The following is a 140861-nucleotide window of genomic DNA, read 5'->3' as shown; positions in this document are numbered from 1 at the left end:
GCTTAAATCCAACTGTGAAAGAATAGGTAAGGCAATAACTGCACCTGTGACCAGGCTGCTGCCCACGTGCCAGCTCCTTATCAGGATTGCTTAAATCAGAGAGTTCAAGGAAGGACGGATGTGGGAAGGGTCCAGGAAATCTGGCTTCCTTCATTTTTCTGGCCTCTTAGGTGTCCCAATTTTATCTCCCGGCTGATTTCCCACCTCCCTGTGCTTTATGCTAATTTTAGAAGGGGCAGAGAGTCTGGGTTTGGCAATTCTGAGAGAAGCATGCCAGCAGAGGGGTCTCTGCACTGCCCCGTTTTTGCTTTCAACCCTCTCAGCTCAAAATAAAGCTCTCTGTTTTGAAAGATCTTAATAAACAGAGACATACAAAACAGCCAATATTTCCTGGCATCCTGGTATTTTTCTACCAAGTTTCCTAAAGTTCCAGCTCCAATAGTCATTTGGTCTAAGACAGCTAAACTGCAGTTAGTTTAACCAGTTAACAGTATCACCTTACAAAGAAAGAGCCTCTCACTTAGCCAATTTCACATTTTGGAGTCTCTCTATGCTTTTAAATCTTGATTTGACTCAAGGTTCTTCATTCTGTCATATTTTTAGAAACATGCAATAAGTTGTAGTGCAATGAAATGTAGACTTTAATTGGGCTTTAAAATTTAAAATCTTTTTCAAGGCTACTAGACAATGATGAAATTTGTAGATAGACTGACTTGGAATCAAAGTCCTATGTAGTATGTTAGATGGTGATGAGGGCTAGGGAGAAAAATGAAGCCAGGGAAAAATGAGTATGGGTAGAGGGGTGCACTTTTAAAAGGATGTCACTAAGAATCTGGGTTTGAATAAAGACCTCAATGAGATAGGGTGCAAACCATGCAGACATCTGGGAAAAGGGTATTCCAAGGAGAGAGAACAGCAAGTTCAATCATCCTCATGTTGGAACTGGTATGGCTGCCCAGGAAAGAGCAGCAACGACAATATCATTGAAGTGAAGAGAGCAAGGGGGAGATTGGAAGGATACAAAAATGAACAATTTCCTTGTTTGGGGGCATTCAGGTTATTTCCAATAGTTTTATTTTATAAATAGTTTTGCACTCAAAATTTCATAAACCATTTCTTTAATAGACTCCTATAAATGGAAATCCTGGATTAAATGGGGTCAGGTTCTTAATTCATAATGCCAAGTTGCTTTCCAAGAAAGGTGTGAGATTTCCCCTTTCACCAAAAATGTATGAATGTACTCATTTTACCCTTCATTACAGTTAAGTGCTATCCTTTTAAAATCTTTGTCAACTTGATGGGTAAAAATGGTAAAGCATTATTGTTTTTATTTACCATTCTTTGATTACTAATTAAATTGAAATTTTTTAATGTTTATTGGTTAGTTAAACTTCCTTCTGCAATTTTTTTTAATGTTGCTCATTTATTTACTTAGGCATTAGTATTTTCCTTGTTAATTGCTCAGTCTCTTTGTTAAGCTTACTGTCTTAGTTCACAGAGAGTACCATAGACTGGGTAGCCTGTAAACATCAGACATTTATTTCTCACAGTACTGGAGGCTGCAAGTCTGACGTCAGGGTGCCAGCATGGCTGGGTTCTGGTGAGAACACGCAAGGGCCGTAGTCTACTTACTTCTTATTGTGTCTTCACAGGGTGCGAAGAGAGCAAGCTAGTTCACTGGCCTCTTCTCATAGGGCACAAATCCCTTCATGGAGGCCCCACCCTCAAGACCTAATCTTCTCCTAAATGTCCATATCGAAATACCATCACACTGGAGATTATATCTCAGCATATGAATTTTAGGGGAACGCAAACTTTCAGTCCATAACACTTTAAAAATCTCACTGTTATTTTTGCTGGATCTCTCAAAATAACATGAAGAAATAACTCAGGGTCATGAATATTGTGCAGAACAATATCACTGTTCCATCACTGCCATGGAAGCCTCCAACAAGCTACTGTGGTAAGAACTCAGGCTCAAAAAAAAAAAAAAAAAGAACTCAGGCTCATGGAAGAACTCTCCATTCTGAGGCCAGTAAAGCATCCTCTCTGGGACTTCCCTGGTGGTCCAGTGGTTAAGAATCTGCCCTGCAATGCAGAGGACACAGGTTCCATTCCTGTGGAGATCCCACATGTCACAGAGCAACTAAGCCAGCATGCTGTAACTACTGCACTAGAGTCTGCGCACCACAACGAAGATCCCACACAGCCAAATAAATATTTTTTTAAAAACACAAACCTGTCTCCTTCCTCCAACTGCCCTCGCTGTCACTCATCTCCCCCTACTACAAGTCTTGCTCTGTTTGCTGTTTAACTCATTAATCCATATTTTACATCAGTCTTCCTCATTACAATGTGACTTTTTTTTCCCCACAGTAAGGGTCTTGTATCTATGGTGATTCAAGAGGAAATCTGTACAAAGATGTTCCAATTGCAACCTTTCACTCACTTTAAGAGCCGGTTAAAGCTGATTGAGGTAAAGGGTCGTGGAGATCCTACAAAGGCCAGCAGAGGCCAAAACTTTGCAGCAAAGAGTCAGCAGGAAAGCAGGACTTCTCTGGTAGTCCAGTGGCTAAGACTCTGAGCTCCCAATGTAGGGAGCCTGAAGTTCTAGCCCTAGTCAGGGAACTAAATCCCACATGCCCCAACTAAGAGTTTTCATGCTGTAACTAAAATGCCACATGCCCCAACTAAGACCCAGGGCAGCCAAATAAATAAATAAATAATTTTCTAAAGGAGTCAGTAGGAAACTGTTAAGAACTCATTTCTTGTTATTGCAATTACTTCTCCCAGGCATAAACTTTTCACTTCCATCAAACATGAACTTTCCATATTCAGTGATGTTCTTCATGTTTTGCCTTAGACATCTGGTCTGAGACAACTTTTTCAACAGCTTGGACAACTTTTTAAAACCACTGGGTTAAAGAAAAGGTAAGTATTACATGGCAGCTAGAGAAGGATAAAGGATAACTGGGAAAGCTTTCTTTTTATAAATGAGAGAGAATTTAAACATTTTTCATGTGAAAGGTAAACAAATTGTAGGAAAGGAGAAATTCAGCAGCATAATTAATAACAACAATCCTATTGCAAAGTCTAATAACCTCTCCATTTTGTTTACCCCCCACGTGCAATAAATCAGTCTTGAAGTATAATTTTCAAAAAAATAATATCATGACTCTCATACAAATATAAAATGAATAAATGTCAAAATCTTATTCAACTCATTAATTAATGAGAGAACAAATAAGACATTACAATGAACTCAAAGGACAACTGAGAAATAAGGTATTTATAGGAAATGTTAGAATAAGATTTGGGGATTAGATAAAAAACTGATTCATGTCCAATAAGATAATAAACCATAATCTTCATGATTATTGGTTCTAATAGACAGAAATTATTTGCATCTCCAACAGATGAAAATGTACATATTAACCTATGCTTACAGACGATAGAAACTCAAGCCCAATGTGGCACTGAAAATATTCTGCCAACTCTGCTGCCTATTGCCAGGTTTTAAATGATTTTTCTGACATAAAATGAAAGCAGCACTGTAAAGGAGGGGAAGTACAAGTGGTTCTGGAAATGACGGAGCCAACAAGTCAGAAAAGGGTTCTGGGAACCCAGAAACTCTCACTCCTGACTCAGGTAGAGGAATGACTCTGCCAACAGCCTCCCAAGCCAGGAGTGAGCGAGTCCTTGCTGAGCCTCCCTGCTTGGCCTCCCACCAGTCTCTCTCCCCAAAGTGGGCAGAGGAATAGAGGCACTAAGAGGGAGAAACCATCGGTAAGACTTCATCCTCTCCCAGACGCTGAAGGGAAATAATTCCATGGAACACCTGCTCCTGCCAAGAGCCCACAGCAGGGTCTCAAACACAAAAGAGCAGAAAGAGGACCTGTCACGGCTGCATAGATGCTGAATCTGCGGGACAGATGTGGTGGATCAATTGCTCTAGCTTTGTTTTGTCGTTGGAGATACTGAAGAAACCAGTAAGAAAATAGCCAACAGCTCAAGGACACCAAGGAGGTGGGAAGGGAAACCAAGCCAGAGCAGGGGCGGGAGACACCTTGGATTGTGTGTGGGGGCGGGGAGTGGAGGAGGACACCTTTCACTGATGGGAAGGAGGAGGGAAGGAGAGAACCCTTCACAGACAGATTCACAAGGCAGTGCCAGGGACAAGAAGTTAGAGTTCTCAGACCTTTTTTTCTGCCTCACCTATGAAGATGGAGGGTGAGGTGGTGGGCAAATGGGCTTGAGAAAGGGTCAATGTTATTGGCTGAACTGTGTTCCCTGCCCCAATTCCTAACACCTAGGACCTCAGAATGGGACTGTATTTGGAGACAGGGTCTTAAAAAGGTAATTAGGTAATGAGGTCATCGGAGTGGGCCTTAATCCTATGCGATCAGTGTCCTTATAAGAAGAGATAATTAGGATTTCTTTGGTGGTACAGTGGATAAGAATCAGCCTGCCAATGCAGGGGACATGGGTTTGATCCCTGATCTGAGAAGATTCCACATGGCGCAGGGCAACTAAAGCCCATACACCACAACTAGAGTCTGAATTAGTACTAGTACATCCAACTACTAAGGATGCAAATGGCTTAACGTCCCTGAGTTTCAGAGACATTAAGGCAAAGTGACATTATAATAGCAGGTCTGTAGCAGTCAGGGTATCACACTGGCGTTACACATCTTAACTCCGTATCTGTGATCAACAACCAGTTCTCCCACACTGCAGGGACTCACAAGAAACCAGACCCAGCTGCCCCTCCTGCAGCCCCTCCCAGAAGGTTCTACACCCACAAGTACTGGCACATACACCACAATTGACGAGACCAGAACCACAGGGCCTCCCCTGTAAGGAGAAAGGCAGATGTGATGAGATAAAAGATGAGTTCAACCAAGAGACCAGATGAACCAGGAGACTGTGTTTTCATGCTGAGAGGAGGGCAGCTCAAAATTAGTGATGAGAAGGTTGGGGAATACCTGTTATACCTGGAACGCAGGGAAGAAACAGGACCTCTAAATTAATGGCCACTAAAGTCACTGGCAGGGTCAACGACACCATAAGCACAGCCAAGAGAGGTGTCCCTTGGACAGGGACCCAAGACTGAGAGGCAGCGCTGTGGGAAAGCAGAGCCCAAGTGATGCTCACACGTCAGAGACCCCGTGAGGGAAGCGCACCACCAAGCCATCCCAGCCTGGCCCGCCCCCCGGGAGCCCCGGACACAGAAGAGCCAGGCTCTGCCTTAGCAGGTGAGGAGGAGCAAATGCCACAGTGCCTCTGACCAGGAGGAAAAGAGGTGAGACCAAGGTTGGGGAGCCAGAACTGGGACCCTAGGACATTCCACTCTGGAGCCTGTTTCCCTGCAGCTGCCACGGAAGGAGCAGAGCCCCTGCATTCTCTGAGGTCGAGAAACCAGGGCCAGTGGAAGGGCCTTTGAGGGTCCGGAGAGCAGGTCTTTCCCTCCCACGGCCGACCTTGCATCACAATTGTCACAACTGCTGGGGAACTCTTCCCAAAGGACACATCTCCCATCTCTCCCACCATCCTCTGCTCCTGGGCCCCTGCCAAGTGCTTCCTGAGGAGTAGAAAAGACCAGTGCACAGAGACCCCAGCGCCCCCAGCCCCTCTCCTGCCCTCGCTCCCTGGTCCCCATGTGGCCAGCAGCTGGTTCAGCAGCAGGGGACTTCACACTGAGGTTCAAGATTCTTTGTTTCACTGGAAAAGCCTGGGTGTAGCCGAGGGTAAGCCCAGAGAGGACTTGCAGGACAGCCAGTCTGAAAGGATCAGTGGGAGCGCCAGAGAGCCCAGGTTGTGACGCCTCAGAAACCTTCACCAGTCTGACCAGAAATCTCTTCTGGCCTCTCAGGACTTTGTGGTAGTGACCAGCACAAGCAGAGATGCTGCTGGCACCTTGCAGAGGCTGGGCATGGTCAGAGCCTGCGGAACTCACTGACCCTGGTGAGTGCCACCCCCCACCTGTCAGTCAGTAGTGACAGGGGTAGGTGGGAGTTCAGGCACTGTGTGAGTGTGTGTGTGCAAACACGGTGAACACAGAGCCGTGCAGGGTATGAAGATTCCACCTGGAGCCTCACCTTGCCCCACAGCTGCTCACTGGACCCCGGCGTGCTCCTCACCGAGATGGCCCTGGGAAGCAATGGTAAGGGGATGGAGGGAGTGAGACAGAAGGAAAGATACCCCATCAAAGGTCCGTAATCAAGTGGGTGGGTAGTTCCTCTAAGGGGAACTGAAGGCCAACCCTGTTGAAGAATTCTGAGAAGTAGTTTTGAGCTTCAGAGTCAACCACCCACAGGACAAGGGTACTTGGGACTTAGGGTGACCAACTCCCCAGTTTCCCAGGATGGCAGGTTTATCACTAAAAGACCCACATTCCTTGCAACTGCTCATCCTGGGCAAACCAGGACAGGTGGTTATCCTCCAGAGGTGTGTATCAAACTCCTGTCAGTCACTGAGGCCTGCTCCTGAGTGGCAGTAATTCCAGCCCACTCCACCTGTATGCAGAGCAAGCTCCAAGAGCATTATGGAAGAGTTTCCATCTTCCTTACAAGAAATATGAAATATCAGATGAAGGATAGACAGGGCCTCACTGAAACACTTTTGCAACTTCATCTGAACCTAAAATTATTTCAAACTAAAAGTTTTTTTAAAGGGGGTAATTACCTGGTGGTCCTGTGGTTAGGACTCTGTACTTTCACTGCAAGGGGCACAGGTTTGATTCCTAGTTGGGGAACTAAGATCCCACAAGCTGCCTGGTATGGCCAAAAAAATAAAATAAATCTTAACAGTTTTTTAAGAAATCACTTAGCTTTGAATATAACAGAATATACTTGGTTAAAATATATAAAAGAATAAAACAAATTCATAATCAGTGTTATTTTCCTATTTCTAGAGTCACTTTAAAGTAAATGTTTATTAAAACAGACATCTACTCAGTAATTTTTACTCCTGACTCTTAGTAATATAGACACATCCTTAATCATTAGTCTTTGCATTTGACAGAGCTGGGAAATAAAGTACCATCTAGGCTGTTGAGACATATTACAATAAAAACAAGTGTCCCATCCCCAGGAAACGATGTGAGACCTCTGGTATCAAAGGATCATTGTAAGGATTGAAAGTGATGGCCCAGGGGTAGAAGAGGTGATACAACATCTGTTTGTGAAAGAAATAGGATGAAACTTGAACCTAGAGGAGTCTGTTTTGGTGCTAGCTAAATCTGAGGAACACCCCAGAGTCTAGCAAGACTGGGTCTGAGGTGGAACACAGAGGAAGAGCTTGGTAAGGTGGGATGGTGTGAGAAGGCCATGAGATTTTAGACTTTCTCTTAAGGACAACAAAAGCATGGAGGTTTTTAGAAATTGATCATTTTTGTGTAGATGAATGATGACCACTCAGCGAAGCACGAACTTCATTCTAGGTCCTAATGACTAAACTAGCTAATCATTGCTTTTCCAACACTCATTTTTTGTCTTAATTCTTATTTCACTTTCTGAGTGGTCTATCCCAGTCTTTCTACCACTATTAAGCCCCTGTACAAGTAGGGAATTAATATAGAAAGCTAACCTAACCCTTCCTTGGGAACAAAATCATAGGGCTCTGAAAATAAAAAGGTCACATCTGTACTTCAACATAAAAGCTTTAAACAACCATGCACTTTCTACCTTAATCTCTGGGTTTCAAAGCAAGTTCAATCTTGCTGACCTCAGGGAATGTTATAGATTGAATAGTGTCCTCCCCCAAACCTATCCCAAAACTCAAATGTTGAAGCTGGGACCCCCCCACTGTGTTTGGAAATGGGACCTTTAAAAAGCTGACTAAGTGAAAAAAAAAAAAGAAAGCCACTGGGATGAGCTTTAATCCAGTCAGACTTCTGTTCTTATAAGAAGAGGAAATTTGGACACACAAAAGAGAAAACTGGGAGGACTTCCCTGGTGGTCCGGTGGTTAAGATTCTGCACTTCCACTGCAGGGAATGCAGGTTCAATCCTTGGTCATGGAACTAAGATCCTGCATGCTGTGTGACAAGGCCAAAAACAAAAAACACAGCTGGAATGCATGCACACAAAGAAAAGGCCACATGAGGACACAATGAGAAGATGACCATCCACAAGCCAAGGAGATAGGTCTCAGGAGAAACCAAATCTGCCAATACCTTGATCTTGGATTTACCAGCATCCAGGACCGTGAGAAACAAACTTTTGCTGTTTAAGCCACCTAGTCAGTGGTATCTCGTTATGGCAGCCTAGCAAACCAATAAAAGAAGAGAGACCTCAATAAGCAAATCTTGACCTCCACCTAAAACATTTTACATGTACAAAGAGATTTGTGGGGAATTCCCTGGCGTTCCAGGGATTAGTACTCTGAGTTTTCACTGCCAAAGGCCCAGGTTCAATCCCTAGTCAAGGAACTGAGATCCCAAAATTTGTACAGGAAAGAAAAAAAACCCAAACTTGAGGAGATGTGAATAAAGTAGATAGCTCAGCTATAATATTGTACCAGTGTTAATTTCTTAGTTTTGATAAATGTGCCATTGTTTAATGTAAGATGTTAACATTAGGGGAGCCTGGGTAAAGAGTATACAGGAGGGGAGGGGGATAAAAAAAAAAAAAAAGAGAGAGAGAGTATACAGGAACTCTGTGTACTATCTTTGCAAATTTTTAGTAAATCTAAAATTAATCCGAAATAAAAGGCTAATTTTTCTACATAGCTCAGCAGATTTTGAGAGACTGTTTCTTACATTTTGAAAGTCAATTTGGCAATAATTATTAAAGTTGTGAATAGTTAAATCTGTTACTAAAATTTCAGAACTTTGTGCATTTAGAGATTTTAGGTAATGTGAGAATTGAGCTGTTCTTAAATTTTCTGAAAGAATACGTTCCAGTCTCACTGTGGAAACATCCAGACACACCTCCAGGGCAGCAGAATTGACAGAAGGCTCAGATGGAGCCTCCTCACCCCCCCCACCCCCACCCCGTGCTTAGTCAAGCAGGAGTCCTCCTGGCCTGAGTCTCTAAGGGTGGGGACAGTGAGGCTGGTGGTCCTCTGGCAGTGGCTGATACTTTTAACCACAGCAAGGACTGAGGATTTCACCTGATCTGTCTGGGTACAACGGAATTAAGGAGGTAAACTCTCCTCTGATGAGAACTTGGCTCCCCACCTTAAGACTTTGCCTCTCCCTCTTCTGGTCCTCCTGGTGGTGGCCAGTGTGGGTCACTGACCACTGCCCCCATGCCCCAAAGCCAACCTTAAGCCTTGCAGAGCAGGAATTTTGCTGAGAAGAGGCATGGGTCACTGGAGGACTCTGACATTTCTAATGTCTACAGCCCTCTGTCCCCAGGGGGTCTCCTGAAGGACATTAATATGCCTACTTGGGACTGATGGACTGCTTCTGTCTGCTCCTGGAACAGAAGCCTGGGCTGCAGCAGACATGGAGCTCTGCTGATCAGAGTATTCTGCTGTATAAGAGAGTCTTCCTGTTTCCTCTTATCTCTCGGGACACTGCCCTGAAGTTCACCTGGTCCCTGCCCACCACACTCCCAAGCCCTTTGTTGAGTCATGAAAACATCTAAGCAAAATGTGATTTCCTTAGAGTCACCTGTAATACCACTGAGTAACCAGTATGTAATATGTAATACGACTCAGTTCCTGTCCAATGCAATGGACATGAGTTTGAGCAAACTCCAGGAGACAGTGAAGACCAGGGAGGCCTGGCATGCTGCAGTCCATGGGGTTGCAAAGAGTTAGACATGACTGGGCGACTTAACAATAACAACCCCTTGTAAGGCAACATCCTGCCTCCAAAATTGTCCCAGTGAGGCTTCTGGTAACAAAACATCCTGGAGGAAGACAGGGGTTCAATCACCAGGAGAGTGCAGGCAGAGGGGCATGGGGTGGCTGCTACAGTAAGAGGGAGAGGACCTAGGAAAGGGAGTGGACCACACATGAGTCGTGCATGTGTGTGTGTCTGTGTATATACACATTACACAGCAAGAGGAGAGACATGTATCCAAATGTCCCTTAATGGCCCAAAGAGAGCCTGGGGGAATGCAGTCACATACTGAATTGGAGAGCAATGGCCATGGAGAAATATTTCAGTAGGTTTTGGTCAAATTCAACCCATTCTAGGCCAAGTTACCAGCACCATCTCCTCTTGATGTGCATTTGTTGTGATGAATTATATATTTCTACAAGTGGCCAGTTCAGATATCTGACATCTGTTTGTAAATTGTGCTCATTCTCTGCAGGTGTTTGAACACAGAGAGCACTGTTATGTGATTTTTAGGTGCTCCAGAAATGCTTGCAAATTGACAGACTGACACTGAATGCTGGGCTTCCATAAGTTTTAAAAATGTGTTTATCTGATCTGGGAAAGTGCTGTCATCCTACATATGCCATGAAGTTTTTATGTAGTGAAATATTTCAAATGAATGGAAAAGAACAGCGTAATATAGCCAACACCCACGTTTCACAAATATCAACATTTTGCCCTATTTGCTTCATCTATTTTTCAAAAATAAAACATTCCAAATTGAACAGACACCACCTTTTGTGCTTCTCCAAGATCGCACTCCCTCTCTCCACCCCCCTCTCCAGAGGAGGCCACTGTCCTAAAGTTGTGTCCACCTTTCTGGCCCATGTTTTTACGTTTTTAATATATATATGTTCGTTATGTAATATACACATTGTTTTGCTTATTTTTATGCTTTACCAAAAGTGATATTGCCACACTGTACTCATCATTTTTCGATTTTCATCAGCTTTGTATTTTGGGAATCCAACCACAGGACATACATCTCTAGTCCATTCATGTTCACTGCATAGAATGAGAATTCTCATTGCTTGAATAGACACTGTTTACTTATCCGTTTTCCTGTTGATAGACATGGGGTTGTTTTGACTTTTATGTGTTTTATATAATGCTGCCATCTCCTTGCACCATATGCATGTTAGCGTTCTGTAAAGTTTATATTGGAAGAGGGAAGCTGAGTCAAAGGGCATGCACATCTTGATCTTTAGTATATATTACTAAATTTGTTTTCTGGAGCCATATGAGAGCTCCTGTTCCCCCCACATTGTTCTTCATTCAGATAGATGTGAAATAGAATCTCGTTTTCCTAATTACCAATGCAGTTGGGTCTCTACTTGTTTGATGGCCATTCAGGGTTGCTCTTCTGTAAATTGCCTGCTCATTCTCTGTCCACCTTTTATTGAATTGTATGTCTCTATTTTATTGATTTTAAGGGTTATTTGCATATTCTGAATGTTCATCCTTTTTGATAGACTATCCTCTTCCCCTTATTTTCTGCAGTCATCTGACATCAGGTTATCGCTCCTCATTCCTTGAAAATGTTATCATCTGGTTCTTGTCTCTCCTTCCAGCACTGGCCTTGTCTTAATTATTAGGGATTTTGAAATTCACAAGGATGATCTTCTTTGTTTCTGATCCCCTCCCCCAAGCTGCCTGCTCCACAGTCATGTCCCAGACCTTGCCATTAGCATTCCCTCCATTATCTTGATGACAAGCATCCCCCTCTGTCGCTATTTGTCTTTCAGCGCACTCTTTCCAACAGCCTAACTTCAATAATTCTGCAACCTTAATGGAACCTGCTATCCATCGATCCACCAATTTTCACATCCCCCACTCCTTCACGTCCTCACCTCCTACCTTATCTGGCTTAGAATACATGTTCCGTCATTATAGTCACTTCTCTGTATGTGTAGTTTCTCCTCTCCTTCCCTTGAACTTTTCTGGGGGAAAAAAAAGACAATATTGAATATGTATTACATAATATTTAATAATAAATGTTACATTATTTAAAAAGGGTCAAGTTATCAAGAAGATATAACTATCCTAGATGTGTACACATCTAAAAAGAGCTTCAAAATAAAATAGAAACTGATAGAATTAGGAGAAATAGGAAAATTTGCATTTATAGTTCAAGATTTCAACAGTCCTCTTTCAGTGACTGCTAAAGCAAGTAAATGGAAAATCAAAGAGGAATGGAAGACCTGAACAATGCTATTAACCAATGTGTCCTCACTAACATGTATAGAACCTTCTCCTTACCCAAAAGCAGAATACATGGCTTTTCCCTCCAGGCACACATGGAGCACTCATCCTGATAGATTCTATTCTGGACCATGAAACAAATGCCAATAAATTTAACAGAATTGAAGTCATACAAGTATGTTTTCTGGCCTCAAGAGGGTTGAACTGGAAGTAACCAGCAAAGATATCTAGAAAGATATCTAGAAACTACCTAGCTATCTAGAAGATATCTAAATATCTAGAAAATATACCTAGAAAATCATTAAACTTCTGGACATTAAACAATGCACTGCTAAGCATTCTTACATAAAAAAAGAAATCATCATCAGGACTTCCCTGGAGGCCCAAGGAAGGTTAGGATTCTATGCACAGGGGGCCAGGGTTCAACTCTTGGTCAGGGAACTAAGATCTCACAAGCCACATGGCCAAGAACAACGACAAAAAATCACCAGAGAGATTAGGAAATGTTTTAGTAGAATGAAAATGAAAACACAATATAACAACTTTGGGAGATGCAAACACGTGTCATTGTTCTCTCATGCATGTTCTCTCACCCCTGCCAAATAACTTGTATATATAAAAAAAAGAATGATCCACTTCTAGTTGGCTAACTATTGATCATGTATAAAACCATCCTGTCACAGTGTTTTTATTGAGAGGAAGTAGGGAGACGGAATTTGACTTTTGATTCTTTTTCTCTAATATTTTCATTCTTTTCAAGTTTTCTTGATGCCAAACAATCTATTTGTTCTGCCACTGATAAGGTTGCTTCTTTGCTTGCACTTTGAGAGGGTATCATGGGGAAGAGAACCTTCACTGCAATGCAGACCACTCTGTGGGTGCAGCAACCCATGACTAGCCTTTGCAGGATGGTAGAGGAGCTGGGGACTTCTGCCTTTTCTGGACAACTTGGCTCTGTAAGTGATCCCTTTTCCAATGAAGTCTATTCTGTAACCTGGTCTACATCAGGAGTCCCCTAACCCCAGTCCTTAGCCTGTTAGTAACCTGGCCACACAGCCGGAAGTGAGCGGCAGGTGATGATGGAAGCTTCATCCACCACTCTTTGCCCCCAACATCACCACCCTCCCACCCCCCGGGCAGTCTGTGGAAAAATTGTCTTTCACAAGACCAGTCCCTGGTGCCAAAAAGGTTTAGGAAACTGCTGCTGTAGATGATATGGAATTCATCTGCAACCTTGACACATGACAAGCGGGCACCAAGGACGGACACACTTCACCAAATATTATTTGTCCCTTCTCTTCTATCCTTCCTCAGGTTTCCCCTGAGGTTTGTCTATTTTTTAGTCATTGTTAAAGAATCACCTCCTAGTTTTGCCGGTCATTCCTACAATTTTTTCTTTCTACGAAGACTGGAGGATGCTGATGGAGGTTTGGTTTGGTGTTATAATTGTTTGGCTTGTTGGATGGTTGGTTTTCAGTTTCCCTCCCATTCCATTCCACCAGCCTCTCAATTTCCCTCACCAGTGGCAACCAACATCACCAGTTTTTAATGTGCCCTTCCTGAAAGATGTTGTGCTTATACATTTATGAATCACACTTAGGTAGTTTGAACTCCTTTTTATAAAAGAGCAGCATATTGTGCACACTGTTCCATTATGTTTTTCATTTAATATATTTTGGAGATGATGAATCACTACAAAATGAGATTATTCATTCTTTCTAATACTTACAAATAATACTTGTATTTTATGGATGTTTGCTATAATGTAATAAATCTTTTGCTTTTATAAATAGGGCAATTAATAGCATTTTTCATATATCATTTTGTTGTATCTATAGACAAAATTAGGAGAAATAAAATTGGCAGATCAAAAGGTTTATGTTTTTTGTAATTTTCTTAGATATTGCCAAATTCTCCATAGATGTTGTACCAGTTTGCACTGTTGCTTGCAATGTGTGAGACAACCTCACTCACCCTAAGCACTGGCTAACCCGGTGTTTAATCAGTTTATTGAATCATTACCAACCTGATCATTTTAAAATGGTATTTCAGTTTAAAACTGCATTTCTGGGACTTCCCTGGCAATCCAGGGGTTAGGACTCCATGCTTTCACTGCTAAGAGCATGCGTTCAATCCCTGCTTGGGGAAATAAGATCCCACAAGCCACGTAGTACAGCCAAAATAATAATAATAATAATAAAATTTTTAAGAAATAAAACTGCATTTGTTTCTATACTAGTGAAATTGAACATTTACTAGTGAAGTTGAACATTTTCTGTGAACATTCATTTGTTTTCCTTGACCATTTTTTCTAAGAGTTCTTGTCTTTTTCTTACTGATTTTTAATGATTCTTTATGCATTAGGAAATCCAGGCCTTAGTCTACAATATGAGCTGCAAATACTTTCCTCCAGCTTGTTATTTGTATTTTAACTTTTCTTGCAAATAAATAAAGTTCTCTTGATGGACTCTTCCTTATATAATTACATACTATCCCTTTTTATTCTCATTAATTCTTTATTGTCTTGAATTTTATATGGTCTGATTTAATATTGCTGCTCCAGCTATCTCTTGGTTAGTAATGGCCCAGTATATCTTTTCCATCCTTATATTTACAACCTCTACACTCACTTTTTCCACTCAGCCTCTTGTAATCAGCATATAACTGGATTTTACATTCCTTTTTAAGTCCAATCTGCTAGTCGCTTAAGAGATGAGTTTATCTACTTCTCACTTAGGTGATTAGCAATAAATTTGGACTTTTACCATATTTTATTGTGCTTTCGGTTTATCAACTGTATGTTTACTTAGGGTTGCTCTAACAAATTACCACAAACTTAAAAAAACAAAAATTTATTTTCTTACAGTTCTGGAGGCCAGAGTTTGAAATCAGAAGTTGGCATGGCTGAGTTCCCTCCAGGAACTCTCTGGGAGATTCCATCCCTTGCCTTCTCCAGCTTCTGGTGGCTAGGGGCATCCATAGGGTTCTCACTGCATCGCTTCCATCCTGCCTCTGTCTTCAGTTGATATGACCATCAACTCCTTATTCCATGTGTTTCTGTGTCAGGAGCCGTTATGGGAGGTCCCACCCGTGACGAGGTCATGAAGAAAATACCGGGCAGGCAAGGCCGTCCGAGACCCCATCCATGACGAGGTCATGAGGAAAATACCTGACAGGCAAGGCCGTCTAGGATAAGGGACCCTCCAGGTTGGCCTCGGCCTCTACCCTACCCTATATCCTCCCCCCTTTTCTGCTGTTGTTCTTGTTTGCCCTGCTGCGGATTCTTGTGTTGCCTGCCAAGAGCTCTCCTGCTCCTCTTTCACTGAATGAGAACCAACTTAAAACCCTAATTAATAAATCTCCTGGACGCTGGTACCCTATGAAGGGGCCAGGGATGAAGGAAATGCTTCAGTTCAAACCCTTTAGCTGGCATTCTGGCTTGTTTGATAAATGTGTGCTCTCACAAAATGCTCATGATTGTTCTAAACATCCTAAACATAGTACGTTAACAAAAGAAACTATTAAGCATAGGCCCCTTCGCGGGGTGAGAAAAGCTCCACAAATATTATAGCCACAAATGTGCCTAATAGAAAATAGTTTAGATAGAGATCAGATGGCGACTTCTTGCAGGTAATTAACTTTTAGACTAAGAGCCTGTTTTGTGCCATATCTGCTGTTTTTGAAATCCTTTGCATTTCTGTTCTGTAAAAAATGTAATCCTATCTAGTTCCCTTGGAGATGACACCTAATAGAAAGAAAATAGAAATAGAACCACAAATAAGACAGGGTCGGCTACTGAAGTTGCTTAAAGTTGCACCAGGTGCAAGCCATAAATTGTCAACAGGCCTGAAAGCCAAAAGATATTATACATAGAGATTAACCATAAAAAAGGCCCTAATAGGCACAGAGCCCTTTGGGGGGTGAGGAAGCCCTATTAGAGAATACAAAAAAATATTGTTTTAAAAGTTGTTATTAAAAAAAAATAAAAATAAAAAAAAAAAATAAAAGTTGTTATTAGATCAATGTTTGATTGATGTTAATGTGCTGAGGTTGTGCAGTGGAAACTATTGTTAATATAGTTAAAGATCTAGTAAAATAAGAGTTTAGCCCTAGTGTAAAAACAATAAGATAATTGTTAGTTTTAACCAGGAGTGCTAAACAGGGGCTGCCTTTCCAGAGCCACAGAGTCTTTGTGTGTTAAACTTTTTAGATAAATTTAGCTGAGAATTTCTGCAAAAAGACTGACTTATGTTAACAGGGTTGTATGTCTATTATGTTACAACTTGCTGTACCATGAGACTGCCACTTTTCTGTTTTCTGCTAACCTCAAGGCCAGAAGATAATGTACAAAAAATCTATGGGAAAAGACTCTCATAAACAAAAAATATACAGAACACACCTGGTTTCCTGAAGGACAAGCTGATATAATGTTAAACTGTATGCTTATCTGCCCCTTAGAAATGTACCAACTTAGGGTATAAAGGCTATGGTGAAAAATAAAGCAACTGCCAGACTCTGCTGCATATTCCTGGTCTGGTCTCTTTCTTTCTCTCTCTCTCTCTCCCTAGCAGACTTGGCCCTATCAAGGCCAGTCCTTCGTGTCTCTCTCTCGCTGACGCCGTTCATCCTGAGGGTTCCCCTGGATCCTGCTGGGGCTGGACCCCAGCGTTTCTGGACAGTTATCAATGAACTTAGGTCACACCCAGACAGTTGAGGATGATCTCATCTAGGAATCCTTAATTTTAAAAAAAATAATTGTTAATTTATTTGGCTGCATTGGGTCTTAGATGCAGTGAGCAGGTTGTGACGTGCAGGCTCTAGAGAGCACAGGCTCAGTACTTGCATGTGCATGGGCTTAGTTGCTCCACAGCAGGTGGGATCTTACTTCCCTGACCAGGGATTGAACCTGTGTCCCCTGCATTGGAAGGCAGATTCTTAACCACTGGACCACAGGGGAAGTCCTGGGATCCTTAATTTCATCACATGTGTGAGGACATTTTTCCCAAATAAGTCACATTCACAAATTCCAGGGATTAGGATGTGGGTACATCTCCGGGGGCTATCATTCAGGCCCATTCTTATTCTTTACTCTTTGCTTTTTAAATTTTTGGCTTCTTTCTTGACTAATGTCATATTGATAAAGGTTTATCTTTTTACCTCTGTTCAGAAGCTATGGCTTTTCACATTAATTTTGGTAAGTGTCCTTAAACTTTAACATATAAATAGCCAAAAATTTTCTAATGAAATCTAATTTTTCAGTATTTACATTCCACAGAGTAGACCCCCAGATAAGCATACTTTCATTTATCACTGAATAACCCTCTACCCAATCCTCATTGTTATTTTGTCTAGAAGAATGGTCTTCAAAAATTCCAAATACCCAATCAGAAAACTTTGAGAATACAGCTGTAGTGTTTGTGTTTTCATTTATTTTTAGTTTATATACATGTATCACATCAACATATTATACAAACTATAAAATATTAAAAAATATAAAAAAGAAATATAAGTGTAAAACTTCTAATACTTTTTTCTGAACACCAAGAGATCACTTTGCTAACCCTCTGGTGTGCAAGCACTCCATTTTGGATACCATTTGCTTAGAGATTTTATTTCACCTTCAAAATAACACATCAAGTACATTAACAAGAAATTTACTGTCCATTCAAAATACATTTACCAAAACATTTTACAGAATTCAATAATTACCACTGCTTCTTGCTTCCTATACCTTCCCTCTCCATTTGCCTTCATTTAGTAATCAGTCTTCTGGTTTTCCAGTAAACATAGTTTGAGCCTTCCAGGCTTTTCTTTTTCCTTTGTGTGTGTGTGTGTGTGAGCACCACAGGATCATCTTTACTGTCTCTCTTTGACTTTTAATTTGCAAGTGTTCATCCTTTCTTTCTAATTCTACTTTTAATATAGCAGTGTAATGAAATGATTAAATGCTATGGAACCAGATTGCTATTGTTTTTGAATCCTTGTTCTACCTATGACACCCTGTGAGAAGTGGGGCAAGTTATTTTGAAACCATTAGGTGCCATTTCAAGGGGCTTTGAGAAACTCCAGTCCCTGAAGTTTCAGCACAGAAAGAATTCAGAAGAGGCAAAACGATAGTGATTTATTGTGAGGCTTACAAGTGCATGGGCCAGGGATGCAGAGTCCCAAGAACACAGTGGGCTACAGTTTTATAATCAAAGGAAAAGTGGAGAGGGGAAAAGACCACCTTCTTCTTCATTCTTGATTAGATGTCACACTTTCATCATCATTGCCTCCTGCAGGTTGGGCAAGGGAGTTTTCTTATCCCAGCATGGTCAAGTTGGGACTGTCATGCACTGTGGAAAAATCATCTCGGGTCTCAGTATGTTGAGGGTCTTTCACTTTGAAATATCACCGTTTCCATAAATGATTGTTTTTTATGGGGGTAGAGAGCATGTCCTAGGGGTCATTAACTTGTTAAGGTTACTGGGCAGGATGTGGGTCTCAGGTCACATCCTGCTTTACTATTGCTTTATTATTTGGGGGCATATCTCATGCTTCTGTTGCATGGTTTCATTGCTAAGCAGGCCTGCTTTATTGAGTTATTATTAACTTACAGAGGTCTCTCCCATCCTTCTTTATTTACTTACAATCCCCTAGTTGTATTAACTGTTTAATCAGCTACTTTCTCCCTTTACTCTGCTCCTATCATTTTCATATCAGTTTCCTCACTTGTGTTTGATAATACAGTATTCCTACTTCAAGGGATTATTGTGCTGATTAAATGAAATTTAATGGCTTACTATGTTTAAAGCAGTCCAAGAGAATCTCTGCAAGGAGATCAAATCAGTCAGTCCTAAAGGAAAACAACCCCGAACATTCATTGGAAGGACTGATGCTGAAGCTGAAGCTCCAATACTTTGGCCACCTGATGTGAAGAGCCGACTTGCTGGAAAAGACCCTAGTGCTGGGAAAGATTGAAGGCAGGAGGAGAAGGGGATGACAGAGGATGAGATGGTTGGATGGCATCACGGATTCAATGGACAAGAGTTTGAGCAAACTCTAGGAGATGGTGAAGCCTGGGGTGCTGCAGTCCATGGGGTCACAAAGAGTTGGGCACAACCTAGTGACTGAACAACAACAATGTTTAAAGCATCAAGGTTTGTGCCTAGCACTTATTAAATGCTTAATAAAGTTAGCTATTTTCATTTCTAATTTTGCTGAATTGAAGCAAAAAAATGTAGCTGGATCTCTCTCACTCTTTCTCTCTCTTTCAAATCTCTCTCTCTGTGGCATTTATTTATTTATTTTTCTGTGACATTTTTTGCAAAGAATTCCAGGAGCATATTGTTGTGTATTTGGTTTGCAGAACAAAAAGCTGCAAACAAAGCCAATATCAGCTCTCTCTCTCAGGACTAAGAAAACTAGACAAAATATTTTTAATGTATTTTAAGGTAGTAGAAAGCTATCAAAGTCACTGGGCCCAAATCCTGGGGATCAATAGGAGAATAGGTAATATAACTTGAAATATACCTGTAATATGGAAAAATTATGCAGTATTAAAATAGAGCAACTAAATTTGTATAGGTCAACATGAGTAAATTTAAAAAAAATTAAGTGAAAAATACAAGATGCAAAATATTATATGCAGTCTAATATTAATTATATAAACTGTCATACAATTATAATACTATGCATTTTCTGTGAATACAAATATTTGGGTAAAAAAAGGTTTATATCTGGAAGAAAAAATACTAAGTTCTTGAGTTTGGATAATTCAGGTGTGAAAAAGGGTTAAAGGTGGGAATGTTGCCAAAGGGAATTTAGTGTGAACAGATGGGTGAAATGTGGTCTACACATACAGTGGAATAATATTCAGCTTAAAAAAGACAGGAAGTTCTGACATATGTGACAATATGGATAGACCTTGTAGATATTATGCTAAGTGAAATAAGCCAGTCACAAAATGACAAATACGGTAGATTCCACTTACGTGAGGTTCTTAGAGGAGTCAAATTCATAGAGACGGAAAGTAGAAGGGTGGGGGCCTGGGGCTGAGGGCAGGGAGAAATGGGGATAAATTGTTTAGCAGGTACAGGGTTTCAGTTTTACAAGATGAAAAGAGCTATGAAGATGGATGGTGGTAATGGTTCCACAACATTATGAATGCATTTAATACCAATCAATTGTATACTCAAAATGGTTAAGATGGTAAGTTTTATGTGTATTGAACCACATTCAAAAAAAATTTTTTAAGGACTTGAGCAGTATCCATAATATTTTAATTTTTAAAAAAACCAGTTTTTAAAAGACTAAAGTGAAAATAGAAGAAAACAGGTAATAATGTTACACTTAGCTAATCTATAAAGTGCTGTTAGGAGCAAAAAAGAGGGCATGACAAAAGGTGCCCTGGTGGAGTTTGGATACGCTGTCAGGATATGAGGGCCAGAGGGAGAGCCCACCAGAACGTGATGTCTGCTTATTAATGACAGCTACACTTGTGAAAACTGGTTGTGGGCCTTATTTTGTGTATATCCAAGGTTTTGGGTTCATTATCTCATTTAATTCTCATGGCAGCCTTTTGAGTTAGGTATTATTTTTATTCCCATTTGACAGATGAAAAACCTAAAGCTCAGTGAGTGTAAATAATTTGTCAAAGTGACAAAGCAAGTGAGCAGTGGAGCTATAATTTGTATCCAGGCATGTCCAACCCCAGACTCCTAACCATTTTGCTGCAATGTGATTCTCTAATAAGTTGAAGTAAATGTCCACACAGTTATCTTGGCATTAAGATATAATCCAAAGCAATAGCTATGGAAGAGCATGTGAGATATTTGTTCATTAACATGACTGTGTCCTTAGACCCAGAAAGATAAAACTTGTAGATGACTGCCCTCTGAGACTTATACCAGTAAAAAGAAATCTTTAATGGATGAGAGTAGCTAGCTAAAGAATTCACTTTAGGGAACAGATCAAAGTTAGAAAAGACAAGTGGATGCAAACTTCAATCAAGATGTCTCGAGTGAAGTTACATGAAGGCATAATTGATGAGAATGATTTGGATTTTTAAATGTTTATATTCTTTGATGCGGTGATTCTCCTTTTTGGAATCTATACTAGGGGCATAATACTAAATACTTAAAAGAGCTTTGCCCATAAATATATTCATCATAAAATGATTCATAATAGTAAAAATAAAAGTCAATCTAAATCTCTAACACTAGTGTAATGGTCAGGAAAATTAAATCCCCATATGAAAGAAAGTATGAGGCTCATATACATATACACATATATACATGAGGAACTTGTTTTCATTAAATAACATATGTTGTTTATATTGTCATACATGTGTAAAAGACAACCTGCAAATTACACAAGGAATTCTAATTGATGTGCTGGACAGAGCCAGGGTGACCCTCCTATGGACAAACACAGAGAGATACCAAATAACATACAGTCATATTAGAAATATGTAGTTGAGGAAGGAAATTAATAAAAAGGAATTTTATGGTAAAACAATAAGAATATAATAAATATAGGAGGGACTTCCTTGGTGGTCCAGTGATTAAGAATCTGCACTCCCAATGCATGGAGCCCGGGTTTGATCTCTGGTCAGGAAACTAGATCCCATATGCTACAACTAAGAGTTCACAAGCCACAACTAAAGATCCCACATGCCACAACTAAGACCTGGCTCAACCAAATAAATATTTTTTAAATAAAAAAATTAAATGATAATAAAAATAAATAGTAGGAAATTTTCAACTCTCAGAAAGAAAGAGGGAAACCAAAGCTAGCGGGTAAGGAAGGAGAAGCTAGGGCCATCTGTGGAGGGTTGGACCTGCAGTCAGGCCCGTAGGGTCTAGGGTCTGAGGCTTTGTATCCATGTGGGGATGGAAGTAAGGCCTCAGATCCATGAAAAGCAGGGACTCTATTTTGGTCTGATTCCCTCTAAAACAGAGGCTAAAGCAGGGAGGGGAGAGCTCAAGCCTTACTTAATGTATTAGCCGAGGTTCTCCAAAGAATCAGAACCAATAGGGTGAAGATTTATATAAAAAGTGATTTATTCTAAGGAACTGATGATTGCAGTTATGGGCTGACAAGTCCAAAATCTGCAGGGTGGGCCAGCAGGGTGGAGGCCCAGGGCAGGCTTGATGCTGCCTTTCCCTCTGAAGGCCATCTGCTGCAGAAACCTCATTCTCCTGCTCAAAAGAAGTTGGCACTTTATTCTGTTCAGACCTTCAGCTGGTTGAATGAAGCCCACCCACATTATGGGAAAGAGTCTGCTTTCCTCAAAGTCCACTGATTTAAATGTTAATCTCACCCCCAATATCTCTTCACAGAAAAATGTTTGATACCATGCCTGGGCACCATGGCCCAAACAGGTTGAAACATAAAATTAACTATTATATTTAGGAAGTGCAAACAAAGGCAGCAAGGCTGAGAAAAGAAAAAGCAAAGCAAAGAAATATGAGGATGTGTGAAATGGTGCATTGTCCTTCTGGCTGACACTTTATGCCAAGCCTCAGAGATCACAGCAGGGTACTCAGCAAGCATGTCTGGCTGGCATATGGTTCGTCTCCGAAAGGGCTGCAGAGAGACATGATAGCCATGGCAGGGAGGAGGAAGGGGGATTCCTCTGCCAATCTCCCTCTCATCTCCTGTTTTCCATTAGTGAAGATTCAGTCCACAGGAAGCTAACTCCCCAACACCGCTAGGTGTTGTCAGGTGGCCCTTTTGGCAGTAAGAATCAGTGTGATGTTTCATCCAAGTCTGGATGTGGTGGGAGGAGCCAGAAATTCTGGGTTCTTGGATGTTCAGCCTGGCTATCTGGTGGCAGTCAAGGTGAAGGACTTAACCATTTCCAGAGAAAGCGGGGGTCAGCCCCTGGTACGGTCAATAGAGGCCGGGAGGCTATCGGTGCTGGGGAAATCTGAGGATGAACATAGATTTGAGTTAAATATAACCCACCCCTCGCACCACTCAGATTCACTAGTTTCCATTGTTGACTCCCACACTACATTGTAGGGACTCCATTTCTTATGAGTACAAGATGCTCTAACCCCTTCCCCAGTAGGGAAGTATGGAGTCCAATCAGTCAGAGTCCCTTAAAATTGGCAGCCAGCTGCAATCCAGACACAAGAGTCAGAAACAAGAGCTGTTGCTGTTGCAGCTGGTCCCAGGTCCTAACTGATAATCATCATCTCTCCTCCACCATCCATTCTAAATGTCCTTGTCTCCTGACTACATTTAACCTGGTCAAGGTTGATTGCCGGGTGGTGTAACCCAGACCTTCAGGCTCCTTTTTTTTCTTGCCCTTGGTGGATTGTTGTTGTGATTTCCAAGGTTATTACATGACACAGGAATACTAAGAGACACCCAAATTCTCTTTGCTGCATAGAAGCAACCCTAGTTCCTCATTGATCACCCAACTAACACAATAAGGCCTTCCTTGTCTTCCTGGTCCACTGTGGTCATGGAAAAAAGTGGCCGGAAGATATCTACCACTTCTGATTTGGGGGACCTATTCTCACCAAAGGTCACATTCCTGTAAGGTGACCCTTTCTTTCCATACAGCTCCCTCATCTAGGTTCCAATAACTACCCCTTGCCCTTGCCTCTTTATAATGGCAGAATATTGGTGCCCAAGTATAGTCATGTCCCTAATTCCCTGAACCTGTGAGTCTGTTAGTTTATAGGGCAAGGGGAAGAGTAAGGTTGCAGGTTGAATTAAGATTGCTAATCATTTGACTTTAAAATAAGGAGGTTATCCTGGGTTATCTAAGTTGGCCCAGTGTGATCACAAGGATCCTTTCAATGTCTGAGAGAGAAGCAGAATAGCCAGAAGTGGGGAAATGGTATCATTGGAAAGACTCGACCAGCCATTGCTGGCATTGAAGATGGAAGGGGGTTGTGAGCCAAAGAATGTGCAAAAGTCACGGAGCTTCCAGAAAGGACCCCAGCCCCATTTAACACCTTGACTTTAGCCCAGTGAGGTCCATTTCACACTTTTGACCTCCTAGAAATGTAAGATAATACATTTGTGCTGTTTTAAGTCACACACTTTGCAGTAACTTTTTACCACACCAATAAATATACCCCTTAGAGGTGACAATGTTTCCAGGGCACTGCTCCATCCTAGTTGATTTTCTAAACTCCTTAAACCTTTGAGGGTTGTTTAATAAAACGACTGTTTCCAATTTTTGAGTTATTACCCATTTCCTATTGAGACTATAAACTGACCCAGAGTCCAAAGCATCATTGTGAGGATTTGAGTACCCTCAGCCACAGGAAGGCTGAGCGAACTTGTCCAGAGAGTGAAAGGGGCAGCTGAGGTGTTTTTGCTGAGGTGTCCTAAAGGCACCAGTGAAAAGCATAGCCCTCAGGTGGCCAGTGAATCTAAGAGATTCTCTCACCACCCTCCCAAGTCTCCCCACCTTCCTTCCTGCAATCCCAAAGGAAACAACTCTGGACTAGGAATTCTGGTTTATAATCTGGCCTTTACCATTGAGTGTCTTTGGGAAGAGCAGCTAATTTCCCTGGGCCATGATTGCTTCATCTGTTAAACGGTGGGCTTGGAGTCACAGTCCCTCAACAAGTCATTCCATCTCTGACATTATTAATCTGTATAATTTCAGATTACCCTAAAGATCCTATTCTCTCCCCTGTGACCCACGGAACTTCAGGTTTCATTGCCAAGGTCCTCCTGGCAGTATTAGTTGGGCTGTGCTGCAATAACCAGCTTTCCATGGTTAGGAGAACAGGGTGTTGATTTTTTTTTCACATGTTGCACTCCAAGGTAGTTCCAGGTCAGAAAGGCCGGGGTAAGGCTGGGGGTGGGGGTTCTGCCCCATGGAGTCATTCACGAACCCAAACTAGTGGCCACTCTGCCATCTTCAATACAAGGCTTACACCACTCTTGTGATTGTTTCCATCTCAGTCAACCAGATGCAGAAAAAGGAGCAAGAGGAGAACTTGTGGGCGTGTTTCGCAGGCCAGGACAGGCAGTAGGGACATCACTTCTGCTCCCATTCTGGCTTTATAACTCAGTCACACGGCCACACCCAACTACACAGCAGATAATTTGCTGACACCCTGGGGAAAAAAAAAGAATCAGGGGATTTTGGTGAACAACTGTGTGTCTCTGCCACAAAAGCTCACACAGAAAGCCTTCATCTCTCAACACCATCTTCTCTGAAGCGCCCAGGAACACTTACCCCGCTGGCTCCTGCCTCCCTCTCCGATCCAGTTGAATCTCCTGCCACCAGCCCCCTCACTCACCCTGCCGCCATCACATGGGCCTTCCTTCATTTCCTGAATCCCACCAGGCCCATGCATCGCTCCTTCTTTCTGCCTGGAACACTTCTCTCACCAGGGCTGACCCTCCCTTGTCATTTACATCTTGGCTCCACATCTCCTCCACAGAGACCTTTCCATGACTGTCCTCTGTAACGTTGTCCCCATCTCTAGACACTTCTAAGACATTGTCCTGTGGAGAAATATGGCTGAGTGTTTCCAGAACTTAAGGAATCCACAAAATATCAAGCAACATGATTAAAGACAAATCTTCACCTCTGCTGGAGACATCAGAGTGCAATTACAGACTATCAGACAGAATGACTTGAAAGAACTTCAAAAGTAAAAAAAAAAAAAAAAGAACTTCAAAAGTATTACTTCAGCAAAAAAGAAAATGAATCAGAGAGGAAGAATAGAATGCAAGAGGCAGCAGTGGGCCAAAATAGCAACAAAACACGTTAGCAAATCTAATCTTTGATCGATGGCAAACTATAAACCTATATCGAGAGGTTAAAAGCATACAAGAATTTAAATACTAGACAACTATGATGTGGAAGTTAGGAAGAAAGATTGCAGAGGGAAATTAAAGCATGCTATGTCTTTAGTGGAGGAGAAGAATCACTAGTTTCATTAACTTTTGACCTGTATAGAAAAATACAGCTAGGTATGCATGGTTTTAACCTAGCCACAAAAAATGGGTATAGAAATAGAAGTTATTACTTCTGATCAATGGAAGAACCAAGACAACTTTATTAATCCAACAAAAGGCAAGAATGGAGAAAAGAAAAAAAAAAAGAAACTTGGGGGAAAAAAAACCTTGGTAAAGGTAAAAAAAAAATCCAAAAACATCAGGGATTGCAAAAAACTGCAAACTAAACTCAACTATTTAAAAATGAGGCGTATCAGGACTTCCCTGGTGGTACAATGGATAGAAATCCGAGCCATGGGTTCAATCCCTGGTCCGGGAATATTCCACATGTCGCAGAGCAACTAAGCCCACGTACCACAACTACTGAGGCTGCAGTCTAGAGCCTGTGCTCCTCAACAAGAGAAGCCACTGCAGTGAGAAGCCTGAGCACCTCAACGAAGAGTAGCCTCACTTACCGCAACTAGGGAAAGCCTTCAAGCAGCAGCAAAGACCCAGCACAACCAAAAATAAATGAATAATAAAGTGAATAAAAGAAAGAAAAATGAGATGTATCAGATCAGTTTTTTGTTTTTTTTTAATCCAGCTCAATGCTGTTTGAAGAGAAAAGACTTTGAAAGGTGCCTCAAAAAGGTTGAAAGAGAAAGCTCATCTATTCTTTTGACGTCAACCATGACCTCCAGGGGAGTAACATGCATGGAAACCGCACCATCGCAGCATTGTGAACCTGCAGCAACAGGTTAACAGGGACAAGCGCACCGTTGGTGAAAGACAAGGCAGGAAAGACCAATGATCCGAAAAGTGGTGAGTCAGTTCAGGTTGTGCTTTCTTTTCTGACCGGAGAGTGTGACCACATGAAAGGTGTTGCTGAGCACTGACAATGGATAATGGCCTGTAAGAAAATGACAAGCACTGGTAAAATCCATCTCTGGCAGCCTGGGAGAAAATTTAGCACAGCGGTGAGGATACGCTTCCTCTCATCTGGGTATCAACCTTCCATCTGGTTTTAGGAATAACTTAGCAAGATGTTCCCTCTCCAAGTCTGTTTCTTCACCCGTAGAATAAAGTGACGCCACCTCTCTGAGTTTGGGGAAAGGCTAGCTTAGATGACAGTGCCTGGACATGGTTCAGTCAGTTCAGTAGCTCAATCATGTCCAACTCTTTGCAACCCTATGGACTGCAGCATTCCAGGCCTCCCTGACCATCACCAACTCCCGGAGCTTGCTCTAACTCATGTCCATTAAGATGGTAATGCCATCCAACCGTCTCATCCTCTGTCATCCCCTTCTCCTCCTGCCTTCCGTCTTTCCCAGCATCAGGGTCTTTTCCAATGAGTCAGTTCTTCGTATCAGGTGGCCAAAGTATTGGAGTTTCAGCTTCAGCTTCAGTCCTTCCAATGAATATTCAGGACTGATCTCCTTTAGGATGGACTGGTTGGATCTCCCTGAAGTCCAAGGGACTCTCAAGAGTCTTCTCCAACACCACAGTTCAAAAGCATCAATTCTTTGGTGCTCAGCTTTTTTTATAGTCCAACTCTATATGGTTATAGTTAGCCTTCAGTATGTCCAGCTCTATAATACGTGGTTAGCCTTTGGTAAACAGCTGTTATTATTGATTACTAAGATAAAGGCCTGCTAGCAGACTTTCCTGGTGGTCCAGTAGTTAAGAATCCACCTGCCAATGCAGACCACAGGGGTTCGATCCCTGGTCCAAGAAGACCCCACGTGTCACAGGGGAACTAAGCCTGTGCGCAACTACTGAGCCTGCTCTTTAGAACCTACAAACTGCAACTACTGAGCCTGCACGCCCTTGAGCCCTTGTTCTGCAACTAGAGAAGCCATGGCAATGAGAAGCCCTCACTCTCTGCAACTAGAGAAAGTCTGTGCACAGCATTAAAGACCCAATGCAGCCAAAAAAAAAAAAAAAAAAAACCTGCTACAGAGTTCCCTGGTAGCCTAGTGCTTAGGACTCCAGGCTTTCACTGTGGTGGCCTGGGTTCAGTCCTTGGCTTGGGAACTGAGATTCCCCCAAGCCATGAGGTGTGGCCATAAAACCTGCTCCAGCATAATATTACCGCTCCCTGGGGTAAACGCCTCAGGGGCCATCTCAGTTCTGAACCTAATTCTCAACGTTATGGTCTAGAAGCTCACTTTTTTTTTTTTTTTTTTTAATCTCCAGCAAAACTAATCTACAAGAAACTATGTGCAAATAAAGTTTATTTGTTTTTGTAAAAGTGTCAAATGGAGAGTTTCTCCCCAGATTCAAGAAGAAATTCCCCTTTCTCCCTCCCGTTCCTTCTCTTACAGAGTTGGGTCCCTGGTGCTACAGGTCAAGTGAATTCACAGACTCCCTACCTGTCTTCTGCGAGGGGAAGGGTGTACCCTCTATACTTTCACTTTTGGTCTCTCCTCTTCCCCTCCATGGAAGCAGCCTTGTGTTAGGATTCACTTCTCCTGTGACAGGGAGATGGATGTCCTAACTCCCAACCTGAGCACAAATCCACTCCTGCCTTGTCCCCATTTATCACCTTGATCCCTGCAGACAGAGCTCCTTATTTGTGTGCTGGGGTCTGCCGGGGAGCAGTCAGAAGTATCTACTTGAGCCTAATCTTTACTAGGATTCAGTCATGTCTGGACATGCCAGGCCACCCCGGGTCTTCTTTTTATAAGAGATTCAATGTTAAGGACACAAAAGAGCACTGGGCACTATGGAGGGAAGTTGGGAACACAGAACAGAGTATGTCTGGAAGATTTATTCTCTGGCCCAGACTCACTGCAGAGAGTGCCCGTGCTATTATCAAGATGACCTCCGGAAGACACAGGCAGGTTCCAGTGAATGCTGGTACCCAGTGACCAAGGGCCACACTGAAAACCTTGGCGGGATTCTCCCCCATAGAAGATAAAGGCCTCTGTGGGTCATGAGTCCACAAGACAAAGTGGACACTGGCAGCTAAGACACATGCAAGATGATGCCAATAAACATGTTGGGAGCCTTCCAGATGACCCCAGTGGCCCCTGCCTCTTGTTATCACATCCTTGTGCTTTTCCACATGTGTCATTGTTGAACCACAGGACCAACAGCATACAGATGGGGATAGAATAAAGGGAGAAGAAGCAGGTGATTAAATCGTTAGTCCCACTAAGGGATCGTTAGCAGAGAAAAAAGCATGGTAGACCCCTGTAAGTTAAAGAGCACTCAAGAAAGCAGGTTTGTTTAAACACAAAACCAAGCAGACTTTCTTATCAGCAAAACCGTGCAACAGAAGCATGAAGACATGTTCCAGAATAATAAAAGAATGGTGGAGTGAGACCCACATCCCACGCAGTGAGGTCAGTAAGTTTATGATTCCTAGGACGTGCTCCTCTGTGCTCACTAAAAACAGAACTTAAGGAAAAGGTAACCTTACACTGAAATCTGAGGTGATTTACCATATTTTAATACATGTTACTGCCTTTTTGCTCATTTCCATTGCACCATGACAGGCCCAGTTTGACCATGTAGGTACAAGAAAACTCTCCCACCCAACATGGAAGAAAAGCTGATGATGGAAGGAGGATATCTACTCAAAAAATCAGGAAGAAGGTGATCTTCTCTTCTCTACCTCTCCACTCTTCCTTTGATTATAAAACTGTAGTCTGCTAAGCTCTGGGTGTGGCCCTCCCTTGCCCACCTGCCTGTAAAGCTCACAAGTGTCCTATTCTAAGAAGCCACTTCTTATCTATCACTCTGCCTCTTGCTGAATTCTTTCTGCACTGAGACATAAAGAACTGGGGTTCTTTGGAGCCCCCCAGGATGCATTTCTGCAGCTTCAATACGGCTGGAGCCATGGCATGCCACTTTCAAGGCTTGGCCATGAAAGACCAAGATCATGGCTTCTCCCTTGCACCCTCAGATCACCCGCTCAAGAGAAAAGCAGTTGCTTGTCTTGAATAGCCCTGCGGAGAAGCCTGCTTGGTAAGAAACTGAGGCTCAGCCATATAAGTGAAACTTTTGGAGGTGGATCCACCAGCCTCAGTCAGGCCCAGTCCTGGCCAGCTTCTCTACTGCAACCTCATGGGAGATCCTGAGCCATCAGCTAAGCCAGTCCTAGATTCCTGATCCTCAGAAACTGTATGAGATAATAAATGTTAGCTGTTTTAAGCTACTGTAGCAATAAGTAATAGCACAATTATAAACAAATGGCGTTAAATGTAGTAAATCTGACTATGTAAATATGGACAAAACTCTAAATGTAGTGAAAAGTAAATGTTTAATAATACTAAGATATATTTAATATCACAGTGGGAGGAAAGGGTATTACCTGAGGATTTATGAGATTTCTTTGGAGAACGCTGATATTTTCTCCCTCCCTCATCTCCAGGGAGAGGATAGAAAGCTCCTTTCCAACGTAAACATATTGAGAGCAGGTTTCCAGGGGACACTGGGGAGCCTGCTGTGCATCTCTGCAGTTGGAGGGGATCCGAGACTCCCGTCTAACCTGGGCCTGAGAAAGAAGAAGCTGCCTGTGGCCACAGGACAGGGGACCTGCATTGCCAGGGTTTTTTGGAGAGTTGAGGATTTTCCATGGAGTGTTTGCCACTCAGCAGAGGGGAAATCAGGCTGGAGCCATTGCAAGAGTTTCCCAAGAGGACCAGGTGGAGAGTGAAGAGACCTCAATGATTGGTGTACTGGTGACCACCAGATCCAGGGGTTGGGGGGGTGGAGGTGGAGGCAGAAGTCAGAGGAGGTGGGAGAGGAGGAGGAGGAGGAGAAGTCTCACAGTGTGAAGTACTGATTATTATCTTGGTTGGATACTTATTTTTTTTTTTATTATGAGGATGTTTGAGCATAGAAAAAGATCCATCACCTAGATTTAATGACTATTAAGATTTGTATATTTGCCTCATTGCTTTTCCTAAGGTGTTTTGGGGTAGATTGCAGACTTCTGTGATTCCATCCACTTTTGTGGATACTTGAGGCCGCTTCTGCAGAGAACTGGGGCACTTTCTTGCAATCACAGCAATGCTGTCATATCTAGTGGGGTTAATGGTGATCCTCTGGAGTCCCCTGGTGCCTCCAGACATATATATAGTTTCCTTACCTGTCTCCTAGATGCCTTTTGTTTTATGTGTGTGTGTGTGTGTGTGTGTGTCTATATATATATTGAACCCAGGGTTCAATCCCTGGGTTGGGAAGATCTCCTGGAGAAGGAAATGGCAACCCACTCCAGTATTCTTCCCTGGAAAATCCCATGGATGGAGAAACCTGGTAGGCTACAGTCCATGGGGTAGCAAAGAGTCGGACACAACTGAGCCACTTCACTTTCACATGCACATGTATGTAATTGGTTTGTTCATGCACAGAAAGATAAACTAGAAACTTTTCTAAGCTGAGGCTGCTGTTTGTGACTCAAAGTGACACAATGTTGTACCCAAAGAAGGAGCAGAATTCCATTCATGGGTGGAGGAATTTTATCGCTGCCGAGTAAACTGGAAAGAAATGACAGAAAACAAGAGGGAAATGTGTATTCTCATAATTTCCCCAAAAAAGAGAAGCTCGCATTTTGTGGAGGTACAAACACTGACCGAAAGATGCTCTAATAGGTTTATTCACATCTTGGTAACCCAGATGTTCAGGCACTGCACAGCGTCGCATGCATTGCTGATATGAGTTTACTTTGGTACAAACGCTCTGCAGGCTGATGTGCCAGCATCCATCAACATTTCAAAAGCATACGCTCTTTGATCCAGCAATCTCTCTCCTAGAATTTATTCTCTACATATTCTTGCCATGTGAAATGACTGAGTAAAAGGATATGCCTTGCAGCGTTGTTTGCAGAAGATTGGAAACAGTCTTCAAAGTCCATCAGTGAGGGATTATATATATGTATATATATATATATATAAAGGTGTACAAATAGATATAATTATTTATATAATTTATATCTACCTGTATATTTATATAACCATACATTATAGTATTACAATATCCAGTATTGAACTTCTATATACCATAGGTATTTATATCTACAGAGATGCATTATATGTGGTATATATTATTATATATATTATATATATGGTATAGTGTTCCAGAACAGGAATACGTAGAACGCTCTAGGCCAGCAGAAAGAATGAGGCTAGATGTACGGGTGGACCGTCAAGTCCAGGTGGAGGGGCTGGGTGCATGTGCCAGTGTCATAGCACCGCTTGCCCTCTCACCCATCCTCCCCCTTCCGGTCCCCCTCTCTGTCCCCTTTCCACAGAGTGACCTCTGTAAACTACATGGACAGACTCCCGGGGTCTCTGGCGCAGGTTGGGTTCAGCCCTCGGGGCACAGGGAGGGAGGAGAGCATGAGCCAGTCTTCAGGCCCTGCCTCCTCCCTGGGTTGCTCCAGCTGGCTTTGTCACTCACCCTGAGTCACCGAGCTCAACTGTCGCTGGCCCTGGTTACTGCACCTCCCTAGGCTTCTCCTAGGTCCTGCCCACACTTTTATAAGCAGGCCATTCGTTAAACTCAACTCGAATGACTCATGTCTATGTGCACCACCTGTTTTCTGTCAGGACTCTGATACAGTATTTAGCACTTATGCAAAAAAAAAATTTGCAAGTTGGGAATTGAGGGGCATGCCCTTATGTACGCTAACAGCTCTGGAGAGCTGCACAGAACCTGCTAACGGTAGTGCCTCTAGGAAGTGGTGGCGTGGGTCAGGGAGCAGGATAGAGGGAAATTATCTTATTGTATACTTTTTTTTTCCCTTCTGAATTTTGTACTATAAGCATGTATTACTCAAAAAATAATTTTTGTGAATTTTTTTAAATGAATCTGACATGTAAAATCAAAGGTGTAAGGTGTGCACTGTACTACTCTGATATGTTTATATATTGTAACATGACTGCGATGTAGCACTAATGATCACATTACATATTTATAGTATTATAATATCATATTGTCTATTCATTATACTGTGTATTAGATCTCTATGGCTTGTTTACTACCTGTTTCAAGATCGTACCCCTAAGCACCCTCACTCTGGGGCTTTCCTGTTGGCTCAGTGACAAAGAATCCATCTGCCGATGCAGGAGACATGGGTTCGATCCCTAGTCCAGGAAGATCCCACGTGCCTCTGAGCAACTAAGCCTGTGCTCCACAAGAGAGGCCACCAAAACGAGAAGCCGGAGTGCCACAGCTAGAGAGTAGCCGCTGTTCGCCGCGACTGGAAATAAACCCAGGCACCGACAAAGACCTAGTGCGGCCAAAATTAAAATAAAAACCCACCCTCACCCTTAGCATCCCCCATCCCCCAGTCACCACCATTTACTCTGTTTTTTTTTTTTTTTTCTGATTTAACTTTCTTAGGTGTCACATATAAGTGATGTTATGTAGTACCTGTCTCTGCCTGACTTATCTCACTTAGCATAAAATACTCGGAGTCCGTCCACGTTGTCACAAATAAATGGGAGGATATCTTCCTTTCTCGTGGCTGAATATCTAAATAAATTTTAATTTTTTAGAAGATCATTTTAAAAAGAAAGACCGCAGAGGGGCAAGGTGCCAGAAGGCATCACATGCAGCTGTCCCTGCTCACCTAGAGCCTTCCTTCTGCAGGAGTGGCTGCCTCTGCTGGCAGTTACTCCAAGCTGCCAACTGAAGGAAGAAGAAAGGAAGGGAAAGAAGAAGGGAAGGAGGGAGGGAAGGAGGCATAGTTAGCAGGCTTCTTCCACTCCATACTACAGACAAGAGGTGCAATGTTTTAAGAAAAATTGACACATTAACTCTTAATGCATTTTCTGATGCTTATTGACGGGCGAGAGGTTCAAGACAAGGGCAGGAATTTCCCATCCCCCATCAGCGTGTGTGTTGGCCACACCTTGTCCACCCCCTGTGGAGGTCAGAGTCACAGTGATCAGGGCAGCGTCTGCTTGGGACATTCAAGTAAGCCCACCCTTCAGCCCCTCTCTGACTTCCCTGCCACCCCCTCTACCAGCCCTGGTCTGTCTGAGTCACAGGCCGGGAGGCCCCGTCCACCTGCTCCGGGCAGGGTTCCTCCTCCTCCCACTCCTCCACTGTGGCCTGCCCTTTACTCAGCAAGTCTCTATTTTTATCACCCTCATTATACTGCAGGGCTCTTCATTTTCATCTCATTGTTGGTGGGGTCATCCAGAGACTTTGTCACCCAGGAGACAGGGAGGGAGGCTGCACTCTGCTCCTCTCCAGGTGTGGCTAAGTCGTCATCTGACAGTGCTCAGTGGGCTGTCTTTTCTGGTTGTAGGATGACTGCCAGAGCCATCGGCTGTTCCAGCTCTTCCTCTTCCCAGAGTGTCTGGTTCAATCGCGGTTCCCTGCATTGGTCCTTCCCTGCTTATCCAGAAAGGGAGAAATGTATCTATATTTTATAGGCAGATATATAATTGATAGAGAAAACAGAACATCCATACAAGCCCTTGGTGTGAATCTTTCAGGGGAGAAAAATGTCTGGAGGTAACTGACCGCAGGATTAGGAGCCTGTGGAATAGACACACGCCTGCCCTGAAGAACAGGTGTCTCTGCTACTTCCGAGGGCTGGGGCTAGAAGAGGAGACCCCAAAGCACATTTGCATATATACTGCTGGTACTTTTGCCCCAGACTGCACCTCAGCAACTGGAAAAAGATTAGGATCTCAAGGAGGTGACCACAGGGGAAAGGAGGGAGTGAGGCACTGCTGTTGAGAGGAACTGGTGCTCTGCCTCTGTCCCCAGCACGGTTTCTATCTGGGGGTCCTGCCTCCACTCTCTCCCTCACACTATGCTCTCCTGTGGCAGGGACAGAGGGCCCCAAGCCCCCACACCTGTACCTTTTTTTCACGAGGCATCTCTGCTGGAGCTGCTCCTTCTCATCCTTTGAAATCCCCACCACAAATGTCACTTTAGGGAACCCTTCTGGGACCCCTGCCCTCTGCCCCTCAGGCAGAGGTAAACATGCTTTCCTCTGAAATTTCTTGTTCCAGGATTGTTATGGTTGGTTGTCCAAGGCCTGATTCTCCCACTGCTTTTGTATCGCCAGACTTTGCTGGGTGCCTGATGCACAGGACACAGATTTGTTGACTAGTACTGGACCCAGAATGATAATTAGAGAGGATTATGTAAAGGGCCTGATGACCGATGGCTTGCTTTGTGCCAGGCACTGTGCGGAGAACTTCACAGGCATGCTCCCCCTTAATCCTCACCACCACCCAAGGGGTGGGTGCTATTACTCCCCATTCCGCAGAGGGCGAGAGTAGATGAGGGTAAGTAACACAGTCAAGGCCACACAGGTAGAAACTGGTGGAAATTCAACTTCAATCCAAGTGTGTCTGATTCCATAGCATCTGCTCATTTCTTAAATTTTTGAAACTCAGAAGTAATACCTGAATATGGTAAGGAATAAAAAGAATCCAAACTCCATTAAAGGATAAAAAGTAAGCCATTCTCCTACCTGGATCAACAGTCCCATTCCCTGAACCAGCCGCTCTTGTCAACTTTCTTTTCCTTCCAAAAATAGTCTCTGCATACACCCCTCTATGGATTTGCCCTCACTGCACACACAGTAGCACACTGTATACACTGTGCTACACACTTGCTTTTTTCCCTTTTAATTGTTATCTTGGGGATTGTTCCATTATCAGTATTTACAAATCTATGCCCATTTAAAAAAAAACAAACAAACCAGATACAGAGTAGTCCGTAAATGGATATACCATAACTTATTTAATCATCCCCTGTTAACGATGCTGTGTTGATGGGCATTTAAGTGGTTTCCTGCCTTTTGCTATTGTACATGGAGCTATAAAGTATATTCTTGTCCATAAGTCTCAACACAAGTTATATTACTTTACATATAAATTGTTGGTCCTTCTGGAATTTTTGGCAAAACGAATGGGGTAGAGACCCAGTACAGATGTTGACCATTTCACTCTACTGTGGTCAGTTATCTCACCTGAGATATAGTATGTGCTCGTAAATGGTTATCGTGATAATTACAGCAGCATCCACTGGAGCATGCCATCAAGGTATGTTTATTGAATCTACGAGCATGCAGTTAATCGACATGACGTCTTAAGGATGGCTACCTGGAAGCCTTGTAACTGTCAGAATGACTAAGTCCTAATAGTCACTTTCACCCATCAGAATGAATGAGTTTGCAAAACTTCCTAAGAGCGGGTTTTGACATGGGGAGGGGCGAAAGACATCACATAGGTACAGTGATGGGATGCACCAAACAGTGATGATCCAGGAAAAGAAGCTTCTGATGACAAATTCTGGGTGAATTGACTGACATTTCTCATGGAATGGTCTGGAAGAACCACTGCAGGCTAAGTGGGTCAGCTGAGGGCTGGAGAGAATGGAGGTGTGTACTCGTGCTAAGTGAGGTGATGAGCAAAGAAGCAAGGCCACCAAGAGTCAGATCAGAGTGCTGAACGCAGAACTGATCCTTTGGTTATGTGAGAACATACAGGGCTTATAATGGGCACTTAGAGGCTTGTGATCTGTACTTGGTGGATAGATGATGGAAGATGCCATGAGAGAAAGGTAATGCCATCAACCATAAAGACTGGCTGAGGGAGATGCTCTCTTATCCAAGATGGGTGGAGGTGCTGATCCCACCAGCTGGGGATCCCCAGGAGATACAGATGAATTGCTCTGGGGTGGGATAGCTACTCTCCAGATAAGATAGCCACTTCCTACAGAGTGGAAGAGTAGGCCAGGGGCTGCTCCTCAGCACTGGAGTTGATGGAAATAAGCAAAGCTCCTGCTGGACAGATGCAGGAGCATCTACAGAGAAAGGCAGGAGGAGAAGAGGATGACAGAGGACGAGACGGTTGGGTAGCATCACTGACTCAATGGACACGAGTTTGAGCAAACTCCAGAAGATAGAGAAGGACAGGGAAGCCTCGCATGCTGCAGTCCATGGGGTTGCAAATAGTTGGACATGACAGTGACTGAACAACAAGTCGTGTTCCCAAGCTCTGTATGAGGACTTGGTAATAAGAATCAAAATAACAGCTGAAACCTACCATAAACCAGGCCCAGGTATTAATTCACCTAATTCTCATCCCAGCCTTACAAGTTTATACCCATTTTGCACATGAGAAAAATGAGTCACACAGAACTTGACCCTCCAGAACTGGAGTCATGTAACTTGCATCTACTATCAAAAAAGGTTATGAGTTTAGTCCTAACAGTTGCTGTTAGAGACCATCTGCTATCTATCCCCTAAGGTGTAGCCTTCACAAGGATAGCTCCCAGTAGGACAAGTGGGCCTTAAGTCATGTCTGTGACTTTCCTAAGCCCCTCCAGGAGTAGAGGGATCTCAGGACCACTCTGCTCCTCCCAGCCCTTCGGGATGAGGTCTGGTGTAGAGACACAAGCTGATTCTCTGAATAATCCAACCACAGAATAGTGGGAGTAAGAGTGCTGGGCTGGGAGTGAGGAAGCCCAGGGCCAGGGGACAGATAGAATGGAGAGAGAGCCCGGGAGGAAGGAAGGAAGGAGATGGGCAAGGCTTCTGAGCCAGCTCTGGGCTGAACACGAGGTCATGGGACCCCCGTGTGTCTGGCAGGTTCCAGCAGGAGTCAGGCAAGTGCAGAGGACAAGCAGGGAGGGTGTGGCTGGCCTCAGGCCTCATACCACAAACACCTCGCCATCAGCAAAGCCAGAATGCCCCAACATGGGAATCCGAGAGCTTCGTGTCAACTTGGCAGCAAGTTGTCTCCACCATGCTGGGAGGGGTGGGGTGGTTTCTACAGAGAAGCACTTGTTTAGTCCTGAGACATCTCCTAGGGTGTGCTGTTTCCTCCTCCTCACCCCCACCCCCCACCCAGAGCCAGACAGATCTGCTCTGCTCTGGCTTTGTCACAGCTTCAGACACATATGAACTGGCCTGGCTGGGGATAAACACAGCATGGAGTCAATAAAAGAATGATGCTGACTGCCTTCGGTAGCCCCAAACCTCAATACCACCAGCCGCAGGCCCACCATCACACCCATCCCTTGCTCACTGCCTACAGAGAAAAAGGCAGTAAAGAGTCAAGCCATCCCCTTTCATCAACCACACTTGTGACAATCATAATGTCCCCAGGCCTCTGTCCTTGCTCTGGTCTGCGAGGTACTTTGGAGCTGTCCTTCCAGCCCCCACAGGTTGTCATGGTGCCTGCTGCTCAGACTTTTCATTGGACAGAGCTGTGCAGACTGTCTCCATGGCAATAAAAAGGCTCTGTGGAGAAACGATGCTGGCCTTGGAAATTAACTCACAGGAACACTCCTGGGAAATAAGCTCCTCTTAGGGGGTCAGGAGACATTCCCCTCCTGAAGACGCAGTTTCTCAGCCGTTTCACTGGCCTGGGGAGCCTGGCTCTGTAATGGCCATGCCACCATCTTTGTCTACTCTCCAGCCACAGAGGATGGCAGCTCCAGCTTTCTGGCTGCACCAGTAAAGACTGCAAGTCAGGGGACTGCCCTGGTGGTCCAGTAGCTAAAACTGTTCATTCCCAATGCACGAGCCCTGGGTTTGACCCCTGGTCAGGAAACTAGATCCCACATGACAAAACTAAAGATTCTGTGTGCCTCAGCTAAGACCTGGTGTAGCTAAATAAATAAATGTTGGGAAAAAAAAAAAAACCTGCAAGTCAGGAGAGTACGGTTGAGATACAGAACAACTTTGCCCTTCCTAGGGTCCACAGGTAGCGTTCCTGCCCCTGGGTTGCCCCCCTCCATCCTCCCCACATGACAGGACCTGGGTTCTCCCTGCTAAGATATGAGCTGATACAGCTGGAGACACTCTCTCTCCTCTGCCCAGATACCTGTGTATTATCCCAGAACCTTTGATAACAAAACAAACAGATCTCTGCTGGTCCACTCCGGTCTTTCTCTGCCCTGTGTCTGCATCTTTGTCTTCTGCCTTTCATGCCGAGAATCTTGGCTTTTGCACTCTTCGGGTTCACAGTCCAACAGGGAGGGCACTAGGGTTCTTTCAAATGCCTAGTCCCTTTCAAAACCAACACTCGCCCACCTGGAATCGAGCTGAGCTAGGTTGAGATGGCCTACATCAGGTCCCTAAACCCTTATCTCTCCCCAACACTACCTGCTTTCACAGAAGGATCAGAGGCCGATTCACACTTGAAGGTGACTAATAACAGACTAAAGTGTATCATCTCAGGGAGATCAGAAGTTAAATTGTGAGGAATGAGTTCCCATGTGGAATTTTCGGATTTTCAAGGAAGATTTTCAAAGAGTAGATTTTGGACTTCACTCTTAGAAAGGAAGAGAGAGAAACTATATAGATTTTCTTGTCTCCAAAGCATTTCTTTGTACTTGGTGACTTGCCTGGATGATAAAGGAAATTTGTTTTGTGTTACCTGCTATCTGTAAAGCCAAAAAAAAGTGATTTCTTATAAAATCTTACCACACTAGGGACTTCCCTGGTGGTCCAGTGATTAAGACTCCTAGCTTCAATGCAGAGGGCGCAGGTTCCACCCCTGATTGGGGACCTAAGATCCCACATGTCACATGGTGTGGACAAAACATAAAAAATTTAAAATAATCCTGCCACACTTAAGCTAGGCATGGTGTCACCATGGAGGACTTTACCTCCACTGTCTAGTGGGATGATGTCCTTCCCAGCAGTCCAGAGCATTGCCTTGTACCCACCACCTCTGATAGAGCAGCGCACAGTGAGCTTGGTCAGGTTCTGGTTAAGGGCACTCTTCCTGGCTTGCAGCTGGCCATCTTCTCGTTGTGTCCTCACACGGCAGAAGGAAAAAGAGGTCTCATATCTCTTTTATAAGAGCACTAATTCCACCATGAAGGGCCCACCTTTGTGACCTCATCTAAACCAAATTACCTCCCAAAGGTCCACTCTCCAAACACCATCACACTGGGGTAAGAGTTCCAACACATTACTGTTGGGGGAGGCACACAAAACGTCCGTCCATAGCACTCCCTGTTCAAACCCAGAAGCTCCTACCCTGGAAGAGAACTTCCTGGGAAACATCAGTGCAGGAGGTAATGGGCCAAGAGAACCTGGCAGAGGACTTTCTTGAGATAAGCTCGGAATGAGGATCAGGAACCTGATTCAGTGACCGCTTCTCCTAAACAGCCCATCACATTGTCAAGCTCCTTACCCTCCATGGGACTGTTTCCTCATCTGTAAAATGACAGAGGAGAGGAAAGGTGGGGTAAACCAGATCTTTTGTATGACATTTTCTGATTCTACTTTCCTTGATTCTGGGGTACAGATGTTGCCAAGGCAGGTGATGAGCAGGTTTCAACCTCTTTTGGAAAAGATAAGAGACCAGGTGCACTGGAGAGAAACCAGCAAATTTTGCAAGAAAAACACAGCCTGCATGATAAGTGGCTTGGGTTTTATAAATCCTCAGGGAGCCGCACCTCCCCACACCTGCTTCAGTTCTTAACTACCAACAAGTGAAGCAAGGCAGCAGAGACACTGAAATGTTTGACGTGGGGTTAGATAATGAACTTCAGGAGCTTGGGGAAGAGAAGAAAGGAGTTAGAGGAGAATTACGGACACAGATCCAGCTAATGTGGGCTGTTGGGGTCTGTTTTGTAGTTGGGTGGTGGGGGTGATGGTTTCTTTTGCTTGGCACCCCATACTCCTTCATGGTGCCTGTTAAAAGGAGCCAACTGTTCTTTCACTAAGCTGTTTAATTGGCCAATGGGACCATGTGCTTTAGATGATAAAATCTGACCCAGGACACTCAAGACCCAAAATGCCCAGTTCTCTGGTCAGGATTCCTGTCAAGGTATCCAGTTACTAGCCCCAAGCCTTCCCATCTCAGTCCCACACCTGGAATATGTCAAGTCACCAAGGCCCCAGCCTCACCATCAACATCTTTTGTCAATTGTCTCCAGAAGCTGGGTGGCCAGAAATAAGACAAAAGGAAGCTCTGTCTTCCTCCCCTCCCACGTCCTCACATTCTAAACTGTCCTGATTTTCACTCAGGGAAAAGTAAAGGGAATTGTTAATATGTAAATTTCACTGTACTAAATATTGCATTTAAATGATTCTGGGGTTTTTTTTTTTGACAAGTTGTTCAACAACATTCAGTTGTTGAAAGACCCCAGCCCAGCTCTCTTTGTGTGTAATGAGTTTATTCAGACCTTCCTCTCTCATCTTCCTTCCCTGCCTCCTCGTTCTTTTTTTTTCTTTTTTAATTTATTTATTTTTAATTGAAGGATAATTGCTTTACAGTATTGTATTGGTTTCTACCAAACATCAACATGAATCAGCCATGATTCGGGTTTATCCATGTCGCCTCCATTTGAACATCCCTCTCACCTCCCTCCGCATCCCACTCCTCTAGGTTGTTACTGAGCCCTGGTTTGAGTTCCCTGAGTCATACGGCAAATTCCCACTGACTCTCTATTTCACACGTGGTAATATGTTTCCATGTAATTCTCTCCATTCATCCCACCCTCTCCTTCCTCCACACAGCCCAAGCCATGTTCATAAGTCTGTTCTCAATGTCTGTGTCTCCATTGCTGCTCTGCAAATATCTCCTCAACCTTTTAATCCTCTGGTTTCTTCTGGGAATCCCATGGGACAGCCACGTGGCCCGCTCAAACCATTAACCACAGATATGAGATCTGGCAGCTTGAAAGCCTCTAGTGAAAATTTCTGAAGGCTGTCACTTGGGGGAGGTGGACTAATTGCTATTTGGGGAAGAGGAGAGATTGTGTTTCTCCCTGGGGCCTCGGTAGAGCAATGGTTGAGTGTTTTGTCCCTGAAACATACTTGAGACCACAGATGGTCACTTCCTGGAGACTGGCACTTATGTGCCCTGACTCACCCCTCTTGCCTTCATCCTGATTTCTGACATGAGGATGTGGATTGTGCCTGTGGGTCTCGACTTGTCACGCTGCAGAAAGCATCTTCCTCTGATTGGAGGAATGGGAGTGCTGATAAACCCAGTGCAGCCCTCAGTGGATGGGAGACGAAACACTCGGGTAAACACTCTGCCCACCAGCCTTAGGGTGGACACTTCCAGTCTGAGAGGCATCCTCTATTCTCCTTGAAAAGTTGGGGGTGGCGGGAGGGAAGGAGCCTGTGCCAGGAATGGCACCCATCACTACACACCCCTGTGTGGGCTTTCCTTTCTTCCATGATCACTCACCACTCACTCCCTCGCTCCTGCTTCCTCCCATGTCCTGTCTAAAAGCCCTTGTTACTGTTTTCAAAAGAAACCAAACTAAGATCTGAAGAGAGAAGTGGACTGACAGAGCCCGGCCATCACTTTGTCATGGAGGGTGCTTGAAAGACAGATGTGGATTCAAATCTCAGCCTTGCCTTTTACAAGCTACTTGTATTTAGACAGATTAACCTCTCTGGAGCCAGCAGCAACTGGAAAACATCAAAGACTGATGATAAAATGATAAGCAAAAAAAAAAAATGATCAGCAAAGGGAGTCATTTTACTCACTGGGATTCATAGGGACCCAACCTGCAGAAGGAACAGCATCTTTTGACCTTCAACGACTAAGGCAGTGGAGACTCTCAACAGAGTCCAGCCAGGGCACATGCAACAGCCCCGCCTAGCAAGGCTTCTTCAGTCCCTCCCCCACCTCCACACAGTGTCCTATCTCTAAGGAAGCCCAAGGGCACACTAAGGCCTCCAGCCTTAGTTCTGAACCTTTTCCTTGATCACTCCTGTCCTCCATTCCTATTCTATTCCCAATCTTTCACTTATTCTGTTAATAAGCTAATGTTTAGAACTTCCCTGGTGGTCCAGTAGTTAAGACTCAGCACCGCCAATTCAGGGGGTGTGTGTTTGATCCCTGGTTGGGGAAATAATATCCCACATGCTGCATGGTGTGGCCAAAAGATTAAAATAAAAATGAATATGAGGAGGAAAACTTTTTTTAAAAAACTATAAAAGAGTGGGGCTTTCCTGGTGGCTCAGGGATAACCTGCCTGCCAGTGCAGGAGACACGAGTTCGTTCCCTGGTCTAGGAAGAGCCCACACGCCATGGAGCTACAACTATTAAAGCCTGTGGTCTAGAGTCCAGGGACCACAACTACTGAAACCCTCGCACCTTAGAGCCCGTGCTCTGCAACGAGAGAAGCCACTGTAATGAGAAGCCTGTGCACTGAAACTAGAGTAGCCCCCACCAGCAATGAAAAACCGGCACAGCCAAAAATAAATAAACTATTTTAAGAAAAAAGCTATAAAGGAGTATTTTAAATAAAATAATGTTTGGTCCACTGCTTAATCGAGCAAAAGGAGCATTCCCTTTAGGTGAAAGGGTCATGCAACTTCTTGGTAAATCTGACCCAGGATCTGCACCATACAGCAGATTTTTACCCTCACCCCACAGAACCCAGCCTCCATGAAAACTCAGGTAATGGACTCTTTAGCCCAGGTACACTGCCTCAGGCCAGCCAGGGACTACCTCTTCTGCTCTGGTGCTGTGCCAGGACTGTCCACCTAGGCACTGACCCTCTAGCTGCCTCCTGCCCGTAAGTCTAGCCCCATGAGTGGGACCTGGGCAGAGACAGCCAGGGATGTCAGCACAGGGGTGAAAGTGACATTATGGGGGGACAAGGGACCAACCACCACAGTAGTCTGGGGTAAAAACAAGAGAAAAACAGCCAGAGGCTACAACTTATGCCACTTTTTATTCCCAAGGGGCCCCACATCCAAACAAGACAGAGAACCCTCAGGCTGGAAGGGCGTCACCCCTGTTTATCATAGCCCTCACCTGTGGCCACCCCAGGACACCCCAGAATTCCCCTTTGCCCTAAGAGTTCTTTCCAGATCTTTCTCAAGGGATCAGAGAGGAAGAGGTTAACCTGAAATGTATAAATGCAGACAAAATGCTCCCAGGTAGAGTCACATATGCCAGGTTCTCAGCGCCAGAGTCTGACCCATCCTGAGGACTCCCATCCCACATCTGTGGGAGCCGCAAGCTAACTAGTCCCCACCCCACCCCACTCCACCTCCCCTCCCAAACAGGCTTCACGCCTTCTCCTCCCCAGGCCTTCCAGCACACGAATATCTGCAGGACAGCAGGAACTCTCTGGGTTGCCAAACTCGGTGGCTTTTCGTTTTTCAATTATTAGTCGGGATGAAGGCAGCTCATATCACCTCAAGGACTGCTGGGAACCAAATAAATACTGAGGTGGTTTATTCCCAGGAAGTACTTGGGTCTGGTTATCCACAGTTCACAGCCTCTGGCTGGAAACTTGACCTGAGGAGGACTCTGGGGGGGGAACAGATGGAGAGACCGAAAGAGTCCAGCCCCTGTCCTCACCGAACCCAGGCAGCTGCCTTTCCCACAGCCCCTGTCCTCTTGTGAGGCAACGAGGTAAGAGCCAGGTGAATGGTGAACATGAGGGTCGGTCCTTCTGTCTGCCCCTCCGACTCCCACAGCCGCCTCCACATTGGGGACACTCCCTCATCCCAGAGCACTCTTGAGGGAGCCTCATCTCACAGGCAACTTGAGCCCAGGCTGGGCTTTTCCAGACAGAAGGGGCAAGGGCCATAGATCAAGTGCCAACCCTCCCTCTGCACCCATACCCTTTATCCTGCCTTCTCCCCCAGCCCTTCCCATTCCTGAGGTCTTTCTACCATAGACACACACCAACAACCACACACACACATCCCCTCTCTGAGCATTTCCTTATTAGAAGCAGAGTTCTCTTTTCTCTCTCTCGAATCCCTGCCTCTTGCACTTGGGGTTTTTCTCAGTGACACCCACCCGCACCTTCCCTCACTCACTGCAGGAGGCGAGGGGTCAGCAGCCCTTACTCTGATGTCAGGCTGCTATTGTCCACCTCCTCTCTGTGGCCTCTGTCTCCCTGCAGGCCCCATGCATCACTCTCAGTATTTCCCCTGCTGGCCTGTGGGGCACTGGCCTGGCTTGCCTGGTAGCTGTCCTCCCCTGCGCTCAGCCCCTGCAGAGTGTAGGAGACCGTCTTGGGGCTGGAGATCCAATGGCAAGACTCTGCCCATGGCCCTGGCTACTAAAGGGCTGGGAGACACCCCACCGAGCCCCATCTCTGGGCCTGGCCTTCTCACGGAAGCATTCTGTCCTGCCCTGCCTGTCTGCATCTTCCCAGGATAACCACCCCGAGGCCCCAGTTCTTCCAGGTCTGTAAAACGTACTCTGCATGGACTGAAGCCTTTGGCCTAGAGACTTAAATACAGTAAACCAGATGGTTCACTGGTAAATTCTGACTCCCCACTTCAGAGCCCTCAGTCAGGCTGCTGTAGGTGGCACCCTGCCCTGAACCTGTGGCCCGGAACTGTCCCAACCCCAGGGAGACTTCATGGCTTTTTCCTAAGTGTCAGAAGTAGTAAAGGTGTCTTGATCTTCATAGCGTATCTTTTTCAACTACCCCTGAGTTTATGTTAATAGGCAACTTGGAAAATACCTAAGGATGGGGGCTGGTTGCCAGGGGAACCAACCGTGTGATTAGAGGGCTGGAACTTTCAGCCCCATCCCCTTGATCTCTGGGGAGAGGAGAGTGATTGGAGGTTGAATAAATTGCCATTGGTCAATGATTTAATCAATCATGCCTATGCAATGAAGCTTCATAAAAATGCAAAGGTCAGGATTTAGAGAACTCCTGGGTTGGTGAACACATGGAGATCTGGGGACAGCAGTGCCTGAAGAAGTCAAGGAAGCTCTGCACTCTTTTCCATACCTTTTTTTAAAAAAAATATTAATTTATTTGGCTGTGTTGGGTCATAGTTGCTGTGCAAAGGCATAGTTGCCTCAAGGCATGTGGATCTGAATTCCCTGATCAGGGATTGAACCTATGTTCCCTCCACTGGAAGGCAGATTCTTAACCACTGGACCACCAGGGGAGTCCTTCTGCCCCATTCTTTGCCCTGTGCACCTCTGTGGAGCTCTATGAATCTGAAGAGGGTGCAAGACTGGGGAAGGGATGGAGGAGAGGTGGGTGGGGTGGGAGATGAGAGATTTCCCAGTCAGTCGGAGACAATGGTGTCTGCCTGAGGGTGGTGCAAAATCGGGACCATGGATAAGATGAGCAAGGAGAAATTCCCCTCACCATACAGCCCCCCCAAATTTTTTAATCGCATTCATTTGAAAGCAGAGTGGCTTATTTTGTGAGCATTTCACCTCTGTGGTGGCAGACATGATGGGGGAAGATTTCTGTCCGGTGGTCAGAGTCGTTTGTAGAGTATCAAGCTCTTGGAGAACAGGGGAGCAGCAGAGAAGGTAAGGCGGGCCATTATCAAGTGTGCTCAGCTTCAGGAGGGAAGATTTCAAACAGTTCTGAGAAGCGTCATGATCCCGTGAACTGAGATGCTAAAAGGGAAAATGACTCAGGAGAGTTAGTAGACTGTCAGCAATGAAATCGCAGCTATGGACTCACAAATGAGCCTTCGGAGGCATTAAGGAAGCTGAAGAGACTGGGGAGGCCGCAGGGAGCTCGGATTTCAGGTCATCTCTGAGGATGGAGGCAAGGGCATTTGGCCAAGGGCAGATACACAGGAGGGACCAGTCTGAGAAGGATGTTGGCAGAGCACAGAGAACTAGGGAGGCAGAAGGAAAGCTCTGACCAGTGCACGGGCAGAGGGGGATGCTAAAAATGACAGGACAATTGTGACCTCATCACAGTCCATCTGGCCTATCAGAGGGGCTAAGAGACAAAACCCCTGAGTGAACAGAACATAATTGTAGGAGAAGAACAAAGCCAGAGATGGACCTCAAGGCATTTTACAAGGTCTCTCACGGACCCACGTGAACCAAGTGGCAGGACGGCTAGGTGGACTGTAGCGGGTTGGAACACCTGAGCTTCTGGAAGGCTGGGGGCAGGTCTAATGCAAGATCCATCTGAGGGACACTGAGAATCCCTTGTCTAAAAAAGGTGGAGAATCTTAGTGTCAGGTACAGTCACCAAAGAGGACCACAATCACCAATATATGCCCCCACCAAAGGATGTGAAAAATATAACTGTTGACAGAGAGCAGACACATTTCTGTTCTTGACTCTTAACAAGAGCAGAGACTTAATCCACAACTCTATCCGCAGAGGGCAAGCCCTCGATAAATATTTGCTGAATGAATAAATGCAAAAGACACGAGAAAAGAGAGCAGAGAGTTTAGGAACCAGCTTTAAAAGCCAGAAAGGAACATCATGGCACATTTCCGTGGACACATGCTTCACGCCTGCTTTTACAGGTCTCAGTGGGGAGTGCCTCAGACCCCTTGCCAACTCCCAGGGGCAGCCTCTCACCTGTCCCCCATCTTCTCACTGGCCCCCAGGGTGCTCCCCACCAATGGGTTGACCACTGCATTGCACACCAGGAAGTCAGTGCCTGCACAGTGCTCCAGGGCGGGGTGGCCTGTAAGGCTGGGTGAGCTGGAGATGGCTTGAGGAGGCCTTGCCCTCCCAGAGCAGTCTAGTGCAAGGGGCATCGAGACAAAGCTTGTTAATTAGATACCATCTCCAGTAGGAATAGTGTCAAGGCTCTGTGAGAACCAAACTCAGTGAAGGTAAGTGCCTCGGACAGGCCCGGGCCAGGCTCTCCAGAGCCGAGGTCCTCAGGGGAGGAAAGTCCTATCCAGGAGCCCTCTGGGGGGCTGAGGATCGGGGAATCCCCTTAGAGCCTTCCTCAACCACGAATCTCCCAGGATGGGTGGGAGTGAGGCCCTCCCATCAACAGGCCCCGTTACAGAGCGCCAGCGTGAGCAATGAGGTGGGCTTAGTTAGACCAAGAGCAGTCATAGTCTCAGGCCACATTCAGGGCCTCCAAGCCCCCATCCAGTCCCGGCCTCCCCCCTCACCCCCAGGGCTGAGCAAGGAGGGGAAGGCTCTGCACGTTCTCCTCTCCGTGTCCTTCCACCTCCGTGGCCCGTTACTGTGGCCACCAGCTGCTCCCGGTCTCTGCCATCCCCTGGGGCACATGACGCCTGTCAAGCTCAGCCCCTCCCCTTCAGCTGTGCCACCGCCCAGTCCATGTTCTGCTGCCGGACGCTGAATTGTGGTGAAGCTGATCCTGTGGCAGAGATGGAAGGAACAAGGCAGCCCCAGCTCCTTGCTACCATTCTCCTTCCCCCCCCTGAAAATAAAAAAAGCCATGCCCTACCCCACATCCCTGAGGTCCTTCTGTGGTAAGGATCCCTGTGAGGGGTCAGGGCCCACAGGGCAATGGGGCACTCACCATCAGTGGATGCCGTGACCATGGCGACCCAAGTGGCCAGGATGCACTTCTGTTTTCTCCCTCTGCTGCTACATCATCCAGAGAGCTCAGCAGAGGATGGAACAAGCTCTGAGGGACCCAGGCCACTGCTTGGAGCATGGTGGCCAATGACTGGTCTGCTCCCTGCTAAACTCTACCCTGGGGGAAAGAATCAAAAACTTAAAACTTATTACCCCCAGCTCCTCCGGACAGACAAGGACCAGCAGCAGAGAGTGGGAAGAAATCAACAGGTGAGCCTCAGGCCAGGGAAACTTTTCTGAAAATGTCCTGTTTATAAAAGGGGCAAATTAGAATGGGAGACCCAGAATTTAGTAGACAAGGTTATTTTCCCATTCAGTCCACAAACAAGCACTGAGCACTTGCAATGTGTTGGCACCAGACAACAGATGTCGTGACCCTGGTGAACCATGCCCTCTGATCCCTACCCATGGAGCTTCCCAGCAGGGTGAAGAGGCCAGATACCAAACCAATAATTATACCAATGATCAATTTTAATGAGCTGTTTATGGTTGAAAAAGCAGAATTCAATGAAACTCTCAGTCAAAGCTGGAGAGAATACAAGCACAATCATTTTGGAAAATGGTTTGGCGCTGCCCAGGGAAGTTGAACAGACAGCCCTCTGACTCTGCACTTTCACAGCCCAGGAGGCTGGCCATGTGTGTACCACAAGCCTGTACACGAACGTTCACAGCAACATGCTTTGTAATAAACATGCTTGGAACCACGCCCAAACATCCATTAATGGTAGAAGAGACAAATTGGGTTGCACTTATATAACATGATACTATACAGCAATGAAAATTAATGAACTGAAGCTACATACTGAACAACATAAATGAATCTTTAAAAAAAAAAATAAAAGATATCATTGAGGGAAAGAAATCAGACACAAAATCATCTGTTATTATGTGATTCCATATACATGAGTTTCAAAAGCAGTAAAAAACCCTCTGTGTTGTTTAAGCATGCAAATAGGTGGTAAAATTGCACAGCCAAACAACAGTAGTTATCACAAAAGTCAGGACAGTGAATATTCCTAGGGTAAAAGGGAGGTTACAACTGGGGAGGGGCAAACCTAGTGGTTCCTGGGGCGTTGGTTGTGCTCCATTGTATGACTATGGTGTCCCTTAAGATATATGTGACTTGAGGGAGGGATAAATTAAGGAATTTGGGACTAACGGATACACACTACTATGTATAACGTAGATCAACAACAAGGACCTACTGTATAGCATAGGGAACTATATTCGATATCTTATAATAACCTATAATAGGGACTTCCCTGGCAGTCCAATGGTTAAGATTCTGTGATTCCACTGAGGGGCTACAAGTTCAGCCCCTGGAAGAGGAACTAAGACCCCGCATGGTTCCACATATTGCACAGCAAGGCTAAAAAAAAAAGTCCAGCTCTTCCTCATAGGCAAGGCCAGCAGAATGGAATGATGGAAAAGAATCTGAAAAAATAATATATGTAACTGGATCATTTTGCTGTATACCTGAAACATTGCAAATCAGTTATACTTCAATAAAAATGCTTAATCAAAATATAAAAATAAATAAAAATTTTAAAAAAGAATATACCCCCACAAGAAAAAAAAAGATGCATGTGTTTTATGTGTGTGTGTGTGTGTATATACATATACATATATATATAATGTGTGTGTGTGCATTCATATACATTTTTATGTATTATATTTCACAATCAAAATGTTTAAAAAGTTAAGATTATCTACTCATGGTAAATTTTTAAATTCAAGCAGTTCAAAGCTAACTCATAAACTAAGTCTCCCAGTTCTCTTCTTGGAGGCAAACATCCCAGTGTCTCAAACACTTTCTCAGAGATGTTCTGTGCAGAGGGCTTTGTTTGGAACAACAAGCTTTTGTATATAAAAGGGTATATAAAAGCTTTTGTATATATAAAATCACAAAGGGTTTCCGGGGGCATCCTGCCAGGCAGTGCAGGAAGCAGAGGATCAGTGGGCTCCTTGAGGGCAATTCCACTTGCTCCTTCTCTGGGGCCCCAGATCCCTGCCAGGCCTGAAGCAGGGGTGCTTGGTCAGGCCAACTCAGTATAGGGTGCCTGGCTCCTTTCTGCTCAGGCTGGGAGAGCCATCACTAGTGAGGTTGCAGAAAACAGGACCTGGAAGATGAAGGGGGTCTGATGAGGGAAGTAGCTGGATAGGTGCTGTAGTCCAGGGGCACAGGCTGAGAGGAAGAGCAGAGGGGTGTGAATGTCCATGATGGCTGGGACAGATTAGGGTCCTCTCTGTGCCAGGGGAGCAGAGAACGAGGGACCGTCAGCTGAGAAACCTGGCTGTGGTTCCCAGTGCCTGCATGATGACTCCACCAGGCTGTGCTGAAGTGAAGCTATCTGAAGGGCAGCTGTGGGGAGCCCAGGCCAGTCAAAGCAGCCCCAAGCCAGACTGGTGTGGAGACCCACGCTCCACAGAAACACTCGGAAAGGGAAGAGGTGTGCCACCCTAGCTATGCACCGGGTGAGAACTGGCATGGGAGAATCATGTATTTCCAGCTCCCCGTGAACGGGAAATTCATTAGGGATGCTTGCGTAGGGGACGCTGTTTCCCTCCAACCCCCAATTTCCTAGCTCCACATCAGTGTGAGCCCAGAGGCTCCTGCTTCCCCCAGCAGGAGATTCCATTTGCTTGCTGAGGAGCACTGTCCCTTCTTGAATCTAGGAATTTGATTAGCTTCCTGCTGAGGGAGATGGGGAAGGCATGGTTGGAGCAAGGGATTGTCAAGGACACTCAGGGACTTGGGGTATGCTTTTGGGGTACGGAGAGTCAGGGAGCTGAAGAGAGGTAAGCTCTGGCAGCTCTGAGTCCGGGGGCCAACAAACATGCCCTTTCAGGGGCTCTGGTGTGGGCTGACTCTGTCCACAGACCCCTCATCTGTTCCAGACCTGCTCTGGCCACTCTATCACAAGGGACTCCGGTTACTAAGCAACCCCTGCCGTACCTACTGCATCTCCCCTCGTTCCTTAGCAACCCTTGCATAACCCAGTTCCTTGGAGTTAGGGGTTGGTATCTATACATGATAAGTGAATGGGTGCTGCTCAGGAATAGTGGAGAAATTTCAGAGTAAATATCAGTTTGCGTCAGTGTCATAATGCAGGTGATCAAATAGTCTGCTTTAGGAAGGACAGCCTTGATAGTCAATTTTGCTCTCTCTTCTGGTACCATACTTCCAAAAACACCCTTTTCAGGCCCTAGATCTCCTTGCCTTTTTTTTTTTTTTTTTTTCAATCCCAGCTGCTTTCACTCTTCTCTCTCTCTCTCTTCTCTGCAAGGTCATGTTACAGCCTTTCTTGTGAGGGGATGAAGGGTTTCAGGTTCTGATGGTTCTACCTTTCCTAAACAGGACAACAGATTCTAAATGTTGTTCTGACCCCTGGGGGACTCCTCTCCCCTGCAGCTGCCATCACAGGTTAACCCCATCAAGTGCCAGGGGGAATCAGTCTCCTTGGCAGGGAGGGCAGCAGGAAAAAGAGGATTCGCATTTTGTCGGGGCAGGACACCCCCTGCTGGAAGGCTGGCTTTACAGCACCTCAGGAAAGCCGTTCCCATCGCTCAGCAAGTCTGCAACTTCCAGCACTTCTTACCAAGCCCTCAACTTGCAGCAAAGTGGTTTGCCGGAAAGCTGCCCTACTTGTAAGGAAAAGCAGTTCCAGAAGAGGCTGGTGAGACCTCCTCTATCTCCTTTGGTTCCCTTTCCTGTTCCCCTAGATCAAGGCGTGAGATTGAGTGACTTCCATGGGCCCAGACTCTGGCAATTTCTCCCTTCATTCTCACTCATCTTCACTCTGAAGCACAGGTCCTGGGAGCCTGGAGTGGCCTCTGAGCTGGCACTGCCCACTCTGATTCCCATTCCCATCCAAATCAGTTCAGATGCCCAAATGTGGAGGATGGGAAGCCAAGTAGACATACCCTCAATCTAGTCCCAAATGGAGGTGGATAGCCTTCATTGATGGGACCAAAGAGAGAAGAGAATGGTAAAAGAAAGAAAACAAAGGCTAGGGAAAGATGCACAGTCATTAGAAACATTGAAAATCAGGAGAGAGAAAAGAGGGAGATGTCAACAAAACCTGCGTGCTCTTGGGCATTTGTTCCTCTCTCTGACTCCATCGGCACCTTAGTAAGGACTAAGTTGGGTGGTCCTAAGGGCTCTGACAGTCCCAAGAGCTTTGTTATGAGAATCAGAGAAGAAATCAAGATTGAGCTGCAGACAGAGCCAGGCTGAAAGAAGCCCCAGCACAAAAAGCAAAAAGGAATGAAGTGGGCAGTTCTGGCATCAAAGACCCCAACCTGGGCACAACATTCCTGCCCTGAGCTGAGGTGAGGCCAGCTCAGCCTTACCCTCAGCGGGCTGTGCTTCTTTCTGTCCTGAGCATGGGTCAGGGTCTCCTCTGCTGTGAAGTCTGCAATTAAGTGCAAAGATGTGAGTAGGCAGCAGGCTGGTTTTCAGGCACTGCTGATTCTATCTGAAGATCTAAAGGATGCATGGACTTTACAGCTCTAGAATTAAGAAAGGTGGAAGTGATCACTTTGGTGTACAGTAGAAACTACCACAACATTGAAAAGCAACTATATGAAAAAAAGGAAAGATGGAAGTGAGAAAAGCTACCCCCGCCCCCCGCCCCGCCACGGCTAGGGAGGAAGCTTGGGGAGGGGGGCCATGGGGGAAGTACAGAAAGTATTTGTCTAATATTCTGCAGAGTACTGCACAGACCACTTACCAATGACCCAGTCCTGCCAGGCCAGCTGTCCCCAGACTCTCACATGCAAACAGAAATGGACAGATCTGTGCCTCCAAGCAGACTCCAGACCCCACACTGGGCGGGGGCAGGGTGGGAGGAGTGAATGGCAGTATGGGCAGCCTACAGGCTCAGCTGGCTGGGGACGCAGAGCTGAGTACAAAGTGAGCCCCAAAGAGAGACCGTGGGCCTCAGTCCTAAGGCCAGGGATCCCACCCTTCCCCACTCGATTGGGCCCCTGTAGTTTCACAAGACTACTGGCTACAGAGCTGCAGTTGCTGTCAGTCAATGTCACTTGGGCCCAAACATTTAATGAGCACACTTCATGCTAAGCACGGTGTCAAGTACTGAGAATATCAAAATACTGAAGACAGAGTCCCACCATCGATGAGCTTACAATTTATTAGAGGAACCCAATTAAGGCAGTACAAAGCACTGAGTGTCAAGGGAAGGAGGTTTGAGACTCAACCTCGAGCCCAAGGATATTGCAGAGGAGGTACCCAGGCAATTGGGTAAATCGTTCTGGCACTCAGGAGAACAAGCTAACGATCAGAAGAACGATTTGCAAACTTTTGATCATAGGTAGAAGCAGTCTCATAAAATGGATTAGATATCCCAAGGAAGTGAATCCGATGGAAAGAGAGGACAGCCAAATTTGGAATGTGGTTGCCTGCCTCTGAGATGGTCCCGGGGATCCCGGTGGGCTGGTGTTCACAACCTTGTTTAGTCCCCTCCCACATAATGCCAGGCTTGGCAGAAGTCCCGGTATGTCACCTCTGAGGTTAGGATATATAACCTGAGTGCTCCGTCTTGGGCCCTCGCCATTTGTTTCTTTCCCTCCTGGATTAGTCCTGGCTTCCATTGTGAGTAACCTTATGGCAAGACCCCCATGGCAAGGAACGGAGGGCTGCCAACAGCCACACTGCCTGGGAGCAAACCTCTTAGTCTGAGTTTTGAGAGGCCCAGCTGGCAACTTAACTACAGCCCTACCAGACACCCCGAGCCAGAGTCCCCAGCTATACTTCTCTCATTCCTGACTCTCACAACATTTCAGATAATAAATTTTGAACTAACTGCTAAGTGTTAGGGTAATCTGCTATGCAGTAACAGATAACTAGTACAGGATACTTGGAGAAATTTAGCTCATTGAAGAGACAGAACAGAAAATTCTAACATATAACATTTTAAAAAATAATGTGGTCACAATTAAAACAGTGTTGTATTGATACATGAATAAACAACTCAAGGAACAGAAAAGAAAGTTCAGAAAGAGATATATTATGTAAAGCAATTATCCTTCAATTAAAAAAATAAAGTAGAAAAAATTTAAAATAAGAAAGAGATACAAACACATTTGAGAATTTAATATATTATAAAGGTGGCATTTTGAATCAGTGAGAAAAAAGATCACGTGTATAAATAAATAATGTTGAGACAACTGAGTAGCTCTCTGGGGGGAAAAGAAATTAAATTAGATCTGTGTCTATCACACCACACACCAAAATATGTATCAGATGGATCAAATATTTCAATATAAAAAAAAAGAGACCATAAATATAAAAAATCACAGTAATTTTTTTTTTTACTTCTGCATGGGGAAAAAACTACCTAAGCCAAGGCAAAAGAAAAACCCAATTTACATAAAGTTCTAAAACAGACAAAGCTAATATATAGTGATAGAAATCAGATCAATGGTTGTCTGAGTGTAGGGACACAAGGGAACTTTCTAAGGTGGTGGAAATGTTCTGTATCTCAACTGCTGAAACTCCAATACTTTGGCCACTTGATGCCAAACCATTGGAAAAGACCCTGATGCTGGGAAAGATTGAGAGCAGGAGAAGGGGGTGACAGAGGATGAGATGGCATCACCGACTCAATGGACATGAGTTTGAGCAAACTCCAGGAGATAGTGAAGGACAGGGAAGCCTGGTGTGCTGTAGTCCATGGGGTCACAAAGAGTTGGACATGACTGAGCGACTGAACAACAACTATATATATATATATATATATATATATATATATATATATATATATAGAGAGAGAGAGAGAGAGAGAGAGAGAGAGAGAGAGAGATGCTGCAATGTGCAGCTTATGGAATCTTAGTTCCCCAGCCAGGGATTGAACCTAGGCCCCAGCAGTGAAAGCATCAAGTCCTAACCACTGGACCAACCACCAGGGAATTCCCTATAAAATATATTTAAAGGACACCAGTAAGATAGGGAACATTCTTCTAGCAACCATCTAAAAAAGACAAATAAAGCAAAAGTTCTCCATTAGTAAGCCACCAAATTCCCATGTACTTCCCCAGAATAACCACAGTTAACAGTGTGTTCTTCTAGAAACTTTTAATGCATTTGCATATATATATATACACACACACATATATATAGGTACAGAATATGTAGAGTTGTGTGTTTGTATGTATCATATTGTAAATGCTACTTCATTGTTCTTTTTAAAAATAATTTTATCTATTTATTTATGTAGTTTATTTTGGGCTGTGCTGGGTCTTGGTTGCTGTGGGAGTTTTTATCTAGTTGCGGTGCCCAGGCTTCTTTTTGTGGTGGCTTCATAGCAGAGCACAGGCTCTAGAGCTCACAGACTTCAGTAGTTGTGTCTCCCAGGCTCTGGAGCACAGGCTCAATAGCTGTGGCGCATGAGCTGAGTTGCTCTGCGGCATGTGGGGTCTTCCCAGATCATGGATCAAACCTGTGTCTCCTGCAATGGCAGAAAGATTCTTTACCACTATCCACCAGCGAAGCCCTATCACATTGCTCTTGTTACATGACAGTACATACAGATCTACCTTATAGTTTTTAAAAAGCTACATAATATTCCACAGGACGAATATTAGCCTAGTTTAGCAGATCTCGGAGTATAGTCTGGGAACCCCTTGGGGGATTCTTTCAGGGGGCCTATAAGGTCAAAATTATTTTCATAACAGTAAGACATTATTTGCCTTCTGCACTCTCACTCTCTCGCAAATATACAGTGGAGTTTTCCGGGGGCTCCATGACATGTGATGATGCCATGGCTCTGACAGCTAATGAAATATGTACATGTACTTCTAATATTTTCCAAAATGTTCTAAAGAAGTAGATTTAGTGTAAAAAATATGTGCATTTTCAAGAGATGAACTCAGCTTGTTCTTGAACTTCTACTGTATTATTCCTCACTAACTTCAATTATGCCTGCTCTAATTTCTGTATTATTGTACAATATTGTTATCCTGAAATTCTGGTGTTTTCCTTGGACCCATGGGGAAACACAAGAAATAAGTACACTTTATTTTGCTTTGCAATAATATTTTTAAAGTTTTTCAAAAACCTTTCTAAAGTTTGTCATTTTATGGGACTTCCCTGGCTGTCCAGTGATTAAGACTTTGAGCTTCCACTGCAGGGGGCATGGGTTCAATGCCTGATCTGGAAGCTAAGATTTCACATGCTGTGAGGTGTGACCAAGAAAAGTTTTTTAACTTAAAATAATAATAAAATAAAATTAATAATAAAATAAAATTTGTAATTGTATCTAAAATTCCTACTTTGAAATGTTATAATATTTTATTCTAACACACATCATCATTTCTTTATATGTTTCTTATGTTCAAGAATTTGCCATTGGCTTAAGAAAGACAGATTAGAAGACTTGCTTCTTCAGACTACAGTTGCACCATCCATGTCTAAAAATACTGGAAAAGATGAAACTGATATGTCAGAGTTCTCTGAGTAGCTAAAAGGAAAAATAGACTTCAAAGTAATTGGGCAAAATTAAGAAACAAAAATATGGTGAAACTTATATTTCCCTCAACTATATAGATACTAATAGTTTATTTTATTATGTCTTATGCAACAGAACATTTTGAATAGTATTATAGCATTAGGTACATTGCAGCATCATTGTGAGACCAATCACTCAGAGTTTAGAGAAAACGGAATTGCCTATTTTAAATGTAGATATGCTGAGTTCTTTAAAAGCAAAAAATTGTTTCTTTCAGCCCTTCAAAGAAGAAATGAAAAAGTTACTGAAGCATCATACAGGATAAGTTATCACATTGCATTCACTGGAGAAGTGCACACAATAGCTGAGAGATAATAAAGCCTCGTACCTTGACATCATTGAACACCTGCTGGATGAGTCATGAAAGAAATCTGAGCGCTGCCACTTAACAACAATACAGTCACTCGTCAAATTAAAGATTTAGCAGCAAATATGAAGACTGAGTTAATCTCTTGTCTGAAGAATTGTACTTTTGCTTCATAAATGAATGAATCAACATACATAGGAGAAACATGCTGTTTCCTTGTATTCATCTCATGTCAGCACCAACTAATCGTTAAAGATCTTCTTTTTTGTGAGTACTTGGCAGCAAACAAAAGTAGTGGTGAATTCTCAGTGCTGACTTTTGAATCTCATGGTTTCTCCTGAAACAATTGCTTTGATATTTAGCTGCTGGCCCTTATCTTAGCACAAATAAAACAGTGGCACAAAACTGTCATTAAATTCTTCACTGCACATACTTGCAGTTTAGGAAAAAATGCCAACTTCACATAAGATTATTTCATTGAATCTTAACCTTTTAAAGAATATGTGGTACATATACAATGGAATATTACTCAACCCTGAAAAAGAATGAAAATAATGCCATTTGCAGCAACATCGTTGGACCTAAAGATTATCATCTTAGGAAAGTAAGTCAGAGAAAGACAAATATCAGGTGATATCACTCATATGTGGAATCTATGATACAAATGAACTTATTCACAAAACAGAAATAGACTCACAAAGAAAGCAAACTAATGATTATCAAAGAGGAAAAGGGTGGGGTTAAATTTGGAATTTGGAATTAACAGATAGACACTACTGTGTATAAAATAGATAAATAAGAAGGACCTACTGTATAGCACAGGGAACTATATTCAGTATCTTGTAATACCCTATAATGGAAAAGAATCTGAAAGGAATAGAGATAGATATGCACATATATGTAACTGAAGCACTTGATGTAATTGAGTGTAATTACATTGAGTGATGTAATTCAATCACTTGAATCACTGTGACGTAACTGTACATCGCAAGTGTACAATAGTATACCTTAAACACTGCAAATCAACTATACTTCAATTAAAAAAAAAACTAGTTAGCACACACATAAAAACCTTGATCCTTGAGAACACATCTTTTTATCATTCTTTGTGAAGACATGTAACAACAGACTGGTTCCAAATAGAAAAAGGAGTACAACAATGCTGTATATTGTCACCGTGCTTATTTAACTTATATGCAGAGTACATCATGAGAAACGACGGGCTGGATGAAGCCTAAGCTGGAATCAAGATTGCTGAGAGAAATATCAATAACCTCAGATATGCAAATGACCACCCTTATGGCAGAAAGTGAAGAAGAACTAAAGAGCCTCTTGATGAAAATGAAAGAAGAGAGTGAAAAAGTTGACTTAAAACTCAACACTCAGAAAGCAAAGATCATGGCATCCGGTCCCATCACTTCATGGCAAATAAATGGGGAAACAATGGAAATGGTGGTAGACTTTATTTGGGGGGGTTCCAAAATCACTGCAGATGGTGACTGCAGCCATGAAATTAAAAGACACTTACTGCTTGGAAGGAAAGTTATGACCAACCTAGACAGCATATTAAAAAGCAGAGACATTACTTTGCCAACAAAGGTCTGTCTAGTCAAGGCTATGGTTTTTCCAGTAGTCATGTATGGATGTGAGAGTTGGACTATAAAGAAAGCTGAGCGCCGAAGAATTGATGCTTTTGAACTGTGGTGTTGGAGAAGACTCTTGAGAATCCCTTGGACTTCAAGGAGATCCAACCAGTCCATCCTAAAGGAAATCAGTCCTGAATGTTCATTGGAAGGACTGATGCTGAAGCTGAAACTCCAATACTTTGGCCACCTGATGCGAAGAGCTGACTCATTGGAAAAGACCCTGATGCTGGGAAAGACTGGGGGCAGGAGAAGGGGATGACAAAGAATGAGATGGTTGGATGGCATCACCGACTCAATGGACATGAATTTGAGTAAACTCCAGGAGTTGGTGATGGACCGGGAGGCCTAGCGTGCTGCAGTCCAGGGGGTCGCAAAGGGGTGGACACAACTGAGTGACTGAACTGTGAAGAAATGGGAAGTATACATAAAACACTGCTGCTGCATGCTGAAGAACAATGGTTATCTCAAGGAAAAGCACTTGTGCAATCATCTGAGACAGGAACTGAACTGTCCACTTTCTTCATGTAGCACTATTTTACTGGAAAGACTGATTGATAGGCAAACTATGATTATTTATATTTGGATATTTGGCAGGTATTTTCTCAAAAATAAACAAAGGAGACTGTCACTTCAAGAAAAATAAGTGACTATACTTGCTGCCATTCATACAATTTGAATTTTCCAACAAAAATTAGAATTGTAGGAAATCTGCATCTGCCATCCTGAATTTGACAACTGCCTGATACTCTAAGAGTTTTCCAATGAGATCAATATTGATATTAATAAATGTGATTTTTAGTATTGTGCAATAAAATATATCAGCATTTGGAGGGATATGCATAGCTCAGTAAACCAAAATTTTCCAGATGACCAATGCATGATGTTAAGTATCATACATAGGTGAATGATCCACTCAAAGTGCAAGGTAGATCAAAGGAATTTTAATATAACAGAGCTGAAAAGTGTGTTGATATGGTTTCACATTCCACATTGAAACTAAGCTTTAAGAAAACTACCAGTTTCCCTGGTGGTCCAGTGGTTAAGAATCCACCTTCCAATGCAGGAGACTCAGGTTCCATCCGTGGTCGGGAACTAAGATCCCACATGGGGGCAACTAACCCCGAGCTCCACAACTGGAGAAGGCGTACACGCTGCAAGGAAGAACCAGTGCAGCCAAAATAAAGTAAAATTTAAAAAAAGGAAACTATCAGTTGTCAAGTGTTGGTGTAATATGAAAGAGAAATATTCACAATTATCTGAGAAAGCTGATACTCCTCTCTTTTCAACTGCGTATCTATGAGTCCAGATATGCCTCATCTACTTCCGTCAAAACAGCGTATTATAACAGAGTAAGTGCAGAAGCAGGTGTGAGATGCTAGCTGTCTATTATTAAGCCTGACATTAAAGAGGCTTGCAAAAATGTACAACAATACCACTCTTCTCACTATATTTTTGCTTTAGAAAGTATAGCTATTTTTCATTTAACATGGTATTTATGAAAAAATGTCTGGTGCAGCCACTATGGAAAACAGTGTAGAAGTTCCTCAAGAAATTAAAAATAAAACTACCATTTTATCCAGGAATTCCACTTCTGGGTAAATATCCAAAGGAAATAAAACAATTATCTTTTTAAAAAAATTTTACTTGAAGGATAATAAAACTGTTATCTTGAAAAAAGTATCTGTACTCTCACGTTCATTGCAGTATTATTTACAATAGCCAAGGTATGGAAACAATCTAAATATCTGTCAATGGATAGATGGATCAAGAAAATGGGATATATATGTATAGTATGGGCTTTCCTCGTAGCTCAGTCAGTAAAGAATCTGCCTGCAATGCAGGAGACCTGGGTTCAGTTCCTGGGTCGGGGAGATCCCCTGCAGAAGGAAGTGGCAACCCACTCCAGTATTTTTGCCTGGAGAATCCCATGGACAGAGGAGCCTGGCAGGCTACAGTCCACGAGGTCACAAGAGTCAGACACAACTTAGTGACTAAACCACCACCACCGTATCTATTATATATACACACAGTATTTTAGCCTTAAAAAAAAACAAAACTATACTTTAATAAAAAGTTGGTTTAAAAAAAGAAAGAGAAAGAAATATTGTCATCTGTGACAGCATTGATGAACCTGGAGGGCATTCTGCCTAGTGAAAGAGCCAGACGCAGAAAGACAGATACTCCATGGTATCACTTACATGTGGAATCTAAAAAGAAAAGTCAAACTCATAGAAACAGAGAGTAAAAAAGTCTTTTCCAAGGCTGGGGAGTAGGGGAAACAGGGAAAGATTGGTAAAAGGGTACATTCTCAATTTTAAGATGAAAAGTTCTGAGGCTCTAATGTATGTATAACATGGGGGCTAGAGTTGATAACACCATGCTGTACAGTTGAAATTTGCTAAGAGAGTAGAACTTAAATGTTCTCACCAAAAAAAGTTAATTATGTGAGGTGATGGATGTGTTAACTCGATGGGGGGAAATCCTTGCACAATGTATATGTATATCAAATCATCACACTGTACACTTTAATGATATCTTACAAATCTTTTATCAGTTATAACTCAATAAAGCTGAAAATGTTATATATATGAACATAAAATGGATTTTAATGAATAAGTTAAATTTTCTCAGTTTTAATTTCTACTACAGTAAATTTCGGGACTTCCCAGGTGGTGCTAGTGATGAAGAACCTGCCTGCCTATGTAGGAGACACAAGAGATGTGGGTTCAACCCCTAGGTCAGGAAGATCCCCTAGAGAAGGGGATGGCAACCCACTTCAGTATTCTTGCCTGGAGAATCCCACTGACAGAGGAGCCTGTTGGGCTACAGTCCATGGGGTCACCAAGAGTTGGGCATGACTTAGAGACTAAACAACAACCTGCCTGAAACTTCCCGAAACTACTTCCCATCAGCCTTCCTGCCCCAGCCTCTCAGATCTGAGACGCCCACTCCACAATCTACCGGGCAGAGCAGTAGCCCTGTGACAGTCCTGGGGCGGAGGGGAACCAGGGCAGAGAGAGCCAGGCCCTTGACAGCTCCTCTCAGATGCCCACCACCCTGTTTCTGCCCCAAGGAAAATTTCTCAGAGGGCAGGCTCCCTACACAGCCACCACTTCCTGCTATGCCCCCACGGACAAAAAGCTCCCGCCTCCTCCTCTAGGAGACTCTGCCCTCACTGATGGTCTATTAATCCCTATCTAAACCCAAGGCCTCTCCAGCTGAGCACAGGTCAGGCTCCTGGAAATTACAGGTCGGTTTAAGGAGAAGATTGATAGTGTATCCTCCAAGGCTGCACACCAAGGATGTTCCAGAAAGAGCATTTTACCCCCATCCTCCTCTTTCTTGAGAATATATTCTCCCTGTCAGTCCTAAATATTGACTCAACAAACTGTTGCCGAGTCATAAATTGTTTTCTCACTGACGTTCATCTCACAACATGATACACGTCCCAGGACTCTGCTCACCCCTTATGCTCCCTCCTGCCCTCCCAGTCTCTGCATCTCATCTCCCTCCTGGGCCTCCAGCTCCAGATGTGTCCATGAAGTCAGCCTGCCCCTAAACCTCACATGGTACACAAAAATTAATTCAAAATGGCACACAAATTTAAAAGTAAAACAAAAAACTATAAAACTTTTAGAAGAAAACATACAGCAATCTTCCTAAGCCTGTTAATAGGATAAATTACATGGACTGATGTTTAAACATTGAATGAGCTTTACATCTTCATTGATTATGATGTGTTTTTTAGGCATTGCTAAATTCTATTTGCTAAAATTTCATTAATATTTTCCTATTTGTGTATCTATACTCATGAGGATTCTTTTTTCAATATTTATTTATTTATTTGGCTGTGCCAGGCTGAGGCACGCAGGATCTTGGCTCTCTGCTGCGGCATGTGGGATCTAGTTCCCTGACCTAGGATCAAACCCAGCCCCCTGCATCAGGAGCACAGTCTTAGCCAGGAAAGTCCCTCATGAGGGTAACTGGATTGTCATTTTCTTTTTCTTTTCTTTTTTCTTCCTGTTTGGTCTGGTTTCAGTATCAAGATAATAATATCTTTATAAAATGAGTTGGGAAGTTTTCTTTCCTTTTCCATTTTCTGGAAAAGATTATGTAAAACTGGTCAAATCTACCTAGTATACTTCAAAAGGAACAGGAGTTCTTCCTTCCTTTCTTTTTTCTTTCACAATGGTAGTGATTACCTGGAGGAGGCAAACCACTCATCTACTCTGAGGTTCAACTATGACCTGTTCATCTTTATATTTCTATAATGCTAATATAGATTTTACATGTGCCAGGAACTATTCCAAGTATTTTGTAAATATTAATTCTTTAATCCTCATATAACCATTTAAGGTAGATACCATAATCATTCCTACTTCCCAGATGAGAAAACTGAGGCACAGATAAATACGGTAACTTGCACAAGGTCACACAGCCACTACAGGCATGCCTCGGAGATACTGCAGGTTTGGTCTCAGAGGGGTGACAACTTTCCCAAAGACGCACAAAGTGTATGTATGTACAGGCTCCAGCGCCCTCTCTGACAGCCATGCTGCTGGGAAAGAGCCCCCTGCAGGATAGTCAGCACCCACCTGCCCATGCAAAGGTCTGCCTGCGGACCAAAGAAGCCAGGTCTGAGGTAAAGTGAAGACAGTATTGGAAAGTTAAATGTTGAGCGACTTCACCTCCCTCTTCAGGGACCCCAGGCCTTCTGCCCTTCCTACCCTAAAGCCTGCAGATCCCAAACCCATTTGATAATGGTTTTCAATAGCATGAAAGCATGCTAATGGGAGATCCAGCCCAGCTGGGGCCATGAGAAGCCTCTCTCCCTCAAGGGCTAGAGGCTTGACCCAGCCTCTAATGCCTCCTGCCTTCTTTGTCTCCCTCCCACCAGCATTTCCTCTCCTTTTTGCACCAAATTCCTGCACCAGAGCCTGGCATAAGAAACAGTCCCCAGCTCCCACTAAAGTTCCCCAGCACCCCTACACCCCTCCCTCACTGGCTGCCTCCTCCTCTCCCAGTGGCAACTGACTGGAGCAGCTTGAGCTCTGACTTTGAGAACAAATCCAGATGACCAGGCTCTGGCAACCCAGTGGGACCTGGGAAGGGGCTGGTAGTCCCCGGGGCCATGTGACAGCCTCTGGGCTCTTACTGCACCTTGTCAGGCTTTGCTTAACTCTGGAATGGAGTCCCGGCGGGCCTAGGGATGGGGTGAGGGCAACATCACCACAACAGCACAAGGGCAGAAACTCCAGAACCACCCTAAGAGCTGAGTCCCATGTTCTGCTAGGAGAGCCGTCCAGAAACTGACCAAAGTGTGATGGATAGGGCTGTTCAAGGGGGAAGCTCATAGAGACAAAGGCCCAGAAATCAAATCTGAACTGAGGCAAAAACAGAGGGCCTGGTGTGTCAGTGGCCAAAATGAAAACTGGCAGTCTCTTTCCTGAGTTGTTCAGGGCACTCCTCGGTAGGGTTTGGGGCAAATCCTTCCCGTCCACAGCCTGAGGTCACCACTGTCTCTGGTGTCTGAAGGCCAGAAATAGAAATGAGACACTTGGCCTTCTAATGTGCTTAATCTAATGCTTGATTTATTAAAGATGAGACAGTGGCCTTTGGCGGTGGAAGCCTTACTAGGCATTGGAGCTGCTGGATGTGGCTTGTGGGTCCTTATATTCATGTTGTTCCTCCATGATGCTTTCTGTCATACAACAAGGTCGGCCACTCCCTCACACCCACCCTAGGACTTTGCTCTGGCAGGGGAGGGGCTGCTAAATACCAGGGCAATAAAAGCCTACTTAGTCTCTTTTTCCTGTACTTATCAGCACAGGGACACAGTGGTGGATGAGGTGAAGGGAAGCCCAGCTCCAAGGATAGGATTATGGTCTTATATATATCCCCCAGGTGATGAATGTCCAGTCACTCTGAGCATATTCAGGGCAGCTCCTGCCCTTGCTTAAACAGAGCACTCACTCAAGCAGGGAGGGACCCGCAAGATTCCAGTGAGCAGGAGGACAGCACAAGAGTGGTCTGGCCACCAGGGGCCCCAGGGAAGGATCTTCAGTCACTAGGTGGTCTGGAGCATGAAATCACAATGACAGATCTGAAGATACAAAGGAACAACAGGCTCACTGCAATGCCAGTCACCACAGGCCTTGAAGCCAGGTTAACAAATGGGAATCATCACTCCTCCCATCCATGGGGCAGAACCAGGAATGTTCCCAGAACTGAGGGCAGAGGTGAGGGAGGAACTGAGCTGTTAGGCAGATATTCCCCACAGGGTGATAAAGCCACAAGGAAAAAGAGCTGAGAAACTGGGACAGGTCTTTCCAGGTGGGGAGAAAGCTATGGCTGTGATTGGGGTCATTAGGAGGAAACTGACTGCCCTCCTCACCTAGTCCATCCCCCATTAAGGGCAGGGTTTGCGGGAATCTTCATGGAAAAGTCTACAAAAAGGCAATGTGTGCAGTGGCTAGAAAACACAGGCTTCAGGGACTTCCCTGGTGGTCCAGTAGTTGGGACTGGGTGCTCTCACTGTTGGGGCCAGGGTTCAATCCCCGGTCGGAACTAGGATCCTGCAAGCCCCAAGGTGTGGCCATAACAGAAAACATTTGCAAACAAACAAAAAACTCGGCAAGCTTTAGACACCAAAGAAACTGTTCTAAAGGTGGCTCAGTGGTCAAGAATCTTCCTGCCAGAGCAGGAGATGCAAGAGACATGCATTGGATCCTTGTGTTGGGAAGAGCCCCTGGAGGAGGAAATGGCAAATCACTGCAGTATTCATGCCTAGGAAATCCCATGGACAGAGTAGCTTAGCGGGCTATAGTCCATGGGGTTGCAAAGAGTCAGAAGGATGCAAAGCATGCATGCTTGCTTACTTGCTAGGCTTAGTAGCCATACGGCCTAGGGCAGTGATTCTCAAAGTGCCATCCTTGGTCCAACAGTATTAGCCTTACCCAGGAACTTAGGAGAAATGCAGATTCTTGGGCCACATCCCAGCCTTCTGGATCACGCTGTGGGGTTGAGGTCCCACTCACCGTTTGATCAAGCACTCTGGCTGATTCTGCTGTATGCCAGAGTTTGAGAACTGCTAACCTAGGACAGTTACCAATTTCTCTAAGGCACAGTTGTTCTCATTGGTAAAATGAAGATAACAGTGCCTACTTCATAGGGTTATTGTGAGGATTAAATAAGATACTGCAAATACAGAACTTGGCCCAGAATTTGGTAAGCCTTCAGTGAATGTCAGTTATTAGTACTATCATCTCCCAGCTATTCTGCAAAACGAAAGGAATCCAGGGCCTAGTGTTGCCCTCTTCCTGGACCACCTAGTCAGTGTCATTTTCAAGCAGCCAGGGCTAACAGGAAGATACCTAGTGCACATCCCTCTCAGCGGGGTGTTCACTGTGTATTGAGGGAAGGGAAGGGAAGGGACTGGGAGGCAACCTGCTTCAGGTCCCAGCTAGGGAGCTACCAGCTGTGTGTGGGGTGGGCTTCCCTTTGTATCTCCCACACCAGGGGACCAGGGACACACTGGCTGCTCCATCCTCACTGAGGGGTAAAATCAACTTCTCCAAGCTTCACATCAGCCTGCACCACCACCACGTCTTCCAGAGTTAATAGAAAACTGTGACTCAAATAACAGATTAGATAGGTAAATGTGCTGGTGCAGAGATGTTATAGTTGAAACGTGAGGCGGGGAGGCTAACCTCACAGTGTGAACGCCCTTGCTCTCCCACCTAACGCTAGTGCAAGGGCACATCCTGGTCTCTATGGTTACCAAGAGCAGCCTCGTCCAGGAGGACCAGAGGGTAAACAGCAGGAACTGAGTCCATGGTTGCCACAGTGGGAAGGAGGCATCCCACAAAGGCAAGGGAGGAAAGGGTGGGGCCATTTTCCACCAGCTCCAGGGGCAGAAGGAGAAGCCTCTTAACCTGAAAATGAATTTCACAGAGAAGGATATGTCCCTGCATTTATTCCTGGCACACCGTGTTTTGAACAGTCGTTCCCATTTTTCTTCGAAGATGTCACTTTTTAAATTTTTTTTCAATTTTTCTATTTTCATCAGAGAGAAAGAGTCAAGTAGATGTGAATCTGTCTTTAACACATGCTAATTTTCCGTTTAATAAGGAAATTCTGTGGGAAGTAGCAGTTGCAGCTGCAAGAGGTGAAATTCCACCCTGGAAAATAAGATGGGGGAGCACAACTGAGTCCAGAGTGAACATCAGAAACTGAGACGCCTGAAGCAGAATGCCAAGTATTCGCACACATGTGATGATTGTAGCTTAAGGTCTCCACCGGCTGCCTCCTGCTCTTCGGGCAGTTGCCAAAAAGGGATGGGGGGAATGATCGGATTGGCTGTATCCTCAGGTTATTTTCATGTACAAATATAAACCATTATTATGAGTTAAAACAGGATACTAGTGTGGGATTTAGGAATGCACAGGGGTTTTTTTCCCCTTCATATCTGATATGCCGGATGACTCTGGCCTTGAACCTCAGCTTCTCCAAGCCCCCGCCTCCTCTCTCTGTGGTAGGGCCGGCCTGCCCTGCTCTGAGAATCTCCAGGATCCTAACCCCACCTCTCATCCACACATACATGGGGCTAGGACTCAGAGCAAGCTGTGATGAAATAAGGCACAGAGCAGTGCTATAGTAGAATGTAACCTGGCTGGTTTCTTTGCCTATTGGGCATCTTACCCTGCCACCTCCCATGGCGCAGAGGTACAGGCTCCAAGAAGACCAATGACCTGGATGATACCCAGGCCTTTCTTCCCCTGATCCTCTGATCCCCACACCAGTCATTTAAAGCAAAGAAACACGTGCTCCTCAGTGTAAGGCCGGGTACCTCAGTGTGCACCCAAATCTAATTCAGCCCCAGTGACAGCCTGTTTCCCCCTCTCCCTCTCATCCCACCCCAGGAAAAACTTAGGTTCTTTCTCTCAGCTCCATTGGATGATGTTGAAGGCCCAACCCCATAGCATAACCCCCAGGACCACCCCTTTTTCCAACACCAAGCTGCTCCCTTCACAGCCACCATAGGAAGCAAATGAGCTTAGGAGGGATGAGGGGGTACCAGATGATGCTGAACTTTGCTGGGCATAGATCCCCTCAACAGAATCTGAAGTTCTTGTCCTCTCCCACAGGGGAAAAATGGATATCCATGCCCCATTTGCCCATGTTGAGAGGATTCACAGTCCCTGAAGGCCCATCCTTGGGTCTTTTAGTCCACAGACTTTGGGTTAAAAATCCCTGCTCTGTAGAGAACCCAGCCCCATAGAGAGTGTGGGAAAAGAAACAGAAACAGATCTCAAACACCCTTTCCCTTCTCAGCAAGCCAAAACCGGGAGCAGGGAGAGGCAGGAGTGGTCACACAGGGAAAGACGGCATCCTGAACATTCTAGAATCGTGATCTGATGAGCAGGGAAAGCTATGTGTCCCAACAGCTGTGGCCAGACAGAGGTAATGCAGTGTCTGGACACTGGCCATTCTTACCCTCGCTCCCACCATGGGGATCTCTGGCCCCATTCTGACCCCTGGTGGCTGCCAATGGGATGAGGCGAGAGAGCTTCCCAAGCTCCTCCCTGTCCTATGGGGGTGGGAGGGGAGGCAACATTGGAAGATGAACCTCCAAGCCTACAGGCCCCTGCTGGGGTCCCAGAAGACCCATGTTTCTCAGGGTGCTTCGGGGGGTTCACTCCACTACAGTGCCTTCTCAGTCTAAGCCTGGCAACCAAAAAAAGGTACATGAAAAAAAGCATTTTCTACCTGTCAAGTTGGCCAAAGAGGGGTGTGTGTGTGTGTGTGACTGAAAGAGGAAACAGACAGAACAGGCTCCATCTTGAAAGCAGGACTGCATCTTGGGCGGGACTGTGGACTTTGAGCCACGCCCAGTATCTATGGAAACGACACACCAACTGGAAAACCAGGCCCCCGGCAGCAAGAGCCCCAGGGCTCTTCCCTAGACTCTCCGTAGCCTAAAAGAATACCCTAATTATCTGTGTAACTGAATAGAATCATACATTCTATTATACTTATTGGGGTATGACCACAGGCCTATTGACAATTGCCCACTGTTAACTACCTAGGCTTAAGGCAAATGAATCACGGGTTAACTTTGATTATATCTTTGTTCAGACTAGTTTCAGGGAATTCAGGGAGGGGGGTTTGGGCACGCACACTTAGGGCAAATAAGGTTTTCACAAAAACTGGTTGGGGTCCTTGGCTAAGAGGAGACTCTGCTTTGGGCCTGAGGGTGTAATAAACTGCACTCTACTATCTGCATTGTCCTTCTGAGTGAGTCTGTTTCCTGGAACGCGTGGCTACATGACAAAAACATGAACCAATAAGACCAGCATTCTCATGCACAACAGGTGAGAGTAAAAATTTGTACAACCTTTCTGGAAGTGATTCTAGACAAATAAATCCAAAATCTTACCAAGTGTTTCTATCTTCTGGTCCAGTAATTCTGGGTCTGTTAAGAATCCAACTTCAAGAAATCAACAGACTGAAATAACATGATACCTGGGTTTTGAAATAAATAGAAGAGATAACAAGATTAGCCAAAAGTGGTAACTGTTGAAGTTGGGGGATGGGCACATAGGAGTTTTTTATTCTATTTTTTGTCTCTCTTGGTATAGGCTTGAAATTTTCTGTGATAAAACTTTATATGTATTTTTGGCCACACCGCACAACTTGCAGAATCTTAGTTCCCAGACCAAGGACTGAACCCAGGCCACTACAGTGAAAGCACCAAGCCCTAACAACTGGACTGCCAGGGAATTCCCAAAACGTTTTTTAAGAAAAGCATCAGAAATGCAAGGATTTGTATAAAAGGTGTTAATCTGGGGGAATTCCCTGGTGGTCCAGTGGTTAGGAGTCTGCATTTTCAGTGCCAAGAGAGTGGGTTCAAAACTTAGTCAAGGAGCTAGAATCCCACAAGCCTTGTGGCATGGTCAAAAGAAAGAAAAAAAATGTTAATATTTAATAACAAAAACTATAAATAGCATAAATGTGCTACGCTAGAATGGTTCAACAATTTATGTTGCATCCAAACAGTGAAATATTATGCAGCCATTAAAAATTCAAGGATGTTTTAATGATATGAAAAATTGCTTACAGTGTAATGCAAAGCAAATAAGTTGGATACAAAATTATTTATGCAGTATTTAAATAATTATGTTAAATAAAAAATGCATAGAGGAGAAGACGCTATGAAAACATTAATACACTTGAGTGCTAGTCATGCAATGACTGTGGGTGATTTTTACTCTTGATACTGTGCTTTCCTATGTCTACATGTTTTAATTTAATAAATAGGCCCCCAAAATTGCATTTGTTAAAATAATACTCCCTTGAGAGTCTGGCAGATATTCAACTCTGAGGGCTGCCATATATTAGCTGAGCAACACTGAGCAAGTCAACCTCTGGGTCTCAGATTCCTCACCTATAAAACAGGCACAATGCCACCAATTTTTCAAGCCCCATTTACTGGGTATTTACTATGTACGAGGCACTATACATGATCATTTCAATCCTCACAACAAGCTGAGGTGTAGGTGAGGGTGTTCCCATTTTAGAAATACACAAACTGCAGCTCAAAAAAGTTAGGGACTGTGCTCAGGTTTACCCAGCTGGCCGGAGGTAGAGTCAGGGTTCAGACTGAGGCCTGTCTGTCTTATCTTTGCCAGCCCAGTCCTTGGCCTCCTGTCTGGGCTGCTCAAAGTTACAGTTTTGTTATGAGGATTGAGTGAAGTAACACAGGTGGAAGACCACCCACAGTGGGGCTCCAAGCCCAGAACTGCTTCATTTTGTATTGGTTCCCTTTTCTATAACTCCCCCACGCTTCAGTAAATTGTGGCAGAACAAACCATTACATCCTCCAAAGGGGAAAAAAAAGGCATCTTGACCCTAAAAGAAGGGTTATAGGACCTGTAGAGACAGACCAGAGAGGGACTGGAAAACTGCCTTTCAGGGCAACATGAGGGGCTAGGACTGTGTGTGCCCTGCAGTTTCCAGGGTAGTTCTGCCAGGGACTTCATCAGACGATACCTTGATTTGCAGCTTAGAATTCAGTACTGAGTCACCCTGCCAATAAGCATTGCTCCCCACTTTTCACTTACCCTGCCACCATCCCTCCCTGAAACACAGGGCACAAGCATCCCCAGACCCATAGCTTTATTTTTCTCTTCTTGTTTCCTACCCCACTTTTTTTTTTTTTTTTTTTTTTTTGGAGAAAAGGGGGATCATAGGGTCTGAATAGTACTGTGTGCTGTTGTGGAGAAGGAAGGCCTGAAAATCTAGGGGTGAGTGACGCAATGCAGTTGGGCCTATTCCACAACTCCCTTCTGGCTTCATCTTCAATGCTCTTTCCCTAGGGAGCCAGCGAAAGTTAGGCTATTCTCTATTTCTACCCCTAGTTCATCATAACATAAACTACTCTAGAATTGCTTATTAGTTGTCTGTTTTCTCTACTAGATAATAAGCTCCATGAGGGCAGGCACCACACTGTTCACCACTGGATCTGTCTCCCCTGCAACATGCCTGATACATCGTAAACTATGTACATGTCTCTCCATTCAGCAAGAAAGAAAGGGAGAGAGAGAAGGAGGGAGGACCTCTCCATCAGCAGCCTTGTCCCAAGTAGACCCACAGTTGCCCCATTCTGTGCTAAGCTCTTAGAGGTGGTCCCAACCATGAAAGCTTAACATGTTTCTCCAACCTCATATCCACCTTTAGAAAAACAATGTGCAAGAGAAATTTCCTTTTATTCCAAATTTCATGCTCTTTTATTTTACCTCAGTACTCAAAACGGATCTCCTGAGTTTAAGGGCAGTTTCCAAGTACAAGGGATTCCTGGGAGGAATTGTAGGGCTCAAAAGGTGTCTCAAGTCTGTCCTAATCCTAATTCTGCCACCTCTGCTGTGTGACCTTGGGTGAGTGATCTCCCCTCAAACCCTGGCTGGGCCTTATTCTCTTCTCTGGAAAAGGATAGGGTAGACCAGAACTTGTATGAAAATGAAAGCACTTGAGAGAATTCCCTGGCAGTCCAGTAGTTAGGACTTAGCACTCTCACTGCTGGGGCCCTGGGTTCAATCCCTGGTCCAGGATCTAAGATCCTGAAAGCAGCCAAAAAGAAGAAGAAAAGCACTCATTTGCAGTTGACTCTCTATCCTGTTGTGGATAACTGGACAGCGCTCTCCTTCCTAATGCTTAGGGGCAGGGTAGATTCAGTGTCTTGAGTAAGCTGAGGAGAGGAAAGACGTATGTGCCTACATCTGTCTGTAAACTGGAAGACCCAGGCTGTGTGGCCCCTCGGGTCAGGGAGCAGCGAAAGGTTGAAGGGGACCTTGCCACAATAAAACACCCCCCAAAAAACACCCCTTTGCCTCTAGGTTTGCAAAAGAGAAGACTCCAAACACCCAGCATCTTTGTGGCACCGCCCAAGCAAGACCCCTGTTCCCTATTCAAAAACAATGCACTCCCTCATGCCTGCCCTTCCCCTCCCTGGGAAGAACCCAGGGAGAAATAGTTGGAGGGGGTGGAGGATGGTGCAGCCAGGCCTCCTGGCAGGGCCCCATTTCAAGCTTGCTCAGAAAGCGCAGGTGCAGGGCCTCTCGGTCCACTGCAGCGGTTTCTTAGGGAGGACAGTGGACTTGGTGGACACAGGCGTCCAGGCCCAAAGGCTTCCTGGCTTCAGTCCAAGCAGCTGGCAGGTTCATCCTTCTTTCCGGGGCCCCTCAAACACCACTTCCGGCCCTCCAGCCCCTGCTTGGGCTCCTCCTGCCGAGATGTCGCCCCAAGCCCGCCCTCCCGGTGCAGAGCTTTCTCCCTCCCGCACAACCCTTATTTCACTCTCTCAGTCTCCATATCTATTTCTTCTCCCTCCTTCTCCTCCTCCCCTGCCTCTCTTCTCCTTGCCATCCCTCACCAGCCCCAGAATGGGTCTCCCTCCCTTTCCCCCTCTCCGACAGAATCTCCCCCCGCCTTAGCTCTCATCCCTGCACCTCTTTCTTTGTATTCCTCTCGCCCTCTCCCGGCCCTGCCAGCATCTCTCCTCCCCCGGCTGGCATCGGCCTCCCCCAGCCTCCCCATCTTCTGCTCAGTCTCCTCCCCCTGGCACCTCTCCCCTCCCCTCAGCCTCACCCCACTCCCGCCCTGCACCCCAGGGTTTCTTTTCACCCTGGGGGGCTCGGTGCCTCTCATCCTCCACTCTACCGGCCTCCTCCCTCCGCGCAGGTAGAGCAGGCACCCATCCTTTCCTGCCCCGCCCCCAACGCCAACACCGCCGCTGTCTCTTCATCCCCGTCTCCTCTCCCCACCCTCTCCTCTCTTCTCTCTGCCCCTTTAAATCTGCCTGGCCCAGCCTCCCCCGCGATGCTGGGAGGGAGCAAACATTGATTTGTGCTGGGATGGAATCAGAATTTTGATTTTTTTTTTTCCCTCTCCTAACCATAAGAAGAAAATAATAAAAACACCCCCTCTTGATAGCCCCCTCTTCTCTTCCCATCCAGCTCCCAGCTTCTCTTCCTTATCTCCATTCAAGGCAGATTTTTTTTTTCCCCTACACTGTTCTCATCTCCCCCTACCCCTGCCACTACCTCGCGCCCCCTCCCTCCACCGCCTGCTCCTCTAGCTGGGTAGAGAGGGGACTCTCTCCTGCGGCTCCCCCACCTTGGCTCTTTGGGTTGGAGCAGTCTCTCCGGAAGGGGAGGGGGCTTGTCTTGTCTGGGCGAGGTGGGAGTGGAGGTCTCCTGCCATGGATGCTGTGCCTGGGAGGCAGCCTGAGCCCCAGCCCACATGGTGAGTAACCTGCCTCCTCCCTTCTGCCTGTCTACCATACCCACCCTCGTCTTTTCCCTGCAGAGCCTCCCCCAGCCCCATCCTCTCCCCCACGAAACCCTCTGCCCACCTTGCTCCGATCTCCCCCGTACATTTCCAACCACCCCCCACCCTTGCCAGGGAAGCCAAAGAACCGGGGCAGAGAGGTCCTGACAGCAGGCAGGGAAGCGGGTGGCCTACGATTCTGCCCAGCCCCCCTCTAAGGCCCCCCGCCTACTGCCATCCACACTCGATACTTTGGGGTTCCAGGTTGGAAAAGTGGGACTCCCGCTAGGGGTGAGGACCCCAAGCCCTGGGAGCGGCCCTTTATAAGAAAAGAGGGGTGGGGGAGCTCTGTGCCTCCAAAGCTTAGGAGCTGCTGGAAGATGCTGCCGAAGGGTGGGGGGTTGGGGGGCGGTGCTGATGCCCCGGAGCCACTGGGCCAGGGAGCGGCGGGCAAAGAGGAGGGGCCTCCCTCGCCACTTCCCCCCTCTTTCTCCGCAGCCACTCAGGATGAGGGTCCGGCCCTGCCAGCCCGCGCTGGGGCCCCCCCGCCCGGCCCCGGTCTAACTGCCCCCGCCCCCAGGCCTCGCCCGGCTCCCAGGCCCCCAGCCGGCTTCTCCAGCCCCAGGATGCGCTGAGCCACCGGGGGGCTGAGGCCGCGCCAACTACATGCATGTCCCCCGGGGGCAAGTTCGACTTTGACGACGGGGGCTGCTACGTGGGGGGCTGGGAGGCGGGGCGGGCACATGGCTACGGCGTGTGCACGGGGCCCGGCGCCCAGGGCGAGTACAGCGGCTGCTGGGCGCACGGCTTCGAGTCACTGGGCGTCTTCACGGGGCCCGGCGGACACAGCTACCAGGGCCACTGGCAGCAGGGCAAGCGCGAAGGGCTGGGCGTGGAGCGCAAGAGCCGCTGGACGTACCGCGGCGAGTGGCTGGGCGGGCTGAAGGGGCGCAGCGGCGTGTGGGAAAGCGTGTCCGGCCTGCGCTACGCCGGGCTCTGGAAGGACGGCTTCCAGGACGGCTACGGCACCGAGACCTACTCCGACGGAGGTGCGGGGCGCTGCCCACTGTCTGTCTGCTCGTCCGCGTGCGCCTCCCCGCTGGCCTGCCCCTTCTGCTTTCCCCAGCCAGAAGCCCCTGTGCTCCACTGTGGTCCTACACTCCTTCCCCATCGATGAGCGCCCCTGCGCCCATCTTTCTGCCCTCTCCTCCCATCATCACACATGCCTTCATTTGCCTGTTCCCTGCCTGTTTTTCCCTCTCCCCCATCTGCCTGCCATCATCCCTTCCTTGAATGCCTGAGCCTCACATCCCGCCTCTCTGACCCTCACCACCCCGTCTGCTAGACCCCCCCCCCACACACACACCCCCACCTGCCTGGCCCCTCTCATTTCCTCGGCCAGCTCGCCCCTGAGAGTTCTCTTTGCCTGTCATGTGTCGTCTATGCGGCCCCGTCACCCTGCCCCTCACACCCTCCGGACTGCCTGTCCTTCACACACCCCAGCCTGCCTGTCCCTTCCCCTTGCCCCTGTCTACTTGCACGCCCCTAATCCACGCATCTCCTGCTACCTGCCAGCCTTCACTCGGCTCTTCCACACCTTGCGACCCAACCTGGCCAGTCCCCAGTTCCCAGTGCCCCTCCCCGACCTCCACGCCAACTGCCCCCACCTCTCCCACCCGACTCTGAGGCTTCCAGGGGCGCATGGGGCTGGGGGTGCAAGGAACGGCGGGTCCTGACTCTTTTTCCCCCTCCTACCCCGCCCCGCACAGGCACCTACCAGGGCCAGTGGCAGGCGGGGAAGCGCCACGGCTACGGGGTGCGCCAGAGTGTGCCCTACCATCAGGCGGCGCTGCTGCGCTCGCCCCGCCGCACCTCCCTGGACTCCGGCCACAGTGACCCCCCGACGCCGCCCCCGCCCCTGCCCCTGCCCGGCGACGAAGGAGGCAGCCCGGCCTCTGGCTCCCGGGGAGGCTTCGTGCTGGCCGGGCCCGGGGACGGTGACAGCGCGTCCTCCCGAAAGCGCACCCCCGCGGCCGGCGGGTTCTTCCGCCGCTCGCTACTGCTCAGCGGGCTCCGGGCGGGCGGGCGCCGAAGCTCCTTGGGCAGCAAGCGGGGCTCCCTGCGCAGCGAGGTGAGCAGCGAGGTGGGCAGCACGGGACCCCCGGGTTCCGAGGCCAGCGGGCCCCCGGCCCCAGCGCCGCCCGCCCTCATCGAGGGCTCGGCCACTGAGGTGTATGCGGGCGAATGGCGCGCCGACCGGCGCAGCGGCTACGGCGTGAGCCAGCGCTCCAACGGGCTACGCTACGAGGGCGAGTGGCTGGGCAACCGGCGGCACGGCTACGGGCGCACCACCCGCCCCGACGGCTCCCGCGAGGAGGGCAAGTACAAGCGCAACCGGCTGGTGCACGGGGGGCGCGTGCGCAGCCTCCTCCCTCTGGCCCTTCGCCGGGGCAAAGTCAAGGAGAAGGTGGACAGGGCGGTCGAGGGTGCTCGTCGAGCCGTGAGCGCTGCCCGCCAGCGCCAGGAGATCGCCGCTGCCAGGTGGGCACCCAGTGCAGAGCCCGAAGCTGGGTTAAGGGGAGAATGTGCCCCGTGGATACGGAAGGGGGGCGTTGCTTAAAGAGGGACCAAGAGCCAAGCCTAGGGCTGGTGGGGAAGAGGAGGCCTAGGACTTGGCAGTTGTAGCCCTGGGTATTTGTTGTGTTTATATCTGAGGCTACAGGTGGACTTAGGTGTAACCGTGGGTGGCTGGGTATTTGAGGGAAGCCCTGTTAGACTATAAGTGTGTCTCAGTGTCCTTTGTGGGGAGTGTGTCATTGTTGTGTGTGGGAGTAGCAATGAGCGCTGCCTCGTGCCGGCCCAGGAAACCTCTTGGAACTCAGACATGTTCCTAGTCTTCCTCGTCTTGTAGCAGATCCAGCCTCCAGGACTCTGCTGCTGGGAGCAACAGCCCCGGGCAGAGAGACAAGAGGTGCACATTCCTAAGCACATCCAAGCCAGCCCACAGTCTGATACCATTTCAGCCTTAGGCCTGGGGAAGGTCTAGTCTGTACAGCTCATCTGGAAAGTGAAAGTGAAATGACTATACAGTCTATGGAATTCTCCAGGCCAGAATATTGGAGTGGGTAGCTTTTCCTTTCTCCAGGGGATCTTCCCAACCCAGGGATTGAACACAGGTCTCCCACATTGCCAGCGGATTCTTTACCAGCTAAGCCACAAGGGAAGCCCAAGAATACTGGGGTGGGTGGCTTATCCCTTCTCCAGCGCATCTTCCCGACCCAGGAATCGAACCAGGGTCTCCTGCATTGCAGGCAGATTCTTTACCAACTGAGTTATCAAGCAAGCCCACAGCTTATCTACCCACCTGAAAAAAATAGTCCCTCTCAGCTCTGACTCCTCGGCCTCCCTTAACCCAACTGATAAAGGTCGGAGGGAAGCAGACTTGCCTGTAAATGAAATTTTCTTTCTGTAAATCAGATTACATTTCATGCATCAGGAACCTCATTATCTCAAACAGTGCAGTCCAGTCGGAATATAATGTAAGCTTAATACATAATTTTGAATCTTCTAGTAGCCATATGAAAAAAATAGGAAGAAACAGATGACATGAATTTAAACAATATATCTTATTTAAACCAATATATCCAAAATATTATCATTTCAACCTAAAATAAGTACGAAATAATTAAGGAGAGATTTTTATAGCACCCCCTCTTTTTTTCCTAAGTCTTTGAAATCTAATATATATTTTGCACTTAAAGTACAACATTCAATTTGGACTAGCCTCATTTTAAGTGCTTAATTTTAAATGCTTAATGGCTTGTGATTGAAGAAAGCCAAAAATCTATTTGTAATGAGTTCATAAGCTCCTAATTATACAATTTACACATAGGGATTTTTAGATATTGTTTTTTCTTGAAAGGGGAGGGCACAGTTGAAGGATCTTGTTTGAAATTTAAGAGTATTTCAGAGGATAAAAGTCAAGATATGTCCAAATAGCTTGGGTGTAAAGTGTGTGTGTGTGTGTGTGTGTGTGTGTGTGTGTGTGAATAGGTCATATCCAGAGTAGAGGCCTGAACCAGAGAATGTCTATGTCTATGTGTGGATATATCTGAGTTTCTGGATGGTTAGAGTCCAGGGCCTTGATCCAGGGAAGGGGGAGGGCAGAGCACCAGGGAGCATTTTAGGCTGGATAGGGAGTGGGCATGTGCAGGAAAAACTGGTCTCAGTAGCCAGAAAGATCAGGCAGTAGGAGGAAGCTGGTTGATCTCCCCAGCAACAAGCCTGGCAAACTTGATTGGCTGCTGGTTGCCATGGAAACAGCAGAGCCTCAGCAGCAGGTGCACATAGAGTACCTCATTCAGGTAGCCTGAGCCTGGCCTGACTCCTGAGCACAGACTGGATCTACTGGCTAGGATCTGACCAACCATACCCTCTGAAGTGAAAAGCACAGGCCCTTGTCAATGTTGCAGTTTCCTGGCCACCAACAGAACACAGTGCAACCCCAAACTGTAATCCTAATCCCCTGTCTTAAACTCTGAGACCAGCTCAGTTTCAGAATAGGGCTAAGCATATAAATCCTGAAAGCAGATAATACTCAGAAGAACAGGGTTATCTGAGATCCCTCCAAGCAGGTTCTAACGGTCCTTGACCGATCAGGTCTGAGGGGAGGAAGCTGACCACATCTCCCAAGGTATATAAACAGGAAGTAGACCTAAGCTGACAGAGGACACCATGAGCCTCTCTGTACCCAGATACCCAGACCGCTTTCCTAGGCCAGATAAAACAAGCCCGGGGGCCAGAGGGAGTCATGGGTCTTGATACATTCAAGCCCGTGGCAAGTATATCTGATTACGTTTACCTCTGGTCCTTCAGTCAAGATTACCTCTGCCTCTGATCCTACACCCCATCTTCAGTCAAGATTACAGAACTAATACATTAATTAATAAGGCATCTGTGATTAACAGCAGAGGGTGAAAGGGAGGGGAAAATTGAGGAAACATCTGACATCAGATGGAAAACTGAGAAACAACAGAGAGGAAAGGATTGATAATGCTTCAAGGTTACCTGTAACTAAGGAGCAAGGCTGGGCTTCCCTGGTGGCTCAGATAGTAAAGAATCTGCCTGCAATGCAAGAGACCTGGGTTCGATCCCTGGGTTGGGAAGACTCCCAGGAAGAGGAAATGGCTACCCAACCCAGTTTTCTTGCCTGGGAAACCCCATGTACAGAGGAGCCTGGCAGGCCACAGTTCATGGGATCACACAGAGTTGGACACGACTGAACAACTAACAAGGAGCAGGGCAGGGTTGAAGGCTGGTTGTGGAAGGGAGATTAAGCGCTCACCCAGAAGGTATGATCACAATGGGGAGAAAGCACGCATGTTAGCAGGGAGAGAGAATAGGTAGTGGCAGAAAGGGGAGACCCATCCAGTTCCAGAGCTCAAAAAGGAGGAGACGGGGTGAGGGGCAGTGACAGTGATCAGGGGCAGGGGAGAAGGATGTGATAACAGTAGTGGCTGAAGAAAAGAAGATTTTAAATTCTCATAACACAGGAAGTATCAACACAGCAAAGTGGCATAGCTTCTGAGCACCAAGCAGGTAAGCTACAGAGAGACGCTAAGAGAGTGAGGCCTCATTTGCCTTTGGGAGGGAGCAGGACAGGAATGGAATAACAGGGCTGCAGGCAGCAGGGAGGGCCTGGCCCCTGCAGCTGAAGGAAGGGAAGTGTTACTATTGGGTGAAATGGTGGAGGGGTGCGAGAAGAACGGGAAGGTGTGATGACAGCAAACACAGCCCAGGTATTGGAGAGGAAAGCGAAGGCCAGCTGCCCTGCCAGGCCGTGGAAGGGGAGCAGCTGGCAGAGGGTGAGCAAGGGTGAGGCTGCCAGAGGTGATCTCAGATCTGGGGGTTGTGACATGGGGGGTGGCGGGTTGGGAGGGACGTGGGTCAAGGGACTGGAGTAGGTCTATTAAGACCCTGTCCCCGGAACCCAACAGGGCAGCAGACGCCCTTCTCAAGGCAGTGGCAGCCAGCAGCGTTGCCGAGAAGGCTGTGGAGGCGGCTCGAATGGCTAAACTGATAGCCCAAGATCTGCAGCCGATGTTGGAAGCCCCAGGTAAGGTGTGGGTAGCCTGGGGCGGGGTAGGGGGTTGGCTTCCTGGGAGCTGCAGGGACCTGGGCTTGGAAAAGGGGGCAGTGAATCGCTGCAGGGAACTGGGGATGGGAAAAGCCAGGGTATGAGAGTCTAAGGGGACAGAGGGTGGGGACCAAGCCCAGCTGTTTGAGGACTAAAGTAGGCATTTGAGAAATAGGGTAATAAGGACTAGGGATTGGGACCTGGCATTAAGAAGCTGTAAAGTTGGGGTACCAGAGTCCTGGGAGGTGACCAGACAGAAAGATAAAATTGTAGCTTTGGCAGCCCAAGGCTAGTTCAGCCCGTCTGATTCGTAGCTGTCCCTACCCCAGGCCGCAGACCCAGACAGGACTCTGAAGGTTCCGACACCGAGCCCCTGGATGAGGACAGCCCTGGGGTATACGAGAATGGACTGACCCCCTCAGAGGGCTCCCCTGAACTGCCCAGCAGTCCTGCCTCCTCCCACCAACCCTGGCGACCCCCTACCTGCCGGAGCCCACTGCCTTCTGGAGGGGACCGGGGTCCCTTCTCCAGCCCCAAAGCTTGGCCTGAGGAGTGGGGGGGCCCGGGTGAGCAGGCAGAGGAACTAGCTGGCTATGAGGCTGAGGATGAGGCTGGGATGCAAGGGCCAGAGCCCAGAGATGGCTCCCCACTCCTTGGAGGCTGCAGCGACAGTTCTGGAAGTCTTCGAGAGGAGGAGGGGGAGGATGAAGAGCCCTTTCCCCAGCTGAGCACGCCAGGGGGCTCGGAGCCAGAGCCTGCAGCCTTGCCAGTCCTGAGGGGCCTGTCCTCAAGGGGTCCTGAAGCCGGGTGCCTGGTGGAAGAGGCTGAGGAGGCTACTGCAACGGAGAGGCCCGCCCAGCCGGTAAGAAACTCTCCCACCCCCGCTTGTGCCTTCTGAGTCTCCCATCCTTTCTGGCCCTGCTACCCCTCAAAGTTTGGCCTATCATCACTTCCAGACCTCTCTCTGATCCCCTGTGGGGCTTTGATTTGCACTTAGCTTTCTTTTTGCCTACCCAGTCTTGGACTACATCCCGCCTCAAAAAAAAAAAGAAATAGAGAATTTTCAAGCTGGGAGGGAACCTCCAAGACCTTCACATCCAACTCCTTCACTTGACACATGGAGAAACTGAGGCCCAGAGCACTTACAGTAACTCACCAAGGTTACAAATGAATAACTATCAGTAGAGCCAGAACATCTTCCCCTGCTCTCCTTTCATATCATTTCCACCCCCACCCCCACCTCCACACTTTCTCTCTTTGGTGCCCAGGAATAAAAAAGGAAAAGCTTGTTCCCTCCCTACCCTGACTCTCCCTCCCTCTCCAGGGAAGAAGGGAAATAGGGAAGAAGGCAGAAAACTGGGAGGGGTGGAGTTTCCCTAGAACCCTCTACTCTGATTGGACTCCAGGCCTTCTCCTGTTTCCTAGCAACCACATCCTCACCCCTTCATCCCTCTCTGCTTCACTGCAGTAAAGGCGGCTGCTGCCAACGTCTGCTACTAAGGCCAGGCACCTTCTGCCTGGGCCACGTGCTGCAGGGAGGGGAGAGGAGCGGGGGATGGGCTCACTTGAGGGAGCCAGAGGGAAGGCAGGGCTCTGCCTGGGAGTAGAGGGCTATTTTGCAATCAGAGCAAAAGTTGGAGATATCCCTGCTCAGGCCTCTGAGGAGGGGTGTCTGGGACCCTTCTGCTTTGCCACCTTAGCCAGGGCAGGAGGTGGGACTCGTAGCTGCACCTGGTCCTCAGGCACTGAGACTGCCTTTCCCCATCTCTCTAGGGAGCTGCCAACCCGCTGGTGGTGGGAGCCGTGGCCCTCCTGGACCTCAGCCTGGCATTCCTGTTCTCCCAGCTCCTCACCTGAGGCACCTGCCTGGCCTAGTTCTGGCTTTGGTCGCTGCCTCTTCATTCCTCTGACCTGCCTTTTCTCTCTTTTTCTTCCCCCTGGTTGTTTTTTTCTCCTGTCTTTCTTTCTCTTCTCCCTTCACTTTCTTTTCTGTCCCTCTCTGGTTTTACCTCTTGCTTTTTCTTTCCCTCTCTCCTTTTAGATTCTCTCATTCCCTCTGGCTCTGTCTCTGTCTTTCCCGCTCCCTTCCCTACCAAACCCTTCTCTCTCTAGATTGTTTACATACGAAGGGCTTTTCTCGCTCAGAGTCTCTTCTCTGAGACACACAATTCTAAGTCAGACCATTGCCCCCACACCCTCCCTGGCCTTTTCTTTAGACCTGAATTTGGATGAGGGTGGGGGTTTGGTGTCCTGAGGAGTCTCCTGGAAGCTGAGTGGAAAGGAAGACCATGGGGAAGGGGTACACTGGATACTGGAGAAGACTGCCAACTGGGCGAGGTGCTGGCCATGCTGCTAGGACTCCCCGACCCAAGGAGCCTGGTGTCCCTCTGAGGCCTAGTGACAAATCTGGAAGGGGTGCAGCCTCCATCTCTGACCTCGGAGGAGCCTACCTCACCTCCAAGCACTGAGCTAGGTTCTTGCCAAACTCCATGCTTCCCTGAAGGAGATAAGGGAAATGCAAAGCAGAACAGCTCCCAAGCATCTTCTCCCTCTTCCTTTCCCCAACAGCCAGCCTCTCACCCAACCCCCTAGGATGGCATGCCATGTCAAGAGCAATGTGAAAAGGAAAGATAGTGTCCCATGCAGCCAAGCCCACCCACTGATCTCTCCCACCTCTCTCTCTCCCCCTAAAAGTTTATTTGGTTGGTCTGGACTCACGTGTGGCCTTTGATTAAATTCCTAAGGGACCTGAAGAAGACATTTCTACTGCAGAGCAAGGACCCCACTCCCCAACTCTGGCAGTAGTGGCGGGGGGAGGCAGTTCTGGAAAATGAAGCACATAAGACAATAAGGAACTCACAGGGCAGGAGAAGCTGGTCAGTAGTTTCTAAGTGGGTTAGATCCCTTCCCCCATCATATGTGAAATGTGAGGGGATCAAAGGAAGCCAATTTCTCACACACTTTCCAGGCAGAGCAGAGGTGAGAGTCAAACTGGGGTGAAAGGTGGGTAGAGAGCCCTGTTGGAGGTTGTGGCTGATCCCTGGTACTAGCTTTTCCCCTGGGGACAGGAAGCCCTAGGAAGAGGGGGCTTGAGGGTCCCCAGGGGATCTTTCCTCCCTCCCCTGCATGAGGCAGAGAGCAAGCTGCCTGCCAACCCCCTCCCTCAAGGAATGGCCTTGCCTGGGAATGCCCACCACACACAAACTCTTCTTTTTTTTCTAGTTAAACTCTGTTTACTCCTTGGCCTGCCTCCCTCCTTCCTCCCCTCTCAACCTTTACTTCTGATTTCTATTTCATGGAATTTGGGATTGACGTTAAACTACAACAGTGCCGCCAACACCAAGTCTTGCAGGAAAAAAAAAAAAAATACAAAGAAATTTAACAAAAAAAATATATTAATAAAAAAGTTCAAAAAAAGGGGGGGGAATTGTCCTCTCCTTTGGGTGCGATGGATTCAAACCCAAGCTCTCAGAAGCTCTCCGGTGAACGAGCCCTCTTGGGAAGTCCCAGGCCTGTGACAGTCTCGGCGCCCCTAAGTAGTTAAAGAGATCCTTCCCTTAAACTCCAAATCAGAAAGGCCTGAGGTCAGAGGATTCAAGATTGCTCTGCAGGGCGGTCCAGGAGGGGCGGGGTCCCGCGATAGGGGCGGGGAGAGGGAAGGACCAGACCAAGCCCCAGCCCTCCTCGGGGCTAGGACCAGGAAGCGCTGGGGGGACAGGAGCGGAGTTGAGACTGAAGCCAGGTGAGGCTGGCGTCCTGGTGCGGGGAAACTGACACCGCCTGAGAAGGGGATGGGGGTCTCTGCGAAAGAAACAGCGCCGGGCTCCAGAAGGAAGGGAATAACTGAACTAGGGATGGGAAGCCAGGTGGAGACCCGCCGTTGGGGGTGAAATAGGCGGGGCTCCAGCGCAGGCTCGGTAGGGACGGGTGCGGGGTGGGGCGGGGACGCATGCGTAATGGAGGCCTCAGGCGGCGAGGACCGGGCGGGATTTGGGGACAGGGATCAGTTTTAGGGGACAGGGATCAGTTTTAGGGTGTCTTGGGACCCAGGCCCTCAGCAATTTGGTTTATTGCAAGCCTGTGCAGAAAAGGCCGGATGCTTACTGCCAGAGGGTTAAGGCCCTCTCCGTTTCCGGGCTCTGCCCGCCAGGATGGTGGCGTCCTCGCTGAAGCTTCAGGAACTAATCCAGGAGATTCGTGAGGCCAAGACCCAGGCCCAGGAGCGGGAGGTGATCCAGAAAGAGTGCGCCCACATCCGGGCCTCTTTCCGCGATGGGGACCCTCTGCACAGACACCGCCAGCTGGCCAAACTGCTCTACGCCCACATGTTAGGCTACCCCGCCCACTTTGGACAGGTACTGGGCGTGGACGCCTCCCGTCCGAGTTTGACGAGAGAAGCTGGTGGGGCACGGTATCGAACACCCCCCTCACTTACTTGTTTCTCGATTTCTTTATTCTGCGGAGTTTCTGGGCCCTCACAGTGTGTACCGCAGATCTTGCCCTTTACAGCCCCAACTGGTCATCAGATTGACTGAAAACCCCTCGTTCTCTGGCCAGCGCCATTCAAGGCCCCTCCTCTTCTCCTGCCACTCTTCTGTTTACTTGAAACTAACTGAATCTCCTAAACCTCTATTGTTGAAGGGGGCGGTCCTGGGGTACGCTGACCCCACAGGTTAATCGCGTGTAAAGGAGGAAGACAGAAAAGTGCCTCCGGTTTCACCCCTACCCCTTCGTGGTCTGCCCCCTTCCCTGTAGATGGAGTGCCTGAAACTGATCGCCTCCCCCAGGTTCACAGACAAGAGGGTGGGCTACCTGGGGGCCATGCTTCTACTGGATGAGAGGCAGGATGCCCACCTGCTCATTACCAACAGCATCAAGAAGTGAGAGGGTTCTGGGAAGCACTTGGAATCAGGGAGATGGGAGAGTGGGGAACGGGGAAATCCCAGGGGTTTGCCTGCTGTAGGTTCTGGGAAGGACTGGACTCCTCAGAGGCTCGGCTGACTGTCCTCCCCAAACTCTGCAGTGACCTGAGCCAGGGGATTGAGGCTGTCCAAGGCCTGGCCTTGTGCACGCTGAGCGCCATGGGCTCTGCTGAGATGTGCCGGGACTTGGCCCGGGAGGTGGAGAAGCTGCTCCTGCAGCCCAGCGCCTACGTGCGCAAGAAGGTGAGACGGCAGGGTCTAGGCTCTTGCTCCTACAGAAGCTGTCCTGTCTGCCACGTGGTAGAGGTGGGGGATTCCATCCTGGCAGACCCTCGCCCTTTCTAACCCCCCAGACCTCTGCAGGCTGTTCTGACTGCAGTGCACATGATCCGGAAGGTCCCTGAACTCTCTGACATCTTCCTCCCACCCTGTGCCCAGCTGCTTCATGAACGCCACCATGGTAAGGCCACGGGGCTCCTCGTCCGCTGCCTCCGCTCTGGCTGCGGGCAGAAGGGAGCCCTAGGACAGGAACAGGAGCTCCCCGGTGACGGGCAGCACGTGCATGCAGACACGCACACAGTAGACTCCCCTGTGCCCTGCCCACCATCCGCTCCCTCACCCTGACCCAGGCATCCTTCTGGGCACCATCACGCTGATCACTGAGCTCTGTGAACGAAGCCCTGCAGCCCTCAAGCACTTTCGCAAGGTGGGCTGGGGAAGGGGTGGGCCCCGGGCCAGGAGGAGAAGGGCAGTGGGGTTGGAGGGGGCTGGAGGGAGAAAGGATTAGGAAGAACGCCCAGGTCAGGCTCTGCCCTCACTCCAGGTGGTACCCCAGCTGGTGCACACCCTCCGAACTCTGGTGATGACAGGATGCTCCACAGAACACAGCATATCTGGAGTCAGCGACCCATTCCTGCAGGTGGGCCGCTCCTTCCCTGCTGTATCCCTGGAACAAAAAGCTTAGGCAGCCCATGGCAGTGGTCCCCTCCCAGACAACACTTTGGTTCATCAGTAACTTGGGCAGGAGGGTGGCAGGCACCAAGTCATCCCAGGTCCAATGTGGGGAGGGGGAATGCCTGAAAACTAGAAAATCCAACTTGGTAACCTTTTTTTTTTCCCCAAAAAAACTGTCCCCAGATCTCCTGGCCTCACTCACCTCTGAACCCTCCCAGGGCCCAAGGGACCAGCGAAGGTTGGGAGGGGAGAGCGCAAAGAAGCTGTTGGGAACCAGCTAGACCCCTCACAATGCTCTCAACGTTGGATTTCTCTCCTCAGCCCCTTACTCCCAACTTTGATTTAACCCAATTTCAGGTCCAGATACTTCGTCTGCTTCGCATTCTGGGCCGGAACCACGAGGAGAGCAGTGAGACCATGAATGACTTGCTGGCCCAGGTGGGGCTGGGGGCCTGGGTTAGGTGTGTTGCTCTGTGATCCCACTGGCCTGGGCATCCCTCCCATGACCACTCCCCGTGCGGTGGCCACATGATCGTGTCTCCATTTCTTTCTGGACTGTGATCTCTCCTGAGGTCAGGGACACAGTCTGTTGCAGTGCAGTAGCCCCTGGCACATAGGTGGGGGAGGGGATGGATAGACTTTTGTCAGCTGTTTGAGGGATGACATGAGGAAAGGACAGAGCCCCTTAGAGCTTCTCTCCCATCCACGCAGGTAGCCACAAACACAGACACCAGCCGAAATGCGGGCAGCGCAGTTCTGTTTGAGACGGTGTTGACTATCATGGACATCCGCTCTGCTGCGGGCCTGAGGGTACCTTCCCCGAGGCCTCTCCCCGGGGCCCCTCCCACCCACTTCAGCCGGGCAGACAGGTCCTGTTCCCCGGTTTCTCCTCCCCCTCCCCGGGCACCCTGTGCCACACGGTCCCCACTCCGGAATGAGCAGGCTGCTCCTTTCCTGACTCCCAGCCTCTGCCTCCCGTAGGTTCTAGCTGTCAACATCCTTGGCCGCTTCCTACTCAACAGTGACAGGAACATTAGGTAATAGGCCCAGGTGTCTAGCAGGGCTGTGCCACTGGGCCCTTGACCCTCTGCCCTCCTTCTTCCAGAATCTCCAGATTTACCAGCCTCTCATTTCCATACCGGGGCAGGACGGGTGGGGAGAGGGCTGCCGGCCAGGGTATGCTAAGGCCCCTCCTGCTCTGAGCAGATATGTGGCCCTGACGTCCTTGCTGAAGCTGGTGCAGTCTGATCACAGCGCGGTGCAGCGGCACCGGCCCACCGTGGTGGAATGTCTGCGGGAACCTGACGCCTCCCTCAGCCGGTAAGCAGGGCAGAGGAACCAGAGCGAAGAGCAGAGGGCCCAAGCACCAGGCCAGCTCAGCAGCTGGAGAAAGGGGGCTAAGGAGACAGGTGCCTGGGAAGGGGGGGCCCCAAGGAATGTCACGGGGTGACCTGGGAGACCTTGTCTAAACACACGTTGCTTCTCCAGGCGGGCCCTGGAACTGAGCCTGGCCCTGGTGAACAGCTCCAACGTGCGGACCATGACTCAGGAGCTGCAGGGCTTTCTGGAGTCCTGCCCCCCTGATCTACGGGCCGACTGTGCCTCCGGCATCCTACTGGCAGCAGAGAGGTGAGGGGATGGGTGTGCAGGAGGGAGAGAGGGTGGCATCCAGGGAGGGTCATTGCCAGGACTGAAGAGCCTTGATGTCCCCTAGGTTTGCCCCAACCAAGCGGTGGCACATAAATACCATCCTCCGTGTGCTGACGACGGTGAGGCAGTGGCTGGGCTGAGAGCTGGGTGGGAGCGGGCAGGGTTCAGCACGCTGACCCAGCCACATTCACCCCTCCAGGCAGGCAGCTATGTGCGCGATGAGGCAGTGGCCAACCTGATCCAGCTGATTGGGGGCGCCCAGGAGCTTCACGCCTACTCTGTGCGCCGCCTCTACAGCGCCCTGGCTGAGGACATCTCCCAGGTACTGCTCCCACCACCAGGCCCAGGGCTGCCCACCCCTCTCCTCCCTTCCTGGGCCACCTGGTCCATACACCAGATTCCCAACTGTTTTTCCCCCTAGAGTCACAGCTCTGTCTCTCTCTCTTTTTTACCCTCACAGCTTTCTACTTAGTAGAGGAGTCACTGAAGGACAGAGCCCTGCTTATAGTTAGAACACCTCGATTTCTGTCCTGCTTCTGTTATCTAGTCTGTGCAACCACAGATGACTCATTGAACTTTCTTCATACCGGGTCTACTCAGCACTCTACCCTGCCTACCTCCCAGAGCTGTCTTCATCAAACGGGATATAGATAAAAGCTCTTTTTGTGTATATTAGTTCTTATTACTACCTTGAATGCTGAGTGAATTCACAGGTGCCAACCAATAACCAATATGCCAATACCGTTTTCCATATTACTTTAGTAGGCTAGGCAGAAACCACCCACCCCTTCCTCAAGGGAGGACCCCCTCGCTTCATCCTCACTGCACCCCTTGTGGTTAGGCCTGGGGGTGGGGGGGGCGGGGTTGTTTTGTTTTTGGTATTTCTTTCTGAATTTTATCCTATGGTACTTTTAAAAACTGAAACAACTGATTTACAATACTGTGTTAGTTTCAGGTGTACAACAAAGGGATCCAGTTATAAGATTATTTTTTTTCTAATGTGGAGCATTTTTTTCAAATCTTTATTGAATTTGTTACAATATTACTTCTGTTTTATATTTTTGTTTTTTTGGCCCAGAGGTATGTGGGATCTGAGCTCCCCAACCAGGAATCAAACACATAACCCTCTTCATTGGAAGGCAAAGTCTTAACGACTGGACTAACGGGGAAGTCCCAAGATTATTTTCCATTATAGATTATTACAAGATATTGAATGTAGTTCCCTGTGCTATACAGTAAACCCTTGCATATTTATTTTATATATAGTAGTTTGTATCTGTTTATCTCCATACTCCTAATTTATCCTTCCAATTCCTTCCCCCTTTGGTAACCATGTTTGTTTTCTATTTCTGTGAGTGTTTCTGTTTTGTGTATGGATTCATTTGTATTATCTTTTAGATTCCTCACAGAAATGATATCATACTGTTTGTCTTTCTCTGGCTTAACTTCACTTAGTATGATGATTGTGAGATCTGTCGTAGGCCAAGTAGTTCCTATACTTGGCCACTAGAGGGCAGAGGAAGCCCAGGAGCCAGGACAGAGCCCCAAACTAACAAAACTGCTCATAACCGCTCCCTGTGCCAAGGCCCTTCCCTTTCCCACCCCTGCAAACTCCGCTATCTCTGCACTGCCTAAAGGGATGTCACGGGGTCGGGAAGTGAGGAAGGGACCCAGATGCCGGCCCAGCGTGTTTCTCATCCCCGACAGCAACCACTGGTGCAGGTGGCAGCCTGGTGCATCGGGGAATACGGAGATCTCCTGCTGGAGGGGACCTGTGAGGAGACTGAGCCCCTGCAGGTGGGCCCTGCGTTAGGGGTACACGGAAGAGGGACATGTGAGGGGAGGCAGGGCCGGCCCCAGGGTCACCCTCTGTGTCCGCGCCCCCTCCGGAAGGTGGAGGAAGACGTGGTGTTGACACTGCTGGAAAGGGTGCTTCAGTCTCATATGTCCCTGCCGGCCACCAGGGGATATGCCCTCACGGCCCTCATGAAGCTTAGCACCCGGCTCCATGGGGACAACAAGTAAGAGTGGGTCCCGGCTCCTCCCACAGAGCCTCTTCTTGGTACCTCCAGTGAGATGACCCTTCACCTTGCCCCCCAGTTTCTGAGTTTCCCTCCAGGCCTGCACCTCCATCCCCAGCCCCCTGCCCTTAGGTCCTTCCTTTTGAGCCAAGGATCGTGGGTCTCTCCCTCCTCTGGGGGGGCCTCTTCCTTCCCTGCCGCATCCTAGAGGTGAAGGGCAGGGCAGATGGCCAGTCCCAGTCACGGACCACCCTGTGGCCCAGCCGCATCTGCCAGGTGATGTCCATCTACGGGAGCTGCCAGGACGTGGAGCTGCAGCAGCGGGCAGTGGAGTACAATGCCCTCTTCCGGAAGTACGACCACTTGAGGTGCGCCGCTGACAGTGTGGGACCCAACCCCCAGTCTGCTCCCTAGTGCCCCGTTCTGGGTGCAGGGGTCTCAGCCTTACCTGTGCCCGCCCACAGTTCATGGACATTAAGTGGGCTTCCCACCCTCCTTGTTCATCTGAAAGCCAGCAAGACTGTTCCGTCTTAGGAAATCAGAGGGGTACTCCTGACCCACCATGAGCCCAGGACTGTCCTATTCTTTCCCCTCCTCCCACATATCTCTTGTGAAAAACCCAGGGTATACCCAGAGGGATACACCTGCCTTCTTCCTCTCAGGGCTGCTGTCCTGGAAAAGATGCCTCTTGTGGAGCGGGGTGGCCCTCAGGTCAATGAGGAAGCAAAGGAAAGCAAAGAAGTAGCCCAGCTTTCAGAAGCAGCCCCTGTCCCCACGGAGACCCAGGTGAGGGGGCCGGGGGATCCCCGGGGGAAGAGCATGATCCAGCTTCCATACCCAGCCCTGACCCTTCTGCCCTCTCTCCAGGCCTCAAAGCTCTTGGATCTGTTAGATCTCCTGGATGGCCCTTCTGAGAATACCCAGCACCCTCCCCCTCTGGATCCCACCCCAGGAGACACTTTGATACACCTCCTTGACCTTCCCTGCGCTCCCCTACCCTCTGGTAAGCCTCAGCAAAGGGGAGATGTCTTAAAGAAGGGGTGGTGGAAATAGGTGCTTCCCCTTATAAGCTGAGGACCGAGATTCAGATTCCCTCTTCCCTGGTGTGTACTCCCATCACATCCCCATCTTAGTAAAAGGATTCATTAGATCATACCAGTCCCCTCCTGGACACCCTCTAATGTCTTCCCTTTGTTCAGATTTCTTAATTCTGGCCCAGGGTCCTGCTTCCTCCCTGCCCCTCACAGGCTTTCCCACTACCCGCTCCACTGGCCCCCTCTCAACTCTCAGGCCCTCTCACCTCAAACCCTTGGTGTTCATATTCTTTTCACATGGAATGTTCTTTCCCCAGCACATTAAAATAGCTGGTTCATTCTCCATCTTCAGCTTCAGCTAAAATGTCAGATGCTTCCTCTCCCTCTCCTACTTCAGTTAGTTCCCCCCACAGGTTATTTCCTTCAGAGTACCAGTTACAGACTGTGATTGTTTTCTTGTTTATTGTTTCTCTCCCCTAAGCTGTGAGCTTCACTGGGGACCTCATCTTCTTGTCCACTCAGTCATTAGCATCTGGAGCAGTTCCCTGCACCCAGTGGGTGCTCATTTAATTGTTCTTGCATGAATGAATGAACTGTTGTCTTCAGCCCATATACCGAGTCCCTTTTCTCTCCCTACCGTAGCTCCCATCCCAAATCTCAAAGTATTTGAGCGTGAAGGACTTCAGCTGACTCTTTCTTTTGTTCGACCCCCTGGAACTCCTACTTTGCTGTTAATCACTGTCACTGCCACCAACACCTCAGGGGGTGACGTCACCCACTTCATCTGCCAGGCGGCTGTGCCCAAGGTTTGTAGAAGACCAGGACTCAGAGGTAGCCTGGATACTCCAGGAAAAAAAGCCACTAAGGAGAGGAGGTGGCAGGGGTGGTGGGAGGATGAGATGAGAAGGGAGGGACTGCAGAGACAGGCACTTGGGGAGTTGCAGGAAGAGGGTTTAAAACTATTGGGTGTGGAGTGGTTGCCTGAGCCAGCCTCACTGTGTGCTCTGTCCAACCTCCTATGTTCAGAGTTTCCAGCTACAGCTACAGGCCCCCAGTGGAGACACTGTTCCAGCCCAGGGTGGCCTTCCGATGACCCAGCTGCTCAGAATCCTCAATCCTAACAAGGTGAGCTCCAGGAGCCCCTCGAGGCTGAGACCTAGGGCAGGGAGGAGTCATCTGTGCTTACCCTGGTCTTCGCTCTCCTATTCCTAGGCCCCCTTGCGGCTGAAGTTGCGCCTCACCTACGACCACTTTGGCCAGTCGGTACAGGAAATCTTTGAGGTGAACAACTTGCCTGTGGAGACATGGCAGTAACTCAGCCTCCACTCAGAACCTGAAATCCTGTGTCCCCAGATCGGGAGCCCCAGCTACTTGGAGCCATATCTGAGGGTGACCAGCAGGTGGCACTCTGGTCCTGTGCTTGCTGCTGCAGAAACTGGGGTGGGGGAACCCCACAAATGATGAAAGCCCAATAAAGCCCAAGGGAGCAAAGCCATATTTGAGGTAGAAAGTGTATGTGAATAACAGCCAGGGAAGAGCCTTCTTACACAGGAAGTAGGTATCTTGCCCTAAGCCTTTGGAACTGATTTCAACAAAGGAAGGTTGTTTTCCTTCCACCCCCTTTCTGGCTGGGGAGCAGATGAGCCCCTGAACCTCCATAGGAGGCACCTTACCCTCTAGGTCAGAGCAGGGCACAAACCAGAAGTTCTAGATCTCTCACAGGAATCCTCACCGGCTTCCCCAAGCTGCTGCTGTTCCCTGTAGCCCGGGGCAGGGAAATCCCTGCTGCCTCCCCTCCTCTCTAACTCAGCTGTAAGGCAGTTTAGGAGCCGCTGGCAGAATCAATGGCATCGACCAAGGGAGGGGGGTGGCAAGGGATTTTCCTGTGCTTAACTACTGATCACGGCTAAGTGGAAATCCTATAAACACGAGCGGAAATCAATGGAGGCTGCTTAGCGGCCAGGGGAGAGGGGCGGCCCACAGATTGCATCTGACGGATGAGGGAGAGGAGGCAGCCAGGGAAGGCTCCAGGAAGGATAGCGGAGGGTAGGGTGAAGGAACAGACAGAGCTGGAGCGAGAGGAGTCTCTGTGGGAAGGGGAGCCAGAAGGGAAGAGGCACGGTGAGCCCAGGAGTGAAGCTCCTCAGCCCCAGAGCTCTCTTCTGCATCGGCGAAGTGACACCCTAGCCCCATGTCGTGTCCGGATCTCCAGTCCCCTAAGGCTTCACTTTGGACCCGTACACTTCTAGCAGGCGCTGATAGTCCTGGGGCCGGAAGCGCTGCAGGTACACAATCAGCTTGGCAGGTGCCCTCTCCTGGGCCAGCACACCTACAGGCAAAAGGAGAATGAGCAGAGAACCAGATGCTGCAAATACTTTGCCTCTCCCTGCCCACGCAGCTGGACCCCAAACTTGTTTCCAAGGCAGCACTGGGATCCTGAACGCCGTCCAACCAGCTTGTCTAACCCACCAGCCTGCTCCCTGATTGGCCTGGGGAAGCAGGGCCGAAGTGGGCCACTTGAAGCAGAAGTGGGCCTAGGAAGCCAAGCATGAGCCTCTCCTCTGGCAAGGAGACATGGTGAAGGGCACTCAGGCGCCAGGAAGACAGAGGGTGCCTCAGTAGCAACTCATTTCAGTTACTGCTCCTGCCCCCCAATCAAGATTAAAGCCTCTCCAGGCAGGCCAGAGCTCATTAGCTTGGTAATGAAGCCCATGCAGAGATGCACACACAGAGAGAAACCAAGGGGTGTAGAAAGGAGGAGCAGCTACAGCCATGAATGAGGTGGGATTTGCAGAGAATTCTAGCCTCTGTGGTGTGGAGCCACAATTAGCCAGTGTCTAATTGTTAGTGCCTGGCAGCATGCTGGGCCGATGGCGGGGAACTTAGTGTAGGTTTGCTGAGGAGGCAAGAACAACATTCCAGGGCTGTAAGGCCCCATGGGATGCACAACCCTGTACTACTTGCATGGATGAACTGTGTACAGGGGAGCTAAGCCTGGGAACAGAAGAACTAACCTGCTAACGTTTGCCCCGCTGTCTTGTCACATGGGAACAACACTCTTGACTTTTACTCAAGCCAGTAGGACAAATGAGGATTTCATTATAAAAATCAGAGGACAGGAGTTGGGGGGAGAAAGGATGGATGGAAAGATTGGAGAACTGACAAATGGAATCAAAGGACACCTGGAGTGGCTAGAGGTATGAGAATGACATGAGCCAATGGCTGGGAAGGATTAGAGACACATGGAAGGATTCATTGCAGGTTAGACAGCTACTGCAAAAGGAGAAACCAGATTTGACAGAGCCCTGAGCAAACTGGGTCCTCTAGAAAACTGTTAAATAAGTCCTCTTAAAGAAATAGCCTCGAGACGGTCCCCGATAATTGGCCCAGTGGGTACACTCAGAAGAGGAACAAAGAAGTATAAAAGGGCCTGTCTCCCTCACCAAGCAGGCTGCTGAGGTGGTGGATCTTCTCCAGGGCAGCTGGGACTTCAGTCTCCTTCTGCACCAGTGCCTCTACCTCACCCACAGCGTAGCCAAAGTCAGCTGTATCCAGGTCCACCCTGAGCAGCCGCTGCTCTCCGTCGGCTCCGGACAGCACCAGTTTCCAGGCACTGCGCTTCGTCACAAAACTAGCTACTAACTGCAGCCCCAGGGGGCCCAGCACAGCAGCCACGCCCCCAGCCCCCGGGACCCCAGCCCCCAGCACCTCACAGAGCTGGACCACAATTGAAGGCTCAGCTGTGAGTTCCGTGTACTCAGTATGGGGTCCTGAGACACTTGCCGCTCCGGGACATTTGAGCTCCCATCCACTGCCTTCTCGCTGTCGCAGCCAGTAATCAGCTCGCATGAGGCTCAGCTCAGGGGTGTCATAGTAGCTGTCTCGGAAAGTGACTCGATGTTCCAGGGTACCCCCCAACTCCTGCAGCCGCTCCTCTGTGCCGGGCCTCGGAACGAACTTTCGCTCCACTTCAATCAGGCCCTGGGCCATGCTACCTGCAATCAGTCAATCAACAAACACTGATGAGCTCCCGAAGATCCCTCCCCCCGGAAGAACTTGTGAGGGGCACACAGCGTCGCAGGGCTGTCTGTCGGGAGTCCTTCCTCCTTGCTTCTGTGATGGATGGCCCTGTCTGTCTCTGATGTTTATTAAGGCTCAGCAACAGGCACAGGTCTCCAGTTAGATCCCTTCTGCTGCTTATGTCCTAAATCCAAAGGATTCCCTGGAAAATCCTAGGGGCTCTCTAGGAAGCAAGCCGTGTAGCGGGTGTCCTTTCAACGCCCCTCGCTCAACACATGCTACCCCGGGAGTACGGCTACTCACTGCCGGAGATGACCCCGCCCGATCCCCCCAGAGCACCGACCCGCGAAGCCTCGGGTCTCACCTGAAAGGCCTAGAGTCTCCCTCTCGCGGGACCAGGAGTAAGGGGAAGGAAGCCCACGCCACGCCCGCGAGGAATGCCGGAAGCAGTCCCTGGCTCCGGACCTCGGCCCGGTTCTCTGCGCACGGGGGAGGTCCCGGCACAAGCGGCCATATTAGGCCCGATGTAGCTATGCCGAGGGCAGGCTTGGGCCGAGAAGCCTGTTAAGTTATGAGGGGCCGCAACCTCCGCGGTGGGCCAAAAGCGAGGGTGGCCCCCTCGGCTCTGCTTCTCATTCCAGACCCCTCCCAGCTCCCGAGGGGCGGCCCGGGTCTCAGGCCGCAGGCTGAGCCCGGCACCCTGGAGCCCGCGTGCATGATGGGAGGTGTAGTTCCGAAGGGAAACTTTGCTTTCTTGCCCCACTCGTCGCTATGGTGACAGGAAAGCTGCGACTGACGCCTGTGGGAGTCTATCTAAAGTTAAGTCGGATGGAAAAGGAACTCAGACCCCCATTCCCGCCTTCAACGCTGTCACTTCGTTGGCAGATGGGCCTGGAATACAAGCCACTCACTCAGACCCTGTCCAGCAGATACTTTATTGACTACTGTGGTGGCCCATTAAATGCAGGCCAATGGCAATGAGCTGGGGGAAGAAGAAAGATAGTTAAGACCAGTCTAGTTACTCTAGACTCTGGAGTTTTAAGGGGGAGTTAAAACATCCCCAAGAATGTTCAGGATAACGGTGGATGGGAGACTTGTTTTTGTGTGTGTGCAGCTTGAGGGATCTCAGTTCCCTGCCAGGAATTGAACACCAGCCTCCCGTAGTGAAAGCCAGAATTCTAACTACTAGGTCACTAGGGAAGCCCCCTCCCCCAACGACTTTCTGTAAGAGGAGGAAATGATATTTTGGATGAAAACTAAAGACATGATGGGATTTCAACGACTGGAGACAGAGAAACAGCATGAACAAAGACCCAGAAATGGAGAGCACCTGGCCAGTGTTTAAGGGAAAAGAGAGGAAGCTGGAAATACCGCTGAGCAGATTGGAAACGGCTTTGCATGCCAAACTGAGGAGTTTGTTTCCTGTGGCCCCTGTGCAGGCTCTGTCAGGAACAGGAGAAATACTTGCATTCATTTAAAATATAGGAAGACATGAGAATGGCCCTTTGACTGCTTTGGGAGACAAAATGGAGAAGGCTGCTTCTCCTTACTCCCTCCCAGGATTATGATTACCTGGAGGCATCTACTGTATGTCTGGTTTTTGGGTAAGGTAGCTTGCTGAGAAACAGTGGTTCTTGTCAACTCCTGGCTTCCCTCCTATTATGAGTGAGAAGGGCTAGGTCCTTTCACACTTATCCTTTCCCCGGTATGTTTTTGGAAACACATGACCCATGGGAGGTACAGTGGAGAGGACACTGGTTTACAGACATGGCATCTTGAACCTGGCATGTTTTGAATGTTTATCTGCACCTCCCCCCCGACCCGATGACAGGAACCAGTGTTCAGGGAAGAGAGGGACCCCAGCCCCTAACTCCTTTCACTGGCTGCTTTTGATCTGTCCTTTGCTTTTAAGTTTTGTTGCCCAAAGGAAGAAGACTTAATCTCTTCCTTGAGTTACAGGGTCCAAATCCAGTAGGGCAGAGGCAGCAGTTTAAGGAGAAAGAAAGATTAGACTCCGAAGGCAGTCAGACCTGGAGTCATCTCCCATCATCACTTTATTGGTGTTTGGTGTTGGGAAAGCTACTCCACCTCTTGAAATCTATGTTTTGTCTTTAGTAAAATGTGGACTGCCTCACAGATAAGTGAGGATTCAGTGACAAACTGTCACACCATAGAGATTCAAAATATTAGTTTCTTTCTCCTTCCTTTTTTCCTTTGAACTCTAGGATTTTTAAAATTTTTTTTTCTATTAATAGAAGTAAGCTGTAGTAGCTAGTATGGGCTCTGGAGTCTGAGCATCAGGATTTGAATCCTGGATGGGTCATTTACTGGCCATGTGACCTTGGGCAAGTTAATTGTTTGTGCCCTGGTTTCTGGTGCCAGTGGGAAAGAATCTGCCTGCTGATGCAGGAGACACAAGAGACACAGCTTCAATCCCTGGGTTGGAAAGATCCCGTGAAGGAGGAAATGGCAACCCACTCCAGTATTCTTGCCTGGAAAATCCCATGGACAGAGGAGCCTGGTGGGCTACAGTCTTTGGAGTCTCTAAGAATCAGACAGGACTGAGCGCACATGCAGGCCTTCCTAACTGTAAAATGAGACTAATTGTGGAGATTAGATAAGTTAATATATGTAAAAGTGCTTGGTACTGTCCCTAAGCACTCAGTAAGTTTCAGCAGTTATTAGAATATAACAGTTTATGTGAGCTGATAAACTGAAAATAAGGATGGGGAACCAGCCCCTCTCCCCACCCCACCCGCACCCAACTCTGGAGACTGTGTGACCTCGTGAAGGAGACAGAAGCTCTGGTGACTCAGAGTAATTGCTGCGGCAGACAAGGTTCTATAGTGCCCAACTGGAAGGGAGGGGAATTAATAAGGCAAGAAGAAGGGAGTGAAAGTGAGAAAAAAAGAGAGAGAGAGAGGTCTCTGGTGGTTCTAGAAAGCTCGTAGAAGCCATGGCTTGCTCTAGAGCTGATTTTTTAAAAAAATAGTAATAATAACAAAACATATGTATATTTCTGTAGACAGAATAAAGAGGAGGAGAACTCGGGAAAGTGTTTAAAATGCTCTTTGCAGGCACCGGCTTGGACCTGGCGCCACAGTCAAGCAGGTGGCCGGCACCGCAGCCCGCCTGTCACAGGTCCCGCCTACAGTCCAGTGAAGCAGGCAAGACACCAAGCTCTAGGGCGCCCGGGCGGGGGCGGGGGCGGGGGGCAGCCGGACTACAACTCCCGGCGTACTCCGCGGCGGGCGGGCCGCTGCACCTGCTCAGTGGGGCCGCCCCGGGCGCCTGGGTATTGATTATTCCATTGTGTGGGACGCCTCGGCTCCAGCCACTGAATGAGGCGGAGGAGTGAGGGCGAGGAGGAGGAGGAGGAGGAGGAGGAGGGCGAGAAGGAGGAGGAGGAGGAGGCAGGGAGCGAGCGAGTGCCCAGGGTGAATCAATGGAAACCCCCTCACGAAGCCGGGAAAACACTTCAGCCGCAGCCAAATAGCATTGATTATTTTCCTTCACTTCCCTCACCGCCGTGAATTTATTTATTTATTTTTTCCATCTCCGTCCCCGACGCCCCGGAGTGAGCGCTGGAGGGAGGGAGGAGGAGGGGAAAAAAAGGAATCAACACATCGGAGAAGTCCCTTCCAAGAGCCACCCCCTCCCCTCCCCGCCTCGCGCTGCTCGGCGGCCGCGGTTCGACTCCCGTCCCTGCTTCCAGCTGAGGTGTAAGTGCATCGATTTCCGATGCTGCTGGGTTGGTTGGTTTTTTTTTTTTTTTTTTCCTCTCCCTCTCGTCTTCCCTTCCTTGCTCTTCGGAAGCTTGAGACTGAGGGGAGAGGAGGCGCTCGGAGACTGCCGCTGGAGGGCACGGAGAGGGACCAAAGGGGACTGGGGGAGGGGACCCAGACGGACAGACGGTCAGACCGAGAGCCTGAGGAGAAGGAGGGACAGGGTTGTGGGAGGGAAGGAGCGGGCCTACGAGAGGGCGAAGAGAGAGAGGCCGGGGTGGAGGCAGAGGCGGGGAACCGAAAGGCATCGAAGCTGGACTAGGAGCCTGCCGGACGGGCGGAGGGTAACGAGAGGCTAGACGGGTCGCGCCGAGCAGCTCGGGGAGCGGGGATCCCGGAGGGAAGAGGAGGCCGGGTGACTGTGGGGGCTCGGAGCTGTCAGTCTGGAGGGGCCTGGGTCTCGGCGGCCCCCCGCCGGCCTCAGGACGGGCGAGGAACGGCGGCTAGCAGGCGGGCTGACGGATGAGCGAGCTCGCCACGGGTGGGAGGGTGGGAGGGGAGGTGGACACCCTTAATCTTTGATTTTTAGGTTTTGCCTGAAGTTGAGTTGTTTGTTGCTTTTTGGTTTTTGAAAGGTGCGACTAGTAGGTGAGGGGAGGCCACCGCTCCTTTTCAAGGTGAAGTGTGCCTCTCCTGGCCCACCATCTCTCCATCTGCTCTTGTCTGTCCCTCTCTCTGAATAGCTCTGTCGTTGAGCCCTTGACCATGCTGGGCCTGTTGCCCTGCAGATCTCTGTCCATGTGTCCCTACGTCTGGATTTTGCCATTCTCATTCATTCTCCCCACCCATCCACCTCTGGGTCTGGGTCTGTCTGTGTGTCACTGTCTCCGGATGTGACTTCCTATCCGGGCGATCCTCTCGCTGTGTATTCTTGTCACTATGTGTCACACCTTGGCTGCCTAACTGGTCTACCCATCTAGGACTCCTTCAGGGTCTGAATGGATATCTCTGGCCTTTTCAGGCTGCCTTGGAGTTTGCTTATCAGTCATGATTGATGATTGTGGTAGTCACTGGCGAGGGGCCTGGAAGAGTGGAAGGATAGGTGTATCTCCCCCAAGGATTCAAGTGCCCTTTCCGCATAGCCAGGACGGCCTGTCTTCCACTTTCACCCCGGGAACTTTGGAACTTCCCAGCATTGTTAACTGTCCCCTTTGCCGTGTGCCTGTATCCCCCATCAGGACCTCACCACTGGTCTCCTGCGTGTCCCCTGCCTCTCCAGGAGCTTCCCACCACATATCTCTTCATCACTGACTCGATTTTCCTCCCTTCCCTCCCTTTACCATTATATATTTTTTTCATTTCCCCGTTTGTGTCACCCCCTTTTTTCCCCATCCGCATCTCCCATGATCTCCTTTGCCTATTCTTCACCTTTGTTCCTGTAATCTGCCCTCTTCCTCCCTTTTCTCTTTGGTCACCCTAAGTTTCTTGTATTTCTTACCCTCTCACTGAGCATTTTAACTGCAGCAGCAGAAGATACCAGGGAGCAAAGAGGCTGGGAGAGTAGGGGAGTATGGTTTGTGAAGGCACATAAACAGGCCAAGAAATCAATTTAATGGGCTTCCAGGGGCATATAACCCCTTCATCGGTCAGAGTCATTATGTTTCATTCACTGTCAAGTTTGATTTTGTAAGGGGACATTCTCTGGGACTCAGAGCTCCACCCTGCTTGGTTGCCTCTTATCCTTCAGTTCATTCTAGACCCTGGTGGCTTTTTCTCTACTTTTTAATTTGTCTTCTTCTTGGGTCCTTGATCTTATCATATTTGGATTCATTGTGCTTCTTCAGGAGGCAGTTTTCATCCATGTGACAGAAGCTATCTTATGCAAAGGGCCAGGTTCATTCAGCCTAAAGAATGGGAAAGGTGGATAAACAGTGGGAGAGTTTACCTTAAAACAAGCTCCTCATTGTTTTTCCAGACTTCAGGGGCTTGAAGAGGAGGAGGTAGATATGGGCAGAAGATGGAAGATTTCACAGGTGGACAGCGACAGAAAGGAAGAGGAGAGAGATAAATGCACAGGGTAGAGAAATGCATGATGTGAGGAACACGCAAAGGAAGAGAAGAAAATTCATGTAGAATGGGGGCAGGGGAGGAATCAAGGGGTGATTCATGAAAAATTGGGAGAATGAAACAAAATATGAGTTAATAATGATACAGAAGGTGACAGGGAGAGAAAGGATAGACTATTTCTCAAGAGGAAGGTCAACAGAAAAAGCAATATGAAATGAATAAATACAGTGTTAAGATGGGGGAAGGGAGGAACTGAAGAATAAGATGAGGTGGGAAAAGAGCATGGTACAAAGAAGGGGAATGGAAGGCAAAAAGAGGATTGCTGAAGCAGATCAGAGCAGCACAGAGCTTGGTAGGGGAAGAGGAGAGGATGAGGTATCAAAGGAAACAAATGCCTCTGGTGTGAGGACACAGCATGATGGATGCAAAGAGAGCACCGCAGGAGGGGCAATTTGGAAAAAAGAGCAGAAATACCATTGGGCGAATCCCCAAAAGAGAGAGGTGCCAAAGGAGAGGAGAGGAAACGCAGAGATATCTGGTGAAGAGGAGAGATTTGGCTCATTCCGTTGGCCAAATCCCTCAGTAACCTACTGGAGGCCTCTGCATTTCATTCCCAAGCCAGGGCAACATGAGCAAAGAGATTAAAAAAAACTAGAAATTCCCATTTACTTTAACTGATAGGAACTGGAATCTTTCTAGCCCCTGAGCACCAAAGACCTACAGCCTCTGATGTCATAAATTGCTGGTGTTGCCTTGGCAACCTGACAGGGTTCCTCCCTCCATGATGTCAGAGCAGCGGGTGTTACCTTAAGACCCACAGAGGAACAACTTGCGGCTTTGCTGAGGAGCTGTACACATATTGGCCAGGGCCAGAGTCAAATCTGTAGGATTCCTAGGTTGGTAGCTTGACCTTGCCTCCCTGCAGCTATTCTTAGCTCTAAATGAAATCTTGTTTGTGGACACCTGAGGTTCACTAGAGCCTACAGGAGCAAGAGGAAAGGATCTCAGGAGACAGGGGCATTGAGGACGGGATGGTAGGACTGAAAAACAGGCAAAGAAGGAAGAGCGTGGAAACTGGCAGTTACAGAATGTGAAAGAAGGGCTTTGTAAGCAGGAAGGAGAGTTACTAAAAATGTAAGATGAAGCTCGCTTTGGGCTTTGGGTTTAGGAATGGACACGAAGCTGGAAATGCAGATTAGAGGGGATAGGAGCCCTGTGAGAGCTGTGTGAAGCAGGAATACAGAAAAAGGAAGGATCTTGAATGGAACTTGGCTGTGAAGGTAAAAGAGGGGTGGGGGACTCTGAGAGAAGCTGTCAATGAGAGACCCAAGGTTAGTCCTGATGACGATAGGAGCAGGCACTGCCTGTGTCTAGTTTCTGATTGTTTTCTAGCACCTAGCACGATGTCTGTCACACAGGGGATGCTTAATATCTATTGATCAAGACGGTGAATAAATAAAAGGAGGCTAAGGAAGCGGAGCCCACCTTCCTTTCAGCCCAGCTCTCAGGCCTAAGTCTGCATAAATGGGTGAGTTGAGAAAGCAGACACTGGAGGAAAGGACTGGAGGGCAGTTACCAGAAGTGCCTGTGAAACCTGAGGCGGACAGAGGAGACACTGGGTGAGGGGCACACTCAGAGGCATCCAGGGCTGATTCTAGGTGCTGATCTGGGGAGCCTGCAGAGATCATGGGAGAAAACATGAATGAACAGTCTTAGGAGCCCAAGAGGAAGATATGGAGGAGGCTAGAGAAAGGAGGTGGTTTCCAGAAAGGTTAAGAGTTGTTTCTAAAGACAGAGTTGGAGATTTGAATTGGAAGTAGCATCCTTACCCCACCCCATTCCCAGTCATGAGACTACAATGGAATCTGCCATATGTAAATACATAAATACACACGCATGCATGCGCACAAACATGCCAGCCACAGAATTCATAAATCAACACAGACCCAAAATCGTGTCCAAATCTAGGCAATGACAGGGAAGTCAGCATTGGCCAAGTGGGCCAAAAGGCAGAAAGAGGCACAGACTTAGATGTAAGAAGCCCTGTGAAGGATGGCCTTGACGTCTGACTATGCATTGCCTTGTTGGAGTCTAGAGGTTTAGAGTAAAACAGGAGATGGCAGGAGATGCACAGCTCATCACAACACTGAGATCTGTGAGCAGGCTGCTGAACACAGAAGCCATAGCGGGAAAGGATGCACCCAATCAGGAATTATAACTTAACCTGTGCCTGTGGTGAAGAGTCAAAAATGCCCTGAATGGATCAAAGGAATCCAGGAAAGAAGCCCTGGAAGAGAGGTCGCAAGCTGGGAGCCCTGAGGGAGAGTCTGTCTATAATAAGAATGGCCAGGGCAGCTGGAGAAGGGTCTGGCGGGCGGGGGCCTTCAGCGAGGACTGTGGCGGCTGGATGCACTGTCAGCCGCTGCCATGGACTTGGGCAGCTCATATTTTGCAGCAGGCGACAGGCTGTCGACACGGCGGTCCTTTACCTCACCGTTAGAAACTCATTTCATTGATTTTTCCATCTTTCTTCTCTGGCTTCTCAGTCATCCCACCACTCACTTTTCCAGAGCCCCTTGCCTCTCTGTGGAAAGCTCCAGGGGACTGCCTGCCCACGCCTTCCCCACCCTAGGCCAGTGAGATAGCGTGAAGGATTAGAGGTGCCGTTCAGCACCCTGAGGTAATCCCACTGGCTCTCACTGCTCCCCTCTAATAAGCACATGTGCAGACCAGGGCCTCTGTGTCCAGCTGTCTCGGGTACCCAGCTAAGGGGTTGACAGGGCCGAGATCCACCTGTTCTCCTGTCACCAAGCTGTACATACTTGGAAGAAGACACCTTTTCCTAATCCCTCCAAAGACAGCATGGCATCCCCTCAAAATATCTCTTTCAAAGTCAAATGAGAGAATAGGAGCTGTCTCTGTATTGGGGCAGGAATACGTGATTACGCTGAAGCCAAGGGTCCAGGTTGGGAATCACAGCAGGGCCACCCACTGGAACAGTGCTGGCACTGGGGCCTGAGCAATTAGAAGGCATAAGTAGCACGTGGTTTCTGCAGAGAGAAGAGGGCATTCGTATGCAGTGTCTGGTCCTGTGTAGCGTTTTGAAGTGCACAGTTGGAAGGGCAGGGGTGGGTGAAGAAATGTTTACTTCATGTGTAGACATTTCCGCCCGTGCCTCCTCCAGTCACAGCCAACTACCTTCAGTTTCTCCCTTTGGGGCTGGGATTGGGCTAAAGGTCAAGAGTCAATTGTCAGTCATTTGGCTTCTCAGTGGAGGAGGGCAGAGGGTGGGAGGGGAGTGTTAGACTGTGTTTCCCTGAGGAACTGATGGGGCTAACACCATTTTTCCTCAGATTTTTCATTCCGTTTTGTCGGTTGACACCCTCCCACCCCCCACCCCAAAGCCCTCTGGCCCATTCTCTTTCTCTGGTCTTGGTAAGGTGGTTTCTCTGGGACCCAGTGTGTCTTGAGTCTCTGAGTCTGGCTTCTGCTGCTTGCCTTGATTCAGGTGCCTGTCATCCCCCATCAGTTGTCTTCCTTTCAATCCAGCCATTTCCACCTTCTCTATCACTTTTCTTGCTTGTACCACAGCCGCCTCCTTCCTCCCATCCCCAGCGTCACCAGGCTATGTGGTCTTCAAACCTAGAGATAAATCCCAGTGCTTTAGGGACAGGAGTGTGCTTGAGGTTAGGAAAAGGGAAGGCTGAGGAAGGCTTAGACAGGGAGGCAGGGCAGGGAAGAGTGGGAAAAGGGGAAACCGGCAGAACAGGACCAGAAAGGTATAAAAACCATGTGACCTGGAGCCGGGAGAGCCGGAGGGAAGGCCACAATTTAAATGAAAAAGGAAGGAGGGCGGTAGGCTGAGGCTGCGAGGACTGAGAAACGGAAGAGAAAAACCCGGAGCCTGACCCCCTGCAGAGAAATGAAGGCCGAGAGGAGGAGGGAGGCCGAGTGGCTGTGGGAGAGGCGTAAGGCGGAAAAGGCAGGCGGCCGGCTCGGCCTCCGCCTCAGTCCTGAGTTCAAGCCGTGCCGGCTTTGACCCTTGTGGGAGGAACTGAAGTGGCAAATTAACGACGATAATGAAGTCACTGCTCCTTGTTTGTCTTTGCTGGTTTCCCCTTGAGATTTGTCCTTTGGCCAGACGGGGCACCGTGGGGGAGGGGAGGGCCAGCAGCGGGGGAGGGGAGCGGAGAAGGGGACGGGAGATGGAGACGCAGCGGACAGACAGACCGGCGGAGCAGAGGGAGGGGTAAAGGAAGCCAGGAACGGAGGCGAGGAGGGCAGGGGAGAGAAGCGCGGAAAGATGGGAAGGGAAAGAACAATGGGGAAAGGGAGAGGGACGCCTGGAAGGAGGAGCAGAGGCCCCGGAGGGAGAGGAGCAGTGGCAAGGGGAAATGGCGAGCCGGAGGGGAAGAACGTGGCCGGGGCTGTGGGAGCTGCAGCTGGCGGGGCTGGGGGCGGGGCCTCATCTCCATCTCTAATGGCTGTGAAATGAGGTTAGCTCCATTAGAGGCGGTGAGAGTGTAACGGGATCACACTCATTAGGGCTGGGCCATCCCAGTAATTACCACCACCCCAAACACGCCCGCGCCAGCCGGGCCACCGCGCGCAAACAGGCACGCGGCAGCACACCCAGACAGGACACCCCCACCTTTGAACGGGAAACCCAGGGCCCCCGGGGGGGGTTGTTAACCGAGAGCCTGGGGAGCCCCTGCGCTAACCCCGAAGAGGTGCCCGGACAGGGCTATAGCCAGGCCCTCAGCCACACATAAGATCAGAAAGCAGTAAACACACACACACCCCAACTCAGGGAATTAGATAGGTGGATGAGCAATTATGGTTCCCATTTATTGATCACATACAAAGTGCCAGTCTCAATAATGATCATCTCAATGGGCACAACTCTATAAGGAACTATTTCCCATTCTATTTATGAAGAAACAAGCTTTAAGCAACCCACCCTGAGGACATTTACAGCATAGGGAACAGAACTAGAATTTGATTCCAGACAATACCATACTGTTTTTCTTTTTTTTTTTTCCTTAAGTTCATATACTGTTATGAATACACATGTGTAGACTTTCAGAATTTATCACAAATCTGTGGTAGCTATCTCCATTTCACCTCCAGTAGCCAGACAGACAGAGACATGCACCCAGAATGGCCCGGGCCCCCGTGCAGACAGCAGTGTGAATGGCACTTCCCGGAGGTGCACAAACCTGCAGCCTGTTGTGGCCCATCTTACTGTAACAACCAGGAGAATGCCATGACAAGCTCAAGGAAGCGTGTGACAGCACTATGCTCAAGGCAACAGACACAAGGGCAGAGCAGCACACTCAGACTCAAAGATCTCATTCAAAAGACTTAACCAGCCCAAGCTTAGAAGCTAACAAATTAACTTGAGAGCAGGGTGCTGGAGTCAGGCTACCTGAGGCCAGTCTCGACTCTTATTTTCCAAGTAAGAGGCCTTGAAAATTACATAACCCATCTAAGTCTGCTGCCATGTTTGTAAGTGGGAATGACTAGCTGTATCTATTTTATCAGATTGTAGTGGCGGATTAGGTGATGCGATGCTTCCAGAGGGCTCAGCACAGTGCCTGACACGTGATAAACATTTAAAGGTATTATTATTTTTTGTTGTTTTAGCAGTATTTAAATAGACATTACCATCACAAGGATTCATGCAGAATCAAAGAACGAGAAGGATTTTGTATACACAGCCACTTACAATGGTATCCTTCCAAATAATTCTAGAAGAATTGCATGTAATTCTTTTCAAGCTCAGGGAGATCAAAGATCTTCCACAGAGGTCCCCCATGCCAGGATCAGACAGGATCCGAATCTGAATTCAAGGGTAGAGCCCCCTGTTCTCTCACTGTGGAGTGCTGATACAGAAGAGTTCAGAGCTGACTTGGTGCGGTTATCTAAACCTGGATCTCTCCAGTGCACCTGAAGATCACACAGCTCCTCACTGCTGTCCTAACACTTGCAGGATCATTGAGGGAGACACATTGGCAAGAGGCTCCTGTTCTCTCTGGGACATCCTCAACTCCAGCAGCCGGCATGCTGCGGCACATCTCAGGAAAGTGACACAAATGTGCATGGATGTCCCTCTCCGCTTGTGGTTTTAATCTGTAGCTTCCCTTTTAGCCCGGTCTCCTCCCTCCCTCCCTCATCTTCTCAGCCTCTCCTTTCTCCTCACACCCCACCCAGTTCCCTTCTGCCCACCTTCAGCATCTTGCTCCATCCTTCTCAAAGGGGACAGGCCCCTGCCCAATATGATGCCAAAGCTGTGAGGTCTTGAGGAGACTCGGATTGCAGTATTTACCTGTGCAGATCAAGACCCAACTCCCTGCCCCTTCCCTACCTCTCCCTCCCTTTTCCCTCCCTCCTCTTCTCTGCCTTGGCTGTCCCTTTCTTCACTCTCTGATATTCCTTTCCCTGCCTGCCTCAATCCCTGCCTTTCTTATTTTCTCTCTTTTGGACAAAACTTCTCTTGCACAAAGTAAGAACTCCCTAAATGTTGGGGTGCCAGGGATAGATCTAAAAGAGATAGGTAGAATTAAAATGGAGGAATAGGAATACCTTTTTTTTGTTGTTTTCTTTTTAAATATAGGTGAGCTTTAGAGACAGAGGCAGTGATCATTTTAATGCAGGGAGAAGCCATAAGAGTTTTGATCCAAGTGTGAACCTGGGCAGAGCTTCCAGTCTCTGGTTTGGGATAATGGGGTGTATCTAGACCCAGCAGTCAAGAGGGCCTGTGAGAAGTGAACACTGCTGCTGGGCAGACTAGATTGAAATCCTACTCACCAAAGAATCTGCCCTCATTTAAAGGGCAGAGATGAGAGGAAAAGGCCCGGTCAAGAAGGGGCAAGGCCGAAGGAAAGCATCGGCCTAGCTGCACACACCTTGCCCAGCTCTTCGGGGAGAGGTGGGGTGGGATGGGGGGCAGTGCAGGGAGAGCCAGAGAGAAGGAAAGGAACTGACCTGATGGACATAGAATGGGCACTTTTCACATGTTACCTGCACTGGTCTTCACAAAAGCCGGGTAAGGACAGCAGTGTATGCAACTGTGTGACTCTACAGATGCACTGGAGAGGCCCAGGCTCAGCAAAGCACACGAAGCCAATTCTGAACCCTTCTTCTGTGTGAGCACTCTAAAGTGAGGGCCAGGGAGTTTCCAGGTGAGGAAACAGACTGGATAAGTAACTTACCAGGGTTGCACAGCTGGTGAGTGGGGGCAGCCAGGACTGAACCTGAGTCTGCATAAATCCTTAGCCCATGTTCTTCCACTGCCTTAGAAAAGAAATCTCATCTGGTTAGAGTTTATCTGCTGTTGGTACCAACTGATCCCCCTAATGTGGGCACACAGACTGCCATCTTCCCCTTCCCTCTGTGGCTGCCTCTTGAAAGCAACAGGTTGAAACCAAAAGGAGAGAAAGGCAGGGCAAAGTGAGTGTGGAGGGGGCAGCCTGGAGTCTGGGGTTTCAGAGAAAGGAAAGGAAAGTTCCCCAAAACGGGCTCCAAGGAAAGAGAATAGATGGAACAGTTGAAAAGTTATGCAAGTCTAGAGGGCTCCGACTGGAAATCACTGTATGCAGATTGTAAGCAAATGTGTCTGGTGCCCTCTGGCTGACTTTGCTGGGAAAGACTCTGCCCTGCCAGTGGGTCTGAAGAAAAGTAAGGAGAGGAGGCTTTGTTTTTAAAAGCCGGGGAGCTGGAAGGAGAAAGCCAGTCTATCACCCGGCAGGCCTGTCCCCTCCTCAGTGATGTGCCCTTTGTAACCACTAGGGAGCAGTCCTGTTGCTTTTCTGTTCCAGCTCTGCCTGAGATGGGAGGGGCTCCAGCCCAGGGGAGTCCTGGCCTTGCTGGGGCTCCAGCTCTAGAGGGGGTGCCCCTGGCCAGCCTGGCCCCACACCGCCTGGTGAGGGGCACACTCTTTCCTCAGGCCTCACTTCTCTGGTCCTGCCTTTGCCCTTGTCCCTTTGGCTCCTGTAATTCTCAAGACCCTGAAGCCTGCTCTGCCTACTGTGGTCTCAGAGCCCCCCTTCGCAGTTTTCCGCTTCACATCCAAGCCTTTCTGTCACTCTCATAACATCTTCTTCAGTAGCTCTCAGGTCCTACAGGCTGTACTGAAGGTCCCTGGAAGTTCCCTGGCTTCTTCCTGTTCTAAGTACAGTGTATCTGCCCCCCTGAACAGTGAGGGCATATCAAGAAGTAGGAATTCTTGTCCAGCTCTTTACAGCCCTCCTCCCGTTGAGGAATATCTGTTGAGAGATTCTCGTGATGGGGCTAGCTGCCCCACCCCGGCCCCCCGCACTGGCCGAACTTTGAAAGCAGCACTCCATCCTTCCCTTCTCACCTTGAGGAACAGCCAGGGACCGGGGTCTGCACAGAGGAAGAGAGAGGCAATACCAAAAACAACCTCTTCTGTTTCCCACAGCTTCCTCTCCATCTTCCCCTCTCTCCCCACCCTGTGAGAGAAGGAAGCATTAGGGAAGGAGATGGAATGCAGGGGCAGCAAGGGAGCTCTGGAGACTGAGGGCCATTTTGGAGCTGGAAGATTCATCTCCCGGGATGACTACACCCTCAGAACTCTCCGCCCTCCCTTGGCTCCAGGCCTGCCTCCTCCCATCCCCCTCGGTGGCAGCAGCCTTGTAATTTAAAGCTCTCTCTGTCGCCTCTAATGTGATCCTCTCGTTTTATTGACTCTCTCTGCCGTCTGTGGCGCCCCTTCACATCAATCTGTGCTCTAATCACACGGCCGCCACTGCCTGCTCTGCCTCCCCTAACCCCTCTCCTTACAGGCCCCGGCCCTCCCTTTTGACCGTACCCACCTCCACCCTACACCTGACTTGCCCTCTTCCTCCTTCCGTCCTCCACACCCAGGAATGCCAAGACCTCTGAGGGCTTGCCTTCTCCCTAACCCCACAGCTAAGATGTACCCTGAGGGAGAGGAGATGCCCTTAAGGAAAGCCTGGAACCCCAGCAGAGATGGCTGTGGTCTGAGGGAGAACAAGACTCTGGTCCTGGGGGGGGGCGGTGAGTGGGGACCCGTTATCTGGTTCCATGCTACAGTCCATGGGGTCACAAAGAGTCGACATGACTTAGAGGTGAACATCTCTAGAAGGAGGTGAAAACTGAGGTCAAGATAGGAAGGGCAAAGAAAGGGACACAGATTCAGAGAGGGGCAGAAGAAAAGATTGAGGCGGAGGAAAATGGAAGGAGGGAAAGAAGTAAAAAAAAATAATTGCTGCAGTTAAAGGTTTGTAATAAATAGTGGGTGATGGGAGAAGCACAGAGTAGAAAGGGGGAGGGGGGGCGTGGAGATGCACTGAGGCAGAGATAAATTTGCAATTGAAATTCTTTCCTGTTGAGGAGGAGGGGGAGGTGGGGAAGAGATTTGCAATTTTAAACAGCTGCAGACCTACCCTCCCTCCGCTGATCCAGGTCTCACCCACTAGCTAGCCCAAAGCTAAGCTCCTTTGGTTTCTAGCTAGGAATGAGCTGTGTCTTTTTTCTGTCCTGGGAAGTAGAAGCTTGGAGAGAGGATTTGGGGCTTAGGTCTTCGTAGCCCTCCTTTGCAGTGTGATATGAGTTGTGAGTCTGGGGCTAGGGAGAATTTGCTGATGGATGTGAGGTGGGCCAGCAGAGACACGGCACCCACCAGGTTCAGCCCTCAGCGTCTTTTGCCAGGTCTGAGTTCTTCCTAGCAGGTGAGCCCCCATTATGGGGGTGACAGTGGGATATCAGGCCCTCCAGTCCAACACATGTATGCCCCCACTTCCCCCTGCCCCCCAGGGATTCCATAGGAGGAATGCCTTTATCCCAGAACTTCAGGGCTTCTGCTTTCTGGTTATCTAAGATAACACCCCCACCCCCACCCCCAATTCCTTTACTTCCCTGTTAGTTCTCCAACCCCCCCAGCCCCCAACCCTTGGCCCAGGTGCTGATTTGCATTTTCATGAGCATGCGGAGCCAGCCCCACGCGGAGCTCCTTAATGGCTCCTACTCTGACTTCACGCCTGGCTGGTCCCCCAGGAGGAGGAGGAAAGTGGGAATGGAGGCTTCCAGGCTGACTGGGGCCAGATGGAGGACCCATTCCAAATCAAGGAATCTGAAGGTGAGGGTAAGACGTGGTCCAAGCTGGGAGAAGCCCTACCAGCCCCACCACTTCCTGGAAACACTCTGGCCTGAGCACTGAAGGTTTAATCGTTTGCTGATATTAACAAACTGAAGAGGAGTTAGGACACATGGGACACTGGGAGAAGTATGGGATGGTGAGGCATGGGAAACTGGCGAGTTAGAGGGGGGGAACCAAGATTAAAAAGATTGGGAGCAGCGTGCAGGGCTGGGTAGTTTTAATCAGCTGGAGGGAGCTCAGGAACCCTGGTTTCTAGACTTGGAGGCTCATTTTGCCAGCACTGTGTCTGAGGGCCAGTCCTGCTAGAGGGCGGAGCCCAGGCCACAGCTTTGGGGTCTCTGCGCCCCACCAGTCTTTTTCTAGTTTCAGCTTGGAACTTCGTGATAGTCAGCAGCTCATTCAGCCTCTCTTTCTTGGTTGCCTCACCCATAAAATAAGGTTGTTGTGAAGTTAAAGGAGATAATTGATTAAAGTATTTAACAGTGCGGGGACCATAGTATATGTACCTTGACTTAATATTATTACTGTTACTTTTTTTAAAATCTCTGGGGAGGAGGAGGAGGATTATCTCATACAAGCCTTTGTCTTTCAACTGGCCAAGAAGCTCCTACCTGTGACCAGAGATGGAACTGGAAGGCATCTGAGAGTAGCTTGGTGCCTGCAGGCCAGAGGAAATTCACTGTGGCCTCTGTAAGAGGATCTTGACTTAGGGAAATTACCTCTTCAGGGTGCAGAAAATCTAAGGGTCTTTTCCAGAGTTTATCTACTCATCAGATATGTATGGATATGTGGCAGGCGTCTTTCTTGGTACCAATGATAGAACAATCAATAAAGCAGAGTTTCTGCTCTCATGGAACTTAGTTTCTAGAAAGGAGAAATAAGGAAACCAGGAAATATCAGGTAGTGATAGTAGATCTCTGGAGAAAATACACCCCCCAGGCTGTGTTAGCTTCTGTAGAGAGGGGAGGCCTGTTGGAAGAGGTGCTATTTAAGCAGACATGACAAAGAGCCACTGGGCAGAGACTGGGGGAAGAGCATTGCAGGCAGAGTCAGCAGCTCTGGCCAGCCGCTAAGGTGGGAATGAACTTGCTGTGTTTGAGGAACGAAGAACGTCAGTGGGCTGGCGTTGGCCAGTCAGGTGGGGTGGAGAGTATTAAAGAGGTGCTGGAAGTAGGCAGGTGCCAGATCAAATAGGCCTTTTTGTAGATCAGGGAGTGAAGTTTGGGTTTTATTCACAGTGCAGTGAGAAATCACTGATGGGTTGTAAGCAGAATATAGTATGATTTACATTTTGAAAGGTGATTATAATGTCTGAATTTTGCTTTTAAACAATACAGGGAAAGGGGAAGTGCCTGATGATACACATGAAACAAGACTGGCCCCGAGTTAACAAGATCCTAATGTATAGCACAGGGAACTATATTCAGTATCCTATGATAAACCATAATGGAAGAGAATATAAAAAAAGAATGTATATATGTATATAGCTGAATAGCTTTGCTATACAGCAGAGATTGACTCAACATTGTAAATCAACTATACTTCAGTTAAAAAACAAAAAACAAAACAGGGACTTCCCTGGTGGTCCAGTGGCTAAGATTGTGCGCTCCTAATGCAGGGGGCCCAGCTTCGATCCCTGGTCAGGGAACTAGATCCTGCATGCAGCAGCTAAGAGCTGGTGTAGCCAAATAAATAAATTAATTAGTTTTTAAAAACCCACATTGGCCCGAGTTGGGAGACTGTTGAAGCTGGGTGATCAGTAAAAACAAAGGGATTCCTTATATTTGGTCTGTCTTTATCTATGTTTGGCATTTGTCATAATTTTGAATTACATAATTAAATGAAAGGTCATTCTGAGTGGAAGGAGAGGCTGTAGTGGAAATGGAGGCCAACGCGGAGTCTCTTGCACTAGTTCAGGAAGAGACAGCTGTGGCTTTGGCCAAGGTGGTGCTCATGGGGAGGCTGAATGGAGGACTGAGATGCTCGAGAGGTTACTGTCGAATGGCCTGCCTGTGGGTGGGGGTGAGAGGAAACTGGATCTTTAGCATAAGCAACTGGATAAATGGTGGTACCAATTTTTGAGATAGGAGAGATGGAGAGGAACAAGTTCTGGGCAGAAGTAGAGTTCTGATTTTGGACATGTTCAGTCTGAAGTCTGTTAGACACTAATGAAGCTTCAAGTTGGCAAATGGGTCCTTGAATGGTGCCGAGGGAAGAGGGTGGACCTGGAGTATATCGGGAGCATCAGCTGCCTGGCTGGGGGTCTCCCCTGCCACCTCACTGCTCTGCTCTGTCCGTGTCTCCCCCACAGGGTCCTGGCTGTCACGCTGAGATGAACCCCCAGCTCTCCTCCGTCTGCCATGGCCACCCTTAACCTGTCCTCTGTCACTGGCACCATCCCCTCCCCTGGGCATGATGCCCCGTCCCTGCCTCCGGACACCTCCTCCCCCAGCACCCCTTCTGATCCTGTCACCAAAGATGCCCCTGATGCCCCCTCCACCTCTGAGAGCATGAGGTCCTCGGAGGCAGGGGGGCAGCCCCTAGAGTCAGGCTGTGGCCTCGTCCCACCAAAGGAGATAGGGGAGCCCCAGGAGGAGCCTGGCCGTGGCGGCTTCCCACCAAAGGACCTGGGGGTGGAAGAGTACGAGGAGCTGGAGGAGGAGGAGGGAGGGCTCCCTCCCGTGGACCTAAGTGACCACTTATTCTTCGCAACTGGAGGTGAGGCCTGCCTAGTGGCCAAGCTGTTCCCGCCAGGCGACAGTGAGCTCCCATTACCAAAGGGCTTCCCCCGGGGTGAGGCAGGCGTCCAGGAAGAGTCCAGCCTGCCCCTCCTTGCCCACCTGCCCCCTGTACACCTCACTGCCCTTCACGTCCAACATGGCTTTGACCCAATCCAAGGCTTTAGCTCTTCTGACCAAATTCTGTCCCACGATACCTCAGCGCCATCTCCGGCCACCTGTGAGGGAAGGGACGGAGCCTTCTGGAGCTACCAGCTGGCTCCAAACCCACCCGGAGATCCCAAAGATGGCCCCACGGGGAGCGGGGGAGGAGACCCCAGGGCGCTCTTCTGGTTCTGCCTCCTGTGCCGCCTGGGGTTCAGCAGGCCCCAGGCCTTTGTGGGTCACACACGGTCTCACGGGGTGAAGCTAACCACTGCTCAACACCAGGGCCTGCTGGGCAACCCAGCCGTGCTCCAGGAGGGGGACGAGGCCTGCATGGCCCTGCTGAGCTTCCTGGAACCAAAACCACCTGCTCGCCCTTTAGAGAGACCCCTTGACAACAGCAGCAGCGTGAACACGGAAGCCAATGCAGCCCAGATCGAGGACGGCCCCCCTGCGGCAGAAGCCCAGGCCCCCCTCCCGCCCGTGGAAGAAGTCATGGCCCTCAGCCCACCCTCCCCCCAGACCACCCCAGCCACCTGGGACCCCAGCCCAACCCAAGCCAAAGAATCGCCAACATCGGCAGGCGGGGCGGGGCCAGATTGGTTCCCCGAGGGGCATGAGGAGGATGGCGGGCTCTGCCCCCCACTCAACCAAAGCTCACCCACCTCCAAGGAGGGGGGCACTCTCCCTGCCCGGGGGGGCTCCCCTGAAGACCCCGGCGACCCGGCCCAGCCCTATCGCTTGGCTGATGACTACAGCCTGGCCCCGGCAGCCTTCCAGGGCCTCAGCCTGTCCAGCCACATGTCTCTGCTGCACTCACGCAACTCTTGTAAGACGCTGAAGTGTCCCAAGTGCAACTGGCACTACAAGTACCAGCAGACCCTGGACGTGCACATGCGGGAGAAGCACCCTGAGAGCAACAGTCACTGCAGCTACTGTAGTGCAGGGGGTGCCCACCCCCGCCTCGCCCGGGGAGAGAGCTACAACTGCGGCTACAAGCCCTACCGCTGCGAGGTCTGCAACTATTCCACCACCACCAAGGGCAACCTCAGCATCCACATGCAGTCTGACAAGCACCTGGCCAACCTGCAGGGCTTCCAGGCCGGGCCCGGGGGCCAGGGGAGCCCCCCAGAAGCCGCGGTCCCACCCCCTGCAGGGGACAAGGAGCCCAAGACCAAGTCGTCCTGGCAGTGCAAGGTGTGCAGCTACGAGACCAACATCTCCCGCAACCTGCGCATCCACATGACCTCTGAGAAGCACCTGCAGAACGTCCTCATGCTCCACCAGGGGCTGCCGCTGGGCCTGCCGCCCGGGCTGGTGGGGCCCAGCCCCCCTCCCCAGGCGGCGGCTGCCCCTGCCACCCCCCCTGACCTCTTTCAGTACTTTGGACCGCAGGCCCTAGGGCAGCCTCAGGCTCCCTTGCCTGGCCCTGGGCTGAGGCCAGACAAACCCCTGGAAGCCCAGCTGCTTCTCAATGGCTTCCACCACCTCGGAGCACCTGCCCGCAAGTTCCCCGCACCTGGTAAGCTCCCTGGGTGCTCTCCTCTTTTCCCTTTCCCAGGGCCAGACTTGGTTCCCTGCTTTCTCCTGGGGGCCAGCACCCCCACCCTTAGGTAATGCCAGCTCCCTTGGCACCCACCCCTCCCGTTGCCACACAGCAAGCCCATCCTGCCCCATTCCTTCCCACGGTCACTAACCTGTCTCTGTTCCCTAGCCCCTGGAAGCCCTTCCCCAGACACCCACCTGCCTCAAAGTCAGCTCCTGGGAGCCTTGTCTGACGGGCTGCCCACCTCGCCGCCCCCAGACGACAGCCCGTCCCTGAAGGTGTTCCGCTGCCTGGTGTGCCAGGCCTTCAGCACAGACAGCCTGGAGCTGCTGCTCTACCACTGCAGCATGGGCCGGAGCCTCCCGGAGGCCGAGTGGAAGGAGGTGGCTGGTGACACCCACCGCTGCAAGCTCTGCTGCTACGGCACCCAGCTCAAGGCCAACTTCCAGCTCCACCTCAAGACCGACAAACATGCCCAGAAGTACCAGCTGGCAGCCCACCTGAGGGAGGGGGGCGGGGCCGTGGGCACCCCCTCCCCAGCGCCCCTGGGAGACGGGGCTCCGTATGGCTCTGTCCCCACCTTGCACCTGCGCTGCAACATCTGTGATTTTGAGTCCAACAGCAAGGAGAAGATGCAGCTGCATGCCCGGGGGGCGGCCCATGAAGAGAACAGCCAGATCTATAAGGTGAGAGTGGGGCGGCCCATGAAGAGAACAGCCAGATCTATAAGGTGAGAGTGGGGCGGAAGGTCTGGAATCGGAAGGACACTGCGCAGAGCCTGGGGGAGAGAGGGGGAAGAGGAGACTGGGACAGAGTGAGGAGATGCAGAGTGAGAAAGGGATGCAAAAACCCAGGGCAGCGGAATAGGAGAAAAAAGGCAAGGGCACAGGGTAAAAGCTATTTGGAGTCAGGTGTGGAGAAAGAGAACAAAGGATGGTGGACTCTGACCAGGTGACTCCAGTACTTTATTCAGCTTTTCTGGTGTTTGGGACTAGGCAGGAGGGTTCTTGTGTCTGCTCAGTCCATCTCGTCCCCAGAACTTCTAGAGGATAGAATCAATTCTATTCATACAGTAGGGGGGAATCCAGGATTGGTGGGAGGAAGGAAGGAAGGCGGGGGAGCAAGAGCAGTCACATTAAGGTGGCCAAAGGAAAGAAAAGAAGGGCTCAAGAGAGAGGAAGGGACGTGGGGGTGCTGCTGCTGGTCAGACTCCCCTGGGGGAAGCAAAGGAGCCCCCTGGAATCGGGGGTGTCTGTCCTGGGCCTGAGCAGCCTCTTTGCGTGCTTTCAGTTTCTGCTGGAGATGGAGGGGACCGCGACGGCGGCGGGGCCAGAACTGGGGCTGTTCCGCTGCCTGCTATGCGCCTGGGAGACGCCCTCCCGCCTCGCCGTGCTGCAGCACCTGCGGGCACCTGCCCACCGCGACGCCCAGGCCCAGCGGCGCCTGCAGCTGCTACAGAGTGGCCCCGCGGCTGATGAGGGGCTCCCGGCTCTTCAGAGCATCCTGAGCTTCAGCCATGGGCAGCCCCGGCCTCACGGTGAGGAAGAGGGGACAGGAGAGGAAGGGAAGGGCAGCCCGGGCGGGAGTGGGGGGCCCAGGAGAGAGTGGCGCAGGGACGAGAAACGGATCTGTGCACAGTCCAGAGCAAGTGGAAAGGTGCCGTGAAGGGTGCTGAAACTGGCTTTCAGGAACACTGGGACAAGAGGCTATTGGAGGAGAAGGAAGAGAAGAGCAGAGGTTTTGCAGGGTGGAGAAATAGAGCAGGCAGGGAGGGAGGTGAGAAGGAACCACCCAGTGAGTCTGAGTAGTGACCGGTGTGCTGGCAGTGCTGGGGGGAGGAGGGTGGTGGTGGCAGGAGCTGGTTCGGAAGAAGGGAGAAGAACAGAAAAACAATAGACAGCTTTGGGCTGGGCCAGGACTGGTCAGAAGGAGGTGGGAGCTGGGGGCGTGGCCCAAAGGCAGCAGGATAGGACGCTCTTGATGAGCTCCCCAGCCTCTTCCTGTCTCGGAGGAGCTCCTCAGCCCCAACGCTGGGCTTAGGGTCCTCCTTAGGCAGCTGAGGTTGTACCAGAGAGACTGGGAACAGCCTGCCAGGTACCACTGATCCAGGGAGTGCAGAAGAGCCTGAAAGGGACTATGAGACGTGGGCACAGGCGTCCGGGCTTTGTAGAGGCTGGCGGTGGGTGAGGGTGAGGGCATAGGCAGCAAGAACCAGGAACAGGCAGCATTGACTGGTGCTAATTGAATTGCCAATACGCTGGCTGGAGTTAAGTGCCGGAGGGGCCCAGATCAATAGCTAACGATTCTGGCGCAGGGCTGAGTGGAGTTAAGGAACTTTAACACTTTAATTAGGCTGCCACCGAAAATAAATTCCTACACATCTGTCAATTCTTGCTTGAGTGGTAATCTCCTCTCCCAGCCATTCCTGCCGCCTCCTACTCACCGCAGCGGCTTCCCTTTAACTTCACCTCCCCACTTCGGTGCCTCTCACTCTACCTTTCTGGGCTCCCTGCTTCCAAGATCAGTCAAGACAGGGAGCTGAGTTTGGTCTTCTTCCTGTCTACTGCTGGGCTTGTTCCCTCGTCTTTAAGTGTCGGGGCTAGACTCACAAAGATTTCTTGGGCCCTGCAGAAGGAAATGGCAATCCACTCCAGTATTCTTGCCTGGGATATCCCATGGAAAGAGGAGTCTGGCAAGCAACAGTTCAAGGGGTTGCAAAAGAATAGGCTACAACTTATCAACTAAAACAACAGTAACCAGTCCTAACACTGTAATTTTGCCCCTCATTCTCTGTATTTCTTTTCAGCAGCTCTTTTGTCTTCTCCTGCCTACTGATTTTTTTTTTTTTTCTGCCTACTGATTTATCCATCCATCTTCTCCTTCATTGCCTGGCTGCTTGTCCTGCTTCCTCTGCCCTTTTTCTTCCCTTCTGTAGTGTTTTATCCTTTTAAATTGACTCTCCCTTCATCCTACACAGGGAAGACTCCTGTCACCCTCTTAGCTGGGCCACCCACCCCTGAGAAAGATGCCCAGAATAAGACAGAACAGTTGGGTGAGTTACTTATCTGGTCCATTTCTTCCTCCATCCCTTGTCCTCCTCACCGCCCCTCCCCCCACACCCACCCCACAATTCTCATACATTCTGAGGTGCTCATGGAACCTTTCGGTAATCCAGACACCCAGCAAGGCCTCCAGTGCAGAAGGAGCTACCATGATCAGGGAGGCGGAGCCACAGAGAGCTGGGTGCTCCCGCCCTGTGGCCATCCCGCCAGCCTGGGGTCAGCCCTACTAAGCCCCACTCCCTGCATGAGTGCAGTTCTGTAGTTTCCTGCTCTTTCTCCCTTTGCCCAGGGCCCACCCTCTACCTTGCAAGCCCTGCGCTACAAATCAGACCATCTTAAGGGCCCGGGGTCTGTGAAAGGAAGAGGGAGGGCTGTCAGAATCTCTGAATCTCTCTTTTCATCTTCAGTTTCTGAAGAGGCAGAGAACAAGACTGGCCCTCCTGGAGACAGTGCCAACCAGACCACGGTCAGAACTGGGGTAACGGGGAAGAGCTGGGGGGGGCTCTGATTTTACTGAGATCTGCTCACACTGTAAAGGCTGAACTGTAGACCTTTACAGACAAGGGATTTCAGACCAAAGGTAGACTTCATTTTGTCATGCTTGTGACTCATGTCACTCTGAATACAACAATTCTGAAATTGCACCTAGGTCTGGTTACAGATGTGAGCACAGTTGACCCTGAGGGGTGGAGCACAAGGGAGATAACAAACAGGAAGCGATGGTGGGAATTTGAGGGACAGGTGACGAAATAAACTATTGAGGGGAGGGAAGACTGGAAGTAGATGGAGGGAGGGAAGAAGTAAATAAATGAAAAGAGAAAGGCAAAAATAAAGCATTAGCTGCTGCCCAGCGGTTTATTTCTGCTGGGAGCAGAAAGATGAGACGTGAAGTTCACCTTCTAGAGACCCTGGGTGCGCTGCCCTGGCACCTCCCTGGGGCAGAGGAACTGACCCATTGACCCAGGTGATCCGGACAGCAAGCTCTGCCAGTCTGGATGCCTGACCTAGGCAGGACCCAAGGGTCATTTAGGTTGACTCTGGGGGGTCCCCAGCCTCTGGTCTTGAGGTGCCACCCCCTGCCTCCCAGCTCTCCACACTGGACTGCACACAGCGTGTGTGTTATGACTGCAGACACTGCAGTAACGGCATATATCCTCGGCTCCCTTGCGTCCCGACTTCGAGATGTCCGCTCCCAGGCCTGAGTGCATTAAGCTGAGCATCTGGATACCCTTCCATTCTGGCCATTCCCTCCCTGATGTGTGGTCCTGGACCAGTGGCACTGGCAATGGGAGGAAGTGAGCCAGGAAGACAGAAATGCAGGCTGGAGGTCAGGCAGTCAGGTGACGAAGGCAAGGCGGAAGCAGAGGGGCCTCCCCGCCCCACCTTCTGGAGGTGTGGGCAGGAAGGTGCCAGCCAAGCCAGGCCAGAATTCTCCTGGGCCACTGGGGGAGCTGTCGTGTTTGTTTACATTAAAAAGGGAAGGGGAGAAAGAGGCAGGCGGAGAAAGTGGGAGCTGCTGAGACTCTGAGGGAGAATGAGGCGGCTTCTGAGCAGACAGGTAGGGAGCGCCCGCTGCTCGGAGAGGCAGAGTGGGCAGGGAGCCTGTGGGGTCCAGGAAGTGCCAGAGGGGAGGGGGGCCATTTCACAGAGGAGATACCGGCAGGGTGGGGGCAGGTAAGAAACGAAAACTGAACCAGAGGGGTAGGGACAGGGCCCTGTGTCGGCTGGAGAACTGAGCAGGCAGCTCAGGATGAGAGAGGAACCAGGATGAAGGAGACAGGAGTGGAGGGCAGGCGAGGGCAGTTCAGCCTGGGCCTTTGTTTTGTCAGAGGGAAGTGAGGGTGGAGTCAGCTTTCAGCTTTCAGGACTGGGGCTCCTCCTCCATCAGGAGTGGGGGGACCCGGCCATGTCCACAAACCCCAGGGCCCCGAGATGGTGGGTCCCCCCCATCCCTGACACCCCGCCCGTGTGCCCCCAGGTATTCTGCTGTCCATACTGCAGTTTCCTGAGCCCGGAGTCCGAGCAGGTGAGGGCTCACGCGCTCTCCCAGCACGCAATGCAGCCCACGTTCAGGTGCCCGCTATGCCAGGAGCAGCTGGTGGGCCGGCCTGCCCTGCACTTCCACCTCAGCCACCTCCACAACGTGGTGCCCGAGTGTGTGGAGAGGCTGCTGCTCGTGGTGAGTCCGGGGAGCGGGGGCCAGCAGCTGTGTGTGCTGAAGGAAGTGGCTCTGTGGGGATCTGACAGGAGTTGAGAGCTGGACGCAACCTGGGGGCTGAACCTGTCCAGCAGCCTCTGCTCACTGGTGAGGAAGCACCACTGAGGCGTGTGAGAGCTGGCTTCCACTGCAGGCACGGCTGAGGCTGTAGGACAGCGGAGGCAGCAGCCAGGCCCTCCCCCGTGGGGAAGGCAGGGATTAGATGGGAAGTCAGAGGAGCCTGGAGCTAGACTGGGCACGACCAGGTGTGGAGCCGGGGGGTCTGGAGTAGAGGGCCAGTGGGGGAAGTCACTGACCTCTCTTCCATTGCAGGCCACAACCGTAGAGATGACCTTGACGACCAAAGTGCTGCCCGGGCCTGCTCTAAGCCCTCTGGGGGATGGCCCAGAGCCCCCCTCTCCCGCACCAGAGCCTGCGCCCAGCAGAGCCCAAGCCGCAGGTAAGGATTGGATGGCAGACCTCCCAAGGGGACCTGAGTTCCGTGAACGAAGCAGATCTGAAGATAACTGAGGCAAAGACTGTGTGTGCTAAGCTCCTTCAGTCGTGTCCGACTCTCTGTGACCCCACGGACTGTAGCCCACTGGGCTCCTCTGTCCATGGGGATTCTCCACGCAAGAATACTGGAGTGGGTTGCCATGCCCTCCTCCAGAGGATCTTCCCAACCCAGGGATCTCACAGGAACCCACATCTCATGTCTCCTGCACCTGCAGGCGGGTTCTTTACCACTAGCGCCACCTGGGAAGCCCGAAGCCAGGAGGAACTACTCTAGATGTTAAGTGGGTGGGGTCTGACTCAGAAATGGTTCCCTTCTCACTGTGCCCCCTTCTCTCTCCCCTAGAAGGCCCTCACCTGACCCCAGAAGCCAGTCCCGATCCTGTTCCTGAGCCTCCCCCACCCTCAGTTGAGGCCCCAGACAAGCCCACGGGAAGCCCTGACCAGCCCCCATCTCCAGCCCAGTCTCCAGCCCCTCGTCCTGATGCCCAAGCTGAGGAAGTAGCGCCTCCACCTGCCATGGCTGAGGAGGAAGAGGGGGCTGGTGGGGAGCCCCGCCCTGCAGACCCCGCTCCGGCTGACTCTCGGCACCCTCTGACCTATCGGAAGACCACCAACTTTGCCCTGGACAAGTTCCTCGACCCTGCTCGGCCCTACAAGTGCACTGTGTGTAAGGAGTCCTTCACGCAGAAGAACATTCTCCTGGTCCATTATAACTCAGTCTCCCACCTGCACAAGATGAAGAAGGCCGCCATTGACCCCTCCTGCCCAGCACGGGAAGCTGGTTCCACGCCTGCCACCGCCGCCGCCACAGACAAGCCCTTCAAGTGCACGGTCTGCCGGGTCTCCTACAACCAGAGCTCCACCCTGGAGATCCACATGCGCTCCGTCCTGCACCAGACTCGCTCCAGGGGAGCCAAGACTGATGCCAAGGCTGAGGGGCCAGAGCGAGGCCCAGAAGAGCCCAAGGAAGGCGAGACTGAGGGGGAGGCAGGCCCTGAGAAGAAAGGCCCCGAGCCCAGCGGCTTCCTATCTGGACTGCCCTTCCTGTCCCCTCCCCCGCCTCCCTTGGACCTGCACCGATTCCCAGCCCCCCTCTTCACCCCCCCAGTCCTGCCCCCATTCCCTCTCATGCCCGAGTCACTGCTTAAGCTCCAGCAGCAGCAGCTGCTCCTGCCCTTCTACCTCCACGACCTCAAGGTAGGGCCCAAGCTAGCACTGGCTGGGCCTGCACCGCTGCTGTCCCTGCCGGCTGCCGCCCCTCCTCCCCCACCCCCGCCTCCGAACGCTGAGCTGGCTGAGCAAGAGTGGGAGCGGCCCCCTATGACAGAAGAGGGGGCTGAGGCAGGGCCCCCCTCACCCCCGCACCCAACGCCCAACGAGGCAGCCCGCACCGCAGCCAAAGCCCTTCTAGAAAACTTCGGGTTTGAGCTGGTGATCCAGTACAATGAGGGAAAGCAGGCTGTGCCCCCACCCCCGACCCCACCCCCGCCAGAGGCCCTGGGGGGCGGGGACAAGTTGGCTTGCAGGGCCTGTGGGAAACTCTTCTCCAATATGCTTATCCTCAAGACACATGAGGAACACGTGCACCGCCGCTTTCTGCCCTTTGAGGCTCTGAGCCGATATGCTGCTCAGTTTCGAAAGAGCTATGATAGCCTCTACCCACCCCCTGCAGAGTCCCCCAAACTGCCCGACGGGCCCCTGGATTCCCCTGCTCCCCAACTGGGCCCACCTTTCCTGGTCCCAGAGCCTGAGGCAGGGGGTGCCCGTCCCCCTGAGGAGCGAGGTCGGGCAGGAGGACGCTGGCCCCCAGAGGAGGATGAAAGCGCCAGAGGGAATCTTCCTCCCCTGGTGCCTGCAGGCCGCCGCTTCTCCAGAACCAAGTTCACAGAGTTTCAGACCCAAGCCCTGCAGTCTTTCTTTGAGACCAGTGCCTACCCCAAGGACGGCGAGGTGGAGCGGCTCGCAAGCCTCTTGGGCCTGGCTAGCCGCGTGGTGGTGGTGTGGTTCCAGAACGCCCGCCAGAAAGCTCGTAAAAATGCCAGCGATGGTGGGCCTGTGCCCAATGGAGGAGGCACCGGGGGAGCCTCCGGCTGCAGGCGCTGTCACGCCACCTTCTCCTGTGTTTTTGACTTGGTGCGGCACCTCAAGAAATGCTATGACGACCAGCCTGCTGACGAGGAGGAGGAAGAGGCAGAGAGAGGGGAAGAGGAGGAAGAGGTGGAGGATGACGCAGAGGAGGAACAGGGCCCGGAGCCCCCAGCAGGGCCTGAGGGCCCACCACCAGAACCCCCAGACAGGGAGGAGCTGAGCCAGGCAGAGGCCACAAAGCCAGAGGGCAAAGAGCCCGAAGGCAGAGCCCCTCCCTCGCCTTCCCCAGTCCACACCTGTGACCAATGTGCCCTGTCTTTCCCCAGCCAGGACCTCCTGACCAGCCACCGCCGGCTCCACTTCCTGCCACCCGTGCAGCCCAGCGCTGCCCCCCACCTCCTAGACCTGCCCATGCTGGTGTTTGGGGAGCGAAACCCCCTGGTGGCAGGCACTCCGCCAGTGTCAGGGCCACCCCTAAAACGGAAGCACGAGGACGGCAGCCTGTCCCCTACGGGCAGTGAAGCGGGGGTGGGTGGGGAGGGCGAGCCCCCCAGGGATAAGCGCCTGCGCACCACCATCCTGCCCGAGCAGCTGGAGATCCTGTACCGCTGGTACATGCAGGACTCCAATCCCACACGCAAGATGCTCGACTGCATCTCTGAGGAGGTGGGACTCAAGAAGCGAGTGGTGCAGGTCTGGTTCCAGAACACCAGGGCCCGGGAGCGGAAGGGCCAGTTTCGAAGCACCCCTGGGGGAGTGCCCAATCCTACAGTCAAGCCCCCTGTTACACCCAGCCCTGCACCCTTCCCCAAGTTCAACCTCTTGCTGGGCAAGGCAGATGACGGGGCTGGGAGGGAGGCCCCTAAGAGGGATGCACCTGCTCTTCCCTACCCCACGGTCACCCCGGCTGCCGGGCCCTTGCCTTTCTTGCCACCTGGGAAAGAGGCCCCCGCTCTGACACCAGAGCCACCTCTACCTCTCCCAGCTCCCCCTCCACCCTGTGAGGACGAGGGCCCAGAGGAGCCATCAAAAGCTTCTCCAGAGAGTGAGGCTTGCAGTCCATCAGCAGGGGATTTAAGTGATTCGTCAGCTTCCAGTCTGGCCGAACCTGAGTCCCCTGGGGCTGGAGGGACCAGTGGGGGCCCAGGGGGTGGGGGTGGGGTTCCAGATGGGATGGGGCAGCGGCGCTACAGGACCCAGATGAGCAGCCTGCAGCTGAAGATCATGAAAGCCTGCTATGAAGCCTACCGAACCCCAACCATGCAGGAGTGCGAGGTGCTGGGCGAGGAGATCGGGCTGCCCAAGAGAGTCATCCAGGTCTGGTTCCAGAATGCTCGCGCCAAGGAGAAGAAGGCCAAGCTCCAAGGGGCAGCAGTTGGTGGAGCTGGGGGCAGCAGTGAGGGCCCCTTGGCAGCCCAGCGCACTGACTGCCCCTACTGTGATGTCAAATATGACTTCTATGTCTCCTGCCGAGGCCATCTCTTTTCCCGCCAGCACCTGGCCAAGCTCAAGGAGGCAGTCCGAGCCCAGCTGAAGAGTGAAAGCAAGTGTTACGACTTGGCGCCAGCACCCGAGGCACCCCCGGCTCCCAAGGCTCCACCCGCCACACCTGCCTCTGTGCCCCTCGGGGCTGCCCCGGCCCTGCCTCGCCTGGCCCCGGTCCTCCTGTCTGGCCCAGCTCTGGCCCAGCCCCCATTGGGCAGCCTAGCTCCTTTCAGTTCAGGTGAGTGAGAGCTCGGGAGGAGCTGGGCTTCAGAGGGCATCTCCCTCTAATGGGGTTTTCCTTCCTGACTCCTGGGCCTCCCTGTGTTTCCTGCTGGTGCAGGAGGGAAGGGGGCATGGAGGCTAGGTGGTGGGAGGCGTGAGTGTGCAGGAGGTCATCTCCAGCAGGCAGGATGGGGGCGCCGGGAGGTGGCTGATCATCACTCTTCATCTTCCTAGGCCCTGCAGCCTCCTCAGGCCTCCTTGGCCTCGCCACTTCGGTCCTACCTGCTACCACCGTGGTCCAGACCGCTGGCCCAGGCTGCCCTTTACCTCAGAGACCAGTTCCCGACCAAACCAAGCCCTCTCCGGCAGGCACCACTGACTCTGCCCCGGGCCCACCCCCCGAACTCTCTGGGGACAAGGTCTCTGGTGAGCGAAAGCCAGTCGCAGCCCCCACCAACTCCTCCGCTGACGCCCTCAAGAACCTCAAAGCATTGAAGGCCACTGTCCCAGCCCTGTTGGGGGGCCAGTTCCTACCCTTCCCATTGCCTCCTGCTGGGGCTGCCACACCGCCAGCGGTTTTTGGCCCCCAGCTGCCGGGGGCCTACTTCCAGCAGCTCTATGGCATGAAGAAGGGGCTGTTCCCCATGAACCCGGTGATACCTCAGACCCTCATCGGACTGCTCCCCAACGCCCTCCTCCAGCCACCAACCCAAGCCCCCGAGCCCACAGCCACCGCGCCTCCGAAGCCACCCGAACTGCCTGCTCCCAGGGAGGGGGAGGCTGGGGAGGCCGACGAGTTGCTGACGGGCAGCCCTGGCATCTCCACCGTGGATGTGACCCACCGCTACCTGTGCCGCCAGTGCAAGATGGCGTTTGACGGGGAGGCGCCGGCCACTGCTCACCAGAGATCCTTCTGCTTCTTTGGGCGGGGCTCTGGGGGCTCCGTGCCCCCGCCGCTGCGGGTGCCCGTCTGTACCTACCACTGCCTGGCATGTGAGGTGCTGCTGAGTGGGCGAGAGGCCCTAGCCTCGCACCTGCGCTCCTCGGCCCACAGGCGCAAGGCGGCCCCGCCACCGGGGGCCCCACCCGGCACGGCCAGCAACGCTGCCGCCACGGCTGCAGTGGCTTTTGCCAAAGAGGAAGCAAGATTACCTCACACGGACTCCAACCCCAAAACGACTACTACCTCTACACTTCTAGCTTTATAAACAGATAAACCAAGATGTGGGGGAAGGGAGGGCCTTAGGTCTCCCCTTGCTCCAAGGGGTGTGTGGGGAGCGCAAATCCTTCCCCCCGGCCCCGCCCACCTCACGGGAACCTCAGTTCCCACCCTCCGTGGGCTCCACACCTCACCTCCAGCAGAATCCTGCCTCCTCCCCCACCCCACTGACACGCCAATCCTTCGCAGATTCTTGCCCCTTGGTCTCCATGGGCGCACACATCCATCTTCCCATCCTGATTATCCATTCACGTCTGCCTGCCCACCAGGCACAAAATCTCTCCTTGGTTTCATCTTCCTATAGCCTCTTTCCTACTGAATTCCCAGTCACCCCTCCAACTCCTATAACCATGCAAATATATGTTATCTCATGCTGTTCTGCTGACTGAGAAAACGCCAAAAGAAAAAGAAAAAAAAAAAGAAAGGAAAACAAGAAAACCCAAGACAAGGGGGAGGGAAAATAAACTTTGCCACTTCCCCTCCTTCCTACCCGCTCGGCTAGAGTACCATATGGCTCACAAACTCTTCCCAAATACTCAGCTGGCTCCCAAGGCTGAAGCCTGAGATGGGCAGGGAGCCCACGCCAACTCTAACCAAACTGGAGGTGGGCAGGGGGAGGTGCTCCGGCTTACTCTCCTCACCTGATGGGAGCCCCTGCGGCCTGGACTCCAGGCGAAGCCGCCACCAGGAACCCCTCTGCCAGCCCCCACCCTGCACCCTGGGAACTGCAGTAACTTATTCTCAAAGGCTTTAAACACAGAGATCCTCTCAGCAGCCGTGGGCCTGCCCCTTGTCCCAGCCCTGCCACATGGGGGTCCAGCCTCCGGGACCGGCGCTGCCCACCAACGGCAAATCCAAAGTTCTTTTGAAAAAAACTGAAACACATACACAACCAAAAAAAAAAAAGAGAGAGAGCACGAACTCTCGTGTGGGAGAGATGGCGAGACCAGACCAGAGGAATGAACTAATGACAAACTTGGAAAACACAGAAAAAAAAAAAAGCCTGAAAACTCTCCCATCAAACAAGTGTTTTTTTTCCTGTTTGTGTCACTCCCCACCCCACCCCATTTTAAGGGTTTCTTTGAACCACCTTGTCTGGAAGATCAATGGCTGTGGTCCTTGCTTGGGTACAGCAGTCCTGGGGACTGCCAGCGGTACAGCCCTGCCCTGGCTGTGCCCAGCCACAGGCTGGTAATGGGGAGCAGAGCCTGGAGGCTGGGAGAGACCCATCCTTGCCCCCTGAACTGAGTATGTTCTCGGGACAGGTAACATCCCCTCATTCTCAGCTGTGGGTTAGAAAAGTCAGGGTCACTGAAAGTGGCTTGGCCGTCTCGGGAGGAAGGGGCTGGACAGGACTGGGCAGTTTGGTTTCTGAATCTTTCGTGTAGTTGCCTCCATCTACTCTCATCCACTTCTTTCACAAACCTCTTTTGTTCCCTTCCTGGTGCCCCCTTCACATTTCTGGCACTTCTTGAACCTTTTTGCCTTTGTGGGGACCCTTCCTCCCCATCTGTGTTCTTTCCCCTGCAGCCCTATCCTCTGCCCTGGCTTCCAGCTTCCTCCAGCCACATCTACGTCCTCCAGGAACCAGCAGCTTCTGGAGGTACCCCCCCCCAAAGGAGGTGCTCCCTATGAGGCTCATAGGGCCTAGAGCTGATGACATCCAAGGGGCTGGGTGGGCAAGGAGATGACTGAAGCCCAAGGTCAGTCTTTGATAGGGTGAGATCCCCCAGGGAACCAACAGATGAGGAACCAGCTAGAAGCAGGGTTTAACCTTTAACCACCTTTAGCCTCGTTTTTCTGTAAGAATCAAGTGGTAACTGTGGCAACCCCAAAGCCTACCTGAAGTGGCACTGGGTGGAGAAGCAGGTGTTTTAGTGGAGAAAAGCCTGCAGAAACTTTCCAGTCCTCCAGATGGCTTCTCCTCCAACCCTTGCCCCTAAGACTTCCCCTTTCTAGGTGGTTTCCTTCCACATGCTCCCCTCAGGCTGCTTCTGCTACCATTATCCATTTCATACACACACGCGCGCTCATCCAGCCAGCCCTGGGACCAAGATTTCATGGTCTGTCAGTCTCTCCGCGAACATATTCATGCTGAAGCAGTGGCTCATTTGCAGAAAAGATAGGAGGGGAGAGGGGGAAGGAAAACTGCTCGGTCCCCAGTGCCCACATGTTTTGTGACTCTCACTTCCGGGCCCATTCATTTCTGAAACTAAAAGCTCCAACTCTAGCAAATAAGCGGTGGGTTGGATTAGTTATCCTGATGATGCTAAATACACCAGTTACAAATGCAGGCAAGAGGAGTGAAACTGCCCAACTGTGGGCTCACTCTTGCGGCCCCCACCTTTCCCCACCGCAGCATCTCTCATGCACACCCCCCATCCTTTGCTCTCCTGTTGAAATTCTGTGTATAAAATTATTTTCTTAGCAGCATGTATATGAGGAAAGAAGCTTTTTCACTCTGTGCTTTCTGGGAATGTGATTTGTGTATAAAAGTTACAAAAATTAGAAGAAAAAAAAAGGAAATATTTTAAAAAACGCACCGGCAAACACCTGGTGTGGCATGATTAGAGGTGTGTTATCATGAGTTTTAGGGATTTACAGCCAGGGTAGGTTGGCTTTAGTTTGAACTATGAATATTTTCTCCAGCAGTTAATATAGCCACAGATTCATCCTCCTCTTGCTCTTCAACACAATCTCTTAGACCCAGATTCCCTGGTGTGGAGACACCACGTACATTCAGTCATGAGCTGGAGCTGACTACGGAGCTGTCCTTACCAGGAATCCTGTAATCTGGGGGACACAAGAGCCTGGCCAACTGCTGACTAAAGTCAGTCAACATGCTTCTTTCTGGAAGGTGCCATTCCACGTTCCCAGTGGCGTGAAGCATTCCTCCCCACCCCCTTCCCGAGACAACAAGTCCTCAGCAGAGCACTTATGCTCTGGAGATTACATGAGTGGGTAGTTCTGTGGAGAGAGGCTGAGTTGGCATGGCCCCGTGAAGAATGCTACAGGTGAACGCCAAGTTGCCCAGATTAAAATGTGTAGCTTCTATGAAGCAGTAAACCAACTTGCGTGTGCAGTATATCCACTTGTGTAGTGGATATAGTACATCTACTACACCTTGCAGGCCCACCCCTACCCCTCCCCTCCAGCTCTAAAGTGAGCCTGAATCAAGGGCTCGTAAGACTGGTCTTCCATGGCGTGAGGCAAAGGCCTAGGGTTTCTGGCATACATAAGTCCTAAAGGACCCAAATTCTGGTCCATCCTACTTATTGTGGTCTTAGCTGTCTTTGCTCTAAGCCAGAGCCTATGTGGGGATGGCTTAAGGTACCCAATTCTCAACTAGGAGCAAAAATCAAATTGTGTAGAAGAACACGAGAAAATCTGAAGACTTGTTGGCCAAATGGGTCAGAGTCTGCAAGAGGACAAGAGACTTGTTCTTCCCTGACCCTTTGGCCCCTGGCACAAACTTACAGAAGCACGCACAAGAACCAAGAAGGCCAGTCACTCCTGGCACAGTGGCACCCACCTGTTTAATTCCTTCTATTTGTTCCTTACCATATTCAGGACTTTTAGACCACATCACTGATTCCCCAAATCTTAGCCACTTTGATCACTCGATCATCTAATCACTCACCCCTGTGTAGATAGATACACCTGAAATACAGCATGCGGCAAACGCAACTGCACCAACAGAACAAGTAAGCACACCTTCAGAAACAGCATCAGAACCACGTAGAGGGCTGCATGGAAACACACAGATGCCAGCAAAGAGAGGCTGCTGGGCCTGTAGGCACAAGGGCCATGCCCCAGAGTCATCAACTCTCTCCGGTTAAGTAGAAACACCCTCCAATACAGTCGTTTTCCTCACACAACACTAACTCAGAAAAGCTTATAAACAGAGAAATGTAACCAGTATCAGGAGGAGTGGCCAAATGTTGACCATGGATCCACGGAAAGGACCTTAGACTCCTCTGCAGTGTGATGCTGGGGAGAGGGAGGGAGAGGAGAAGCCAGAGAGAAACTCTGGGGAAAACACAGGGATAAACTGGGATGGGAGCCTGTGTTACAGGAAGGGCCAGGTATTGCGGAGCAACTAATAAGAAACTTGTAAGCCCTCAGGATGTCATTCCTAGAGGACTGAGTAAGGAAGAAATGCCCTGATTCCAACAAAGCTCTGGCTCCAATAAGAAAGTCTAGTGGCCAGGCCTCAAGGGATTACAGCATTATAGTGTGGCTATACTGTGAAAAGATCAAATGAAAGAAAACCCAGAGAGGATGTCTGCAGAAGACCTAGACCACCACTCATTAAATTTAGAGCAAGATGGGAAGTGATCCTCAGGGGAAGCCTCCCAGGGAAAGACATAAACTCTGAGAAGAACACAAAATTGAGTGAGGACCCACCCTACCATTCTCCTTCGTGTAGAGAATCCCCACAGCCTTCAGACAAAGGAGAGACAAGGGGTCAACGGCATTATTCCCTGTCAGCTGTCTGAGCCTTATGCTTCCTGCAGCTCCCAGCCGCGGAGAGGTGTCTGATAGAGGCTAGCAGGGAAGCAGGTGGATTATCAGTGGGCCAGAAAGACAGTGAGGGGGAAAGGTGGCCGGCATTGACTCACACCCACCCTGGCCATACACAGACTCTTCCACAGACAGTGGCTCAAAGCCTGGAACAAGTAATCAGCAGGAGCTGAGCACGGCCCATGTCTACCGTCCCTCCCTGACATCCCCGCCTGCAGCACATCCTCTGCCAGCTTGCCCTCCACTGTGCTCGAACCAGGAGAGCCCCGCCAAGTGCTCACATAGTGGCACCGGCTGCAACTCACTCAGCACTGGCCTCTGCTGAGCCCTGCTTCCACTTCAGGGACCCTCACCCGCCTCCAGAAAGAAGCGTAACTAGGACCCAGCCCGTACTGAGCTGCACGGCCCACACCCAACTGCCTGTGCTGCAGACAGCCATCTCCCGACAACACTCCTAACCTAAGGGGTTCTCAGTGGTGAGGTTTCAGAAACAGGGCGGCCAACCATCAAACCTGGGGGTTGAAAGCGTCCCGTGAGGGATTCTTCTGCAATAATGCCTGCCAGTGAGAAACCTAGTTCTCACAAGTTAAATCTACCTGATTTGACCTCATAATCTCTTCTTTTCCTCCTGCTGCCCCAACCTAAAACACACATCCTCACAACCCACAATATGTACATCCCACCACAATGATGACAGAAGGACAGAAATACGGTTGGGGAGGATGAAGGAAGATGCAAAAGACGTGGGAAACCCAGACCTGATTAACTGTCCTCTAAGGTGACTGCCATCTCTTAGGACAGTGTTCTCAAGAGTTTTGTCCATCTGCATCACAGTCACCTGAGAGTTTGTCTTAAATGCACATTTCTCAACCACACCTCAGACCAGCTGAATCAGCCTGCAGCATATCCTCTCTGCAGGCTTGAAGTGATTCTGTGCTTTCTGAAGTCTGAGAACCACTGATGCAGATTGCTCAGCACCACACACATCTGTGACCTGCCACCACTCTCCAGCATCCAAGGCTCAGCCCTGCTACACCCAGGGCCGCCACAGGGGCGCATCACCTCAGATTGGCTTCCTCATTACCCTGACATTTGCAAGTCTGACTGTGTCTTTTGCTCATGGTGGCTGTTCTTGAACAGGAAAAGAGTTACAGGCATCACCCACTTGCCCCCTTGGCTGAGTCCTCCCTGTTTTCTCCTCTGCTGTGGAAACCACATCCTGAAGCTGCGTCCACTTCCACAGCTGCTGAAATCAGGATACCCCCAGCCTGGGCAATGGCTTTACTCACCTCTGGGCAGGCCCTACCCTCAATCAGAGCCACCCAAGCTCCCCTGACATCATCCAGAGCCTCCAGTGCTTCTACTTGAAGACCTTCCTAGTCACTGACTACCCAGGAAGCAAGGCAAGCCGAGCCTGCTACATGCAGGCCCATAGTCCAGTGTAGCAGGACTGCTGATGGCTCTGCATCTGGAGGTGTAGGGACAGTCTCTGTTACCACAGATGCTGGGGTTCTGCTCCTAAGAGCCTTCCGTTCTACCCTGGAGAGCTCATTGCTGATCTGTGGTCTCTCTTCCAAGAGTGAACTTCAAAAATAGAAAAATCTGTCCACCTTGAACTGGGAAGCCAAGGAGAAATTTGTAAACACAAAATCTCCCTGAGTGGTCGTTCTGGAAGGAGTTCAAGGTGCCTTTGTCTTCCCTATGCCTTTCCACCTCTCTAGGCCTTGATCACCTCTCCATCTTTTTAGGACTGTTATTGAATATGGGCCTATCGCAAGGGAGAAACAACTGGTTCAACTCAACCACAGATCAGCCAATCACACACAGAGGACAGAATGAAATCCACACAGGCACCAGCCACCCCATGATCCAACAGCAAGGCCTGAGGGCCCCTCCTTCTTTCTTGTCCTCCCCTTCAAGTCTCTTCCGGCACCATCTTTGTGACAACAGAGCTGGCTGACCTCTCTCTAGGATCTCATTTTGCCCTCTTAGGATTTTTTCCTTCTGTCCTTGCTCCCCAGACAGGAGTGGAGTCCACCAGCCTGGAGCCTCGGCTGTGGCTCCTGAACGTGCCCTGGTCCCTCCATGCTCTCGTTTCCCTTGGATTCTGCTCAAATATGGATAATGGCACCATCTCAACCCTTCTCTTGGAGGTGGTGGGGGCAGAAGGCAGGGGGGTTCCTGGGAGGAAGGCGGAGTTGGGGCTGCCGAGAGGGCTCGGATTCAGCCCCGCTGTGGAGGACATCCTTGTGCTGCCCCCCAGCAGGGCTCCGCCCAGTACCTGGCACGCCTGTGCATGCCCCTCTCCCTGCCGCCAAGTGGCGGTCGTGAGCATGTTCGGCGGCTTTGGGTTTGCCGCAGTGCCAGGGTCTGGGATGCCGTTCACGTGCCAGTGCAGCGCTGCCAAGTGTGGCGGCATCTAGTTGGTTGGGTGCCAAGCGGTAGGACCCAGGTGGTGATGGAGATGAAGCAGGGCTGGGGTGGAGGGAGTGGGGGGAGGGGCGGAGGGCACTGGGGAGAAGACCAGACATCTCACTTGTTAGAGTGGAGAGTCCAAATGGGATCCGCAGAAAGGTGCCCTTCTGGTTCCAGAACCCGGCTAGCAAGCAAGCCCCTCCCTCCCCCGCCACGCCCGCAGAGTAACATATACAGACCAGGCGAGAGGATTTGGCCATCTTTAGCAGGAAACTGGCTGGGGGCCAGGCAGGACTGCCAGCCTCTCCATCCTCCTTCCTTGGGGTCTTGGCAATGGCGTGCTTTCTCCTTTGTGTCCTCACGCCTCTCTCCGTCTGTCGCTCTACTCCCCATGCCTAAGAGGGAACGGGAAGGAGGTCCTGGCAGAAAAAAGTCTGTGTTCCCAAACAACTCTCTCTCTCTCTCACACACACACACACACACACACACACACACACTCACACCCAACATCTTACCTCCTCCCTTCTCACTCCTGGCACAACAAGCCTCTCAACCAGATTGGCACAAGGCACTGCCACCCTCCCCCGCTCCACACAACACCAGAGCCTGTGCCAGGCTCCCTGGGCATTGCCAGCACCCACCCACCTCCTGCCGGGTCCCCTTGCCTCTTCGGTGCTCCAACAAAAGGCCGGCCTGCCAGCCCATAGAGTCTCCCTGGGGAGCAGTGGCACAACCTCTCCTCTTGGCTCTTAGAAGCTCTCTGGGCACTTGCCTGGCCTCTCCCTCCACCACTTCACGTTCCCAGGCTGGAAGAGGACTAACCACCTCACGGTCCGACCAGTTCCCAGAGCTGAGCTCTAGATGGACAGCAACATCAGGAACATCCCTGCCCCTCCTCTTTGCCTCCTGGGGCCCATTCCCGCGGCACCCGCTCGGGGCGCCAGCCTGACGGATGTGATACCAATGGCTCCTGGGTACCGAGCCTTCCTCCCAGAGCACCAGGACTCCCGCCACTGCCCCCTCCCCATTTGCCTCCTTCCATATCCACAGGCACAAGGGTGGCAGCTGCAGTGCCATGCCTGTAAGCAGGCAGCGTGAAGCAACTTAGACACCTGCTTCTATTCGCCCAGGCCCCAAACCTCTCCCCTCCTTCCAACCCCATCCCTCTGTCCTTCGGGTGGGACACTAGACTGGCAACCGCAGTGCCAACCCCCACCCATGCCCAGGAGGCTCACATATAACACTCACTTCTGCGTACACGTACGCACGCGCGCGCGCGCACATACACACACACACACACACACGGCCCCTTGAGTGCCAGGCAGCGGTGGCAGACACACAGCAATGCATAGTGACTGGTATACCCGAGGAGGCAGCCAGATTCAGCACCTGATCCAGCACCCATTTGGGATTGGGTGGGTAGGCGGGCAGGCGGGCGGGCGGAGGGGTGATGAGGCAGGCGATGGCCCTAGGTTGGCAGCCGATGGAGCTGGGAGAATGGAGGGAACAGATGCTCTTTGCCCAGCCTCCCTCCCTCTCTCTCCGAGATCAGTGCCAAGCTGGGGGGATGGGGGGAGGGAGGATGGGGGAAGGGTGGCATTTGGAGGCTGGCAGAGGGGGGGAGCTGGGTCCGCCCAGGCTGGGCAGTGCCGGCACTGGCTGCTGCCTCTCCACTCTGCCATCTGTCTCGCTTCTCCCCCCACCCCCTTTCTCTCTCTTTCTCTCTCTCTCTCCTTCATCCACAGCAAAACGAAGAGAGGAAAACAGGGTCCTCATTCCGCCCACCCCCAACCTCTGCCGGACCCCTCTTGTCCTCCCACAACTCACCACACCACACCACCACCAAGCCATCTGTGCTGTCTCCTTCTGGCTCGGTCACCTTCTTTCCTTCGCCTTCGCCCTCACACCAAGACGGGTGCAATGTTTTTAAAAAACAGATACATGTATATTTTACAAAGCAACTTAAAAGGGAAACTATTTTCTTTGGGAATGTCCTGTCCTTCTGAGTCTGGGTCCTCGGTGCCAATGTTTATGGCAGGCAGAGGGAGGGAACCCTGTCCTCAGCTGGTGCCCATGAATCCCATGCCAGGAAGGAGGGGTGGCTGGGGTGGGGTGGGGGCGGGGTGGGGTACCGGGAGAGCTCTCTTCTCTCTGCGCCTGTGGTGGTTTCTTTTTTTTTTTCTCCTCTTCCACTTCCGGAGCAGATTCAAATAGATCTAGAGCCTTCCCCACCCCCAGTTCCCAGGGCCCCTGTGCCCTTCTCTCCCTGCTTTTGATTTTATTCCTCGATCACCCTTTGCTTTTTTGTGTATGAGTGTGTGCGTGTGCGTGCGCGTGAGTGTTTGCATCCATGGCGGTGGGCACCGTGCCAGCCACCGCACAGCCATCTGCGATGCCTTCTGCAGCCTCCGCTTTTCCTCCCTGCCACCTCCAGCCCCCAACTCCCCTGCACCCCAGCTCTCCACTCCCAGCCCCCAATCATTAATTAGCTACTGAATTAATTAAACCATGAATGCTAATTAACATTCCTAAAGGGCAGGCTGCCAGGCTGGTGGGACAGAAGGGGTGTGAAGAGAAGACTGGGATGGGGGAGGAGGAAAGAGAGCTTGTCTGCTTAGGAGTACAGGGGGGAGATGGAAAGAACCCAGAAGGAGGAGGAAAGAGAAAGAGGATAGAGTGATGAGACAGGGGCATGGGAAATGGCGTGTGAAAACAGTCTAAGTGAGAGCGACCCAGGCTTTCCTGCCCAAATGAGACCCAGCTTATTCCTCGTCCCCATCCAGCCTGGAGAAGGATCAGTATATACTCCTAGGGTGGGAGACTCTGGCAGCTTTTTTCCTGTCTCTTAGAAAAAACCAACTCCAAACCAGTCAACAGCTACTACCTGTTCATCCAACCACAATGACCCTCAGAGTAGGTCACCAAGACCAGACTCCGGGCTCACAGGAGCCCTCTTGACTTGGCCTTCCCTACCCCTTGTCAAGGTGGGGGACATCCTGTGAGCCTCTGCTGGGAGACATGCAGCAGTGTGTGGGGACCCATGAGCGGTGTCAGTTTCACAGGAGTCAACGGCAGTTCGCTGAAGATAAACGACACTGCCTGCAAGGCTGCCCTTGGAAGACTGTGACAGACACTCCCTTTAGGAGTCCAGAGGAGGAAAAGTGGACACTCCTACCCACCTTGAAGACCAAGAATTTGGGGAAAAGAGAGTAAGAGTAATTTTGAGTAGTTGTTTTTAAAGAAAAAGAGATGCCAGTATAGCAAAACTTCTGAGGGTGCTCTATGACATGCGAATCTGATGAGATGCACCTCAGAAAAATGGATCTCACGATCAAATTATTTGGGAAATACTCTATATTCTCCCTCTTAAGAGATTCAAAATGTACAGTGGTATGTTAAAGGCTCTGAGAAATTCTTTAAAAAAAAAAAAAGTGTTGAATGCTTTTAACCCCGATTCTCAAACTCACTGGGACCTGGAACTCTCATTTAAACTTTTTCTAAGGTAATGTATTTATTCCCATAGAAGCACTGTCCTACTTTGGGGAAAGCTCTATTAAGTGCTCAGGGGTGGACCTGGCCTGGAAGCCGGCAGCTGGACAAGCTGGCCCCGGGTGTGGCATTCCAGAAAGCAAGCATAGCGCCCAGACTCTGGTCTTCCAAGTGCGGTGCAGCAAGGTACCAAACCAACTCATGGCAGAGAAACGAAATCACTCTTAGGGTCACAGACCTGTATCTTCAGAGCTGGAAAGACACCTTAGCAACCATTAAGCCTAATCCTTTCACTTTAGAGTAAGAGGAACCAGACTCAGAGAGGTGAAGTGATTTGTCTAAGGTAACAGAGCCTGTCCAAGGTCACTGATAGCACTGATGTTAGGACTGGGATTTTCTGACCTCTGGCTCTGTTCCTCTATTTTCTGCTGTTAAAATTTCAGCAAGGCCAGCACAGGTTTTATCACAAACGTATATCTAAAAGTTTCACCCAGACCTCTTCTTCCTCTGTGACAGGCCTGGGCCTGTCTTTTCCACCCTGCCTTGGCCCTCACTGCTCCCTCTTCTAAACCTCCCCCTGCCCCTGCCTGCTTGCCAGAACCCACAGCATCCACCTGCCTTCAGAGAGTGTATTCCCTTGAGAGTGTGGATGGGTGGCAGGAGTTTGCATTTTACAGACTCTCTCCAAGTGTTCCTGATACCCTGGGTCACAACATCAGCTCTGAGCCATCGCTGCCCTCCCCTTCAGGACACCCCAACCCCACTACATATCACTGGTATCGACCCAAAGCTTCTACTCCCATCGCAGACTCCACCCTATCCTGCCACTGGGCTGACAGAGCCACTTCAGAGTGTGCCCCACTGTCCAGCTGCTGGCTACGCCCCCAGCTGAAGAGCGATCTGATAAAGGGGGGACAAAGTGGAGTCAACTATCCAACTAGGGCAGGCAGGCGGTAAGACCTAGATGTGGTCACAGGCCCTCCCCCTTTTTTTTACATTGTTTTATAGAAAGCATTTTAGGGCTGCTTTTATCCCTGGGGGACATCTCTGCTAAATTCTCCCCTTTCAGAGATCAGTGAGAAGAGGCCAAACTTTCCAGAGTCATGGATCCCAAGCCAGTTTACTCTCCCTTCTAGTCTGTTTTATCTCCCCAACACCCAGGCACTGAGTCACTGTCAGTAGCAGAGGCACTCTGAGCTGCGTTATAAATGATGATTATTCTATTATCAAATAACATTGCCCAGCCGGCTCCCTCCTACAGTGGGAGCAGAGGCAAGCTACAGAACTCAATATTGATAAAGCGTATATCGTCTCCTAGAACCATTATTCTGCCTGACAGCCACTCTCTAGGGCACCCACCATTAGCAGCAAAGAAGGGAGAGAGATTGGTTAGCAATGGCCTCTGGGGGGGAGGACCCTCAGGGAAGATGAAGGAAGAGGATTCAGAGGTCCTCTGAATCTACCACTCCCACAGCCCAACGTGAGCGTTAATCCCAAACAGAACTCCCCAGAAAAATCTAACACAGTGAACAGGAAGGGGGCCCACAGCCTGGTCCCCTCTGCCACTCCTTCAGCACAGCCCTGGATTCTGGTAAGAAGGGAATGAGCCGGAGGTTCCTTCCAGCGCTGACCTCCAATTCTGCAGCTTAGCCTATGCCTACTAAGGCTACTGTCAGTTTCCTTTTTGGTTCCAAGAACGAAAAGAATTAGGGTCATGGGGGTAAGTTTCCTAGGAAAAGGGCTTAAGACTTTGAGCCGCAGACTGAAGGGCACACCCGATCTGCTCCCCACTGCAGCCTGTGCACTGTCTGTTCTCCAAACTGCACGCACAGCCAGCTCTCCACCCTCCTCCTGCCCTTCACTCAGGAGGTCTCCCATTTAATTCTGACTCCTGACCCCACCCAACCCCTCTACCCTGCTCTGCTTTTCCCTTTATCCATCGCATTTGTTACCTTCTCTCTGACTTATTATTTATTTTCTACTTCTCACCTCCAGCAGGTAAACTCTACAAAGATAGGGATCTTGGCTTTGTTCATGAGTATATCCCACCAATAACAGTGCCTGACACATAGGTGGAGCTCAAAAGTATTTGCTGAATGAATGAAGCTAAAGTTAGAAGGGTACGTGTTTTGGTCAGCCCCATCTGACTAATTTCATCACTTGGGGTTGGGAACAGGGAGAGATGGGTCATCATTTCAGTCCTCTCTACCTTCCGGCAAGACAGCTGGTGAATACCCCACATCCTCCTGTCTCCGTCACAACCTCTAGAACATACCACTCAGAAAAACCTGGATGTTTAAGTGGGATGTTTTCTGCCGAACCCCAAGCACACTGCTATCTGGTGCTCAGTCAGGTTGCTAAGCCTTCCTCCCAAGACTTCAGTCCCCTGCTTCAGGCTGCCCCAGACTAAACACCAACCTCTACAGCCCTGATTTTCCAGCTTGAGTAAGCACAGGAAACACCATATAAGCTGGTTTACAATGCTTATTCCCAAGCCACCTTCCCGGAGATTCTGATTCAATAAGACAGGGGAAGTACCCAGAAATATACATTTAACAACACTCTCCACTCCCCAAGGTGATGGCAATAACAGGCATTGTTTGAGCCATACCTTGAGGAACTCTGGTGCAGACTGATGCTATTAATAGACTAAGTGAGCTGTGTTTCTGTTTCCTCTGCATCTCCCTAACTCCAGGATGTGGCTCTAGCACCAGAAGAAATGGACCTGTGAGGTGGGCTTGCCATTTTCTTTTTTACCAGAAGTGCAAAAAATTAAAACAGCACTTTGGGGAAACATGGAAAGAAGGGAGGAAGTGGAGGAAGGCAGCAGTGTAGAGTGTAGAGCTAAGGTAAAGCATGCCCACCTCCCAGTGTCTTGACCCGGTACCTCACATTCCGCACAGCTTCTTTAGCAGTTAGGTTAGAAGTTTAAGTTTCTTATCTTGCAAAGTAAGCAGGTAAAAATGAGCATGTGTAGAATGATGGAATCATCTACCTCTGTCCATTTTATATGGGGAAATCCAGCATGTATATCATGGCAGTGGCCTGGGCCTGAGCTCAGTTGGAGTGCCTCCAAGTACTGGGTCCAACATACACTCCTGCCCAACAGGCTCTAATGGACGCAACTGAAAGGGACTCAGTATTCCAAATACTGAGGCCGCTGCTCCCTGGGGCAACTATGCCTGTCCAGGAAGGGTAACTGCTAAGCCAGTGTTCCCAAAGGGATGGCACAACCATCAATCAGACTTCAGCACACAGACTCCTGGATTCTCTAGGATACAGGCCTGGGAGAAGAGAAACACGCCAGGAGCAAGAAGGGATGTCATGACCATCCCAGGGTCGGAGGAGCAGCATGAGGGCTCTGGGAGCCTCAGGGCACAGGCATCTAAGAGGAAGATGCAAACAGAGACAGGGAGTACCCCTAAGGTCTTCTTTAACTCCTGTTCTTTCTTCTACTCTTCAGGGACTTACTAGAGACAAGCATTATTCATGCCCATTCCACTGAGTCACTCAGATACGATTTGCTAGGTCAGACCCCAAGACTAGGGACTGAAAAGGAGCCCTCGTTCCCTCTATACCTCTGCTAAGTTAAGCTCATAATTATCTGTCATCTGGAGGTCTCCTAAGGCCAAATATTAACATATTTCCTTCAACAGTGACAACAATAATGGTAACCCACATTTATTTGGTACGTCCTCTACATCAGGAACTATATTAACTCACTCAACCTAACAACTGTGTGAGACAGGGACTACTATCACACCCATTTTACAGACGGAGAAACTGAGGCAAGAAGAGGTTAACCATAGAGAGGAGTTCCAATCAGGCAGCTTGGACTCCGGAGATCATTCTCTCAGCTCCTTTGCTCACTCACTGCTTCTGGGCTTGGGGATGGGATGGGATTTGCCCCAAGTGACAGATTTAAGACTAGGTCTAAGGGTTCTGAATCCCAGAAAAGAGCTGAGACTCAAGTCCCAACCACAAAATCAAAGAGAGGAAAGAATTTTACATGGAATTCCCCGGCAGCCCAGTGGTTAAGACTTGGTGCTTTCACTGCTGTGGGCTGGGGTTCAATCCCTGGTTGGGGAACTAAGATCCCATAAGCTGTGTGGCACAATTTTCTAGTCAGTAGAATCCACACACCCTCTCAGTTGGAGGAACTTTTGAGCTAAGTTGGTTCACTAGCATCCTATTCTAGAAGCTCCAACCCTGGGATACTTCTGGTTCAGTGGGTCTCATATTTATACTATTCACTATCATTTGACTAATGAGCACTTATTCTACTCCAGGCACTGGGCTACACCTGCAAAAAAGCAGCAGTGAGCGCATGGGACCAAGAGCGGATTGTTGCTGAGCAGCATAAAGTATCATAGGGGACAGAGGTCCCCTATGAACACCACATTCAGAAACATCAGTGCAGCCTATTAAGAACAACTGAAGGAGTTTACGCAGGGAGATGATGGTAAGATTTGTGCTTCAGAGAGATGACTTTGGTGTTTAATTGGAGGCTAGATTTGAATGACGCAGGGGTAACTGGAGGTTGTTGCTGGTAGAAGTTAGAGCCGATCAGGAGCTGAAACAGTGGAAACTGAAATAGGAAGGGGAAGTAGTACGGGCTTTCCTTAACTGATGGCATACAGGATAGAGTGGAGAGAAACATCCAGAGGATGCTCCGGTTCTGTGATCAGGACCTGAGCTTGGGTGATCAGGAAGATAATGGAACCATCTCCTGGGAAAGTGAATACAAGAAGTAGATGAGATGGCAACATGACAAAGCTGGTTTTAGAAATGTTATGCTAAAGTTTGTTGGGTCATCCAGACAGAGGTACCCAACAAGCAGGTGAATATAGGAGTTGGAAGCTCAACAAGAAATCTGAGCTGAAAATAGAGATTTAGGAATTAGGAAATTCATGGAGTTGGAACCTTGGGAATGATGTCACCCTGGGAGAACATGCCAAGTAAGAAATGAAGAGGAGGACAGACTCTTTAAGATATCTTAACATAAAGGGTGGGAGAAGTTGGCTGCTTGAGCCAAAAGAGACCAAGAAAGAACAGAGGAACACAGAGACTAAGGGGAGAGT

The 140861-nt window shown here is 49.5% G+C and overlaps 4 protein-coding genes and 2 long non-coding RNA genes across 20 annotated transcripts; 3 read left to right on the top strand and 3 right to left on the bottom strand.

Annotated features, from left to right (window-relative positions):
- Window positions 1-66630: 66630 nt before the first annotated feature.
- On the bottom strand, window positions 66631-72929 carry LOC122704905. The gene is made up of 3 exons (XR_006343979.1): window positions 72818-72929; window positions 69075-69160; window positions 66631-66816 (listed from the first exon to the last, which is right to left on the bottom strand). It is a non-coding gene; the product is annotated as an uncharacterized LOC122704905 (long non-coding RNA).
- Window positions 72685-82950, top strand: JPH4 (junctophilin 4). Its single transcript, XM_043920006.1, has 6 exons — window positions 72685-73438; window positions 73961-74511; window positions 75232-76003; window positions 79459-79577; window positions 79928-80460; window positions 81372-82950. The coding sequence occupies exons 2-6, from the start codon at window positions 74133-74135 to the stop codon at window positions 81453-81455; spliced, it is 1887 nt and encodes a 628-aa protein (XP_043775941.1). The 5' UTR covers window positions 72685-73438; window positions 73961-74132; the 3' UTR covers window positions 81456-82950.
- A 284-nt stretch (window positions 82951-83234) lies between these two features.
- Window positions 83235-91676, top strand: AP1G2 (adaptor related protein complex 1 subunit gamma 2). Of its 10 annotated transcripts, XM_043920000.1 has the most exons (22): window positions 83236-83340; window positions 83749-83953; window positions 84354-84478; window positions 84622-84763; window positions 84884-84980; window positions 85150-85226; window positions 85344-85439; window positions 85832-85912; window positions 86186-86284; window positions 86456-86511; window positions 86681-86794; window positions 86963-87103; window positions 87189-87243; window positions 87324-87446; window positions 88832-88921; window positions 89018-89145; window positions 89409-89513; window positions 89808-89931; window positions 90013-90148; window positions 90822-90985; window positions 91206-91304; window positions 91392-91676. In XM_043920000.1, exons 2-22 carry the CDS (start codon window positions 83750-83752, stop codon window positions 91491-91493), a joined length of 2358 nt encoding a protein of 785 aa, XP_043775935.1. In that variant the 5' UTR covers window positions 83236-83340; window position 83749; the 3' UTR covers window positions 91494-91676. The 10 variants fall into 10 exon arrangements, 9 of the variants coding, with proteins under 9 accessions (XP_043775933.1, XP_043775934.1, XP_043775932.1 ...); XM_043919998.1 differs by having other exon boundaries at window positions 83235-83340; window positions 90822-91676; XM_043919999.1 differs by having other exon boundaries at window positions 83235-83340; window positions 88832-89145; window positions 91206-91676.
- A 4-nt stretch (window positions 91677-91680) lies between these two features.
- Window positions 91681-94903, bottom strand: THTPA (thiamine triphosphatase). Its single transcript, XM_043920007.1, has 3 exons — window positions 94564-94903; window positions 93623-94174; window positions 91681-92508 (listed from the first exon to the last, which is right to left on the bottom strand). The coding sequence occupies exons 2-3, from the start codon at window positions 94167-94169 to the stop codon at window positions 92396-92398; spliced, it is 660 nt and encodes a 219-aa protein (XP_043775942.1). The 5' UTR covers window positions 94170-94174; window positions 94564-94903; the 3' UTR covers window positions 91681-92395.
- A 2635-nt stretch (window positions 94904-97538) lies between these two features.
- Window positions 97539-125428, top strand: ZFHX2 (zinc finger homeobox 2). 5 transcript variants are annotated; one of them, XM_043920436.1, is made up of 11 exons: window positions 97539-97921; window positions 110033-110114; window positions 112447-114539; window positions 114732-115249; window positions 115854-116100; window positions 117541-117615; window positions 118033-118091; window positions 119604-119804; window positions 120156-120282; window positions 120682-124149; window positions 124368-125379. In XM_043920436.1, the coding sequence occupies exons 3-11, from the start codon at window positions 112496-112498 to the stop codon at window positions 125339-125341; spliced, it is 7713 nt and encodes a 2570-aa protein (XP_043776371.1). In that variant the 5' UTR covers window positions 97539-97921; window positions 110033-110114; window positions 112447-112495; the 3' UTR covers window positions 125342-125379. The 5 variants fall into 5 exon arrangements, with proteins under 5 accessions (XP_043776371.1, XP_043776372.1, XP_043776369.1 ...); XM_043920437.1 differs by lacking the exon at window positions 110033-110114 and adding an exon at window positions 105536-105612; XM_043920434.1 differs by lacking the exon at window positions 110033-110114 and having other exon boundaries at window positions 124368-125428.
- On the bottom strand, window positions 103471-134336 carry LOC122705201. 2 transcript variants are annotated; one of them, XR_006344059.1, is made up of 4 exons: window positions 134119-134336; window positions 133656-133780; window positions 132531-132710; window positions 103471-103633 (listed from the first exon to the last, which is right to left on the bottom strand). It is a non-coding gene; the product is annotated as an uncharacterized LOC122705201 (long non-coding RNA). The 2 variants fall into 2 exon arrangements; XR_006344058.1 differs by lacking the exon at window positions 134119-134336 and having other exon boundaries at window positions 133656-134060.
- Between the last annotated feature and the right edge of the window lie 6525 nt (window positions 134337-140861).

Source organism: Cervus elaphus, chromosome 12 (genome assembly GCF_910594005.1).
Source record: "Cervus elaphus chromosome 12, mCerEla1.1, whole genome shotgun sequence".
NCBI lineage: Eukaryota > Metazoa > Chordata > Mammalia > Artiodactyla > Cervidae > Cervus > Cervus elaphus.
Note: the sequence above shows the minus strand (reverse complement) of the source record. Positions and strands in the feature narration are given on the sequence as shown.

Bases quoted from the DNA above. Each gene is read 5' to 3' on its own strand.
- ZFHX2 (XM_043920434.1), top strand. From the start codon at position 112,496: ATGGCCACCCTTAACCTGTCCTCTGTCACTGGCACCATCCCCTCCCCT. The intron at 114,540-114,731 runs GTAAGCTCCCTG...TCTGTTCCCTAG, and splicing joins CCGCAAGTTCCCCGCACCTG to CCCCTGGAAGCCCTTCCCCA. The intron at 118,092-119,603 runs GTCAGAACTGGG...GTGTGCCCCCAG, and splicing joins ACAGTGCCAACCAGACCACG to GTATTCTGCTGTCCATACTG.
- JPH4 (XM_043920006.1), top strand. From the start codon at position 74,133: ATGTCCCCCGGGGGCAAGTTCGACTTTGACGACGGGGGCTGCTACGTG. The intron at 76,004-79,458 runs GTGGGCACCCAG...GGAACCCAACAG, and splicing joins CAGGAGATCGCCGCTGCCAG to GGCAGCAGACGCCCTTCTCA. The intron at 80,461-81,371 runs GTAAGAAACTCT...CCATCTCTCTAG, and splicing joins CGGAGAGGCCCGCCCAGCCG to GGAGCTGCCAACCCGCTGGT.
- THTPA (XM_043920007.1), bottom strand. From the start codon at position 94,169: ATGGCCCAGGGCCTGATTGAAGTGGAGCGAAAGTTCGTTCCGAGGCCC. The intron at 92,509-93,622 runs GTGAGGGAGACA...TTTTGCCTGTAG, and splicing joins CCACCTCAGCAGCCTGCTTG to GTGTGCTGGCCCAGGAGAGG.
- AP1G2 (XM_043919996.1), top strand. From the start codon at position 83,750: ATGGTGGCGTCCTCGCTGAAGCTTCAGGAACTAATCCAGGAGATTCGT. The intron at 85,913-86,185 runs GTGGGGCTGGGG...CCATCCACGCAG, and splicing joins TGAATGACTTGCTGGCCCAG to GTAGCCACAAACACAGACAC. The intron at 89,146-89,408 runs GTAAGAGTGGGT...CCTGTGGCCCAG, and splicing joins CGGCTCCATGGGGACAACAA to CCGCATCTGCCAGGTGATGT.